General features: G+C 34.8%; 4 protein-coding genes and 1 long non-coding RNA gene across 11 annotated transcripts; all 5 read left to right on the forward strand.

The window, feature by feature from the left end:
- Positions 1 to 13,560: 13,560 nt before the first annotated feature.
- On the forward strand, positions 13,561 to 14,355 carry LOC136035295 (serine/threonine-protein phosphatase 6 regulatory ankyrin repeat subunit B-like). The gene has a single exon (XM_065716989.1). It carries the CDS (start codon positions 13,561 to 13,563, stop codon positions 14,353 to 14,355), a length of 795 nt encoding a protein of 264 aa, XP_065573061.1.
- An 83-nt stretch (positions 14,356 to 14,438) lies between these two features.
- On the forward strand, positions 14,439 to 14,957 carry LOC136035304 (putative ankyrin repeat protein RP714). Its single transcript, XM_065717002.1, has one exon. The coding sequence runs from the start codon at positions 14,439 to 14,441 to the stop codon at positions 14,955 to 14,957; it is 519 nt and encodes a 172-aa protein (XP_065573074.1).
- A 9,768-nt stretch (positions 14,958 to 24,725) lies between these two features.
- On the forward strand, positions 24,726 to 56,719 carry LOC136043826 (novel acetylcholine receptor chaperone-like). 4 transcript variants are annotated; one of them, XM_065728750.1, is made up of 5 exons: positions 24,726 to 24,834; positions 29,401 to 29,561; positions 39,298 to 39,436; positions 45,525 to 45,631; positions 52,532 to 56,719. In XM_065728750.1, exons 2-5 carry the CDS (start codon positions 29,451 to 29,453, stop codon positions 52,667 to 52,669), a joined length of 495 nt encoding a protein of 164 aa, XP_065584822.1. In that variant the 5' UTR covers positions 24,726 to 24,834; positions 29,401 to 29,450; the 3' UTR covers positions 52,670 to 56,719. The 4 variants fall into 4 exon arrangements, with proteins under 4 accessions (XP_065584822.1, XP_065584823.1, XP_065584825.1 ...); XM_065728751.1 differs by having other exon boundaries at positions 24,786 to 24,857; XM_065728753.1 differs by lacking the exon at positions 24,726 to 24,834 and adding an exon at positions 24,879 to 24,942.
- A 3,680-nt stretch (positions 56,720 to 60,399) lies between these two features.
- Positions 60,400 to 98,570, forward strand: LOC136043827 (cathepsin B-like). Of its 4 annotated transcripts, none has more exons than XM_065728758.1 (7): positions 60,400 to 60,507; positions 80,705 to 80,828; positions 82,494 to 82,712; positions 85,462 to 85,617; positions 93,856 to 94,045; positions 95,163 to 95,279; positions 98,241 to 98,570. In XM_065728758.1, the coding sequence occupies exons 2-7, from the start codon at positions 80,712 to 80,714 to the stop codon at positions 98,444 to 98,446; spliced, it is 1,005 nt and encodes a 334-aa protein (XP_065584830.1). In that variant the 5' UTR covers positions 60,400 to 60,507; positions 80,705 to 80,711; the 3' UTR covers positions 98,447 to 98,570. The 4 variants fall into 4 exon arrangements, with proteins under 4 accessions (XP_065584830.1, XP_065584828.1, XP_065584829.1 ...); XM_065728757.1 differs by lacking the exon at positions 60,400 to 60,507 and adding an exon at positions 60,518 to 60,580; XM_065728756.1 differs by lacking the exons at positions 80,705 to 80,828; positions 82,494 to 82,712; positions 85,462 to 85,617; ... (1 more) ...; positions 95,163 to 95,279; positions 98,241 to 98,570 and adding an exon at positions 76,250 to 77,861 and having other exon boundaries at positions 60,462 to 60,507.
- Positions 98,571 to 107,397: 8,827 nt separating this feature from the next.
- Positions 107,398 to 121,338, forward strand: LOC136043828 (uncharacterized). The gene is made up of 3 exons (XR_010621738.1): positions 107,398 to 107,485; positions 109,578 to 109,775; positions 121,196 to 121,338. It is a non-coding gene; the product is annotated as an uncharacterized LOC136043828 (long non-coding RNA).
- Positions 121,339 to 121,896: the final 558 nt, after the last annotated feature.

Here is a 121,896-nt window from a genome sequence, read left to right on the forward strand (position 1 = left end):
GTTGTTGTAGCTAGTTTTTGTTACTATTGAGCCGGGTCACTCCTTACTACAGTTCGTTACCACGAACTGTTTGAAAATGCGAAAAAACTTAAAGGAAAACAGGTCAACATTTATAAGAATGTTTTTATTGGTGATGATGTTACGCCTCGTGTGCGTATTGTGCGCAGGGAACTCCTGGGTATCCGTAAATGCCTAGTGGATAAAGGAGCTGAATGCTGGGTACCCCCCACCTTACCCCCTGTTATTTGTACAAAAAAAATAACACTGTAGGTAAAGTAATTTGGTACAATGAAAAGGGTCTGTTGATACCGTAATTTGTGTATTTTGGTTGATTAAGTCCTACTGAAGTTTTGTTAAGTTAGTTTTCACATGAACCTATGATGTTGGGGTTTTTGTTTATTACTAAGTTGTTAGCCGTTAGGTTAGGAGCTTGAGCTGTATACATGAAAGGGTTACAGGCAATATTTTCATCGCCTGTTCTTTTCCTTATTAGTGTTTTCAAGTGGATTATTTTTGATTTTCAATTTTTTTTTTTTTTTTTGTGTCTGTTTGTTATTTTTATTGAAACCATGTGCCGAGGTTATTTTTGAATTTAATGACAATGGATGGCATGGAGTATGAAGATGCGAGAGGCTTCAATGTTTTCCATCTTAATTGCCAAGGGCTAAATTCTTCGTTTAATTTTTTAAATGAATTAAGTGATCTTTCGGTTTTCCAGGTTATCGGTCTTACTGAAACCTGACTGAATGACCCCAACTCTGCTCTTTTAAATATACCAGGATATTAATTTTATAATAGGAATCGACAGTTTCGGCAACATGGAGGAAACGGTGCATATATTCGAAGCGATATTGAGGTTTTGGTAAGAAATGACTTAGTAGTATACCAGGAAATGGTCTTTGAACCATTTATTCTTCAGCTTAGGCTGAAACCTAAAGATGCATTTGTTATTATATTGTATAGGCCGCCATCTGGCTTCATACCAATCTTTATGGATCTTTTGGATAAGCAGCTGGAGAAACTAGCAACTAGTTCAGATCCATTTATGATGCTTGGGGATTTTAATATTGACCTTAATGAGCTTGATGCGAGAGTTTCTATGGATTTATTGCAGCTTTGTATGTCCTTTGCTTTGTTTCCAACTATAAATATATGCACACAAGTAACAACCTCATCATCAGAGCTAATTGACAATATTTTTTCAAATTTGTTTTTTTCAGCTCCAAGAGTTATTATTACTGATGTATCCGATCATTTTGGGATTTCAACAAGATTTGATATCTGTATTCCCCAAAAGCCAGCACCAATAATTCCTAAGAGTCCAATGCAAGTGTTTAGCCAGAGTAACCTTCAAAAATTTGAGCAGGCAATTTCTGAAGTCGATTGGAATAATTTGATAGACCTCATGGATGGTATAAATACGAGTTTTCAAAGATTTTACGATAAACTAATTTTGTTACTGACAAAAACATGTATAATGGTTCGTTCGCCATCAAGGAAAAATAATCCTAAGACACCATGGATGTCGCCTAACTTGTTGCACTGTATTAATTAAAGAGATAAACTTTATAAGAATTCCATAAAAAATGGGAATGTTCCGATTTGCTTAAGAATTTATAAAAATTATAGAAATGCCCTGAATAAATTACTGAGAAATGTAAAAAAAAATGTTTCATAAATAAATTCACTGAGACTTGAGGTAACCCTGCAAAAACATGGAAAATAATTAAAAGTGTGATATCGACTGAGAACTCTATTATTCCCGATGAAGTAGTAATGCAGAATGGCCTACCAACGAAGAAACCTGAAGAGATATGTAATACTGTTTCCAAACATTTTGCTAATATTGGCGTAGATTTATCTTCCCGTATAGTATCTTCTGCTGATGATCCTCCGTTGGAGTTTTTTATGAAGACTCCAATTGATATTACTATGTATATGAGACCCTTCTCTCGTGATAGAGAAAATTATGTTTGGGATGAAAAATAGATCCGCAGGTAGTGATTCACTCAATATTCTGGTGTTAAAAATAGCATTTCCTTATGTTGCTGGTATTCTTACTTCCCTCATTAATTTGTGCTTGAAACGGGGAACGTTTCCTGATTGCTTGAAAATTGCTAAGGCGGTAATTGCTAAGGCGTTTTTAAAGGCGGTAATAAGAATGATCTTGGAAATTATCGGCCTATCTCAGTCTTACCTGTTATTTCTCGTATGCTAGAAAGGTACATTAACACTAGAGTTTATGATTATTTGGAACTGCATATTCTGTTAAATCCAATTCAATTTGGTTTCAGGAAGGGGAGAACCACAGAGATGGCATTATCATATATAACTTCGGTAATCAATGGAGCTCTTGACAACAAGCTTAGAGTAGCTGGTCTGTTTCTTGATTTGATTAAGGCATTTGACACTGTTGACCACCAATTACTACTTCGAAAATGTGAATTTTATGGACTAAGAGGGGCTACTTTAGCTTTGCTTTGTGATTACCTACAAAACAGAGAGCAGTATGTTCACATTAATGGATTTTCTTCAAGCAAGAGTCTTGTTAAATTTGGTATCCCCCAGTGTTCTGTGTTAGGTCCTACTCTTTTTTTGATTTTTATTAATGATCTGCCAATTGCTGTTGCAGCTACTTCTAGAATAGGGGATATAGTGGATCCCACAACTTCGGGAACCAGGTCACTACACCTTTATTTGCTGATGATGTGACATTGATGTGTGTTGCTTCAACTGAACAACAACTTACCTCAAAAATCAATGCAGCAATGACTATGACATGTCAAATTTGACAAATTTGACAAATTTTGACATGTCAAATAAGTCAAATTTTGTTATCTTTTCACGGTCCCCAAATTATTATCCTTGGATTACGGAAATACCTACACCGAAGGGAATTGTTAAGCGGTCAAATTCCGTTAACTACCTTGGGATTATTATTGACGAAATTTTATCATTTAAGTGCCATGTAAAAGCTATAAGTAGAATATTATCGCGGAATTTAGGGATTATCCGTAAATTAAAACATTTATTTCCTTCAAATGTTATACGGTTATTATATTTTTCTCTGATTCATCCATATATTTTGTATTGCTCGTCTGTATGGCTTGGGACATTCCCCTCAATAATTTGCCCAATCCGCGTACTACAGAATAATGCCATTAGATCACTTTGTGGAATAGGGAACCGGGATTCGGTCAGGTCAATGTAAAGTGTAATAAATATAATGTCTGCAGCCGGATTACATGATTTTTATACACTGGTTTTTATGTATAAGTACCGTTATGGGTGCGTTCCAGAATGTTTTACAGGAATTTTTTGGGATAGATCTAATATTCATGGTCACAGAACTCGATCAAGTGGAGATATTGAGGTTCCTCACCTAGTTTCAAGTAGGACTGCTTTTCCAGTTATTTATCGAGGGGCTAAGCTGTGGAATAAGCTTGTTCCAAGTACCAAAGAATTGCCCATGAATCAATTTAAAACCGTGTTGCATGTGGGGTTGCTTGGTAGGTCTTACCTTCGAAAAAGATTGAGATTGATTGATTTAATATTGGAAATAATTGTTTATTGTTTTTTTGTTGTTTTTTTCTTTTGTTTTCTTATTTTTGCTTCGGGATCATGATATTATGTTGTTTGACTGTGTATGAATTATTTTTTCTCGGTACACGGTTTCACCTTTCTGCTCGTTGTTTTTTTGGTTTGTTTTTTCTCTTCTATTTTATGTTCTATTTTGTTAGTAACACACCCTCGCAAGCAACGCTTTTGGTGTGCTACCGATTGATTTTGTCTGTGTTATTTCCTTTGGTTAATAAATTAATACTACTACTACTACTAAAATTCTTAGTGTAAGAAAGAGCTATTGAGGAGAGGTAACCCATCTCATATACGTGATATTTTTGTTCGTTTTGAGATTAGAAATTGCTTCTTACTTTTAGTTGAAAAAACTTGTTTCTTAATTATTTGCTGATCGTTTTTGAATTACATCGGAAAATTCAGCTCCCCTCCATGAAGAATTCCCTTCCCCTGACGAGAAATTTCGCCATGTAAAGTTTCTACCAAGTATCATAAATTAGCGATATATGCGGAACTAATTTTGTAATGCGTAGCAACAAAACGGTCAAAGAGGTTGAAACTATTTTTATGAAAATGAAGTTCACAAGTAGAGCAATTTTCAAATGATTTAAACGAATGATAGAAAAGATTTTAGAAAAATATACGCAATAATTTATGTTCGTTTTAAGTTTTATTGTTATTCCTTCTTTTCAGTTGAAAATAACTTGTTTTTTTTATTTAATAACAACTACAAGCCAAAGACATACAATATCTTGAGAATATCATGGAGAAGTTCCTCCATGGAAAGATCCTCCCCAGTAACCCTCCCCTCAAATATCTCCCTCAAATCAAAAAGATCCCCCTGAAAACGTCTGTACACTTCCCAGTAACCATTACTATATGTAAACACAGGTCAAAGTTTGTAACTTGCAGCCCCTCCCACGGGGACTGCGGGGGAGTAAGTCGTCCCCAAAGACATAGTTATTGGGTTTTTCGACTATGGTGAATAAAATGGCTATCTCAGAATTTTGATCCGGTGACTTTGGGAAAAAATGAGCGTGAAAAATTTATAACCTTTAATGAAAAATATTTACTGGCATCATATGAAGTTTCACACTGTATTGCTAAAAATAAAAAGCCGTTCACCATTGGAGACGATCTTATGTTACCTGCTGCTAACAAAATGGTAGAAATACTACATGGAAGATAATATGGCGATGATATTCGGAAAATTCCTTTGTCGAACAACACTGTCTCAAATAGAATTTCTGATATTAACAAGGATCAATTAATACAACTTATTACAAAAATTAAAGAAAGCCCAAAATTTTCGCTTCAGTTGGACAAAACAACTGATATTACTAAATTGGCTCAGTTGTTAGTGTATGTCGGGTACATTTATAAAGAAAGCGTGGAGGAAGATTTGTTATTTTATCGTCCTATGGAAGACCATACTACAGGGACAGACATATATCGTAAAGTTGACGAATTTTTAAAAGCAGAAGGTTTAGAATGGCAAAATTGCTGTGGAATATGCACAGATGGTGCAATAGCGATGACAGGCAAAAATATTGGTTTTAAATCATTTTTTCAAGCTTCGTATTATGATCATATAACTTTTGCTCATTGCCTTATTCACCGAGAGGCTCTTGCAGCAAACAAATTAGCACCAGAATTGAACGATGTGCTTCAGGATGCTGTTAAGGTCATAAATTTGATTAAGAGCCATGCCCATAACAGTCGCTTATTTTCAAATCTTTGTAAGGATACGAATTACAACTACACAACTTTGTTATTACATGCATAAGTAAGAAGGTTGTCAAGAGGTCAAATTTTAAAAAGATTATTGTTATTAAAGGACGAGACCGAAATATTTTTAACTGAACGAAAATGTGAATTTGCTGCTTTTTTCAAAATGATGACTTGTGGCTATCCAAGCTGTGTTATTTGTCAGATATTATTGAGAAGTTAAACGATCTTAACTTGTCTTTTCAATGAAAAAATTCCGACACATTTACTTCAAACGATAAAATTCAAAGTCTTATAGAAAAAGATCAGCATTTGGAAATGTAGAGTCGAAAAAAATTCGTTCTAAATGTTTTCCAGTGTCGACAATTTTATAATTGAGAAAATTCATTGTAAACTTTTATTGAAAAAACTATTGTAGATCATTTAAAAGCGCTAGAAATACAGTTCCGGACATATTTTACATTAAATATTTAATTACAAAAATAGTTTGGATTCAAAAGCCGTTATGGATTGGCTTAGGTGAGATTGATCATCTGCCACTTTAAGCCCAAGAGGAATTTGCTGAGCTTTCGTGTGACTCAAACTTAAAACTACAATTCCAAAAAAAAGCCCTTGACTAAATTCTGGATCGAAACTAGAACTGAATTTCCCACAATCGCCAATATGGTGTTAAATATAATTCTGCTATTCAACACCATATATTTATGTGAAGTTACTTTCTCAGCTTTAACACACATTAAATTCCAATATTGTTCAGCGATAAAAAATGTTGAAGAGGTCTTACGTCCAGCAGTTTCAAACATTACATCAAGATTTGATTTGTTATGCAATAAAAACAGGCACATCCATCTCATTAAATTTTTAACGTAAACTTTAATTTAATATTTACCAGCAGCTACTTGGATATATTCGAGAGAATTAAAACAGTCAGAATCCAGTTTGATTTTGAAATTATAATAAAAACATTTCTATAACATTTTGTGCAAATTTCAATTTTAAATTTTTTACATGTTTCAAAACGAGTTCTAAATTTATATATTTTCAAATGCATATGTATATTGTTACCTAATAAATATATTATTAAAAAATATTAATTTATTTTTTTCTTATATGTGTTGGGGTCGTTAAGAATCTCGCAATCATAAATGGGGTCGGGAATTACAGAAGTTTAAGAAGCCCTGTTTTACAATGATAGAGGGAGGCAAAACCATATTTAATCTTTTAAATATTTTTTTTTCATTTCAAGCTGGATTAGAACTGTAAGGTTTTGCTTTTTGTAATAGAAAGATTATCAAAGGTCATTGAAGGTTAATTTTTCATTTTTTAACTTTGTTTGCTATGATTGTTTATTTTATTTATGTTCGTTTTGGGTTTCATTTATGCCTCAATTGCAAAACATTTTTGTTTGTTTTAAGCTTGATTTTTATATTCAACTCATATTTATTTATTTATATTAGTACCTGTTGAATTTTTTTTCTATGATTATTTATTTAGTTTTCTGTTTGTTTTGGGCTTCAATTTATGGCTGTTTTGAGTTTGATTTACTGTAGGTTTATATTTCTTCTGATCGTAAGTTTCATTGAGCCAATACTTTTCTTTAGAAAACTTCTTTTTTGGAAAGTTTTTTTAATCAATACCAAAAAAGAGCTCTATGGTAGACGCTCCACGTCGCCAAGTAAGGAAATTTTAGAATTGAATATGATTTAGGCAGGTAATATTCCTCTGAGGAGCCCTAATGGGCTTAAAACACTTGGAAATATTTTGTTAGATTTAAGTTATTTTGCATGTAAATTTACAACAGCTTGCACTTATTAATAACGACTTTGTATGGATTTAGACATTTCAATTTGGTTGACGGTTTGGCTATACTGTTTTGTCCTAGGTAATTGAATAAATAAGTAAGGTCAAGACCTCGTTCAAGTGTTCGTTTATCTCAATTGCTGGATTAGGAAGACAATTCTTTTCTTTTTCTTTCTCTCTCTCTCCCTCTTTTTTTCCTAGCCAAGTAATTACTTCTAACACATTATAATGAAGACAATGCTATAGAAAAAGGAGGAGGGCTAAATAGTTTTGAATTACAAGCTCGGGACCTCTAATTAGGGCTGCCACCTATAGCACGAAAGTGCTATATTAGCAATATTGAAAATATAGCAATATTAACAAAATCGGACAGTGGTGGCTTAAGAAACTGACCATGTTGGGAACCCTTTGATCCATTGTAAAACTGGTAACCCCGAGAAGACTGAAGGCGTCCAATTTAGTCCAAAGCTTATGGATGGAATCCTTGGCGATATAACACACAGAATTAAAAAAAAAAAAAAAAAAAAAAACAAGAGCTAAGAGCTCATATGGCACTTGTGACGAGGCAAGAAGAGCTAAGAGCCAACAGCTCATATGATATGAGCTATAACAAAATTCTAAGAATCAAAAGACTGATTTAAAAGGAAAATAAGAGGCTTAATGCCGGTAAGGATTTAGAATAAGAGCTCTGAGTCACGATGTCCTTCTAAAAATCAAAATTCATTAAGACCCGATCACCCAATTGTAAGTTATGAATACCTAATTTCTTCTAATTTTACCTATCCCTTTAGCCCCCCAGATGGTTGAACCTGGGAAAACGACTTTATCAAGTCAATTTGTGCAGCTCCCTGACACGCCTACCAATTTGCATCGTCCTAGCACGTCCAGAAGCACCAAACTCGGCAAATCACTGAGCCCCCCCCCCCCCAACTCCCCCAAAGAGAGCGAATCCCGTACGTTTACTTCAATAACGTATCAAGGAGATTTGCTTATTCTATTTACCAAACTTCATCCCGATTCCTCCACTCCAAGTGTTTTCTAGGATTTCCCTCTGCAACTCCCCCCAATGTCAAAAGATCTGGTTGGAATTTGAAATAAGACCTCTGAGACATAAATTCCTTCTAAATATCAAATTTAATTAAGATCCGATCACCTATTTGTAAGATAAAAATACCCCAATTTTCACATTTTCCAAGAATTCCGGTTTCCCCCTCCAACTCCCGCCAATGTCGCAGGATCTGGTCAGAATTTAAATTTAGAGCTTTAAAGCACAAGATCCTTCCAAATATCAAATTTCATTAAGATCTGGTCACCCTTTCGTAAGTTAAAAATACCTCAATTTTCAAAATTATCCCCCCTCCCCAACTCCACCAAAGAGAGCATATCTGGTCCGGTTATATCAGTCAAGTATCTTAGACAGGTTTTTATTCTTCCCATCTAGATTCATCCTGATCTCTCCGCTTTAAGTATTTTCTAAGATTTCTGGTCTCCCCAACTGCCCCCCCCCCCCAATGACGATGGATCCGGTTGAGATTTAAAATAAGAGTTCTGAGTTACGAGGTCCTTCTAAATATGAAGTTTTGTGAAGATCCGATCACTTCTTCGAAAGTTAAAAATACATCATTTTTTCTAATTTTTCAAAATTAACTCCCCCCCCCCCAATAGAGCGGTTCCATTCCAATTATGTAAATTACGTATCTACGACTACTGCTTGTTTGTCCCACCAAGTTTCATCCCGATCCCTCCAATTTAAGCGTTTTCCATGATTTTAGGTTACCCCACCCAAAACTCCCTCCAATGTCACCAGATCCGGTCGTGATTTAAAATAAGAGCTTTGAGACACGATACCCTTCTAAATATTAAATTTCATTGAGATCCAATCACCCGTTCGTAAATTAAAAATACCTCATTTTTCTAATTTTTTTCAGAATTAACCCTCCCCCTCCCCCAACTATCCCAAAGAGAGTAGATCCATTCCGGTTATGTCAATCATGTATTTAGGACTTTTGCTGTTTTTCCCACCAAGTTTTATGCCGATCCCTCCACTCTAAGTGTTTTCCAAGATTTTAGGTTTCCCCCTCCCAACCCCCCCCCCCCCCCACTGTCACCAGATCCGGTTGGGATTTAAAATAAGAGCTCTGAGACACATTATCCTTCTAAATATCAAATTTCATTGAGATCCGATCACCCGTTCGTAAGTTAAAAATACCTAATTTTTTTCTAATTTTTCAGAATTACCCCCACCCCAACTACCCCAAAGAGATCGGATCCGTTTCGGTTATGTGAATCATGTATCTAGGACTTGTGTATTTTTTTCCCACCAAGTTTCATCCCGATCCCTCCACTCTAAGTGTTTTCCAATATTTTAGGGTTCCCACTCCCAAATCCACCCCCAATGTCACCAAATCCAGTCGGGATTTAAAATAACAGCTCTGAGACACCATATCCTTCCAAACATCAAATCTCATCAAGATCTGATCAACCATTCGTAAATTGAAAATACTTGCAATTTTTCTATTTTTTCCAAATTAAAGGGTCTCCCACTCCCCCCCCCCCAGATGGTCAAATCGGATAAACGACTATTTCTAATTTAATCTTGTTTGGTCCCTAATACGCTTGCCAAATTTCATCGTCCTAGCTTACCTGGAAGTGCCTAAAGTAGCAAAACCGGGACCGACAGACAGACAGACGAACAGACAGACAGACCGATAGAATTTGCAATTGCTATGTGTCACTTGCTTAATACCAAGTGCCTTAGAAAAAATTCCACATTTCTGTAGATAGGAGCTTGAAACTTATACAGTAGGTTTCTCTGATACGTTGAATCAGATGATGTGATTTTTGTTAAGATTATATGACTTTTTGGAGGTGTTCCCCCTATTTTCTAAGATAAGGCATATTTTCTCTGGCTCATTACTTTTTATAGCTAAGACAATTTCGTTTCGTAGAGTTTCGGTTACTATTGAGCTGGGTCGCTCCTTACTATAATTTGTTACCACGAACTATTTTACTCTGCCCGCAAATCTGAGCGGCTGTTTGCTTGTCTCTTTCACATTGCTTGTGTGTTTGAGCTGGTGTTTGCATGTTTCCGTTTCTGTTTTTGTGTGTTTGTGTGCCTGACTTTGTGTGTTTGTGGGTGTTTTGTCTCTCTCTATCTTACTGTGCCTGTGTGTCTGAGCGGCTGTTTGCCTGTCTCTCATACTATGTCTGTGTGTTTGTGCGGGTGGTTGCATGTTTTCGTTTCGGTCTTTGTGAGTTTGTGTGTTTGACTCTGTTTGTTTGTAGGTTGGTTTTTTTTTTTCTCTCTCTCTCTCTCTCTTTCTCTCTTATTATGGCTGTATGTCTGAGCGGCTGTTTGCTTGTCTCTCTCATATTGCCTGTATTTCTGAGTGGGTGTTTGCATGTTTCCCTGTCTGTCTTTGTGTGTTTGTTTGTCTGACTCTGTGTGTTTGTAGGTGTTTTGCCTCTCTCTCTCTCTCTCTCTCTCTCTCTCTCTCTCTCTCTCTCTCTCTCTCTCTCTCTCTCTCTCTCTCTCTCTCTCTCTCTCTCTCTCTCTCTCTCTCTCTCTCTCTCTCTCTCTCTGTCTCTCTCTCTCTCTCTATCTCCATCTATTTATCTCTCTCTCTCTTTCTCTCTCTCTCTCTTTCTCTCTCTCTCTCTCACACACACACTATGCCTGTGTGTCTGATTGGCTGTTTGCTTGTCTCTCGCACTATGCCTGTGTATCTGTGCGGGTGGTTGCCTGCTTCTTTGGCTGTCTTTGTGTGTTTGACTCTGTTTGTTTATAGATGTTTTTTCTCTCTCTCTCTGTCCCACTATGCCTATGTATCTGAGTGGCGGTTTTTCTGTCTTTATCACTGTGCCTATATGTCTTAGTGGGTGTTTACATGTTTCTGTGCCTGTCTTTGTGTGGATGACTCAGTGTGTTTTTAGGTATTTTTGTCACTCTCTCTCTCTCTCTCTCTCACCATGCATGTTTATCTGCTCGACTATCAGCTTGTCTCTCTTACTATGCTTGTGTGTCTGAGCGGGTGATTATATGTTTCCATGTCTGTCTTTGTGTGTTTGTCCATCTGACTCAGTGTGTTTGTAGGTGTTTTTTCTATCTATCTCATTGTGCCTGTGGCTCTGAGTGGATGTTTGCTTGTCTCTCTCCCTATGCCTGCGTGTCTGAGCGGGTGTTTGCATGTTTCTGCGTCTGTCTTTGTATGCTTTTGTGTCTGACTCTGGTGTTTGTAGGTGTTTTTGTCTCTCTCTCACTATGCCTGAGTGTCTGAGTGGCTGTTTGCTTGCCTTTCTCACTATGCCTGTGTGTCTGGGTGAGTGTTTGCATGTTTCTGTGTCTATCTTTGTGTATGTGTATGTCTGAATCTGTATTTCTGTAGGTGTTTTCTTCTCTCTCTCTCTCTCTTCTCTCTCTCTCTCTCTCTCTCTCTCTCTCTCTCTCTTCCTCTTTCTCTCACTAGTGACAGAAAGTCACTAGACTTTCTGACTGAGCAGCTATTTTCTTGTCTCTCTTTCTCTGACTGTGTGTCTGAGCGAGTGTTGTCGAGGCATTAGTCTGGTCTCTGTAGGTAGCAAATTAGTTAGTAATATGATACTTTTCAGACTGAGAGAGGCTGCTGAAAAAAGTTTTAAGAGAAGAATAGTGCGGCTCTAGAAAAGGTAGAGGATCTGTCGACCACATTTTCACTCTTAGGTTAATGATTGAGAAGTGCTTTAGTTGTCAAACACCTTTGGTCCTCAGTTTTGTAGATAATGAGCAAGCTTTTGATTTCGTTGATAGACAAGCTTTAGTAAAGGTCTTATCCTTCTATGGTATGCCAGACATAAACATCAAACTGACTAGTACTATATATGAGAATAATACTGCTGCGGTTAAGGTAGCAAATGAGGTTAGCAGCTAGTTTTGTATTAAATTAGGAGTTAATCATGGTTGTGTTATATCCCTCTTTACATGGATTATTTTGATGGATTTCGTCTTAAGGAGCACAGGAAAGGCAATGGGAGACCACGGAATCAAATACGGAGGAAAACTCTCCTGGACTTAGATTATGCTGATGATTTAAACATCCTAGATGAAAGTGTGAGCAAAATTGATAAACTTTTAGAGGTTTCGCGAATTCGGAGTGCTAGAATAGTTTTAAAAATTAATGCTAAGAAGACTAAGTCACTAAGGCCAGAAATAAGTGAATGTGAAAAGGTGACATTGGGTAACAAAAAGTTTTATCTGGTGGACAGCTTAAGTTACCTTGGTAGCATTGGTAGTATTATTAGTAAAGACGGTGGGAGCCATGATGTTAAAATCAGAATAGTCAGTGCTCTGGGGATTAGAATATTGGATGGTACAGTGACGACATTGATGAAATATGGCTCGGAAGCATGGGTGCTCCGAAAAGCACTTGAAGATTTTACTAGATGTTTTCCAAAAAAATTACCAACAGATTGTTCTTGGTAACAGGCAGACCAATCGTATTTCAAACAGTAGGCAGTAGGAAAAATGTAGTTCAATCCCGCTTTCTTGGGCTATAATGAAAGGAAGGTTGAGATGGCTAGGGTAAGTTCTGCGGATGAAGGATGATAGATTGCCGAAGATTGTCCTTTTCGGCCAACCGTTCAAGACTAAACGGAAAGCAGGTTGTCCTCGTCTGGGATTGGAGGACGTCATAAAGAAAGATTTAAAGGAATTGGTAACTTCTTGGGAGGGTGTAAAGAGGGAGACTTTGAATAGATTGGGAAGGAGGAGGAGCATGCATAGCTGTGTTGGCCTCAGGCAGCTTGTTGTGGCGGTGAGTTGTTGTTAATAGTAGTAGTAGTAGTAGTACAAATACATAAAAAGAATCGAATTTTTATGCTAATTTAAAAAATATAAGTTTAGTCTTACCAATAAAAATTACAAGCCTGAGAAAATTTGCCTTATTTCCGAAAAAGGGGGAAACATCCCTAAAAGTCATAAAATCTTAATGAAAATCACACCATCGGATTCAGCGCATTAGAGAACCTAACTGTAGAGGTTTCAAGCTCATATCTGCAAAAATGTGGAATTGTGTTTATTTCAGAAAAAAGATCATGGATCCGTGTTTATTTGTTTTTTTTTTCCAGGGGTGTTGTACAGAGAACAAATCTAAGATATTTATAGTGTCATCCTTTGAAACTGATATTTGAAAAATCTCAAAATTGCCTTTCCAAGCAGCTAAACATAAGACTGTTACGTACTCACGATGCTTTGCATTTGGGTTGGCCCCAATATGATGTAAAACGTGATTACGCCATTTACTATGGGTTACAACCATCAATGACGTCAAACGAAAACAAAAAAAAATAGTTATTTGAACTTCCCTTTTGCATTATCATTATGACGTCACTTCTCATGATGTCATGAGCTAATATAAAAATACGCTTTAAAACAAGTCATCTCAGAATCAAAAGCTGATTTCATAAATAGTATCGAAGATTATGGAAAGGAGTCTCTTTTGTCCGATTTGTCTAAATGAACTGAAGGATCCTCTTCAGACTTTAAAATGTAAGCATGTATTTTGTGGCTATTGCATTAAGAAATGGCTACAAGTAAAAGCCTCATGTCCAATGGATCGAAATGCTGTAGTTATCAAAGATTTGTCGCCTCTATTTTCATATAATGACGAGAGACCAACATCACCAATTATTGAAAATCTCTTAGAATGCAACGGAATTTATTTTCACCCCAATAGAATTTGGAACATGCGCTTCCCCTCTGGAAAACCAGCAAAATGTACCGCCCTACATGTTGCTGCTAGACAAGGCAATTTAGAGATTTGTCAAGTACTAGTTTCAAAAGGTGCCACTGTAGATGCCTTAGACTCGGAAAATAGGACAGCCTTACATTTTGCTGCTTTCAAAGGTAATTTGGAGATTTGTCAACTACTACTTTCAAAAGGTGCCACTGTAGATGCCATAGACTTGGAAAATTGGACAGCCTTACATTTTGCTGCTTTGGAAGGCAATTTGAAGATTTGCCAACTACTAGTCTCAAAAGGTGCCACTATAAATTCCTTAAACTCGGAAAATAGGAGAGCCTTACATTTTGCTGCTTTAAAAGGCAATTTGAAGATTTGTCAACTACTACTTTCAAAAGGTGCCACTGTAGATGCCTTAGACTCGGAAAATAGGACAGCCTTACATTTTGCTGTTTTCAAAGGCCATTTGGAGATTTGGCAACTACTACTTTCAAAAGGTGCAACGTGTCCAATGGATCGCCTCTATATTCATTAAATGACGAGAGACCAACATCACCAATTATTGAAAATCTCTTAGAATGCAACGGAATTTATTTTCACCCCAATAGAATTTGGAACATGGGCTTCTCCTGTGGAAAACCAGCAAAATGTACCGCCTTACATGTTGCTGCTAGAAAAGGCAATTTGGAGATTTGTCAACTACTAGTTTCAAAAGGTGCCACTGTAGATGCCTTAGACTCGGAAAATAGGACAGCCTTACATGTTGCTGCTTTGGAAGGCAATTTGGAGATGTGCCAACTACTAGTTTCAAAAGGTGTCACTGTAGATGCCTTAGACTCAATAAATAGGACAGCCTTACATGTTGCTGCTTTGGAAGGCAATTTGGAGATTTGCCAACTACTATTTTCAAAAGGGGCCACTGTAGATGCCTTAGACTCGAAAAATAGGACAGCCTTACATTTTGCTGCTTTCAATGGCAATGTGGAGATTTGTCAATTACTAATTTCAAAAGGTGCCACTGTAGATGCCTTAGACTTTGAAAACTGGACAGCCTTACAAATTGCTGTTTCGGAAGGCTATTTGGAGATTTGTCAACTACTAGTTTCAAAAGGTGCCACTGTAGATGCTTTAGACTAGGAAAATAGGACAGTCTTACATGTTGCTGCTTTGGAAGGCAATTTGGAGATTTGCCAACAACTAGTTTCAAAAGGTGCCACTGTAGATGCCTTAGACTCGGAACAATAGGACTGCCTTACATTTTGCTGCTTTCAAAGGCAATTTGGAGATTTGTCAACTACTACTTTCAAAAGGTCCAGTAGATGCCTTAGACTTGGAAAACTGGACAGCCTTACATGCTGCTGCTTTGGAAGGCAATTTGAAGATTTGTTTACTACTAGTTTCTTAAGGTGCCACTGTAGATGCCTTAAACTCGGAAAAATGGATGCCCTTACTTTTTGCTGCTTCGGAAGGCTATTTGGAGATTTGTCAACTACTAGTTTCAAAGGGTGCCACTGTAGATGCCTTAGACTCGGAAAAATGCACAGCCTTACAAATTGCTGCATCGGAAGGCTATTTGGAGATTTGTCAACTACTAGTTTCAAAGGGTGCCACTGTAGATGCCTTAGACTTCGGACAATTAAAGAGCCTTATTTTACGCAGCAAATCAATCCCAACTGTCTTAGCTTATAATAACATTTAAAGGCAGATACGAGGCCCTTGTTGGCTTTGGACTCTTATTCCCCTTTGCAGTTTCAGTCAACTTGTTGTTCAACTAACATTGAATTAAATTTTTTATTAGTCTAGCAAATGCCTAAGTTTATAAATTGGACCAATTGCCTTGCTTGACGCTCATTGCAGACTGGTCCTATTTTGACTTTAGACGCTTGTTTGTCTCTGATTCTAGGCGAAATTAACGGTCTCATGTTTCAATTCTAAATTTTTGGTTCAGCCCGCCTAAGACCATAGTAAGTGTCCCTTGTTTACCTCTCATACCAGGCAATCTAATGGTCCTATGTCAATTTTAAATTCTGGGTCAACCTGCCTGAGACTCTAGGCAGGCGTGTCTTGCTAAAAGATAACAAACAAATGTTGGTCCAACGAGAGAGGCACCCGCATACTATCGCCGTTTACCCAAGCCAAATTAATCAAACACTTGGAAAACTTTAGGTTCTATCACTCTCTTAGCTCTATGACTATCTACTTTGGTTCTACTGCCCTAGCAATGACGTATGGACGGATAATAGTTAGAAATATCTATTAACAAATGAACTAACCTCCTTTTTATACAATCCTAATAAGGGGGGAATTAAGAATTTGGCTCTCCGCACATGAATAATTAAAACGAAATTTGTATATTAATCTTTTCTTCTTCTTTTTTGGCTAAATGGCTTTCTCATAGTTTTGATCGCACGATTTTTAAAATAAAGGAGCGGGGGAGTAGGGCTAGTTACCTTCCAATTTTTTGGCTATTTAGAAAGGCAACAAAAACTTTTTTATGAGCTTTTTATTAGTAAAAATGCACGTAACATACGAATTACCTTACGTAATGAACTTTTATATTAATATATTTTTATTACGTATATGAGGGGGTTCAATCCCTCATCAATACTTCGCTATTTACACTAAAGCTTAAATTTTGTCCCAATTCCTGAAGAATTACCCCTGAATCACAAAGGCCGTAGAATAAATAGTTGAAATTGATTAAGTTACTTTAGAATAAAGAGCAAGGTGTTTGGAGGAGGTGAATCTCTCATATGTGTGATAATTTCTGTTTGTCTTAAGTTTTAATGCTGCTGCTTACTTTCAGTTGAAAAGTGAAAATTTATTTTCATTTTTAACATTGAAAAATCCTAAGCCCCCTTCATGGAAATTTTCTTCCACCGTGAAAATTCTTTCACAGAAAGTCCCCCCCCCCGCATAAGCCCCTCTCCTCAACCCCTCCAGCCCCCAATCAATATAATCTCCATGAAAGCGTTTGTGCACTTCCCAATAACTGTTACAATATGTAATCACTGGTCAAAGTTTATAGCTTGCAGCCCCTCCCACGGGGACTGTGGGAGAGTAACTCGTCCCCAAAGACATATCTATTAGGTTTTTTGACTATGTTGAATAAAATGGTTTTCTCGGAATTTTGACCCAGTGACCTTGTGTTCACTGGGGCGTCACATGACCAGTGACGCGCCTATAAAGATTTGGGCAGGAGTATCAAGACAATGGTTCAAAAGCTTCAGTTCAACATTTTCGTGTGGGTATTATCAGTAAGCTAGCTCTGACATAATCAACTTCTTAAGAGTTTTTGTTTGCACAACTATTCCAATTTTGATAAAAAATACAATTGAAAATTCAGACACCTGAGACCTGCTCTTTAATCATGAAGGTATCCACCTTTTAACAACCTTCTGATCCATCCAAAGGTCTTGACTATGTCCTTCAGTGTTCCAGCTCATAATTAGTAATAGTTCATACCATATTTGAGTCAGCCCAAAAAGGTACCTCCAAACAAATTCGGAAACTTTTAATTGATGATTTATAACGACATTTAGACCTACTTGTTTTCTTTTGGTTTAATACGCGCAAAATCATGTTATCATTTCCTCCATCATGGTAACTTTCTTCACACATTGTTGTTAAGATTGATTAGTTATATTCACGTCAATGCTTAACTCTATGAACGATTTTCTTCCATGTTAAGATTTGGCTTCTAATATTTTTTATTCTCGGTCAATTTGATAACGCTTACCTGATTAGTTAAACGTTTTATTATGGCTAGACTATAGAAAAATATAAAATTTTTAATAAAAGTAAATATTTTACTTAAATAACTCCGTAACAATTATTCAGTTTGTGCGAGTAACTCAACCCTGTTTAACTTAAGCCCCTTCAACTCAACACATTAACAAAACCCTTGCCTAATTCAACCCCTATCAAACTCAGATCCCATTTAGCCAAGCCCACGTTTGACTAAACCTCCCTCTAATTTAGTCCAACGAAGCTCAAGCCCCCGCTTAACTCAACCCAAGTTAAACTCAACCCGTTTTGACAAATTTGCTGCGGTCGCCCACATCTAAAGCAAAGGTTTTAATAAAATAGAATCAGTACCATTAGATTCCTTATTTTATGCTGCTTAAATTTAATGCAGGAACTGGAGTCAGTCCAAAAACGGCGACCAACCTTCTGAGTAGGAGCTTCTTGATCTAACAGAAAGTTACTTGTTAAACCAGCATCAAGATAAGATACTTTGAAATCCATTGTTCGTTTTCCAAGCAAGTCGTGGCCTTCTTCTTCCCTAGAAGTAAGAAAAATATTAGGTATAATTCTGTTTATAATATATTTAAGAACAGTTACTACCAATGGGTACGAATATTCATACTACTGATGCGACTAAAAACTTGTCCCAGTGTTACGCCACCAGAGTGAACACACATTTAAGCAATCCTTTCCAGTTCCCATCCAGTAAAGTTTCTGGTTTGGCTGCATCTCCCAAAAACTCGAAGGGTTGAAATTAGCCATTTGAGCTACGATTGTTGTTTAAATAAATCTTTCTCTCTTTCTCTCTCTCAAGTCTGGGCAGCTATAAATGTATTAGGCATGATTTAAATCCTTCCGCCCTTTCTAGATTTGAAGAAACAATTTTGTGTTTGCATCTTAATTTTTTTTTAAGATGAAAAAGCTCCTGCTAGCTGTCCTGCACTTACATTTAAAAATTTGACTTCTAATTATCTTGGTTTATGTTTATGCCGTAGATTAGGATACGTATAACCTGTTTTTTGAACATTCTTAGCCAATAAAAAGAATAAAACGTTTTTGAATCACGACATTGTTTACAAGTAAGTATCTGTTTCTCTGCGGTTAGACAGTTGAAAAAAAAAAATGGAATAAAATTGGCCATATTTTAGTTTTAAAAATATTGACCATATTTAGCCACAATTTTTTATTTTTCATAAAAATTGGTCATATTTAGCACCTGTCACCGATTGATTCGTCTGAATTATTTTATTTTTTCATCAATATCATCTCTGATAACACAAATTTCAGGTCCAGTGCTTGAGATAAATCCTTTATTTTTACATGATAATTGCTTTCCTTTTAGGTATTTGCTGGAAAGACTGAAACTGTATTTTAAGGATTTTGAATTTGCCCATACTACTGCCAACTTACTTTAGCATCAAGCAGCCTCAAGGTCAACGCACTTATATGTGCTTCTCCTCCACACCCCTCCTCTATTCAGAGATACTCCACCCCTTAATGGTGACAAAAAGTAAAGCTAGTAAGAAGAACTGTTGTGGAAATAAGCTCGAGTATAGACAAAAAAGTCATTCATGTATTGAAGATTCAAACGAAAACTTCCTCCCTTCCCCAAGCGGATTTGAAAAAAAAATCAAATCATACATGGTCTATATACTTGAATCTTCCAGAAGTGTATATCTTGGATCATCGTATTTCTCCCTGATCCAACGCCCAAAACGTGGGCCATTTATACATGCATCAGGCACGATTCAATGGGTTCTGATTATAGACCCACAAAACCCCTATGTTTTGCGATTTCCTGCTTATTTCCCATTACTTTGGTTAATTTCCAATTGCTGTTTTGACCGACTCACCCCTTTCCCTCCCACGATAAATTCCCATGCAGTTACCGGCTCAATAGTCTCAATATGAACTGGCTGTATTTATTTATTTAATTTACAATGCTTAGATCATGGTTGCCTCCTTCGTGTTTTATCATCTCCTTCGTGTTAGATCATGGTTGCCTCCTTCGTGTTGCCTCCTTCGTGAGGAGGCAACCTCATGGTTGCCTCCTCGTGTAGATACCTTATATTGAGCCAGCTGTATCACTAATTGACAGTGGGAGGGTGCCTGTGGTAAGAGAAAGGCATGAATTTGTACAGAATAGATATCAGTTCATATACAGAAGAATTACAATGCGCTAGTAAGCTGTTTTTAGATTTTCTAATTGAGATATGAAAAGACGAAGCAAAATTTAGCAGCGATGACTTCGCTAGTTGGAAAAATTGTCAACTAATCAATTGAAATCACGTTCCCTCTTTCTTACAGTCGTGACCATCTGATCGCCGATTCTGTCATTTTCCATCGTCGATCACATATAGCCCTTCACGCGCCCTAATGATCGGGAAGAAGTCAAGAATGCTCCATATGCAAGATTTGGCAAAGAGAATGTAAGACAATTAGAAAAAATTTCGTATGGTAATTCTGTCAAATCCCGCCAGTGTAACATTTCCCCTGAAAAATTCACCCCCGAAAGTTTCCCTCCCCAAGGGAGATTCTCCCTGTCGAAATCTACCCGAAGCACACCCCCATAAAATGTCTGTATGCTTCCCAATAAAAAATACTACACGTAAACAATGGGCAAATTTCATAATTTGCAAGTCTCTCCCCAAGGATTGTGGGGGATCATTTTACACCTAAAGACTAGTTATTTGATCTTTCAACTATACTGAACAAAATGACTATCTCAAAATTTTTATCTGATACCTTTGGGGAAAATAGGTGTGGGAGGGGGCCAGTAGCATTCCAATGTTTTCGGTCACATAGACAGAGCACCAGAGCTTTTAATTTCCGGTCGAATTCTCCCTCTCCTGATCTTATAGGACCATTATTTCAATGCGATCACCCGTGAAAAAAAAACAAAAAAAAAAACAAATAAACACGCATCCGCGATCTGTCTTCTGCCAAAAATAGCAAAATTCCACATTTTTGCATGTAGGAGCTTGAAACTTCTACAGTAGGGCTTTCTGGTACGCTGAATGAGATGACGCGACTTTCATTAAGGTTCCCTGAATTTTAGGGGTGTTTCCCTCCTATTTAAAAAATCAGGCAAACATTCTTAGGCTCGTAACTTTTAATGGGAAACACTTGATGAATTTTATATATTTATAATAAGCATAATAAGCTAATTCTTTTGATGATACTAAAGATACTAAATGACTGATACTGACTGATAAATGACTGACAAAGATACTGATGACTGATACTAAAGTACCGTTTTTTAGAGTTTCGGTTGGTATTGAGCCGAGTCGTTCCTTACTTAGAGTTCGTTACCACGAACTGTTTGACAGCCTGAAACTATAGACGCAAATCACCAAAACTTAAGTTACATCCCAAAGAGTATGGGTAACTTATAAGAGTGGTAACTGGCACTTGTGTCGACAAAAACAACTAACAACGCCACCAAGTTTTTGGTGACATTTATAGTTTTTTAAATGTAATAATTACAATACTTAATTTAATTATATTAATTGAGAAAATCAGGATAGTTGCAAGTGTCTGATCTCCGTTCATGACAGAAAGGATTACAAAGTTTTAAAAGTGTCACGAAACACTAGATGATGTTGATTTTTTTTTCAACACTATTGCTATTTCCTATTTTAATAAGTTACCCCATACTCTTTGTTACTTCCCTCATTCCTGATAGAAACATTTATATGAAGAACCAAGGACATTGAAATAAAAATATATTTCCCCTGGATCCATCTGAGGACTATTCATACCTGAAAACTGCGACTTTCTAAAAAAATTATTTGATTGTTTCAAAATTACGAAGTTTTTTAGAGCAGTATCATGTCTTGGTCAATGTTGCAACGTTGAACCGTGAAAATGTTTTGTAAAACAATTTCGGAAGCTGAAAAGCAATAAAAACAAATATAATGAATATTTTAAGAATTGCAGTAAGAGACTCGGTCACAATCCCCTCTCCTAGCGAATGTTTTGAATTCTCTCCAAACCAGAATTTTGGGAACAGTCGAACAACGAAATATTTTGTGAAGACCGCAATAACAAGCCCTTTTGGACACATAAAAAAAATATTTCGAAATTTGGTTCTATTTAACCTTCTGGCCAAATCGATACACCAAATTCGTCCAAGCGCAGAAACGAGTGGCAACCTTGACCCAAAGCGGTCACAAAGGGATTGCCTATTCTCTTGTCATGTCTTAATAAATAATTACTGTATCCTGAAAACGTCATTAAAGCAAATAAAATGAATATTAAAAAATACTGCTAGAGCCTCGATAAAATTCTCTCCAAAACAATTCAAACTGTCTCCAAACTGATTTCTAGGAGCGTCGTAAAAGGAAACAGTTTTCGTACTTGTATCTAATAGCCATCACACTCAAGTTCTGTCGAGAAGTGAAGTTTGGTTAATGCTAAAGAAATAAAACAAAATATGATGAAAAGATAATACTTTATCAACGAAATTATAAAAACTACAACAAAGATCATGGGAGGGGGTGACCCAGACCGCATTAAATGAAATACCTAACCTAGCTACCAACTAAATATTTATTTAAAATATAGCTACAATGTAGTTTCCCACCAAGTCAGAAAATAAATACCTAATTTTTTCTAATTTTTCCTCTCCCTTTTGCCCCCCAGATGGTCGAATCTGGGAAAACGACTTTATCAAGTCAAATTGTGCAGCTCCCTGACACGCCTACCAATTTTCATCACCCTAGCACGTCCAGAAGCACCGAACTCGCCAAATCACTGAACCCCTCCCCCCAACTCACCCAAAGAGAGCGAATCCAGTACGATTCTGTCAATCACGTATCAAGGACATTTGTTTATTCTATCCACCAAGCTTCATCCCGATTCCTCCACTCCAAGTGTTTTTCCAAGATTTCCCCCTCCAACTCCCCCCAATGTCAAAAGATCTGGTCGGGATTTGAAATAAGAGCTCCGAGACATGAATTCCTTCTAAAAATCAAATTTCATTACGATACAATCATCTATTCGTAAGATAAAAATACCCCAATTTTCATGTTTTCCAAGAATTCCGGTTCCCCCCTCCAACTCCCCCGAATGTCACAGGATCTGGTCGGAATTTGAAACTAGAACTTTAAAGCACAAGATCCTTCTAAACATCAAATTTCATTAAGATCTGGTCACCCTTTCGTAAGTTACAAATACCTCAATTTTCAAAATTACCCCCCCCCCCCAATTCCACCAAAGAGAGAAGATCCGGTCCAGTTATGTCAGTCACGTATCTTAGACAAGTTTCTATTCTTCCCAGCCAGTTTCATCCTGATCTCACCGCTTTATGTATTTTCTAAGATTTCCGGTCCCCCCAACTCCCCCCCCCCCAATTACACTTGATCCGGTTGAGATTTAAAATAAGATATCTGAGTTAAGAGGTCCTTATGAAGTTTCATGAAGATCCGATCACTCCTTCGTAAGTTAAAAATACGTCATTTTTTCTTATTTTTCAGAATTACCCCCCCCCCCCAATTGAGCGGATCCGTTCCAATTATGTAAATCACGTATGAAAGACTTCTGCTTATTTTTCCAACCAAGTTTCATCCCAATCCCTCAAATCTAAGCGTTTTCCATCATTTTAGGTTTCCCCATCCCCAACTTCCCCCAATGTCACCAGATCCGGTCAGGATTTAAAATAAAAGCTTTGAGACACGATATCCTTCTAAATATCAAATTTTATGGAGATCCAATCACCCGTTTGTAAGTTAAAAATACCTAATTTTTTCTAATTTTTCAGAATTAACCCCCCCCCCCCAACTACCCCAAAGAGAGCGGATCCGTTCTGGTTATGGAAATTATGTATCTAGGACTCGTGTTTTTTTTTCCACCAAGTTTCATCCCGATCCCTCCACTCCAAGTGTTTTCCAAGTTTTAGGTTTCCCCCTCCCAACTCCCCCCCCCCCAATGTCACCAGATCCGGTCGGGTTTAAAATTAGAGCTTTGAGCCACGATATCCTTCTAAATATCAGATTTCATTGAGATCTGATCACCCGTTCGTAAGTTAAAAACACCTCATTTTTTTATTTTTCAGAAAAACCCCCCCAACTACCCCAAAGAGAGCGGATTCATTCCGTATATATCAATCATCTATATAGGACTTGTGTTTATTTTTCCCACCATGTTTTATCCCGATCCCTCCACTCTAAGTGTTTTCCAAGTTTTAGGTTTCCCCCTTCCAACTCCCCGCCCTCGTCACCAGATCCGTTCGGGATTTAAAATAAGAGCTCTAGGACACGATATCCTTCTAAACATCAAATTTCACTGAGATCCCATCACCCGTTCGTAAGTTGAAAATACCTCATTTTTTCTAATTTTTAAGAATTACTCCCCCCCCCCACCCCGCCCCCCCACCCCAAAGAGAGCAAATTAGTTCTGATTATGTCAATCATGTATCTGGGACTTGTGCTTATTTTTCCCAACAAGTTTCATCCCAATCCCTCCACTCTAAGTGTTTTCCAAGATTTTAGGTTCCCCCCTCCAAATCCCCCCAATGTCATCAGATCCGGTCAGGATTAAAATAAGAGCTCTGAGACACAATATCATTCCAAACATCAAATTTCATTAGGATCCAATCACCCGCTCATAAGTTAAAAATACTTCATTCTTTCTATTTTTTCCGAATTAACCGGCCCCCCACTCCCCCCCCCAGATGGTCAAATCAGGAAAACGACTATTTCTAATTTAATCTGGTCCGGTCCCTGATACGCTTGCCAAATTTCATCGTCCTAGCTTACCTGGAAGTGCCTAAAGTAGCAAAACCGGGACTTTAGGTTTCCCCCGTCCAACTCCCCCCAATGTCATCAGATCCAGTCGGGATTTAAAATAAGAGCTCTGAGACACAATATCATTCCAAACATCAAATTTCATTAAGATCCAATCACCCGTTCATAAGTTAAAAATACTTCATTTTTTCTATTTTTTGCGAATTATCCGGCCCCCACTCCCCCCCAGATGGTCAAACTGGAAAAATGACTATTTTTAATTTAATCTGGTCCGGTCCCTGATACGCTTGCCAAATTTCATTGTCCTAGCTTACCTGGAAGTGCCTAAAGTAGCAAAACCGGGACCGACAGACAGACCGACAGAATTGGTGATTGCTATATGTCACTTGGTTAATACCAAGTGCCATAAAAACAGGCCTCATAGAAAGATAGGAGTTCAAAACTACTAGCGCCAAACAGTGTGCTAGCTAGCAAAAAAGTCTTTACATATGTGGAAAATTTCAAAGAGAATTGTATAATTGGTAAATATTCATAGCACTTAAAGGTGAAAGTGAAACCCTCTATGAATAAAAAAAATACATTGAAGAATAAATTTAACTCAGTTGGCCTATCCAGACAGTTTGCATAAAGTAGGCCTAGTTTTGATGGGGGCAAATCATGTCTAATTAATTTAACGTGAATTGGTAAATATTTATAGCATTGTAAGGCGAAGCCCCTCTATAAATAAAAAAATATCCCTAATGGTTTTCTTTCAAGAATAAATTTAGCTCAGTTAGCCTATCCAGGCAGCCTGCACAAAGTAGGCCTAGGTTTGATCAGGGAATTAGGCTAAGTAACCTTGTACTGATAGGCCAACTATTTAATTCGTTTTGGGCTTTTTACTCTTACTTGTATATCAGGATTCCTAAAAAGGCAAGTAGGTAAACATTTGGTAAAATTCTAGTTTAGTGACTTTGGGCTATCTCAGAAAGGGGTTAGGTTAGGAAAATGGGTAAAATTCTAGTTAATTGACTTCTTGCTATCTCGGAAAGGGTTTAGGTTAGGAAAATGAAACTTTCAGAGATGGGTCTACAGGCTAAAGTATATCCCGGGAAGGTATTTTAAAGTACCCAACTCCACTCCTTCTCCCTCTAGAGGGCCCTGAAATTTGCCTACATGACAGGTCTATACTTATTGAAATTTTGAAAAACAACATTTACCTTAATTTTCAGTTACTAGTTGCTTTTTCTCTGCCTTTAGTTCTGAAAATACAATTCCTGTTATTTGAGTAGCCTAGAATTTTGAGCCATATCAATGTTTTTTTTTCAAAATTTAGGAAATGTATTTGCATATCCTTAAAACCTTATAAAATGGAATTGAGCACAGTTATGAAGCTGAAAACAATTTTGTTGTACTTCAATTAAGCAGAAGATCTATTTTGCAAGGTTTCACTTTTATAACACACATAGGCCTATTTTTAATGGTCATCAAAGGTCAGGGCCCTCTAGAGGGAGAAGGAATGGAGGTAGATGCTTCAAAATACCTTCCCGGGACATTCTTTAGTTTGTAGATTCATCCCTGAAAGTTTCATTTTCCTAACCTAAACCCTTTCTTAGATAGCAAAAAGTCAATTAACTAGAATTTTACCCATTTTCCTAACCTAAATTAACCTAACTAAAATTAAACCTTTAGAGATGAGTCTAAATTCTAAAGTATATCCCAGGAAGGTATTTGAAGCACCCATCTCCACTCCTTCTCCTTCTAGAGGACCCTGAAATTTGCCAACATGACAGGTCTATACCTACTGAAATTTCAACAAAACAACATTTTACCTTAATTTTCAATTACCAGTTGCCTTTTCTCTGCCTTTAGTTCTGAAAATGCAATTCCTATTATTTGAGTAGGATTCTGATCCACATCAATGTTGTTGTTTTTTGTAAATTTAGGAAATGTATTTGTGTATCTTTAAACGCTTATAAATTGGGATTGAGCAAAGTTGTGAAGCTGAAAACAATTTTTTTTACTTCATTCAAGCAGAAGATCTATTTTGCAAGGTCTCACTTTTATGACACGCATATTTTTAAAGGTAATCAAAGGTCAGGGCCCTCTAGAGGGAGAAGGAGTCAATCAACTAGAATTTAACCCTAGTTGCTTTTTGTCTGCCTTTAGTTCTGAAAATGCAATTCCTGTTATTTGAGTAGAATTCTGAGCCATATCAATGTTTTTTTTTCAAAATTTAGGGAATGTATTTGCATATCTTTAAATCCTTATAAATTAGGAGTGAGCAAAGGTATGAAGCTGAAAATGATTTTGTTGTACTTCATTTAAGCAGAAGATCTAATTTGCTAGGTTTCACTTTTATAACACATATTTTAAAGGTCATCCAAGGTCAGGACCCTCTAGAGAGAGAGCAAGTGGGGGCAGTTACTTCAAAATACCTTTCCGGGACATACTTTAGTCTGTAGACCCATCCCTGAAAGTTTCATTTTCCTAACCTAACCCCTTTCCAAGATAGCAAGAAGTCACTAAACTAGAATTTTAGCAAATATTTCGCAGTTTATATACTTGACTTACCAATAAAGTGAACATACTGCTTGATGCCTTTTTTATGTTCTGTATGAATATAATAATTGCTTTGATTGCAAATTAATGCTTTTGAGCTCTTGAAAACCACCAAAATATGGGGTATAAAAAAGGTTTAAAACATTGGTCTCAAACTTTAAAACTTTGGTCTCAAACTTACTGTTTTGATATAAATCCCTTTTATTTAATGTTGTATAATCAACAAGCACTGATTTTCCACAATTAATTTGTATAAATAAATTATATCTTGCCATTTATGCTGTTTTTTTCTTCCTTGATGCTAAACTTTCAGTTAAAGTATGCATTTTTGACAAAATAATACTACATTTTCTCTGCACCAAAATTATTTATAGTGCTGATGAAATCAGTGCTATGAGCAGAGACTGCTGATGAAAAGTAAGCATAAAATAAAAGCATAAGCCCCCAAAATCAGAAAACTTTTGCATGTAGGATAGGACTATATCTAGGCATTTGAGGGGGGGCCTGGATGTAATTATCACAGCAATGATTATTATGTTTGGAAAGGACATTGAATAGGGAATTAATTGGTTTTTTTCTTTTTTTTTTCTTCTTACAATATAAATTTACCTGAATAAAACTGAACATAATTGAATAAAAAACCTCTTTTAGTATTCAAAATTTTTAATGGTAGCAGTTTATATACCTAATGAGAACTTTGGAAGACACATCCAATGGCATGTTCATGTTTCAGCTACCAAGTCAATTGAGAATTCTCTAAATTTACCAACAACTGCATCCCAGTCCCCACTCCCCACAAAAAAAGACCAGATAGAGTCTTAGGCTACCAGAAAAACTTTCTGATTTTGTTGGCTTATATTTTGTTTTCTTTTGTTGCACTTATTTCTCATACACAGTTGGTTTTTCGTATGAAACAATACCAATTAAAAAAGAATCAAGATATAAAAGGTTTTGTGTATAGCCTAAAGCTGTATCTGGCCTGATGGGAGGGGGTAAATAGGACAGACTTGTTGTAATTTTGACAGTTATATTTGGAGACAATGTTGAATAGAGAGTTGAATGGTACTACTCTTGTGTTATTATTCTTCAGGAGTGGCTATGCTCAAGATTTTACCCTTAACTCAAGTGATCATTAATTTTCTGTATTTCCTTAAATTATCCTTTAGCAAGGTGTTACCTTCTATATTTGCTAGCATGTACATATACTGGTAAAATGAATTTATCTGTATGTAATTCAGAATTTACCTGTATTATTATTTGTTAATGATATTGTTTTAATTGCCGCTTCTCCTGAAAATCTACAAATATTTTCAGGTCTGATTGTCTATTGTGTATGTCTATTGTGTATTAAGTAAAATTAAGTGGCCACAAATGTGAAGGTTTAGCTTTTAAGGAGGTAAAGAGCAAAAAAAAGTTTTAACACATCAGTTCTATTTTAATAGTGCTGAAATTGAAGGAATAGATAGTGTCAAACATTTTGGCCATATTTTTTCATTATTAATTATGGGCTCACAAAATATTCAAAGAATAGAGCAGGATTCCTTAAATCTTATGATAATTAATTGGCATCAAAATTTATTTTAATGCCAATTAATTTGATGCAAAATTAACTATGGTATCCTAGGGATTTTACTATGGTATTTACTTGTGATTTACTATTGCTATGGTATCCCATTGTAGTTTTAAGTTTTTTGTTGTTGTTGTTGTTGTTTTTTGGTTTTTTATTGGTGAATACATTGTGTCTCATCAAATAAATTTATTCCGATTTTCCAGTCTGGTTGTTTTGCTAATGCTTAAATTAAAATTCATACATTTAAAAAGAAAAAAATTTAACAGTTTAAAAATTATTTTTAAATTGGACAAAAGAAAAAGTTATGCAGATTATTTTGGGGATATAGTTGGATGATAACTAGTTGGCATCAAAATTAATGTTGACTACCATATGTATCTTAAGTATGGTCATTCAGGCTGAGAAATAAAACATTGGGTTTTGATTTGTGTGACTTGTTCTCTGTGTGTCTTAAAATTAGAAATAAAAATTTTAGGAAACAGGAATGCTCTGGAGGTTAGGGTATTTGTCCTATGTGTAATTGTAATAATGATAATCCATGTCATTTTCTCTGTACCTGTAGATACCTTCAAGATCTATGAGATGAGGCATTGAATTTTATTCATATCCTCATATTGTATCTTCTTCAAGTCTTTGTTCAATCAAAAGTTGGCCGAAGTTGCCCTAAATGTAAAACAGTTATATATTATAACTAGACTAGAGAATAAAGGAAAAAAGTGGGAAAGAATATATGCATTTGAATTATAGGACAGAACATTTTAATGTATTAAAATAAGTCCCTGTTTTGAGTGTAGTATTTATATTGTGAGTTTTTTTTTTTTTTTTTGTATGTCTTCACTTGTTTGTCAAGTATTCATTTATTTTGTTTGTCCCCTTAGTTTTAGTAAATATATCTAAAACTAATAGTATAGAATACTATAATAGTACTATAGTATAGAATAAATCAGTTTTAGTAAATCATTCTATTTGTTTATAGACACGCCAAGGAGAAGCAATTCTGAAGCCCTGTCAACCAAATCCAATCAAATGGGATCAGTTGTTTTGAAAACTTTAAGCATTTTACTGGGTGTCTTCTTTGTTCTTGTTGGTGTTTTGAAAATTACACCTTTCATTAGCAGAGAACTTCATAGAGACCTTGTGAGTCCTTATTTAAATATTAATTTAAAAGACTTCTTCAACAAAACAAGCTTTTTGAGAGAAAAGTAAACAGCTTGATTAAGCCAAAAATGAGCAGAAATAAAGTCAAATAATCTTCCAAGAATAAAACTACCACAAATCACTATCAATAAATAAATGAAACGAAAAAAAAAACAGAAATTACAATAAATAGCCGAGTCAAATTTAATGAGCAAAAGAACATAATTTGTGCTCTGAAAAAAAAAAAAAATCAAATGACCATGTATTGTCAGTTTAACTGACATAAAATAGTATTTATTCCTTAAGGTTTTGATAATTTTTTATTTATTAAAGTGAAAACATTTGAAAAGTTTTTTGTTTTCTCTAGGTGTTTAGACTGTAGAAAATGGTGTTTGATACATATTGAGTAGGATTGTCTCATATTTTCGAAAATTAGCTTAGGATCCTAACCATTCTCGGATTAAAAGATCTTAACTGAGTAATTTACTATATTTTAAGATGAAAACTTAAAGATTAAAAGTTATTGAGTGAACTTTTCTCTTTCTTACCTTTCACCATTCTTGAGGTCCAAGCTTTTTTTCTAGAGATTGCCACCAACATACACTTCATTAGGTCATACCTTTACACATTTTTTTGGTCTTACTCTTTCTTGGATTATATTTTTAGTGTATTTTCCAAACGTATATGCTAGAGGCTAGGGTGATTTATGATAAACTTGCTTATTAATAATAGAAAAAAGACATATATACATAAAAACAATAGTTACATATCACCATCCATTGCCCACTTGATATGATCCACTCATTGCCCATTCATTGCCCACTTGATATGATCCCAATTTATACCACGAGTTTTACTCTTCTTCTTGGAATGTCTTATACACACATCCCAAGAAGGAATGTGTCTTGGGATCCGCGCACTAAAATTGTATCTCCTCTTTGTGATCTTGTATCCTATATGGATATCTGGAAAACTTAAAGTATTCCAAATTGAATAGGGATATTGAGAAATATTCCAAATTGAATAGGGATATTGGAAAATATTCGAAATTGAATAGAATATTGGTTTCACACTTTTCAATTAAAAGTTACCAGTTTAACATTACCCTTCACATATAGGGCTACTACTCCAAATAAACAACATATCTCTTTTACTTCTTCCTGGATAATATCGCGAGATGTTATCGCGAGATGTTATCGCGAGATAACAGCGAGATGTTCTACTGGAGGATGCAGTCCACCTTATCTGGCTGTAAATGCGATTTAAGGTAATATTTAAATCTTTTTCATTTTTATAGCATGGAGGAAACACATGGTTGCAAATTCCAATGTGTTTCAGTCGACTTAATGTACTAGTCCATATGTCTCTATTGTAGACATGCCTATTATAATTTAGCCTACATGCTAATGATAGAATGCCTCTTCAGTAAAGTCCATATTGAGCAATAACAAAGAACATTCAAAAATTATGCCACATGATGATCTTTTCACCCAAAGAATTCATAATCGAACACCCTGATCATGTTAAAATCTATTGAGATACTGTTTAATGAGAGAGTTTCACTGTACTTTTTCCAACAATATTTTTCAAATACTTCCTGAACCACACACGAATTTCCAGGAATCTCAAACTCAAAATTTTAATAATATAAAGACTGAAATCAACGCACTTTTCTCGCTATAACCCTACAGGAATAACCCATAGTAAGCTTCTTAATTTCCGCAATTATTTTCCAAGATCATTTTCACTTTATGCCCACAGAAACATTCTAAAATTTACACAAATGTTTTCCACAATATTGTCATAATCAAAGTCCAAAGTAGAAACATACCCCTCAAATTTTATATTAATTAGATTACATTGCAACATTTAAACCAGTGTCTATTGCACCCCTGCTGAGATTGAAAACCAGCCCATTTCGCCTATATTTGTCCATTTTTGTCATTCTATTCATCAGTCTTACTGAAACGGTGAACTCTAAACCAACAAATAAATTGAATATTTCAATTAACATTAATGAAGCTAATATATGTGTATTAATACAACAAATGAGTCAAGATAATATTGAAAATGTTCAAAGTGTATCACCTGTGATGAGTGAAGATATCATATTTATAGGCCAGTAATGTGACTAATATTATTTTTAATGGAAAAACAAATATGTATATTACATTTTATTAATTCAATAACTCATTTACTATCACAATATTCTTTTATTTCTTTACAGCATAGAGTTAGAATATTTTACTGTCTTAGGGCGTTAACTGTTCTAATACTTAAACACTCCAGAACCATAGTTTTTCAACTTTGCTTAGACTCCTACACCAAACTATATCTGCCCCCCGGCATGGCTTTCTTTCAATTAGACCTTTTTACTTTATATTTTGTAACTCTAGCTTTAATATTTTATGTTTTATTTTCAGCTTTTTTTCTTATTTTTTTATTTTTTTTTCAAGTATTTCATGTTTAATATTGTGTATAAGGACATTAATCCTTTTAGAGTTTGAGTGTTTGACTGTCTTTTTATTTTTCTTTAACATAACGCATTTTTGCGATATGATTTTGTCTGTTGGATAGATAAACCTGAAATTTTAGTTTCCATCCCCGCCGCTAGGGGATTCGTGGCGCTAGTGTAGGTATCCCTACCAGGAATTTTAGTTCCCAAACCTGCCGCTAGGGGATTCATTGCCCTAGTATAGGTATCGCTACCAGAAATTTCAGTTTTCAACCCTGCTACTAGGGCATTTTTGGCGTTAGTGTAGGTGTCCCTTGCAGGAATTTTACTTCCACACCCTGACCCTATGGATTCGTGGCGCTAGTGTCGATATAACTGGTGCTTTTATTGATTTCTTTTCACGAGGAGCCTTTCTCACACCCTTTGTCAAAAAAGTATAATAGATGAATGACAGATAAGTTTGATTTTTGCTCCCGACTCCCCAAAGTGACGAATCTCGGGGGGGGGGGGGTGTATATACCTCTTCTTTCAGAAAAAAAAACATAAAAAAATACGCTATACTTGCAATAAATTTATTTTTCCTGGCATTTTTGACTAGACTTTTTTGACACATGAAAAAGATACTAAATTTATGTGTGTATTGTCTGGCCCTGCAAACTAGCAAGGACGGATTTAGGGATCGCTTAGGTACCTTTCGGGTATACTGTAGCCAATGCACCCTGGACTTTGACCATTTTATAAGGGGGCTTTTTAAAGAAATAAGAGTAGACTAATATTTTTGGGATTCCCATCCCTAAAATATATACTTTGATTTCCAGCAATGAGTTACGCAAGTCTACAAATGAATTCCGTAACCTGTAGGAGCTGACTCAACCCACAACCTTTTCCCTTTAAAGAGACTTATTATATTCACACCCCTTCTTTTTTGGAGAAATTAACTTCAATTCTTTTAAAAATGGAAATGAAACAATAGTTATGAAAAATAAATATTTGATTATAAAAAATGTAACACATATATACATATACACTATTATTGAAAAAAAGTAAAAAAAAACATTATAGTAAATCGCTTAAAAAGAATTAAATTCATAAAGCGAAAATGTTAAAAAAGAACAACTAAAATTCTAGTCATTAAAACATTAAAAGCCAAATTTCGTTATGGTAAAATGTTAAAATAGTAAAATTCATCATTTTTAAAAAAATTAGAATTCTAGTCATTAAAAAAATGAAACCAAATTTCGTTATAGTAAAATGTTAAAAAAGTAAAATTCATTATTGTAAACCATTTAAAAAAAGAAACAGGTATTTCCTTCAAAACCCCATTTTAACACCTTCACCTTTTGCACTTGGGTGCCGGGCAGTCCAGAGGGATCTCTGTCCTGCGGGTGGGCACTGCTGGGGAGTTCGTTCTGTGCCCACCTGTTCCAGGGGATATTTGTTTCATTTTTATAATGACTTACTATAATGGATTTTACCTTTTTAACATTATACCATAACGAAATTTGGTTTTAAGTGTTTTAATGACTAGAATTTTACTTTTTTTAACGAAAAGTTTTAAGGGGTTCAGATACTCAGCACAATACCATAAACCTTGAAAAAAAAAGATCAAATCTTAAAATATAGAAAAATTACTCGGTTAAAACTTTCAAATCCGAGAATGGTTAGGATCATAAGATGATTTAAAAAAAAAAAATGTGAGACAGTCCTACTCCAAATGTGTTGATCACTATTTTCTATAGCCTAAACGCCTAGTATGCTCTTAGTCAAAATACCCTTGAAATATGTGTTGGTGCCAATCTCAAGAAAAAAGCCTGGGTAATAAAGGAAAAGTTCAGACCAGTCTGAAATGGAGTGAAAAATTCCTTGCCCTCTTTAAACCGAGAAAATGACAGTAATATAAACGAATCTTAAAATATGTATTTTTTAGTATATCTTGAGCTATCTCTGCAGAGAAATCCCTGGTTGCATCCTTAGTCCTGATTTATGGAGGGTGTAAGACACGCAAAATATAATAACATATTTTTCCATGTAGCTGGGTTTGTGTGAAGTTTGAATTTGATGCAGGTGAGCTTAAGATCTGGTTGAAAGATTGATCAGGTTAATGGAGCACATACGTTTGCACACGAGAAAAAGGTGTGAGAAACGCTTCTAGTGATAAGAAATCTATAAAATTGCCTATTATATCGACACTAGCGAAATGAATCCCTAGTGGCAGGGTTGAGAAGTAAAATCCCTGTCAGTATATCAACACTAGTGCCACGAATCCCTTAGTGGCAGGGTGGGGATCTAAAATATCTCAGTATAGCTGAGAGATATTTCATATAGTAAGATAGGTGCTACCTTACCACGCTACTTGGCGGGATTGGGAACTAAAACTTCCCGCTGGGAATGATAGAGCTAATATGTGGACATAGTGTGTTTTGAATTAGTTCCATACAGCTTCTATATATTCCAAATTTTTCGCCTTAATGCCCATAGTTTTAAAAGCAGTAGTAGTAACAACAGTAGAATTAATAGTAGTAGTAACATGAGTACAAGCAGTAGCATTAGAATGCAAACATTTTCTTTTGGCTAGTTCAACATCCCTCACAACAAGCCCTGTTAATTAAGTTTGTTAGGAACAGTTTGGTGTGTGAAACACTAAACTGCTCCTAAGATATTGCTGTTACGCCCTTTTGACTACTTGCATACAGACAATGTCTTGGGCTTCAGTTCAGCTCCCCCCTCAAAATTACTTGAAAATTTCACCTTCATACCTTTAGGCATAGTTGTAATAGTAGTCACTAGTAGAATTGATGCTACTAGTCATAGTACTGAATAGCGGTAGTATTAATAGCAGCAGTAGTATTAGTATATTGTCTATTGATCAGTAGAACATCCCTCTCATCAAGTCCTGGAAGTTCCAACTTATTACAATTAGTCACTGCTATGACATTGCTGATTTGTCCTTTTGATAACCTGTATATTCATATACTTCTTGAAATTTTCATCTCAATGCTCTTAGCCTTGCAAGTAGATGCCTTAGAAGTAGTGTGAACATAGTGCCTTTTGGTCAGATGGTCTTCCCCTTTAAGCTTTCTCTGAAAGTTCCAACTCAACACTCAAATCAATTCTAAAGATACACTATTTTGACAATGTACATGTACATATCGTCTTTTGATTTAGTTGAAATTTCTCCTCAGTATTGTAAATGGTGGCTGGCTTCCCCCCCCCCCGCCTGGAATATACATCCTGTGGAAAATGCACCGCACCCTACCCCCCGGAAAATATCCCCACCCGTGGAAAATAAGGCTTTTCAAATTTGAACATTTTATTTGTTTTGTTTTTTTAATTTCCTTAGGGGGAAGAAAGTTTGGTGCTTGTATATTATGCGCCACTCACTCAAGCTTACGCTGTGTGTAAAACTCGAGAACAAATCGGTTTTTTCTTTAGTTTCTTCGTTACTTCAGAAACAAATTTGGGCTATAGATTTGCACATTAGCGGGGATAAAGTATAGCGGGTCTGCATGTAAAATGCGTTAGGTACAATTATTCTGCATATTATGAAGTAAGAATTGTTTTTGACTTCAAACTGTCCGAGTACTTTACACCCCGCCCCCTCTTATGTGCAAATATATAGCCTAAATTATACATTTCCCATATATTTTGTCTTGTCCTTCTCTAGCTTGAAAAAAAAAACTAGAATCCGGTTTGTTCTCGAGTTTTACACAGCCGAAACTTGAGTTAGCAGCGCATAATGCACAAGTACCAAAAAGTCCTTCCCCCTATGGGAACAAAAAAAACTGAAATAAAATTCTCAAATTTAAAAATGCCCTATTTTCCACAGGGGGTATTTTCCGGAGGGTAATCACCTGGGGAGGGGTAAACGCCTAAAACCATTGTAAGTGGAGCAGTATGGTAGTAGTAGTGGTGGTAGTTATAGTAGTATTGGTAACGTGCAAACATTGCCTTTTTGATCATCTCTCAAAATATCATTCCAAATTAATATACTCAGTTATTCCTGTGTTACACCCTTTTGACATAACGTGCTTTGATTTGGTTCAGGACTTCTGTCAACATTCTCTGACAGGCTCACCTGAATGCCCTTCGTCTTCTTAGAAAGCAAAGTTCTAACATGCATACCTTTCTCAGTAACCTAACAATGAACGAATTGCCTAACTTTACAACCCTTGCGCTGAGGGATGTGGGTGGATGTCATCCTCAAAGACATTACTTCCAGACCATACAACCACGATGAACAAAATGGTTATCTCAACATTTATTATTTGATGCGTTAGGAATTTATGGGTTTCGGGGGGGGGGTGAATTTTGACTATTAAAGAGGGCACTAGCCCTTTTTAATTTCCAATGGAATGAGCCTTTTCGAAGTTTCTACGACAAGAAATGGCCATCTCAAAATTTCTATCAGATACACTTCGGAAATACGAGGTGTGGGGGGTATCTGCCCTTCGATATCTTTGAAACTTAAAGTTCTGATAACCAATCCAATGAGCCCTCTCCGACATTTATACGACCACCCTTTCTATAAAAAGCCTTATATGCTCCCAGGGCATAGACTGCTTCTATACGGAGTGTCCTGGTCTAAAAAAAAGTAAAGATAAATAAGTAATACATTGTGCCCACATCGCTCTTAACTTTGGCAGCGCTGTCGCACTGCCCATGATTTTGTTTGATAAGATTTTCCTGATTAGGATGGTTTTTATTTTTCTGTCTTACCAGTTGTTTTTGTCAGACATGGTTACAATAAAACTGATGTTTTTAGGTTTCAGGCTTGTTGCTTTATATTAATTCAACCAGCACCTATAAACATTGTTTTAGCTTCAGATAAAGAGGGTTTGACGTACAATGCACTAAAATAATTGAAAGATGGTATTATAGAGCACACCGTGTAATTTTGAGGCTTTTAGGTTTCTATATAAGTAATATTGCTATGAAATTTTAATTGCCCACTAGTAAATGACCTCATTGAACCACATATGTGTCGTCACAAAAAAACTAAACAACTAATCAGTTAAAATTCCATTGCCATGTTTAGTGTGTAGCTTCTCATGCAAATTCCAGGTCTGATCTGTTAAAAACTGATCATCAGCAGTTGAGAGGCGACAATCTTCGTAAAACTGTGATGCTCTCATCAGACTCCATCATGATTTTGGCATTTGCCTTGCTGGTCCTTCATATAGTCAAGATATAGGGCTCAGGAAAAAATTATCAGAGACAAGCAACAAATTGTGTGAAGGACCTAGGATGGGCTTCATATGAGGACTGCCTCAAGCAGCTTATGCTACCTACCTTTATGTATAGACGTATGTATAGTGATATGATGTTGACCTGCAGACTTCAAGAAAAATACTCTACCATCTTCAGTAACAGTCAAAGGCTATTGAAAAAAAGCTTGTACTGTTTTAAGTATAAAGGTGAATGTGTAGAGTAGTGGCTCTCCAAATAGAGACGTGCTAAAACAAGAAGATAGACATCTTTTGACTTTCAATTTTTAGCTCTTTTTCTTGGTTAAATATGCACTTGCGATCATTTATCCCCACCCACCCCCTCTCCTTAATGGTCTCATATATAGTCCTAGGCTGTATACAAAACTAACATGGATTAAGAATTTTACGGATAGATTCCTTATTTTATCCTCCTTTTCATGACGATGATCGTTAACACGATAGACACTGCACCCCACCCTCATAGACCCATATATAGCCCTAATAAATATACTTTTTTGATGAAATATCTATAGTTTGACTTGTTGCAAAACCATTTATGTTGTGTAGACTCTAAGATATCTTGTCTAGCTTGAAAGTTGAGTATTTGATTAAAAAGTACTATTTTAAATCAACCAAAAACATGAATAACAATGGAAGGAAATACTATAATCTGATTAATATAGATATATTGTATATTATAAAGTAAGAATTTCATTTAGTGTTTTATTTTAGCTTAATTTACATCCTAAGGTTATACTTGGGACCATCAGTGGGTGAGGGTGAATTATCACTAACCGCCTCTCTTTTTAAGAGGGCCTCTCATAAAAAAACCTCTCTTTTTGTTTTTTGCATATCTCCTTCCGGAGAGCCACCACTCCATACATTTACCTTTATTTTTAAAGTGACAAAGCAGAACTTTTTATATATAGCCTTAATTGGCTCAAAAGGCATTCATTTTAAAAAAGAAAACAATTAAAACAATATATAACTCAATTAAATGCTCATAATGGAATGGTTAAACTACATTCAATATTGTAAGAGGATGGGGGTCAGTATTCATTCAGCCACAAACCACAAACAGGAGCAGGGCTAACGCCCCCTGAACCTTCTAGAGGCCAGAGCGTTATTTGGGCTTTACTGAAACAAAATATGTTTCAATGTTTTTTTTTTCTTCTAATCTGTTAGTAAACCCAAAATTGCTCATACATCTAGGAATGAAAATCATTATATATTGAAAAATAAGAAACAAAAAAGTTTTTCCAACTGGAAGTAAGGGGCAACATTAAAACTGGAAAAGAACAGAAATTATTCCTTATATAAAGGGGTCCCCCGCCCCTCCTCGATACCTGCCTCTTCACGCTAAAGTTTTTATACTTTTAAAAAGCTTCTTATTATAATTAGGCAGTCTTTGTGTTACAGTAGTCGTTCTTATTAAAAATTGTGACGAACAGTCAAATTTTAATTTCCGTTCAAAGTAACCCACTTCCGATATTTAGGGGACCACTGGTTCGATATGATCACCCCTGGGAAAAAAACAAATAAACTCGCATCCAAGATCTTTCTACTGGCAAAAAACACAAAATTCCAAATTTTTAAAGATAGGAGCTTGAAACCACTACAGTAACGTTCTCTGATACACTGAATCTGATGGTGGGATTTCCATGAAAATTCTTTTACTTTTAGGGGGCATGTTCACCATGTTTCGAAAATCTGGTAAATTTTCTCAGGTTCGTAGCCTTTATGGGTAACAGTAAGCCTAGTGAATCTTATATATTTGGAATCAGCATAAGAAGCTAACTGGTTCATAATAACGAACCAGTTCATTATCATGAACGGGTTGATGATTAGTTTACTCTCAGTAGTTCTGTTTGGTAGTCTTGGTTACTATGATGACTTTGTTTCTTTTTTTTTGGGGATTTTGCCACAAATAAAAACAGTCTGCTAAAAATACTATTGTTTTCAGTTGGAATGTATCTTGAAACTTAATGACTATTGTTTTCGTGTCTTGGGCCTCTCAGAAGTCCTGCTTAATCATGTTTAATGATTATGAAGTAAAATACCTTGTTTTTTCCAGAGGAAAGAATTTGTCAAATACGCAAAAGTATTTCCGCTGTCTAAAACACTGGAATTCAAAGTATCACCAAAATGGTATCGGCGAGTGATTGGAGGATTTGAAGTAGCTTTAGGAATTGTTCTTGCCCTTATACCTCATGGTAGGTGACTGATAGTTGAAAGAGTTGTATTCTTATTCACAATGAGACATCAAGTGAGACACACTTTTTTGCAACGAGACTTTACATGAGACACACTTGCCTACAATGGGATTTCATATGAAACGCACTATTTCACAATGAGGCATCACATGAGACACACCTATTCAGAATGAGGCTTCATGTGAGACATCCTTATTCACAACGAGACTTTATATGAAACACACCCAGTCACCATGAGCTTTATTCGAAATGAGACTTCACATGATACACACAATGATTTTCATCAGCGACGGAGACTTCGGATGTTCTGAATTCTATAACTAAATAAATTTTGAAACCAGCTCCTTTGGGGGGTGGAATCGCCCGCCATGCGCAACTAGCAACCCTGTGAGCTTCCCTGGTGTTCAACAGTTTTGGGGTTTGCGCCTGTTCAATTGAATTTTAGAAATATAACGAAAATTTGGAAGAAGATTTTAAACGAGATTTTTCATAAAATATTTGTTTCCTCCTTTTTTCTGCTTTTTCTCATCAAAAGATCCTCGTAGTTTTTCTTGCTAATTTGTATTACTATTAAACTTAATAGTATTTCCTGATAGCAAGAACCTTTCCTTTTTTCGTGAGGTTCCTTAATTTGTAGTTTACGACAGAAAAGGTGAAAAGCCAGACGAGAAAATTTAAAAAATATTAAAGTTTTTAATGCTTCAAAATTTAATTCACCTAAGAACAAAAGAGCAATGTATTTATATAGTCAAACATTTTGGTTTTTGTTGCTCCCTCAAAGTTCTCTTGGAGGGATATCACTTTTTATCATTCTTAAACGTGAAATTTTAAACGTGAACTATTAAAATTTACCCCCCCCCCCTAATTTGGGCTACATATTTGTCTATTAGAGGGATAGTTAAGTTTAATGATCCGAATTTAGGAATGATAATTTTATTATTATTTAAGAATTAACGACGCTTCTTGACTACTAAGGTCCCTGCGTCGGCCCTGCAGTGCATTCCTGCAGCGTGATTCAATCTCTGGATCCCGTATTACCAAGCTAAGGTCAAATCCACTGCGCCACCATAGGACAGTTTAGGAATGATAAAAATCAGTATTTTGAATTTTTTTAGTATTCTCCAGAATTTTATTGCGTTTCATTGTGGAGAGAGGGAACGCTAAACTGATATCCCTTGGAGTAAGGAGATCTTAAATTCTCATATTGAAGTTTACTTTGAGTCAGATCTAAAGAAAACTTTGTTTCTACTCAAACATTGATTTTATATATTTAATTTCATACCTATTTTAAATTTTGTTTAAATAATCTGAACCATATTTAAAGACAAATGCATTAATTTGAACCATATTTAAAGACAAATGTATTGGTGCCCAAACATTTTATTTGTGTATGATTTAATTGCTTTCTCCAATTCTACTGAGAGTGAAAAGTTCTTATTTGATTGTTTTATACCTTACTTTCAATTCCTTATGTCAAATTTAAAGATAAATGCGTTTTTTTTTTTTTTTTTTTTTTTTTTTTTTTTTTTCTTTTTTTTTATGGAACAATTCTAGAATCGGAGCTTTTAAAGGAAAAATGTTAAGAAAACAATTCTTACTTCATAATATAAAGAGTAATTGTAGCTAACAAGTTTTGTCTGCCACTCGACTATACTATACTCCTGCCCCCTAATGTGCAAATGTGTAGCCCAAGTTATATATTTCCTTTTCATTTAGCCATGCGTCACTCTTGTTTCATATCGCTTACCAGTAAATTGAATCAACTGTGACAAAATCAAGCGCCGGGAAAATACGTGAGAAATATATAGGCCTAATTTGGGCTATATATTTGCACATTAGGGGGAGGGGGTAAATTATAGTGGAGCTGTAGTCACAATGTGATAACCATGTATATTCTGTATATTATGAAGTAAAAATTGTTGTATGAACATGTTTACTTCTCAACAGCCCCATTCTAGACTGATACCGTTTCTATAGATTTTCGCCGCCTTTTCAAAGTATTTCTGAGTGGAGGGAGGCCTTTGATGACAAATATGAAATATCTTTATTCTCCTTACTCTCTGTAGTGAGGTATATGGACCTTCATAAAGGTCCTTTCGCCTCTTTGGATGGTCTGTAGATGTGGCTGGTTTTGGCAATCCGAGGACTAATAAATACTCTTTTTTAAAATGTTAATAATATATCTAAAGATAACTTAATTATTTCCCGCGAAATCGAGGAGTATAGAAAATACATACATAAAATCGCAAAAATATTTCAACAAAGGAAACAAAGCAACAATTTAGAAAAGGCTTAAAACACAATTGAATAAAATACGTCCAAAAAATTTAAATATCAAATCTTTTCTAAATTCTATAAAAAGAAAAGGTTATGCATAGAGAGAATATTTTCAGACTTACGATAAAAATCATCCGTCTTGAACATTGCTAATTCCAACGGCTCTTTAATTATATTTCTCAAAATTATTTAATCAGATATTGTTAAAAACAAATTAGAAAACAAAGTAAAATCTTGAATATTTCTTGATTCTTATTACTCATCCTTCTCACATTCTCAATAAAACCCCAAGTTTTTTTTTTTTTTTTTTTTTAAATTGTTTGAATCGTCTGCAGAAGGGGACACTCGAACAAAATATACTGAATGTTTTCATCAGATTGATGGCAATGTTGGTAGAGAGGAGAGTGGTCTAAAAGAAAATCAGTTAAAAATATACCCAATATTTTGACCAAATTGATGACAATATTGACAGAGGGGAAAGTATAAAATCAGCTAAAAATATTCTGAATGTTTTCATTAGATTTATGACAATGTTGGTAGAGAGGAGAGTGATATATCCTCAGCGATATATGGCTTCTCTCTCATCAACCTCTCACTCTTTACGCTGAAGCTACTTTTTTTATGTATTTCAATGCTCTGAAGATTTCTAAATTTAGAGCAATTGGAGAAAAATTTTGAAAAAAAAACTATCACACTGCTTTTAAAATGAAAGAGCTAATTTATTTTCATTTTCTTTAAATAATTGAATTTTCAATTTAGATGGCTTGAAAGGCAATCGGTAAAGAAAACACCTCTAAGTACCAGTAATGCACACAACCATAAAATAGTTTTAGTAAATCAATCGTCAAGCTATAGCGTAAACAGTAAAGAATTGATAGAATAGCAGTTTTCCAATTATACAGGATAGCATATAGAAGGATTTCTAAAAAAATCTTTAAAGAAAGATGGGCTTGTCGTGCATTGATGAACATAGGATCTTACAGGGATTTTGAGGAGGGTGTTTTAGGTTTTTCGGAGGCATGTAGGTTGTATTATTGACCAAAAGACGCTTTGTAAACCTGTGTGAAAGCACGAAACTTGTATAAACATGTAAATCCCTTACTTTGAAAAAAATTCTTAACTTACGACATCTCTGGCAAAACCTGGATGCTAAAAAAAGAAAAAAAAACGAGAAAAAGCTTTGCTTTGGTGAAAAGTGAAATTTTTGTATTACCAAAATATATATCCGATTGGGAAAAGTTTCGTTTAATGTCATAAATTTACAAAGTGTTGCCCTTTTTTGCCTGTTTCTGTCCCAAACTTCAAAAATGTTTCACTTTTCTGCCCTTTTATCTCGTCGTGGCCCTGCACATGGGAATATGATCCCCACTTCTGGAAGTAATTAATTTTGAATGAAAAAGTTTGTCTGTAGAATGCATCAGAAAATGACAGTATTATGTCCTGTTTGAATTTGAATTCAAGCCAGAAATTTTATCTAAAAAGTTATTAGGTTTGCAAGGTTCTTTCCTTTTTATACAAATTGAGCAAATTATGCAAATTTCTTTTTCCTTTTTATTTTCCTTTCCTTTTTATACAAATTGAGCAAATTATGCAAATGATTGCTCAAAACTAATTCAGGGGTTGTAGAATATTTTAAAAGTGCTTTGTCGAAAAGAAACTGCAAAGTGATTTGAAAGAAGGGTCGAAAACATCGAAATAAAAGAGGAACATTAAAACTCAAAAGGAACAGAAATCATCCTGTACATAAGGAGGACTGCCGCTCCCTTAACCCTCCATTCGTAAAAGTTTGACTTTTTCCACTAATGCTTCAAGAAGGCAAGCTCTAATGGGAAGATCAGTGGCATAAAAAATTATTTTTTCCCAACATCTAAAAAATGGGAGGTTTATTTATTCGCATTTTCCTCAAACCGCCAAATTTTTAATTTTAACGTTTTGCAGCACATGAGAATCTGATAAAATTTTAATTCAACAATAAATTAAGTGGTTTGGTTAGGTTTTATTGTTAAGTTTTACTATAAAGTATTATTGTTAAATTATTTGAATTAATCTAATCAAAATCAGTATAATTTTATTGTAAATGAAACACGCGCAATTAACAACTGGCATTGTTTTTTTCCTCTTTTATTTACTTTCAGTTAATTGCTAGTTAAAATTCAGCGTTAAAAGTGGGGGGTTGGAGGGTGGTAGTTCCCCTCATAAGCGGGTTAGTTCAGTTTATATTGAGTTTTAGTGTTACTCTTTACTTTTATTTTAACTTTAGTGAAACAGTGTACCTTTGTGTAGGTGCAGCAATGTTGTATGTTATCTACTATATATCAAATTTCTGCATAGGTGACAATAAAATTGTCATGTAACAGCGTTTGAATAATATTTATTATCTTGACTTGCTTTAATTCAAAGTCTTTTTCTAATTAAACAATCTGTTTGTTTTAATACTTTTCCTCTTATAAGCCGTAATATTTCCATTTCAGTGTTTGCCAAAAGAGGCTGGAATTCCAAAGCTTCTGTTATGAGTTTATCCTACTAGTCATGAAAACGTACTTTTTATAATCTACTTCTAAACACGAGAATGTGTGGAAAAAAGTGAAAATATAAAAAAGAAAATATGGAAAAACATATTTTTGCGAAAAACATGAAAATGTGTGAAAATATGTTAAAGGTATATTATTGCATATATTTTTATCTTATAAATGATAGAGATGAATCCATAGTATTCAAAAGATGCTATGATTTCACCTTGGAAAATATACGACATGTGTTACGATTTTAAGCGATTTTTTTTTTTTGAAGATACAAGGTAATGTACCAACCACCGATGGGGGAAAATATGATTTTGAATTTAAAAAAAAATAGTGTGACTTTCAGTTTATAAAAGTTAAAGAGGTACATAGATGCCATCGTAAATTGCACATACAGAAGCTTTTGAAAATTCATAATTTCTGTATTAACATTATTGCCATCCAGTTCTATATTGCTCAAAATAGATTTTCTCAATTAACCACCTATCAGCAATGACTAAAAAATACTAATGATTTATTTGCAAATGATGGAAAAAACGCCAATAAGGTTGTGTTGGGGAAATGACAACCCGTCGTTAACAGGTACATTACCTTATGCATAAATATAGTAAATAAATTACAATTTCTAAATATAAAGGAAATAATAGAAAATATTGCCAATAAACGGTGGAGCAGCAATAAATTTCGCTGGTAAGTTTGTTAAACTGGGTAAGTGTAATCCTTAAGATATAAGCTAATCCTTAAGATATAACCTTAAGATATAAGATATCTACCTTATCTTAATGTATCTTGATATCTTAAGGTAGATAGCTACCTTAAGATATAAGCTACCAACTACGGGTAAAAACATAGTTTTGTTTTTAAACAAAAATAGTCTGTCAGTTGTCAAAAGAAAACAACCAAAAGCTGCCTACCAGCAAGACCTTATGATAGCTAATAACTTATTGAGAACTGATAATAAAATACGCCAATAAGTTTGTGTTGGCGAAATGGCAACTCTCTTGCAACAGGTACATTATTTTATGTTCAAATATAGTGTATAATCAAAATTTCTAAATACAAAGGAACATCATTGTATGTCTTTATCAACTTTGCTGAAGGATATAAATTTCTTATCACTAAGGCACTTACCAACATCCCAAGAAACTGCTGAAGACCTGGGGGTTTGACTAGAAAGATTTGGCGTTCGTCTGCTAGGTAGTAAACTGGTAAATACAGTGCCGGTCAAAAGGTAGCACACCCATAACTGGTAAATTGCCTTAATCGTCTTATTTTATTTGTTTATTTTCTAGCTCGACTTCGTCAGATAGCCAATGGAATACTTACAGCAATGATGGCTTTGGCAATTTACTCGCATTGGATGGTAAATGACAAATTTGAGCGACTAGCCCCTACTCTTGTATGGTTATTTTTTTATTTTACTTTTTTTTGGTCCTAATTTATTTTTGAAATCATGTTAGTTTTTTCTATTCTATGTATGTATTTATAGAAAGCAGAAATTTAATGCAGAAGAAATTAAATTAATTATAGGGTAGAACTTACCACTTACTAGAAGTGGGCTGCCCTGCATTTAGTACTTTCTTCCTGCTACCAAAAACAGTATATTAGTATTGGAGTCGTAAGTAAAAAAGAAACAATGAATGCGTATATTTTAAGTGACGACCAAAAAGAGTGTAATACTTTTAAGAGTTGGTTCTTTGGTGATTAAACAGGGGAAGATAGCGTAAAAACTAGTAAAACTAATAACTTCTACCTTATACTGATAAAAATAAATAACTAGTACTATTGTTACTAGTAAAAACTGGTAAACTAGTAATACTGTTAAAAATTAATACTGTGCCACTAACAGTGTACTGGCCGGAGACTTCAATAAAAAGGGAGAAAATTCAATAGTCGATATAAACAATCTGCATTAATTCAGAACTCTAGTACGTGCCCAGGATTTTTGTTCGGGGGGGGGGGGTTTAAACAAGCTTTACAAAAGACATAAAAAATCTGTTTAAACCCGACTGACTGACCGTATTTCAAACAGTAAGCTGTACGAAAACTGTGGTTCAATCCCGCTTTCTAGGGCTATAATGAAAGAAAGGCTGAGATGGCTAGGCCACATTTTGCGGATGAAGGATGACAAATTGCTGAAGATTGTTCTTTTTTGCCAACCGTCTGGGACTAAATGGAAAGCAGGTCGTCCTTGTCTGGGGTAGGAGTATATCATAAATAAAGATTTAAAGGAAATGGGAACTTCCTGGGAGGGTGTAAAGAGGGAGGCCTTGAATGGATTGGGTTGGAGGAGGAGTGTGCGTAGCTGTGTTGGCCTTAGGTGGCTTGGTGCTGCGATGAGTTATTAGTAGTAGTAGCAGTCTCATGAGTTGGATAACAATTTCAGGGAGGGGGGTTCAAACAGCCTACCCCTTTTCCACTGGATTAGGCCCTAAGAGGAATATTGCAGGTTTTTTTCAGTAAGTATTTTAAGGCAAAATATAATCTGCGTAAAGCAGGTCTATGTTAGCTTAGAAGCGTCTCGGTATGTTATGTAGGTTACTTGAATGTACAACACTAACCCAAGTTTTCACTCTAATAAGTTTTTCATACTCGCTAGAGAAGGCGTTAAAGTACTTTAGACGCTGAATAAGGTTTTATTAAGCTATTTGTAGAATATACCCTACGCCATATATTTTAAACTTAGGCCATAATAAGCAGCGCATGTATTGAAAATTTTAAACGTGGTTAGATTAGGCTGTATGTCTCGTTACTAGAGACCTTTTGATGATATTTTGCTACTATATTTGTTATTTATTCTATTATTTAGTATGCAGTGTAATATTATTTTTATATTCATAAATAATTTTTTAGACCATACTGCCTTTTTATTTAAAGATAAAATGAAAATGTAGCAACATATAACAATGGGTATAATTTTCAATGAAGACATTGGTCTAAATATATTGTTTTATTGATTATAGATAAAACTAATATTACAAGTAATTTTTGCGCAGTGTTGCATCCTTAGTAGAAGTGTTTAGTGCTTTTGCCTGACAAATGAATAGAAATTTTTCATTGAGAAAGGATTTTGGATGTGAAGCTCATATTTTAAGGCCTTTTTATTATATTTAGTTCATTATCTTAATTTAGTTTCCTATATTTTCATTAATTAGTAGTTTATATACTCTATATTTGTTAATATTTATTAAGTAAGATCCTTTATTTATCTTCAGGTATTAACTAGCCAAAGACCCGACTTCCTAGGTCCCCTTTGCTAGCTTGGGACTTTGGCTCTCGTAGCTTGTCCTCGCTTTCCCCGGTTTGGTTTCACCGTAGAATTTCCTGACTAAAATCTACGAAAATAGCATAAACACATGTAAATAATTAAGTGATTGCCCTCTTTTCCAAATAGTTTAAACGTATGAAAATATTATAATAATAACTTTTTTGAAAGCCTCTTTTTTTAAAACAGTCTCATATTTTTACTAAATAGTACATTTTCCACTGTTTAATTCACCTACAGTTACGCTGGCTAAGCATCGTTGCACAATGTTCCAAAGATATCAAACTTAATCTGTGCTACATGAATGGACAATATTCATGAATGTAGGTCATGAATGTGCGTCATGAATGAATGAATGAATGGGCAATTTTATTGAATGTTGTTTGGTTTAAAGTGAAAAAGTGCTGGATTAAATTTAACTTTATATTAAAAATACATCGCCTTAAATCATGATGGATAAAAATCAATCAAATTCAGATGGTATTCAAGCAACTTTCATTTATTTTCATTTTTCTTCCGGGGGGGGGGGAGCTCATGCTTCAATACATATGACTTGTGTTGTTCCAAGCATAGCATTTTCTAAGAAAATAAGGATTTAGGTACATTTTATTCCGGAGCATTAAAATTAAAGTTAACTACTTCTTAATGACCGTTCCAAATGGCTAATTTGTCCCTTTTAAATCACTCCAATTTTGCAGTATTAATAGTTAGTAACCGTTGTAGGGGTTTTGATTAAATACCAAAGCTAATGCTATCATTGTTTTATCTCTTTCCCTCCCTCTTTCACAAAAATAGATAGACTACGCTTAAATAATCAATTACATTATATCCCGGCTCTTGCTTTGAAGCATGAGAGATCTTTTAAATCGGTACTGGAAAAGTTTTCTTTGTATGTAGTAAAGCTCGGGAAGAAATAATAGAATTAGAATTAATAGCCTTGCTAAGGAATTTCCTGACAGACGGATATTTGTGGATGACCTAACGGTTTTAAAACCTGCTACAGAAACTTAGTAAGCAACCCTATAATCATCCTCAATGATATTACGGACGATGCTGTCGACTTAAACATGAGAGTAAACTCCTCTAAATCCATGAAAATGTCAATATGTTTCCTCAAAACATCAGCTCTTTTCCTCGACCCTATCCCTCCAGATATTCCTGTGTCTTCCTTTGAAGTACTTGGGGTCACAATTTCCTCTAATTTAAAGTGGGATATCCACATTAAAGATCTTGCTCCTAGAACTAATGCGTCCATTTCTCTCCTTAAACTCTTGAATAAATTTAACGTCCCCTCCTCCAATTTCTTAAGGATCTATACTTCCTTTGTCCGTCCACATCTTGAACATACTTGTCGAGTTTGGCATGCTGGCATCTCCGGCGATGAATCAGAAAAATTGAATCCTTTCAAAAAAGGGCCCTGAGAATAATTTTCGAAGAAGAAACGCTTGACTACAGGAAAGGAAAGTTGTGCATCCGTTTTGCAAAAAAAAATGCAATAACAAACCTTCGCATGGAAAATATTTCCCCAAAAGACACTCCCCACTCAGACACCGCCTGCCACCTACTGTTTCTGAACCCGTTTCTATCTTGTCCCCCGTCTGTTGCTTTACCTCCAGGTATGAACAACCTTTGTCTCCTTCATTTCTGATAAAATAAGCCGCTAGTTTTCCTTTTTTTTTTAAGTTGGTACTAGTGAAACACAAATGTTATGTTTGTTTTATTCTTTTGTTCCCTCCCCCTTTTTATATGTTCTCTTTTAAACCTTTTTAATGTGTATTTTATTTCACTCTTTTTTTAGTTTTTATGGCACTTGGTATTAACCAAGTGACATATAGCGATCGCAAATTCTGTCGGTCTGTCTGTCTGTCCCGGTTTTGCTACTTTAGGCATTTCCAGGTAAGCTAGGACGATGAAATTTGGCAGGCGTATCAGGGACCGGACAAAATTAAATTAGAAATAGTGTTTTTCCCGATTTGACCATCTGGGGGGGGGAGAGAAGGGGGCAGGTTAATTTGGAAAAAATAGAAAAAATGACGTATTTTTAACTTACGAACGGGTGATGGGATCTTAATGAAATTTAATGGTTGAAAGGATATCGTGGCTCAGAGCTCTCATTTCAAATTTTGACCAGATCCGGTGACATTGGAGGGAGCTGGAGGGGGAGAACCTAAAATCTTGGAAAACATTTAGAGTAGAGGGATCGGGATGGAACTTGTTGTGAAAAATAAGCACAAGTCCTAGATACGTGATTGAAATAACCGGAACGTATCCGCTCTCTTTGGGGGAGCTGGGGGGGAATCTAAAATCTTGGAAAACGCTTAAAGTGGAGGGATTGGGATGGAACTTGGTGGGAAAAATAAGCACAAGTCCTAGATACGGGATTGACATAACTGGAACGAATCTGCTATCTTTGGGGGAGTTGGGGAGGGAGGATTAACTAAAAAAAAATAGAAAAAATGAGGTATTTTTAACTTACGAAAGAGTGATCATATCTTAATGGGATTTCACATTTAGAAGGATCTCAAAACTCAGATCTCTTATTTAAATCCTGACTGGATCCAGTATCATTAGGGGGGGGGACCGGAAATCTTCGAAAACGCTTAAAGCGGAGAGATCAGGATAAAACTTGGTGGAAAGAATAAGCACAAGTCCAAGATAGGTGACTGACATAACCGGACCAGATCCACTCTCTTTGGTGGAGTTGGGGGGGGGGAGTAATTCGGAAAATTTAGAAAAAATGAGGTATTTGTAACTTACGAACGGATGATCAGATCTTAATGAAATTTGATATATAGAAAGATCTTTTGCTTTAGAACTCTCATTTTAAATCCCGACCAGATCCGGTGACATTAAAGGGAGTTGGAGGGGGAAACCGAATTCTTGGAAAACGTAAAAATCGAGATATCTTACGAATGATCGGATCTTAATGAAACTTGATACATAGAAGAATCTTATGTCTCGGATGCTCCATTTTCAATTCAAATAGGATCCGGGGACATAGAGGGTTTGAGGGGGGAAACAGAATTTTTTGGAAACCGGAAATCTTGGAAAACGCTTAGAGTAGAGAGATCGGGATGAAACTTGATGGGAAGAATAAGCACAAGTTATAGATACGAGATTGACATAATTGGGACGGATCCTTTCTCTTTGGGGGAGCTGGGGGTTGTTAATTTGGAAAAATTAGAAAAACTGAGGTATTTTGAACTTAAGAATGGGTAACCGGATCTTAATGAAATTTGATATTTAGAAGGAACTCGCGTCTCGGAGCTCTTATTTCAAATCCCGACCAGATCTTTTGACATTGAGACGGAAATCTTGGGAAACGCTTATAAATGTCGTAGATACGTGATTGACGTAAATGGACTGAATACGCTCTCTTTGGGGGAGTTAGCTGGTGGGGTTCAAGGCTTTGGCGAGTTTTGTGCTTCTGAACGTGCTAGGACGATGAAAATTGATAGGCGTGTCAGGGAGCTGCACAAATTGGCTTGATAAAGTCGTTTTCCAGGTATTTCTAACTTATGAGTGGGTAATTGGATCTTAATGTATTTTGATATTTAGAAGGACCTCGTGACTCAGAGCTTTTATTCTAAATCCCGACCGGCATTAAGCCTCTGATTTTCCTTTTAAAGCAATCTATTGATTCTTAGGATTTTGCTAGAGCTCATACCATATGAGCTCTTGATTCTTGGCTCTTCCAGCCTCGTCACAAGTGCCATATGAGCTCTTAGCTCTTGTTTTTTCAGTTTTTTCCTTTTTAACTTTTGGACATTTTGCAGCGTAATATTTTTGACTAATGAATGGATTTTGCCATTCTGATGTTATTGTTTCTAGCATTGTTATGCCAGTTTTTTAGTTGTACTTTTTTGTGATTTTTTTTAGGTTCTATGACTCCGAAATGCGAGTTTTGGTCCTTCGGTGCTTGTGATAGGATTGTTTTTTTTAAATAATCATTTAGATATCTCTTTAAAATATTATATATGGCTATTTTATTTAGAATAGACAATGGCTTATTATCAATATATTTTTACATGTTTCTGATATTGGAATATAGTGAACGAATTTAAGCCTGTGGGGGAGATCAGCACCAATGTAACCTAGCACAGCTGTGAAAAGTTACAAGCTTAATCAGTTTCTTGGTGAATTCTGTAGCAAATAGCAGTTCCTGAAATAGTTACTGTTTTTAAGAATCTGGCTTGTCTGTGAAAAACGTATTTAACAGACTTTTCAGTCCATCCAGTTCAAAATGGAGTCGTATTTTTAGAATTCGGTTGTGTTTTCAGAGCCCCGTATACCTGCATTCCCTTTATTTATTTATTTTTTTTAACTTTTTGTTTTGCGACTTTTAATCAGAATATTGATAGTCCCTGAATGTACTTGTTTTTTGCTTTACAACTTTTAATCAGAATATTGTTAGTCCTTGTATATGCGCCAAGCTCATTTGAATAGTCAATTTTCTGGTCGTTTAACGTTTTTTTTTTTTTTTGTTTATATAAACATCTATTTTAATGAAATAAAATTTTAAATCCACTGTTTCATTAAAAAAAGAGCCTTAAGGAAAAAACATTGGTCCAGAACCTATACGAATCGCTGTGAGTCCAAATCATTTTCAAGGGAATATCATTAGCCCCAGAAAGACTACTGTACCCCTCAGGAAAATGGGAAATCTGCCACAAAATTTTAAACTGGCAGTGAAAGTCTACGCTTCTTCTTCTCTTTGGCAGGCTTTAGGTACCAATTTTTTTTTCTTTCGCCAAAGAAGCCCTGAAATCTTTGGCGTTAGAAAAGATGAAATTTAGTCGATTGTTTCGCCCATTGTGACAACTTAGCTCTGCTAAGCATGAATCTAAATTACGTATATTATAAATTTATTATAAATTAATTATAAATTATAAATTTTTTTTCATTTCTTTTCATTAGATTTCAAGTCTTGTTTTCAAAGTTCTTCCGTTGCTTTCTCTCAATGGATAAGGATATAATACAAAGACTTGCTTGTTCGCATATTTTCTAGGTTCTAAAATCTTGCTTTTTTTCTAGGTATTTTTCTTTATGCTTGCGTGTCGTTTAATTGTAGATTATCAAGTGAGACGTCAAGATCGTTTACTGAAGCTCAAAAAACTGAATATGCAAAATGAACCTAAGATTCTGTCTACAAAAAATGGAAAGTCGGAATAAGGCAAAACTGTCTTTTTATTTGTACCAAATCGTTTAACCAGTATCAACTTTTCTGTGTTCCTTTCTTTGTTTTTTTCTTATTAAGTTATTTGTGTTGTCGTATAAGAAGTTCAAGCAGAATGTTTTGTATGATGATTGGGGAAAATTATTCACCATTTTCCTTAATTTCGGTAACAAATTATGTGGTTTAATTGTAGCGCGTATCCAGGAATTGGGTTCGGGCAGCGAATACCAAAATTATTTCCGTCCGGAAGAGCTATCAGAACAATTTTTTCGAGAGTGGGGGAGTTAAGTTTTTTTTGCATTTGAAAACTGTTTTATGAGTCGAATATAAGTTTTTGGAGGGGGTCTTAAACCCATTGACCCCTTCCCCTGAACACGGCCCTTTGTTGATATGAGTAGTAAGCATCTACCAGGTCAAGTAATAGGGCTCTGTTTTCTGCAAAAATTCTCAGTCTCCCCTAGCCTTTAACTTTAGGTGTCCACTGACGGGAATATTGTTGAGCTTCTCTTTTTTTTTTTTTTTTTTTTTTTTTTTTTCACTTGATCCATATAAAAGTGCGCCAATTTTGACACTCCAAGCTTTTAAATATGTTAATCAGACTGTACTGTGAGTAGTGTTTCAGTGCGAGTAGTAGTATAGCGTGACTGTGTTCCAGTAGTGACCAGCATAATAATGATGGCCCTTTTATTTTTTCTGGAGAGTCCATACCCACACGCAGGGGGGAAAAGGGATTAGTCTGGAATACTCCTCCCCTTTTTACAGAAAATTTATCACTCAACAATACACTTGTTTTGTTTTGATCCTACTTTTGGAGATGCAATCTTTGTATACGGATAAATTTTTGAATTGAAAAAACATGGTTGGTAGTACTTGTTTCTATTGCTAAGGCTGAATACTTAAAACGCCATTTATATTATGCCTATCATAGACACTACTCACTGCACGTGTCGATGGCGAATATGTATACTTCGTGAGCTGTTGGAATTGTAAAGTCAATTATTTTTTAATCTCTCTCCTGTGTTTTTACCCTCTATTATAGAATAGAATATTTTCTAATCGTTTTTAAGTGCAAGAATTAAATTTATGTGTCGATATTATTCTCTTTTTTACTCTAGTCTTAATCATTAAGGATCTCATTTACCTTGTTCGTCATTCTTATTTAAGTATTTAAGTGTGAAATGTGTAATCAACTACCTTCAAATAAATTAGTCCAAATTTATGTAAGTTATCAGCTATTGTCTATTGGCGTATTGTTCATTCACCGAGCAATGTTTCAAACAGATCAGCCGTTCAAAATCAAAATGTAACATATATATTTTTCACAAATTCTAGTTAAATTCACCACATTGGATCCTTTTTGTATACCCTTGCCATACAACCAAGCGATGTGTTTGATGATTAATTAAGATGACGTCTTTCTATGTCTGTCAGGCAAAACTAAATTTCAAAGTGACTTCAGTTATAAATTTCATAGGGTAGCTGAAGATCTTAAGTTTATTATGGTAATGGTAAAAGCAATGCCTTGCTGCGTTGCGTTCGATAGAAACTTGACGAGGGTCAGCCTCGCCCGACATCCTTAATTTAACCAACTATTGCTCTCCATTTGGACCTGTTTGTACTAGAACCTCAGGATAGTTCAACCAGTCTTCATATCATTTACGTCCCTGAAACTGAATTGGGGTAAAAAAATTTCACGTCCTCGTTCTTTAAAGGTCTACAATTCAACTTTTACATGCATATAATTGCGTTGACTGGACCAATGCGTAGTGCACTTACAATTTTCTCCAAATCCTACAATTTCGTATGACCCAGAGGGCAGCTCCTCACCCAAATGAACTGATAGATGTTTTCTTTCTCGTTATCAAATCATAAAAAAAAACAAGGTTTTTTTCACTGCAAGTAAGTAGCGACGTTAAAACTTAAAACGAACAGAAATTATAGGGGATGTCTCCTCCTCAACCCCCCGCTCTTTACGCTACAGTTTAACTCTTTCTCATAGCTCTACTGTTTAAAACAATAAAAAACTTTAGTGTTGAGCGCGGGGCGTTGAGGAGGGGGCAACCCCTTTCATATACGGAATAATTTCTTTTCGTTTTAAGTTTTAATGTCACTCCTTACTTGCAGTAAAAAAAAACTTGTTTTTTTTATTTCTGAAAGTTTTTGAATTAATGCATATTTTAATTTTGACTCGCCGCACATGAATAATTAAAACGAAATTCGCATATTAATTATTGTTTTTTCGGCTCAATGGCTTTTTCATAGTTTTGATCGGACGATTTTGATAAATAAAAGGGGGTGGGGGAGGAGGCCTAGTTGCTCTCCAATTTTTGGTTACTTAAAAAGGCAACTTTTTTTTACGACCGTTTTTATTAGTAATAAATACACGTACCTTATGAATTAACTTACGTAACGAATTTCTATGCTTGTATATTTTATTACGTATATGAGGGGGTTCACCCCCTCGTCAATACCTCGCTCTTTACACTAAAGCTTGAATTTTTTCCCAATTCTTTAAGAATGACCCCTGAATCACAAAGGCCATGGAATAAATAGTTTAAATTACTAAAAATTCTAGCGTAAAAGACCAGGTATTGAGGAGGAGACGAACCTTCTTATATACGTAATAATTTCTGTTCGGTTTAAGTTTTAATCCTGCTCCTTAATTTCAGTTAAAAAAAAAAACTTTTTTTAATTTATTTTCTCATTGTATTTTTTTTTTAATAACGCTAGAAAATCCTGTGCCTCCTTCATGGAAATTCTCTTCCCTCGTGATAAATTTCTCCATGAAAAGATCCTCCAACGTAACCCCCTCCTCTCAATCCATCCCCCCAATCAGAAAAAAACCCTTGAAAACGTCTGACACTTCCCAATAACTATTACTATATGTAAACACTGGTCAAAGCTTGTAACTTACAGCCCCTCCCACGGGGACTTTAGGGGAGTATGTCAACCACAAAGACATAGTTATTAGGTTTTTCTACTATGCTGAATGAAATGGCTATCTCAGAATTTTGATCCGGTGACTTGGAAAAAATGAGTGTGGGAAGGGGCCTAGATGCCCTCTAATGTGTTTTTTGGTCACTTGAAAAAGGGCTCTAGAACTATTAATTTCCGTTAGAATGAACCCTTTTGTGACATTCTAGGACCACTGGGTCGATACGATCACCCACTGGGAAAAAAAAACACAAATAAACGCGCATCCGTGATCTGCCTTCTGGCAAAAAACACAAAATGCCACATTTTTGCAGGTAGGGACTTGAAACTTCTACAATAGAGTTCTCTGATACACTGAATCTGATGGTGTGATTTTCGTTAAGATTCTATGACTTTTAAGAGGTGTTTCCCCCTATGTTCTAAAATAAGACAAATTTTCTCAGGTTCGTAGCTTTTGATGGGTAAAACTAAACTTGATGAAACTTATATATTTAAAATCAGAATAAAAATGCGATTCTTTTGATGTCACTATCGGTATCAAAATTCCTTTTTTTATAGCTTCGGTTACTATTAAGCCGGGTTGCTCCTTACTACAGTTCGTTATCACGAACTGTTTGATTCGTGATTCATCATGCAGTTTGTGACATCATTGTATGTCTCACCTGTCTGTTTGGATTAGTCAAGAATTGAGTGATTTTGGGATTTACTATATTTTGATTTTGAACAGTTCCGAGATAATATGATTTGAACGGAATTGTTGTGTTGTCATTTGTTGCCGGATTGCGCTGATTTTCGTAATTTGTACTTGTAAAATTCTTAAATGATTATTGCAGTTTTCGAAATTCGTAGGACCAAAAGTAAACATTACACATGTTTTGAGTGGCAAAATGTTTCAAAAATTGACCATCAGTTATAACTTTACTAGCACAAATAATGGCAGTTAACTCGATCTGGCCTCATTTCCAAATGTGCACCTCCCAAATAAAACTATTTTATAGGAGTAGAAGAGTAACGGTGATATTCTTTGTTTTTTTATTTTCTTTTTTAATTTATCATTTGCTTTTATGATATCATTTTATAGTTAGAACTACTAATAAAGAATTGTTTTTTAATGTGTCTTTCTACAATAGTTATTTCTCTTTACTTCTGATATGCATGAAAATCAGACATGAAATCAGTATATACTATATTTACTCTTTTATAATATATATATTTTTATGGGGTGTTTGAGGGTTTGATACCAACAAAGCAAATTACATATTCTAGTGATCCGCATCCACTATTTTGATGTAACTGTTTTAGAGACACCTAATAGTGCTTTCCTATCCCAGCATCACACAATTATAGATCGTGGTGGTGTTTACCTTCTTTGTTTGTGTGTTTGTCTCAAATGTTAAGTCTGGTGAACGAATCAAAAGTTTATTTAAGGACATAATTTACAACAATATATTATCCATCCCGTGAAATATAATATATAGATTAAGAAAATAAATTAGACTAGAATATTTTCTTTCTTGCTTTTACTTGGGTAAATTCACCAATGAAATCATTAAATGATAAACTGTTTAGTTTCCCACTTCCTGTGCAAACGAGACAAAGGGGACATTATGTCGTTTTTTTTTGTTCTACTTTCATTTTTCATCTTCTTCAGCCGTGAAATGATTTTTTTGAAAAATTTACAGCCATCATACTAACAAACAATCTCAAGTTGCTTCTATATTGGAGAATGCTGAATGGACACGTATTATTCAATGTTGGTCGTTATATTCGTTCTCTATACCCTATATGGATCGTTTATATAGATTCTATATAAAACAATACCCTTATTTAGGTCGTTGACTAATACCCTGTACAGATTCTGGTGTTTCAGCATATCACTTCAAACTGTAGGCTTTATTATACCCAACATATTGATAGTATGTTTCACCTTTCCTGCTAGATGGTGTCCTTATCTTCAGGATATTTTTAATTTCTAATTATTTTTTAAGAATAACAAACTTATTTGTAGTATCTTTGGGTACTGCTACCCTCTGCTATACTTGACGCCAAACCTGACATGAATAATCTTTTTGAATCAGAACTTGTCTCTTGGCTCAGCCATCATACTAAAAAACAATCTCAAGTTGCTTCTATATTGGAGAATGCTGAAAGGACACGTATTATTCAATGTTGGTCGTTATATTCGTTCTCTATACCCTATATGGATCGTTTATATAGATTCTATATAAAACAATACCCTTATTTAGGTCATTGACTAATACCCTGTACAGATTCTGGTGTTTCAGCATATCGCTTCAAACTGTAGGCTTTATTATACCCAACATATTGATAGTGTGTTTCACCTTTCCTGCTAGATGGTGTCCTTATCTTCAGGATATTTTTAATTTCTAATTATTTTTTAAGAATAACAAACTTATTTATAGTATCTTTGGGTACTGCTACCCTCTGCCATACTTACGCCAAACCTGACATGAATAATCTTTTTGAATCAGAACTTGTCTCTTGGCTCAAGGCATTCGAAAATCATCCTTTATGTCTTTATAAGCATAGAATTTTTTACACATATATAGACTAATTTTACTGTTACTACATTTGACTAGTCTAATGAAATTAAACTAGTGTGTGTATCCACAAATACAACATTACGATAAATTCAGCTACTTCATTTTACTCAAACGTTTATGGGTTGACTTCTTGTTTTGTCTTTTTCTTTGGCATCAAAATACAGTGGATTCTATGTAGAAATTATTCTGTTATAGCTATCAAGTGTTGCAGTTGCAGCCACTGAACGTTACTTTGGACCTTTTGAATCGTCTTGAACTATGCTGCTTCTCTTTGTGTAGATGATGAAAAGAAATTATCCATTCCTTGGAGAATTCAAAAAAGTTCACTGTATCTAAACAGTTACAGCTACTGCTCTGCATAAAAGATTCAGGGCAAAACCAGTTCATAAAATACATATAGCACACATGTTAATCTTTAAGATTATTTCTTGTATATCCCTCTACTTGTCAGACATTTTGGTAGCATTTTAATACACCTGATCTTGATATTTCAAAATCTATTTTGCCCTCATTTGTAAGGATAGTTATGAACCACCTTAGCCGTAATATCTTCTGTGTGCATAACCATCAATAGAAAAGTTAGGAAAGGACTATAATAACTATAATATCATAATCAACTGCTACTTTGTAAACAGGATTCAGGGCATGAACAGCACATGGAATATACACAAAACATTCTTGTTAGTCGCCAACATTATTTCTTGAGTACCCTTATATGTGTCAGACATGTTAGAAGCATTCTGAAATTTCTTGACCTTCAAAAAAGTTTATTTTGCCTTTATTTTCAAGGATAGCTATGCACCAGCTTAGCTATACTTAGAATAAAACAGGCCAATGAATATTTTTTTTAAATGTCATACGAAGCCTACAGTTCTTGAATTGTAAATATGCTCTCTGCCTTTGCCGCCTCCCTGTTTCCGCGTCCCCATAAGAAAAGAGTTCAACGATTATTTTATAAAACATCTTTGCTATGCAAAGTCTACTGTTTTTGTCTTAGAATTATGAAAATTAGTTCTTTATTTTCAGGAATCCTTGGGGTTCAATGACATAGCTTGCTAAACTTATGAGTATGTTCTTAGGTGTCTGCACCTGTTGTAAGTAAAACTTTCTAAGGTAATTAATCATAACTTATAGAAGTTAGAGGGCTTAATATAATTTATTGTATTATAAAATTCTTTTGTTTTCATTTTTACAAGATAAGTCAAACAATACATTGCCAACAATTCTCTGAGATTTAGATCAAAAGATATGCTAAAGAAAATAAATCAAATTACTGTATGTTGACTTAAATCTAATGCATACTTGTACAAACTAATTAAAATCCTTGAAAAATTGTCAACTTCTTTTTACTAGCCTAAATAATGAGAAAGAGATAGAAAAACTATTATTTGCATTTTTAAACTCTAGAAAAGTCTCTTGAAGAGTTTATCCTCTTCTTAGAGAATCGACGCTTTTTAAATACAAAGTGAAAAGCTAGGACCACGGTACAATTGATTTAGCTTTTCTTTATTTAAATTTATACAAACCATTTTGGTGCCAATAAAGTGGAAATAGATCCCCATAAATACTTGCCTATTTGGTACAGTTTTTCAGCCACTACAGTTTTCATTGTAGATTTGTAATCTTTAATTCCTGATTATAAGAGAAAGAATTTTCTTAAGTTATTCTTTCTGCAGTTCTATATTATTTTTAAATTTTGACTCTATTTTTGGTAATGCGTAACACTATTTAGATTTTTGTGCAAAAAGAGCGAAATAAAGACAAGATTTGTCTATATATATCTTTACCAACCCCATGAACGTCTGTTAACAAAATCGTGAGATCATCGACAGACTTAGTCCAAAGTTTAAAGATAAACTCTTTCTTTTTTCATTTACATCTCTAGCTAAAAGATGAGCATACCACACGATTAGTCCTCGAATATATTAATGTTACCCCCCCTCCCCTGCGTGCAAGCCTGCCTATATGACTGGATATTGCCTTAAGCTACATTCAACATATTGCTGATTTTATCATTTGCCTTATTTCTCATCAGCCGTTGGCTTATGTGGAAAGTACTTGGGAGGGTACAGATCAGTATATTTGAAACGAGTGTTAAAACATGCATCTAGTGGCATTTTGCCTTTAGCTATTGAATTGATTACAAAAAGAAAAAGTTAGCTTTATACTGATGGTTTCTTTTTCCTGGGAGTGTCATAGCAGTCATAAGGCACAAAACCGCAGCGACACCGATTCAAAATAACGACATCTAAAATTTGTAAGAAGTCTGGCAAAACTACTAAGACTATTGTTGAAGAAGCAGAAGAAAGGATTTCTTAATTCTGATATAACGAAAAGTAAATAGAGTTTTATTTTATACACAATTTCTATTTTAATTATGCACACAATTCGATTTGTTTGTTTTTCAAAGTAACGTGGCTTTACTATGCTCGAGTTTTAAAGAGATTAGCAAATCTACGTGTATCAGTTGATTTGCTCAAATGTCAATTAAGGAAAGAGGCCAAAATGAAATACATGCTTCTTTTTCTAAGATAAAAGGCTAGGCTATTTTGAAACATAAAGGTAAAACTAAGTTTAATTTCAGGAAAGGGTAAGATCAATATTAAGTTTAGAGTTGGTTTGCTAGTTGAACAAAGAAGGGGGCCAATCATCTGATTTGCTTTCAGAAGCTGAAATTCCTATTTTGTATCTCCAGTATCTAATAATGATAGACAGAATGATACCATAATTTCTATCTCAGAGTCCCCAATCTCTAAAACTGATACCCAGCCAAATGATGATTTTCAGGCAGTGGGCAGAAAACTGAAATTTAAAATGCCTTCTACAAGTCCTCCTGTAATAATTTGAATATCAAACTCAGTCCCAGCTTTGGAAATAAAGGCCAAACCCAATATCCTTTTTACTCTAACAGTAAGAGACCAATCATTTTCTATCAAAAATATTGCTAACTTTAGAATGAATCTTTTCAAATCTTTTATATAAGTTTCACTGTGAATATAAACAGAGATGGTTCACTAACAGTTATATTCCTACTCAAAAATGAAGCCTACAAAGCTCTTAACCTCTATAAAACTGGTAATATCTCTCTAACATCAGAATAGTAGAAACCACCTCAGAAATAGGCTATTGAAAGAAAATAGGATTGTATAGCATACCATTAGAGCTGTCAACTGAAAACTTGAAAGATGATCTTATGAATAACAAGGAGGAAATACTTGAGGTTTTTGAAGTTTGTATAGGCTAGCCTGGTTCTAAGGGACTACTAATCTGTAATAGTGTCCTCTTTATCTTACCAACCAGTTCTGTTCCCAATTTGACTCAGTCTTACTTTTTGGTCAGCTAAAACCTCTTAAAATACACCAAAAAAAAAGCCTCTTCAGTACTCAAATTGTTTTAATCTTGGTCACTCATCCAAGTACTGTGCTTCCTCTGAATTAGGGTGCCCCAATTGCCTTGGTAATCACTCCTTGTCTCCAGAAAGTAGGTGTACTGAGGTTCCTAAATTTAGCAATTGTGATGGTAGTCATAAATCAAAAGATCACAATTTATGTTCAGTCAGATAAAGTTTAAGGATTGCCCATCAAGAAAATGTTTCTTTCCCTATAGCTGCAATGGAGCTGTCCAAAGTGCCATCAGGTCTAAGATCTAATGAGGTTAATTACCTTAAATCACATCTTGGAGTGAAATAAAGACTTCTGATCCTGTTGAATCACTCCTTGTGATGACAGTTGCATATGTGGTTGATTAAATTCTGGCGGAAGATTCTGGTGCATCACAGTCAAATCTCCATGGTTTGTCACTCCACTCAGCATCCAGATGGCATTTAAATACGTCTGTTGATTCAGCAGAAACAGTGTTCTCCTTGAGGTTGTTCCAGAGGTTCAAAATCTGGTTCAAGAAGAAGCTGCATCTTGGTCCAGTCTTTGCATGAATTTTGCAGATTTGTTTTGGGTGTCCTTGAGTTATGTGGGAGAGGTCAATCTCCAGGAGCTCATTTTCTTGATTGGTAGAGAGGAGTTTATGTGCCTGGATCATATCTCCACATTTCCGCCTGTAGACTAAAGAGTGGAGGTTGAGTTTCTTCAGCCATTCATTGTAGGGCTTGTTTTCCATACCGGCAATCAGCTTAGTGGCCTGACATTGGATTTGCTCAAGCACTACCTTATCCTTTTTGAATCAAGGGGTGGCCATAATGGTCCCCACCTCCAAACATGGTCTTACCAGTCCTTTGTAGAGCTTGGTGATTACATGTCTACTTCTGCTGGTAATGCCATGTTTAATGATACCTAGGGCTCTGCTAGCATTGGCTGAGATCTTCTGTGATTGGGAGCTGAATTTCAACTGGGAGTCCACAATAACTCCAAGGTCTCTCTCCTCCTGAACATGCTCCAGTATGTGGTGACATCCAGGGTTTTTGGTCATTAGGTGTAACATATGGACCAGCAAACCCCCTCCCCTTTTCAGAACTCAAAACCAAATCTCTCATTCATTTACTTTAGAAAGTTTTAAAATAAGAATCTCTTATACATATAAAGATTTTAAAGTGCAAGTTATTTATCTCATAGGATTTGTGCTTTTTTAGTACAAGTTTTATAACAGGCGAAAAATGATACTTTTTACCTTTGGTACAAATCTTCCTTCAAGCAAAAAATGATACTTTTTTTGACTACCAAAATTAGATTCAAACTTTTGAATAAAGCCAATTAGAAACCAGATTTCTACTTCTGGTCTGGTCAACAAACTGAAGGTGAAAACCCTCATTATAATAAATCTTTGCAAGGAGGTTAAGCCATATGTTGTATAATCAAAAAAAGAGTTGTGTTGCAGCATTTCTGAGGTCAGTCTACCCAGTGCTTAATTTTGAAAATCTGGGTTGATTTGGGATATATAAGGTGAACTAAAAGTTAAGAGCGTAATTCAGTTTTTTGGTAGTCACTCTTTGATGCACTTTATACTACTATCATTTATTGGAGCCATTTTACCTGAAGTTGTATATGAAGTAAGAAAATAAAATTATTGTCAATAATTGTGTTTGTCTTTGAGTCAAGGTACAGGTACAGTTCCTATTGTCTACTGGTTCGTTCCCAAGGTAATCTGCCCATCTTGGCAAACCTAAATGTCATGATAATGAATTCGTCTCCAAGATTATAGAGACTGGTCAATAGAACCCTCCCAATCTATATCCATTAACTATAAAGCTCCCATACCACAAACAACTTAAACTATATAAGAAATCAAGTAAACTCTATAAGCAATCATTAAACTACAAGAAGTCAAACAAACTTTATAAGAAACCCCCCCCCCCCCCGTAACATTTAAGTCAGTTTTTAAGGAGAGATTCGAATGCATTAGATCAATTGCTCATGTTCACCTTTTCATGCAATAAGTCATTGAAGCTATTTTGTCAATAGTTGTATATTGTAAGTAAATAAACCTTATTGTATTTAATCATCTTCTGTCTATGTATTAGGGCATCAGGTACAGTTCCTCTAGCCTACAGGTACGGTCCCAAGGGAATCTATATTTGTTTCAGGAGACCTTGAACAACACTGAGATGGTTCTGTCTCCCAGGTTACTGGGGATTATATACGAAGCCTTTTTATTTTATTAATAATTTAGCTCCCATATCCACATTAAGTATCATTTTTTGCCTGTTATAAAACTTGTACTAAAAAAGCACAAATCCTATGAGATAATTAACTTGCACTTTAAAATCTTTATATGTATAAGAGATTCTTATTTTAAAACTTTCTAAAGTAAATGAATGAGAGATTTGGTTTTGAGTTCTGAAAGGGGGAGGGGGTTTGCTGGTCCATATGTTACATATCCCCTATCCCGCTGTAGATTGACGCCCTCGTCAATCAGAACATTCCCTGTCCTTAAGTTTTATCTTTCTTACAGTTTCTTATTGTCAAAATATTTTTATTTTAATTCTTTCACCACAGAAATGATTATTTAAAGAAAACGTATATATTCCTACACCTTTAATTAACCTACACCTTACACTTGAATTACATTAATACATCACTTGACATGAATAAGGTTTATACGTGAATACCTGGTTTCACAAAAAAAAAAATTGTATTTATTTAGTTCTCAATTGATCCCAGGTATTCTTACAATAAAGTGTAAAATATACAACGTTACATAAAGAGAATTTCCACTTGCACTTTTATTAAGTTTCAACTTAATGTTACGGGGGGGGGGTTTCTTATAAAGTTTGTTTGACTTCTTGTAGTTTACTGATTGCTTATAAAGTTTACTTGATTTCTTATATAGTTTAAGTTGTTTGTGATATGGGAGCTTTATAGTTAATGGATATAGATTGGGAGGGTTCTATTGACCAGTCTCTATAATCTTGGAGACGAATTCATTATCATGACATTTATGTTTGCCAAGATGGGCAGATTCCCTTGGGAACGAACCAGTAGACAATAGGAACTGTATCTTGACTCAAAGACAAACACAATTATTGACAATAATTTTATTTTCTTACTTCATATACAACTTCAGGTAAAATGGCTCCAATAAATGATAGTAGTATAAAGTGCATCAAAGAGTGACTACCAAAAAACTGAATTACGCTCTTAACTTTTAGTTCACCTTATATATCCCAAATCAACCCAGATTTTCAAAATTAAGCACTGGGTAGACTGACCTCAGAAATGCTGCAACACAACTCTTTTTTTGATTATACAACATATGGCTTAACCTCCTTGCAAAGATTTATTATAATGAGGGTTTTCACCTTCAGTTTGTTGACCAAACCAGAAGTAGAAATCTGGTTTCTAATTGGCTTTATTCAAAAGTTTGAATCTAATTTTGGTAGTCAAAAAAAGTATCATTTTTTGCTTGAAGGAAGATTTGTACCAAAGGTAAAAAGTATCATTTTTCGCCTGTTATAAAACTTGTACTAAAAAAGCACAAATCCTATGAGATAATTAACTTGCACTTTAAAATCTTTATATGTATAAGAGATTCTTATTTTAAAACTTTCTAAAGTAAATGAATGAGAGATTTGGTTTTGAGTTCTGAAAGGGGGAGGGGGTTTGCTGGTCCATATGTTACATAGGTATTGTTGGTGGGGGTTGCTGTGTCCAAAGTGTGTGACCTTACATTTTTCAGTGTTGAATTCCAGCAACCATCTTTTGACTCAGGAGTACATGTGGTTGAGATCATTTTGGAGGGATTGGTGGGCGGAAGGGGTATTGGCAGGACCTATAAGTTTTGAATCATCTGCATAGAGAGTGGTTTTGTTACTGGTGATAAGGGCTAGCTCATTTATGTATATATTGAATGGGATAGGGCCCAGGACACTGCCCTGGGGGGACCCCACTGGTGACATTGACTTCATCAGAGAGTGTGTGACTATTTGGTCCATTGGTCACTTTCACTTGCTGCATTCTGTCCCTCAGAAAATCCTCAATCCAACTGATCACTTTTGGACTAAGAGACAGGGTGCATAGCCTGTGAATGAGGTAGCAGTGACAAACCTTGTTGAAAGCTTTGGCTAGATCCAGCAGGATTATATCCACTGGTACTCCTTTTTCTATTAGGTCAGTTACAAGACTATAAGACTCAAGAAGGTTTGTATCCACTGATTTCTTAGAACAAAAACCATGCTGGCTGCTGCTGATGAGTGAGTTAGCCTCAAGATGGTTAATGATTCATTTGTTCACAATTCTCTCCATGACCTTGCATGCGGTTTAGAGGAATTTAACCCTTCCTGTAAACCCCTGGCTACAGGTCCCCAAAAACAACCAAAATCAGGCACTCCTACCTCCTTTTGTGACATCTCTTCTGCAATTGGCTTAGGAGCAACCCAAAGTTGTCAAAGCAAGTTCAGCCCTCCACAATCATAGAACTAATCCAAGTCTTGGTCTGAAAGAGTAGCAGTTTCTGCAAATATATCCACTCAAGTCAACACTATGCAAGTTAGAGTTGGACCTCATATTATAAATTTAATTAAATATGTTGCATCATTGGACCAAATCTTCCAATCAAATTAGTTTAAAGACAAAAAAGCTAGTATAACAAAAGAAATTGCAGAATATTACTTTTCCGATTCTGTTTTCAATGACATAGGAAGAGAATTATAATCAATTCTCTCAAAGTATCATGCATGTCACCTATTCAACTTCTCCTATGTTAGCTAAGCTACACTCCCTACAATTCAGTTCCAGTTTCAAACATTATAGAGAGGTATATAGACTATCATTAATTCCTTTCACCTCTTGAACTTCTCCATAAAAAAAAAACTAGCCACTGGAAGGACTATTATCCTTTAGTCAGCAAACAATGAGTGCACACTAACATATACATTAATACATTATTATTGATCATGGGAAGTGCAGGTACCTGAGCTGCCTGTTTCCAGCAATTTAAGGCCACTAGGCTGGCCAGCTCTTACTGCTCGCTCCTGCTCTCTTCTGCATAATGAAATTCCGTGAAAAAAATCATCTCTTTTTCAGTTGACTACTTCATGTTTTAATAGTCAATAAACAATTTGTCACTTCTTTAAGATATCAATAGATAGATACAGATGTTATTGGTTAGAATTCAGGATAGCTGTATAGCTTTATAATACCAACTAGATTATATAAGATATTGTTCCAAGTCGTGATCTGTCATGATGCCTATGATTGAAAAGGATAAAGTTCAACTGGCTGCAAAGTCAATTTAGTCCCTTCAATCAATTTATTCAAATTTTATTCAAAAAGAAAAGAAAACACATAACAACAATAATAATAAAGATCCTAGAAGCGAACTTGTTAAGGACCAAAACAACAAAAAATTGTAAATGAAAAAGAGAGAGAAGAAAAAAAAAAGAGAAAACAAGGGTAATATTCCCTTGTTATTATTCTTTTGTTATTGTTGTTTTTTCAATGCTGAGGAATAGCCTTTGATTATGTGATTACTGATCGCGTTCTTCTTTGAACATAAGGTTTTAAAAATTTCGATAGGCCGACAACTTCAGTGTTTAACTGATAGCAAAGAAACAAAACTAAGTGTTGCTCTCGCAACACTTTATTCGGCAAAGCCGGGCAAAGGTTGCTGCAAGACTTCATGCTGCTCATGCAACGTAGGTCTAGTTTTTTTTTTAGCTTGTCAAACTCGTCTCAGGAGGGGGTATTCCTCCTCATATCTGCTTGCGAATTTTTAATTCTCATGGGTTTATCTACTAAGTAATTTTTGCATGTTTTGAATATTCTTAACAAACTTGGTATGAAATAAAAAAGGTTTATAACTAATTACAAGAAATAATTTCTTTGATGATTGTGTATTTTCATTTAAGACAAATGAAAAGAAGAAATATAAAATGGACAAAAACTTTTTAACCAAGACAGTGAACAAAAATACAAATATATTCTAAATATACCTATTCACCCCTGACCCCTTGAATGAATAAAAAATGGTTTTTGGAAAGCAAAACATAAAAATAATTTTCAAGCAACAATATGTTTGTGAAATAACACCTCAAGGAAATATTCGTTGGAACCAATTTGGCTATGCCATTTTAAAAAGATTGTTTTTTGTAACTTTTTTTCTTATTAATTTATTCATCTCAAGTGCATAGAAAAATCAGTTGGCTAACCAAAAATGTTAATTTAATTAATCTAGATTTGACATCTTAAAAATTTAAATGCTTAGTATCTTTATTAAAGGCTTTCAATAATAAGGAAGCAAGATAGCAGTTGAATTTATTGAGAGTGAAGACACGAGTCTAAAATGTGGAATACAAAAAATGGTATTCCTGAGACAGGAAATGACAGAGTAATAAAAAAAAACTGGTGGAAGAATCTTAATAGTTTTTATTTAGTTTTTGATTGAATAGGAATATCAGTGTTAAATTTGAAGTTTTTCTGAATTTGGAAAATGTGAATTTGCAAATTGGAAAATGTGAAAGGTAGTTTCAATGAAAAAGCAGCAAGAAATCCTACCAGATTTGACTGACGTATAATTCAAATTGTATGGATTCCTTCTCTTTGAACAAAGATTAGTAATTTGCAGTTCATGCAACATGTTTCTGCCTAACTAACTAAACTGATTCTGAATGCAAACTAAAACTGAATAAAATTAAACTGAATCACTAAATTTCCCCACATTTGTAGAATTCTGAAAAACCAATACTTTACTGAAAAATGAGCTTTTCTATGGGATTTAAATTGTATATGAAAGGTTTTCAATATCATGGTTGGTGAAAGACTATTGAGAGCCTTGTAAATTAGTCTTTTATTTTCCCCATCCTTCTTCAACACTTTCCTTATCACTAATTGATGCCTGTTCCTTACTTTGTCTAGGACAAGTTCAGACTGACTACTTCCTCTAAACTTCTTAACAACATTTTTAGTGGCAATAAAACATTTTACTGTTATCCTCTCTGACCCCATCTGACTGCATTCTAGATCCTTAGTAATTTTGTTCCTAACCATTATTTCACGCCTCCTATTTCATGCCTCAATGCCTTTTCTACTTCCCCTACTTTGCTCTTATTCTCATATGATCTGTCACTCCAAAAATTCTTTGCTCTTTTCTATGAAGCAAAGTGTTTTTGCTAATACTCCTAGCTGCGTTTCTTAATTTTCCTCCCGAAGAAATGTACTGCTATTTAAGTAACTATTTTTCTAAAATTATTACATCCATCTTCTAAATTGTCAAATTCTTCTGGTCAAGTATGGACAAAGACAGAGGCGCCATTTAGGGGGGGGCAGGGGTGGGCAAATGCCCACCCCAGATTTTCCAGGGAGCCCAAGCTTCCACCACAAAGGGCCCTTTGCCGGCCATAATAATGACGCCATTTGCTATTAACCGTTGTAAACTTTGAAAGTAAGTTAGATACATAATTAAATTCTCAGTTCTGTCAAATGCCCATTTCCTAGATGATTATATTAATATTATAAATTCTGAATATTTGTAGTAATTCCTCTAAGTTGACAGATTAAAATAAGTCAGTTCCTGGCAAACGTTTCAATGTTTATTTCCTTGTTTTATGGAATATAAGCCACCGTTTTAGATTATTCGAGTCAGTTCTTATTCTGTTTGTGTCCTCGTCTTATGTACATTTACTGTATCATATGTGTAAATAAACATTTTTATACTCGACACATAAACCTTATGAAAGTTAGAGATGCTTGACATCCTCTACTGGTCAAACCCCAGATTGTAGGCCAACGCTACCATAAGACTCTAAAGAACAGCACAGAGAAAGTCACACTTTACAGAGAGAAGTAGAAGACTTTACACCATTAAGCCTATTAACCTAAGGTATTAACAGACATTAGCATTAGTTAGTATAAAGTCATCCTAAGGATTGGGATTGAAGTGACAGAATTGTTTGTGATCTTGTTGATTCAATATCTTATTTGTTTGTTATCATGAGTTTGTCAGGAGCTCAAAGTCGGAAATTGGCAGCGTTGAAGAAAGAGAAAGAGGCAAAAATTCAGTCGTCTCTGAGTCGATGGATTAAGAAACAGAAACTGTCACCATGTGAACCGGTTCAGTGGGTGACGGTCCCTCAGATCAAGTAAGCAGGAAACAAGACACCCTGAGGAACCACTACGACTGTCGAAGGTCTGTTGGAGCCTCAGTTTCGGTGACATACGCCTCAAGATAAAGAGTATCGCCAGTCCAGCGACCCTACAAACATCTCTTTGTCCTCTCTCGATCTACCATGCCAGCCGAAACTAGTGCAATACCCTGCGCAAGTGACGGCAAGCCAAAACAGTCATTCAATGCTTCATATTATGGAAAGCACCCGTGGCTGGAGTACTCTGTCCAGGATGATTCTGTTTACTGCTTCTGCTGCAGACACTTTGGCAGCATATCTACTCTTCCCGGGCAGAGGTACGGGTTTAGACCTTTCATAGACGTCGGCGTGATAAGATGGAAAGACATCTCTAACATCCTCGAACAGCATACTAGAAGTGACCACCACAAAGACAGTTCAGTTTCATGGATGAAGTTCAAAGCCATACAAACCAAGAAGATGCAACCAATCGCGTGTGTATCAATGACAGACAAAGACAATGAATCAAGGAGAACAGAGAACACGTAAAAGCCTTATTAAAAGTAACAGCTCTATTGGGGTGACTTGGCACTGCCTTTAGGGGGCACAACGAAACAGAATCCTTGACAAACAAGGGAAATTTCGTCGAGACATGCAACCTTCTTGCAGAGTACTCTCCTACAATCTTCAACAAGCTACAGAGACGGTATGGTCACTACACATCCCATGAATACCAGAACGATCTTATTTTGGTGATCAGTTCCAGGCTTTAGCGCATGATGGTGCAAGAATTAAAAAGCGCCAAATACTTTGCTGTTCTGGTAGACGAAACAAAGGACAGCTTGAAGAAACAGCAGCTTGCCATTCTTCTTAGGTACTTCGACGAAGGAAAAGTAAAAGAAAGACCAATCGGATGCTATCACATGAAGAGCCTGGATGCTGAAAGTCTAGCAAATTTCATTCATGACACAGTGACAAGAATTGGACTCAATTGGAACTGCAGCGTCGCGCAGTGCTACGACGGAGCAAGCGTAATGAGCGGCCCATTCTCCGATGTTTAAGCTCATTTGAGAGCGAAATCGCCACAGGCATTCTACATTCATTGCCATGCACATAAGCTAAATTTGGTCATTGCAAGCTTTGTTGAATCTGTCGGCACTGTTGGTACTTTTTTCTCACTGGTCCAGACTCTATACACATTCCTTTCCAACAGCAACACTTGGCATCAGTTGTTTGTTGAGGTCCAGAAAGCTGCCGAACTGCAAGTTCTGGAGCTGGAAAGAAGTGCTGCCACATGATGGTCTTACTGGTATTGATCTATATCAAAGGTTAGACTCTGATATGAATGCATTTTAGCTGTACTGTCTGCTGTAAGCGAGGGAGCCGACGGCAAAGCACGGGCAGAGGCAGATGGGCTCCAGAAGAAGATGGAATCATTCCTTGTTATCTTCCAATTACACTACATAGAAGCAATTATGTGAGCGATGAACTCGCTGTCTCAGCAGCTCCAAGCCGTGACTTGGTTATTTCCCGATCGCGCACCCTGATTCAGGTCACAAGAAGCAAACTCACCGACCTGCTTTCAGATGCTTCATTCGTATTGCTTTTCGAGAAGGCTAAATAGTTTGCGACAGAACTCGAAATCGAAGTGCCTGCTGTGAATGAGCCTGCGACTAGACCCTGCTCTGTTGGTAAGAAAGGACGACCTCGAAAAACTCAAAAGATCACCAAGCATCTGAAACACTTGGTGACAAACTTTGACGCTAGGAAAGAATTTCATCGAATCTGGAAATCGGACTACTACTTTGGTGGATGAAATGAAGCGAGAATACTTCGAAACTTTTGACTGTCTACTAGCCAAATTTGGCAGAAGGTTCACAGATAACTTGTCAGTGCTGAGTACACTTGAAGCCTTGGATTCAAGCTAAACCAAGCTTATGGACACAGAGCTGCTCAAGCGTTTCTCTACTCTTTACGGCGAGCTGGATATCGACGACATTATTCTCGAATCTCAAACTGGTATTGCCAAGCGTTTCTTGCTCGATGAGGAGAAAAAGCCGGAAAACTTTCCAGACATTGTCGACCATCTTCAGGTATTACCAGTGGCTTACTCAGAAGTAATTATAGTACTTCGTATTGCTGCCACACTTCCTGTGACAACAGCGAATAATGAGCGTTTGTTTTCTAGCCAAGAAATAGTGAAAAACTACCTGCAGTCTACAACAGGAGATCATCGTCTCAGTCACCTCCTTTTGATATTTGCAGAGAAGGATTTAGTAAAAAATTTGGACTACAACCAGCTTGTTGACGATTTTGCAAAGATGAAACCTCAGCGGTTCCCCTTGTTACCTTGAGTGTTGTAATATTTTTTTTAGCTTGTTATGTTTTTCCTTTTTGTAAATATATTTGATCTGGAAGATTTCTGCTGAAGGAAAACCGAGATTTTGGTTACAACCCTCAGCATAGCAATGAAGATTACTTTCACGGACGTATTGTTTACTTAAATAAGAAAGTTTCTCGCTGAGGAATGTCAGCCTGTAGTCTGGTTGAATTTTCCACTTTCAGTTTAATCACTTAACCTCGTTGATTGTATTCTTTGTTGTTATAACTAATCTTAGAGGTCAGTGTGGCTGAGTTCCACATTTGGTTACAGTACATTTCCAAGCAACACACGGGTGCTGAAAATGCGTTTTTACTTAGAGTATTCGATTGATGTGCTGCCAAACCCCGCATTTTTTTACGTGACACGAAGTGAATCGGGGGGGGGGGGGGGGCAGATGGAGTTCATGCCCACCCCAAGATTTGGTCCAAATGGCGCCTCTGGATAAAGATCCAAAGCTGCCAGTAGCAGGATTTAACAGAAATCCGAAAGCGACCAACACTTTACCAGCACAACTGGGGTTTTAACAGCTTTTATTAGAGTAAAAACTGTTTTTATGGCACTTGGTATTAACCAAGTGACATGTAACAATCACAAATTCTGTCGGTCTGTCAGTCTGTCTGTTGGTCCCGGTTTTGCTACTTTAGGCACTTCCAAGTAAGCTAGGACGATGAAATTTGGCAGGCCTATCAGGGACCAGACCAGATTAAATTATAAATAGTGTTTTTCCAGATTTGACCATCTGGGGAGAGTGGGGGGCCAGTTAATTTGGAAAAAAATTAAGTGTTTTTAACTTACAAAGGGGTGATGGGATCTTAATGAAATTCGATGTTTAGAAGGATGTCGTGTCTCAGAGCTCTTAGGGGAAACCTAAAATCTTGGAAAACACTTAGAGTGGAGGGATTAAGATGAAACTTGGTGGGAAAAAATAAGCAGAAGTCCTAGATACATGATTGACAACCAGAACGGATCGGCTCCCCTCTGAAAAAGGAGGCTCCCCAGAAAAAATGAGGTATTTTTAACTTATGAAGGAGCGATTGGATCTTAATGAAATTTCATATTTAGAAGGACCTCATAACTCAGATCTTTTACTTTAAATCCCGACCGGTTCCAGAGTCACTAAGGGGGGAGTCGGGGGGGGACTGGAAATCTTGGAAAACACTTAAAGCAGAGAGATAAGGATGAAACTTGGTGGGAAGAATAAAAACAAGTCCAAAATACATGACTGACATAACCGTAACGGATCCGCTCTGGATCCGGTGACATATGGGGGAGTTGGGAGGGGACCTAAAATATTGGAAAACGCTTAGAGTGGAGGGATCGGGATGAAACTTGGTGAGAAAAATAAGCTGGAGTCCTAGATTCGTGACTGAAATTACCGGACTGGATCCACCCTCTTTGGTGGAGTTGGGGGGAGTAATTCAGAAAAATTAGAAAAAATGAGGTATTTGTAACTTACAAACAGGTGATCAGATCTTAATGAAATTTGATATTTAGAAGGATCTTGTGCTTTAGAGCTCTTATTTTAAATCCCGACCAGATTCGACGACATTGGGGGGAGTTGGAGGGGAAAACCGGAATTCTTGAAAAACGTGAAAATTGAGGTATCTTTATCTTACAAATGGGTGATGGGATCTTAATGAAACTTGATACATAAAAGGACCTTATGTCTCAGATGTTCCATTTTCAATTTGAATCGGATCTGGGGACATACGGGGTTGGAGAGGGGAAACAGAAATCTTGGAAAACGCTTAGAGTGGAGAGGTCGGGATAAAACTTGATGGGAAGAATAAGCACAAGTTATAGATACGTGATTGACATAATTGGAACGGATCTGTTCACTTTGGAGGAGCTGGGGGTGTTGATTTGGAAAAATCAATAAAATCGTGGAATTTTAACTTAAGACTGGGTGACTGGATCTTAATGAAATATGATATTTACAAGGAACTCATGTCTCAGAGCTCTTATTTCAAATCACGACTAGATCTGTTGACATTAGGGGGAGTTGGAGGGGAAAACTGGAAATCTTGGAAAACGCTTAGAGTTGAGAAATTGGGATGAAACTTAGTGGGTAGAATAAGCAAATATCGTGGATACGTGATTGACGTAACCGTACTGGATCCAATTTCTTTGGGGGAGTTAGGGGGTGGGATTTGATGCTTCTGGACGTGCTAGGACGATGGGAATTGGTAGACGTGTCCGCGAGCTGCACAAATTGACTTGATAAAGTCGTTTTACCCCACTAGACCATCTGGGGGACTGAAGGGAGAGGAAAAAGTAGAAAAAATAATGTGTTTATAACTTACAAGTGGGTGATGGAATCTTAATGAATTTTGATATTTAGAAGGACCTCATGACTCAGAGCTCTTATTTTAAATCCCGATTGGCATTAATCCTCCGATTTTCCTTTTAAATCAATCTATTGATTCTTACAATTTTGCTAGAGCTCTTACCATATGAGCTCTTGGCTCTTGTTTGTGTGTAAAAATGGTATTTTCAGACAATATCTGCCAACAAACTAGTGCAGGGCTAACACTTCCTCTCAAGTTTACACAAAATCCTAAACTGACTTAGAACCAGGCAGCAAGAAGTCTCTGGGACCTTCAATTGAATGGAAAGTTTGTGTAATCCTGGGCCCCTACTTGGTTTTCTACACTTGGCAATGCTCTTCTATCAACAAGAGTTACGTCCTGTATCTTTTAAATTTTAACTTACTAAGGTACTGGGAGGGCAGTAATCAAGGGGAGTGGCGGTGACTCTCTGTTTAAGGGTTTCCAACCTTGGAGTGTGTATGGTACGTTTTTCATGCTCACCAGCTTCTCAACTCAAGAAGTGATGCTGTATGGCTCTTTATGATGGCATTATCAAGACGAATTTTATGCAGAGAACTATGCTTTATTGAAGTGTGATCTGTTTTGTGGCTCAAAAAAGGTGCTAGGTGTTTCGATTTCCATCCAAATGATTCTCTCCATGGTTATAATAAATCTCATCCAGTAAGATCAACCTGGGTAAAAAAAGGAAAAAAAGAGATAACATAACATTTAAGTTTTGAGTTCACAGGAGTTCAGTGCACTTCGAGGGGTAGAGGTAGGCATTTCAGGATATTGAAGTACAGGCTGAGGAGTATTGCCTGGAGTGTGCATAAGATGACAAATTACAGAGAAAACTATAAAAGAAGTATGAAATATCAAAAAAGGGTTTACGGGGAAATGAATTTTATAATCTTTTAAATAGTTTCACATGTTCATTGGCTATCTCATAATTTTTACTCACTGGTAGCCAAAATTGTTCATTTTTTGGTGAAAAATGGTACTTTTTGTGGTGCAATCTCCTGTGTTATTTAAAAAAGGAATGATACGTGTCAATTTCCATTCAAATCAATATCCTTTTAGTTATCTATGATGTTTGATTCAATGGGGTTACCTCTGAGAAAAGATAAGAGGAGATTACATCAGTGATGCTACAGTATCCATCTAAAATGCCATTTTTCTCAGTTTTCAAGATGGCGAACTGAAACCCTCGAATCAAGGGTTTAAGACCATGAAAAATCGACTGCTTATCTCATAATTTCCATTCTTTGTTCTATTGGTCCCTCATTTGGCAGAAGTTGATGTATTGTGGGAGAAAATGGCACTTTGCTGTGGCGTGATGCCCTTTGTCACTTGAAAGGGCAATAGTATTGCAGTCTCCTTTAATATAAGCCATTTCCCAATATTTTGTGACCAGCTACCTGATGTTATTACTCCCTGGGAAACAAGGAGAAAAACAAGGGTTACCCATGAATTTTTTTTCTTCTATTTATTCGGGATTGAGGATTCTAAGTCTCTAGAATAGGTTTTATATCACCGATGATTCTAATAATGTTCTTTTTGTTTCGCCCATCCCGCTTTTAAGGGGCTTCAAGCTCTTTCAAAGTCTGAGAAAATATGCTGGAACACCTTTAAATGAACAATTTTCTCATTTTTTTTTTCAAAATGTATTTCTAAGCTTTTGATTACCATGGGCTGTAGTTTGCTCTTTATTAGGCTACAGCCTAACCATGAATTTCACATGATATGTGTGTTTCTAAGAATCATTTCTAATTGGTTGTTTTTATTACTAATAAAGTTTTGAATATGAATAAGTATGTTGCTGAGGTTTTAAGCTTGGAAATGGCCATCCAAGGAAACATATACATTGAAGTATTTTGCAGGATGTTGGGAGTGTTTCGTGTGCCACGTATGGTGCGACTACTGAAGCTATCTATTATATCTCGAAATTTTATCACCAAACCTGTCATTCAACCTACACACACAACTCATCCTCATCTTTTGAAGGAAGGTGAATTGATGCCCTTTGTTACAGTAAGCGAGTTTGAAATGAGAAGAAAGACGCTATCACAGCAAATACGTGAATCTGCTTCTGCCAAAGGTTTTACGAACCACATTGTTATCCTGCCAAGTGCTTCAAAGGCCTTTATGTCTGGAAAAATTCCCTATGTATTTCGGCAGAACAGTGATTTTCTCTATTTTACCGGCTGTTTTGAGCCAGATTCTGTCTTACTAATTCATGTAACCAAATCAGGCCACCAGTCATATTTGTGTGTGCCACCAGTGGACCCCCACAATGAGCTATGGGAGGGTGCTAAATTTGAGCCAGCCCTTGCACAAGCTTACTTTGGGGTGGATGAAGGACATACTACTAGTGCCATCTGTGTCTTATTAGAAAGGATATTAAAAAATACTTGTTCATATTGTATATGGTATGATATTACTCAGTTGCAGACAAAATTAAGTAAGAAACTTCAATCAGTAGTTGTATCACTTGGTGCCAAAAATGTAATTAATCCTTTGCCAATAATTCATGGAATGCGAGTGAAAAAATCTGATAGTGAAATAGAGCTAATGAAGAAAACCTGTACTATTGGTGCTAATTCGTTGAAACACACTATATCAATATCAAAGCCTGGAATAGAGGAATTTAGGCTTTGGACTGAAATGGAGTACCAGAGTAAATTGAATGGCGCTCAGTTTCTTGCATATCCACCAGTTGTTGCTGGTGGAAATAGAGCTAACACAATTCATTATATATATAATAATAACTCCGTTCAAGATGGGGAATTAATTCTAATGGATGCTGGCTCAGATTATTTTGGGTATTCTAGTGACATAACAAGAACTTGGCCAATAAATGGCGTATTTACTAATCCCCAAAAGACTTTATATGAAGCCTTATTAGATGTACAACTACAATTGATAAGGCAGGTGTCAAATTATGATAATCTTGCAGATTTATATTCACTTATGGTTAAACTTTTGGGGAAGAATCTCTTGTCTCTGGGCTTTTTCAAAAGCGTTGGTGCTAAAGAACTAAATCGCAAAGTTTCCCAGTATTGTCCTCACCATGTAAGTCATTTCTTAGGTATGGATGTTCATGATGTGCCTAACCTACCAAGGAGTTATAGATATGAAAAAGATGTAATAATGACTGTAGAACCAGGTGTATATGTTCCTTCTAGTGATGATGGTGCACCCAAAGACTTCCGTGGAATAGGAATCCGTATTGAAGATGATGTTCTAGTCTCAGAAAGTGGACCAATTGTTCTAACTGGTGGATGTCCTAAGAGTGTTAATGAACTGGAAGTGTTAGTTAAGCACTGAAAATCTGCAATGACTTTATTGAACTATCCCTATCACGTGACTTTGAGAGTCGAATTCTTGCTTTTGTTTGTGTTAAGCATATTATTTTTTTCTAGCAGTTGTTGCCCATATGACTATTAAAGTCAATCTCTGATTTGAAAAATAAACTTATTATAAGCTCATGAATTTTGCTTGATTTTTATTTGTCTTTTGAGTGTGAAGGTTCCGCAGGTTCATTCTCTTGAAGGGGGGAGGATTAGAAGATTTTCTCTGGGAGAGGGTGTTTTAAAATAAGTAATTGTCAGATTTTTAAGCCACTATTCTTTAAAGAAGATTCTTAGGGCAAATCTCAGGAGAGATTCCCACCCCTACCCAATCATCTGCGTATACAGGTATGTAATAAGGTACAACGGGTTTTGTTAGGTGTCTATTGTCATCAAAACCGTCCATCTGTATTGATACTGTTTAGTTTCCTCGTAGATTCGGATTTATATATAACTATTCTTGTTTTAATCATTTTTTGATTTAGATGAAATTAATAGCTTTACATTCTTGTTTATAGAGAACTCCTCAACAGAGTTGGTCAGGTGACTAGTTAAAAGTATAACAAAATTATCATTAGTTATGACACATTGTTGGGCACTTAGAAAGACTCCTACGTAACAACAAAAAATAAGAACGTCAGAACTATTAAAAAGTTGCTCTAGCTTTCTTTTTTGGGATTATTCCATGCAAAGAAGAACTCCAATTAGACCTAATTTCGATTTAGGTCATTATCCAATTTTTCAGTATGTTTGCATTCTTTTGACCCAGACAGAACCCTAGGGTGAGAGGGTAATTGCCATTGAAATCAAAAATATAGCGAGTTTCATAACATTATTGTCATCAAGTTTTCAATGCCCCATTGTCAGGCCCAAAACCAAAGGACGTATTCTATTATATTAATAACAGCTTATATAAACCCCCAATGCATATTGGATAGGATAAGAAGAGTATGTAAAATGAAAAGGGAAGTTCTAATCAGGGACATAGCCAGGGCTTGTCAACATAAAAAAAGAAATGCAACCATTATAACTCACAGAATTGAAAGACAATTCAGCAGAAAGCCAATTGTTAAATTAGATTGAACTCTAATTCTGATCAGGCATGCATTTAGTAGGCAATCCATTCAGTTTCTCAAAAATTTCTAATTCCATAACATCTTAATATGTATCTATTTTGTGGTCTAATTTTGGAATATGAAGAAGATATTTGTAAAATGTAAAAATAGCAACCAAATGTGTTTCCATTCAGTGTTTTCATTATTTTACAGGAGGTTGAAAATATGGTTTACAGACTTTCCCCTGGATTCTTGTTGGAAAGCTAGAAAAAAATGGTCGAGCATGGCTGAATAATGTTGGTTTAATTTGGTATATGGTACATAAAATTATGTTGGGCTGTATTTTTTGTAGAGACAATGAAACTTTTTGCAACAGCTATGGCAGGTCTCCAATACATTCTGAATGGGGAATATTCCTCCGTGACTTCTAATAGTTTTTAAAAGTCCAGTTGAAGTATCTTTCCCTTATTTTTAATTCATTAAAAAAAAACAGAAGATAAATTTATTTTTTTATAGTATATATAGTATATGTTAGTTTTTACAATATATAGTATATGTTATTAAGTATAATGGTAACATAAATAAGACAGGTATAACAGCAAAGGAAGTTAAGAGTATTCCGAAATATTATACCTTGTTTTTTTACCAGACATGTTTTCTTTTATTTTCTTCCAGCAAGCTCAAGTGATGCAAAAGACATTAATTCCTAAATTTCTATTGGAGTTTTGCTTGCTGATATTTGTTTTCCTTTTTTTGTGTCTGTATGTGCAACACTGGAGATTCAAATAAAAATTAGTTGAATTTCAAATAAACTGGAATTTCAAATACAAATAAGTTGAAGTCTTTGCCAGTTAGAAAATTGATTACATTTTCAGTTTGGGATACAAACGTGGAAAATATCTCTGCAAAAAGTAAAGATAACTGGTATTGGTTTTAAAATTAAAATGCTTTACTTGAGGAAAAATACACATACCCCAGTTTATGTCGAAAAATTTGCAAAATACCTAGATAATAGGTGTAGTCTTTGAAAATGATCACTAACTCTCTCCCAATTTATTGGGACGTCAAGATTCTTCTCGTCTGCTTGATTCCTATTAAAAAGCTTATCTTAGTAATGGACACTTGAACATGGTGTTTAATTGTGCTAAAAAGATAACGGTCGGTCATTTTCTTCTTTAAATTTAAGATGCCTGTGGTTGTAGTATAATCATCGAAGTATAAGAATTGTAAAGGGTCCGTCTAACTATACTGAAAAGGAAAACAAACGTTCTCTTATCTGACAGTCAACAAATGGCTAAGTAAATCAAACAAAAAATTATATTGATATATAATTAAAATAATAAGTTACATCTAAGATTATTGATAGTTTTTAGAATATTGGCCAATGTTTCGACCTTAGACCGCTTAACTTAGTGATGAGATATAGTAATAGTGTTTAAATTTAACCCCCTTAGTTATAGTAGTGGTTTGTCTTATTTTACGACAAACGGTAACAAGGATCCATGCCATTCCTTTTTCATCTTAGCTTTTTTTTTTTATCTTAGCATTGAAGCTTAGCACCATCTTAGCGCTTGCTATTTGGTAACAGGTTCGGAAATGGTATTGTTTTAGAATGAATGAAAATCTTGTTCTTTTTTAGTCCTCTTATGTCTTAATATAAGAGAGTAATAAAAGAAAGGAGAGTTGTTTCTTCTACTCATCTTATGCATGATTTAAGACGAGACGAAATCTACTCTCTGTAGTTTGTGTGTAGCTTAAACTTCCTAAAGCATATAATCATTTTGACCCTTGTCACATCAGTCCCGATTAAGCTTTACAGACGTTTTATTTTGTATATGTTGCACATGAAAAAATCAATACTAAATATGAAATCATTCTTTGCTTTGAAACTGAGATTCTTAATTATTGATTTTTTTTTATTTATTTATAGAATAACCATGAGGTATTTCCTACTTCTATTAGTAGTAGGCTTCACCTACTCAGCGAAAATGAAGCATCATTTGCTGTCAGAGTCTTTCATTGGGCATATTAATGACCAGAAATCAACTTGGAAGGTAAGTTTTGTAGAAATAACTAGAAAATAATTTTGCTTATTGTAAGTTAACCTTGAGTAGACTCCTTAAGTTCGAAAAAAGTTTTTTCTATCATTATATTTTCTTTTTTGAGCTATGTACTGTCTTTATAAGTGAGCATTAATTGCTTATGTATGTATGTTCTCGAAAACTGCTCCATATTTTTTCGGGAAAATTGGTATTTTTGGATATCCTCCCATAAAAAATGATCTAGATATGTCAGAAGTCAGAAAATTCGTAAAGAGCCTTAATTTTGGTTTTTGCAAATGCCGCCATGTACTGTGTTAGTACATAGCATAAGCATTTCTTATGACATCATATAAGCGTTTCTTATGTCATCATATAAGCGTTTTCTTATATGATGTTAAGCATAGCACAAATAAGATTGTTGAGTTTCCAATGCGTCAATTATTTATATAAAATAATGTCTGTTAAAAGGCCAAAAAAATAAAAAATTTGCAGTTATTATAAATGCTGAATAACCAACACCCGAACTATCAAACGTGATAAGATGTGAAAGTTGACAACCTGGACCATCAACTGTGATAACACTAATATGGATAGCTAAAGCAAAGGCCATTGCTAAAATATCTAAGGCAATCAAAATCCAAAAATATGTCGAAAATGAAGAGCGAAGAAACACGCGGTTAGAAGACGTGTGACAGCGAGCATGTGAGCGAGTCAAAAATGGAAATGAAGAGCAAATAAACATGCAGTTGGAAGAACAGCAGTGGCGTGTCAAAAATGAAAATGAAGAGCAGACACGCGGTTAGAAGACATGCGACACCGAATATGCTAGCAAGTCAAAATGAAAAGCAAAGACACAACCAGTTTGAAGACATGCGACACCAAACATCTGAGGGAGTTAATGAAAATCAACCTGGACAGCCAGAATCAAAACGTGTCAAAATTGAAACTGGTAGTGATGATGATTGGGTTTGGGATTTTGACATGGGTAAGGTCATCATTGCCTACCATACCTTTGTTAAAAAACAAAGGTTTGGTGATGTGTATTTCATAATGACGAAAGACAAGCCGAGGTAAAACGAACTAAAGAAATTGAAAATGACGGTGATGGTTATTTAGTTTATCAATCTCTGTTATATTTGAGATCTGTTATGTTCTGTTATATATTGAGAGCAATCTCTGTTATATTTACCCAACACCATCCTCGATCTATGGGCTTTTTTGTGCCTGTAGAATGCCTGGTAGTACCCCTACCTATTTTTGCTGACTTTGTAAATGTTGCACAGATTAATGAGGCCAGAATCTAGAATTTTGTTTTTCAAGGTTCAAATCATTTGAGGGGAACGAAGTGGAGTGACTGTTGCAAACGCCTTTTATTCATTCTACCAACAAAGTGTATGCTTTTTTACAATTTGTCGGGATTTTTTACACTTGATTGTGTGATTTTTTACACTTGATTGTTCAAACCGTGAGAGTAATGTGACTATCTTAAAATCTAATAATCTTCATCCAAAGGTTCTTACATCTCTTTGACTTCGGGGCATAGAAATACCAAACATATGATTGAACAAAAATTATCTAATTTTGACAAAAAATCATGTACTTGCTCCATTGCCATCTGCAAATATATGGGATGTTTCTATTTTGTTTTATTTTAACGCATTTTTTCGTTTATTTTAGGCTGGAAGAAACTTTGACAGAAATGTACCTCTGTCTCATATTAAATTACTCATGGGGGTACACCCAGATCACAAGCTATATGCTTTGCCGGAGGCTGATGTTCAAGTCGTCGAAGGTGTAAATGATGTACTACCTGAAGAATTTGATGCCCGTGAGAAATGGCCGGACTGTCCAACGATCCAGGAAATTAGGGACCAAGGTTCATGTGGCTCATGTTGGGTAGGCCAAGTTATTACATTGACATTTAATAAACTATTTTAAGTTGAATTCGTTATGTTAAGTTTTTCAAGGCTTATGTTTCTTGTGTAATTTTTGGTTTTTTACTTTTCTGCTTTTCTACGGTTTTAACATACCAGTGGAAGACGACAATTTGTCTCCGGTGATAAAATTTTGATTAAAATTTTTTTTTTCTAACCAATTACATTGCTTGTTATTTATAGGGGTAAAATTCCATATTTTTTCCCATTAAAATTTTTTTCGCTAAATATCCTTCTCTTATTAGCAAAAATAGTTGAAAATTGGAGCCTTTTGTGTCAACTTTGTTTTGTCTATTGCAGGTCTTTAAAAAAATCAAGTTAACTAGTTGAGTCACCGCTGCAATTTTTAAAACTGAAATGGGTATTTATACACTGATTTTATATTAATTACCATCAGAACCCTATTTTCTTTTTCTCACTACTGTATATGCCCCCCCTGGGCTTCTATGGGTTCTGGGCTTCTATAAGTTTTGTCCTCAAATTTTAATCCCAATTTCAAAATGGTTCAAGGGATAGTGACTTCCAAATCTTCATTCCTTTTATATTTTGTAGTATGGTTGAACCTGATGTGATAGCTGTTTCCCCTCTTAAAAAAGAAGAGACGACCAGTTTCTGCTCGAAATAACTGAATTCATCGCTATCTAATCATAACTTTCTAATCATAATCGCTATCTTAACTTTCTAATTGTGCACTCTGTAAGACATTTTGATAATTATTAAATTTAGAATTTAATAATGTGTTTGTTTTAATGTTTTAATGGTTTGTAAGCAGAGGTGGAAAGTAGTCAGGATTCGGGGATTTTTCAGGGATAAGTAACAAGTCAGGAGGCTTAGGAGTTATCTTGGTTTTACTTTTTTTATTATCATTCTTTTCAATAAAAACTTATTTATGGCCCGTGAAAGCAGATTTCGGCCTCGCTCACGTCATTGTTAAAAAGGGCCTTGTGCCTCTAAACTGCTACAAAATACTTTGTTTGTCCGTCTATTTAATAGGTACTCCTAAACAAGTAGACCGATTAGAGTCAAACTTGGCACATGCCACTTTCTCTTGTAGGAGATCATCTATTAAAGAGTATTGAGAGGTGGATCTGAAAAGGATAAGCTTTTTATGCAGCTTCTGTGCATTTATGAAATCTATCGTAAAATTTGAAATTGGGCATGATCCATATGTTTTAAGTAGTTGCCCTTTTCCCTAGTCTGTTAAGACGGATTTTGCCGCAATTACCTAGAAAGAAAAAAGAGAGAACCCTAGTTGGTCGTCCTGTTCCAAAATACACTATGTGCAACGTTTATGCTTGTGTAATAAATGCGGCACGACTTTATATTGTTCATGCTGTATCGGTAGATGGCTTCATAGAAGAGCCCTAGACGCATCAGTTTTCGTTTCTCCTGATTTAGATCTCAACAGGTAGGCCATTGTCAGGATATTATAATATAACAATGGAAAAGAGGAAACCAGTAGAATAAAAAAATGGTTACGCACTTCTAAACAAGTGGACCAATCGGACTTAGATTTGGCATATGTCACCCTCTCTGGTAGGAGATTATCGCTCAGAGACTGTTGAGGGGTGAAAGTGGAATGGCAACTTTTATCATGAAATTTATTGGGAATTAGGAAAAAAATCGTAAAAATTATTTAACTTTAAGAAGTGCATACCCTGTAAGTAGTTGCCCTTTTTTCTTGGTCTGTTAAGACCAATGTTGCTGCAATTGTCTCAAAGAAAAAGAACAGGATCCTAGTTGGTTGTCCTTTCTCAAAATAAATTGTGTGTAATGTTTATGCTTGTTCATTAGGTACAACTCGACTTGCTATCGTTCCTAATGCATCAGTAGATGATGTTGTAGAAGAGCGCTAGACGTCTCTGAGTTTATTTTCCCTGATTTAAATCTCAGTATGCAGACCAGCATCAAAATATAACAATGAAAAAGAGGAAGTCAGTTGAAAAAAAGAACTTCTTTTTATTTTGTTTTGCTACTAATTTAGCTAGTATTTAGCTTTATATATCTTTAAATGAAGAAGCAAAAATTGATGAATATCTCTTGCTGAAAGATATTTGGACTGTAGTAAATCTCTTAGTTGACTTCAGATATAAACTAGGAAATGAAATAAAATCAGCCAAAATGAATTTGAGTGGTTAATCCGCTCCGCCCTCTTTAGTGATGTACAAAACCGTGAAAAGAGAAGGTCCATTAGTTTCCCTACAGCCCAACTCTGAAATTTGCTATTTTCTAATTATCCTCTTTTCCTAAATGGAAGAGAAAAATAGGTTTATAGGTTGCGCAGGTCACAAAGATGATTTCGTCAAAGTAAAGTTGCTAGGGGATAGGCTATTCTATACTGAATAGACTATTACAGTGCCAGACAATTTTTTTTAGATGTTCTTTTTTAACTGTTGATAGTTTTTTGTTTGTTTGTTGCTGCTTTCCTTACCTTTTTTTTTAAAATAATATGATGACTTTCATATTGGTCTAGTGGCAAACCGAATTTAAGGTACCATTATTTTTTTATTTAACATTGTAGCTTTAAACTGTAGGTGGCCCATATTTGTTCTTGTTCATTTTCGATTCGGATTTTAAAATGACGTGTTGATTCCTTTTGTAACTCAACCATCTCACTCTTGTGCCCCCCCCCCCCTGTATATCGTAGTTATGTGTTGATTATCTTTGTCTTTTTTTGACAATTTCATTCAAATGCAACAATTGTATTCCAGGCTTTTGGAGCGGTGGAGGCTATGTCTGATCGCATTTGTATTCATTCAGGTGGTAAAGTTCAAGCTCATTTATCAGCTGATAATTTGGTATCGTGCTGCTATACATGTGGGTTTGGTTGCAATGGCGGTTTCCCTGGTATGGCTTGGAGATATTGGGTGAGTTTCTGTCTTCTTTTTTTTAGCCGAATTTTTGTACCAAGTATTTACAACTAGTTATCTATTCAGGTTATCTATACTATTAATATCTATATCATTTATTATCCATACTGGGAGTTATTTACAACTAGTTATCTATTCAGGTTTTCTATACTATTAATATCTATATTATTCATTTTCCATACTGGGAGTTATTTACAGCTAGTTATCTATTCAGGTTTTCTCTACTAGTAGTATCTATATTATTTATTATCCATACTGGGAGTTATTCACAGCTAGTTATCTATTCAGGTTTTCTGTACTAGTAGTATCTATATTATTTATTATCCATACTGGGAGTTATTTACAACTAGTTATCTATTCAGGTTTTCTGTACTATTATTATCTATATTATCTATTATCCATGCTGGGAGTTATTTACAACTAGTTATCTATTCAGGTTTTCACTACTATTATCATCTATACTATTATCTATATTGTTTATTATCTGTACTGGGAGTTATTTACAACTAGTTTGCTATACTGGGAAAGAATCTAATAGTACCAAGTACCAATAGTACCAAGTATTTACAACTAGTTATCTATTCAGGTTATCTATACTATTAATATCTATATTATTTATTATACATTCTGGGAGTTATTTACAACTAGTTATCTATTCAGGTTTTCTGTACTATTATTATCTATATTATCTATTATCCATGCTGGGAGTTATTTACAACTAGTTATCTATTCAGGTGTTCACTACTATTATCATCTATACTATTATCTAAATTGTTTATTATCTGTACTGGGAGTTATTTACAACTAGTTTGCTATACTGGGAAAGAATCTAATAGTACCAAGTACCAATAGTACCAAGTATTTACAACTAGTTATCTATTCAGGTTATCTATACTATTAATATCTATATTATTTATTATCCATACTGGGTGTTATTTACAACTAGTTATCTATTCAGGTTTTCTATACTATTAATATCTATATTATTCATTTTCCATACTGGGAGTTATTTACAGCTAGTTATCTATTCAGGTTTTCTATACTAGTAGTATCTATATTATTCATTTTCCATACTGGGAGTTATTTACAGCTAGTTATCTATTCAGGTTTTCTGTACTAGTAGTATCTATATTATTTATTATCCATACTGGGAGTTATTTACAACTAGTTATCTATTCAGGTTTTCTGTACTATTATTATCTATATTATCTATTATCCATGCTGGGAGTTATTTACAACTAGTTATCTATTCAGGTTTTCACTACTATTATCATCTATACTATTATCTATATTGTTTATTATCTGTACTGGGAGTTATTTACAACTAGTTTGCTATACTGGGAAAGAATCTAATAGTACCAAGTACCAATAGTACTAAGTATTTACAACTAGTTATCTATTCAGGTTATCTATACTATTAATATCTATATTATTTATTATCCATACAGGGTGTTATTTACAACTAGTTATCTATTCAGGTTTTCACTACTATTATCATCTATACTATTATCGATATTGTTTATTATCTGTACTGGGAGTTATTTACAACTAGTTTGCTATACTGGGAAAGAATCTAACAGTACCAAGTACCAATAGTACCAAGTATTTACAACTAGTTATCTATTCAGGTTATCTATACTATTAATATCTATATTATTTATTATCCATACTGGGAGTTATTTACAACTTGTTATCTATTCAGGTTTTCTGTACTATTTTTATCTATATTATCTATTATCCATGCTGGGAGTTATTTACAACTAGTTATCTATTCAGGTTTTCACTACTATTATCATCTATACTATTATCTATATTGTTTATTATCTGTACTGGGAGTTATTTACAACTAGTTTGCTATACTGGGAAAGAATCTAATAGTACCAAGTACCAATAGTACCAAGTATTTACAGCTAGTTATCTATTCAGGTTATCTATACTATTAATATCTATATTATTTATTATCCATACTGGGAGTTATTTACAACTAGTTATCTATTCAGGTTTTCTGTACTATTATTATCTATATTATCTATTATCCATGCTGGGAGTTATTTACAACTAGTTATCTATTCAGGTTTTCACTACTATTATCATCTATACTATTATCTAAATTGTTTATTATCTGTACTGGGAGTTATTTACAACTAGTTTGCTATACTGGGAAAGAATCTAATAGTACCAAGTACCAATAGTACCAAGTATTTACAACTAGTTATCTATTCCGGTTATCTATACTATTAATATCTATATTATTTATTATCCATACTGGGAGTTATTTACAACTTGTTATCTATTCAGGTTTTCTATAGTATTATTATCTATATCATTTATTATCCATACTGGGAGTTATTTACAACTAGTTATCTATTCAGGTTTTCTATACTAGTAGTATCTATATTATTCATTTTCCATACTGGGAGTTATTTACAACTAGTTATCTATTCAGGTTTTCTATACTAGTAGTATCTATATTATTCATTTTCCATACTGGGAGTTATTTACAGCTAGTTATCTATTCAGGTTTTCTGTACTAGTAGTATCTATTTTATTTATTATCCATACTGGGAGTTATTTACAACTAGTTATCTATTCAGGTTTTCTATACTAGTAGTATCTATATTATTTATTATCCATACTGGGAGTTATTTACAACTAGTTATCTATTCAGGTTTTCACTACTATTATCATCTATACTATTATCTAAATTGTTTATTATCTGTACTGGGAGTTATTTACAACTAGTTTGCTATACTGGGAAAGAATCTAATAGTACCAAGTACCAATAGTACCAAGTATTTACAACTAGTTATCTATTCCGGTTATCTATACTATTAATATCTATATTATCTATTATCCATGCTGGGAGTTATTTACAACTAGTTATCTATTCAGGTTTTCTATACTAGTAGTATCTATATTATTCATTTTCCATACTGGGAGTTATTTACAGCTAGTTATCTATTCAGGTTTTCTATACTAGTAGTATCTATATTATTCATTTTCCATACTGGGAGTTATTTACAGCTAGTTATCTATTCAGGTTTTCTATACTAGTAGTATCTATATTATTCATTTTCCATACTGGGAGTTATTTACAGCTAGTTGTCTATTCAGGTTTTCTGTACTAGTAGTATCTATATTATTTATTATCCATACTGGGAGTTATTTACAACTAGTTATCTATTCAGGTTTTCTGTACTAGTAGTATCTATTTTATTTATTATCCATACTGGGAGTTATTTACAACTAGTTATCTATTCAGGTTTTCTGTACTAGTAGTATCTATTTTATTTATTATCCATACTGGGAGTTATTTACAACTAGTTATCTATTCAGGTTTTCACTACTATTATCATCTATACTATTATCTAAATTGTTTATTATCTGTACTGGGAGTTATTTACAACTAGTTTGCTATACTGGGAAAGAATCTAATAGTACCAAGTACCAATAGTACCAAGTATTTACAACTAGTTATCTATTCCGGTTATCTATACTATTAATATCTATATTATCTATTATCCATGCTGGGAGTTATTTACAACTAGTTATCTATTCAGGTTTTCTATACTAGTAGTATCTATATTATTCATTTTCCATACTGGGAGTTATTTACAGCTAGTTATCTATTCAGGTTTTCTATACTAGTAGTATCTATATTATTCATTTTCCATACTGGGAGTTATTTACAGCTAGTTATCTATTCAGGTTTTCTATACTAGTAGTATCTATATTATTTATTATCCATACTGGGAGTTATTTACAACTAGTTATCTATTCAGGTTTTCTATACTATTAATATCTATATTATTTATTATCCATACTGGGTGTTATTTACAACTAGTTATCTATTCAGGTTTTCTATACTATTAATATCTATATTATTCATTTTCCATACTGGGAGTTATTTACAGCTAGTTATCTATTCAGGTTTTCTATACTAGTAGTATCTATATTATTCATTTTCCATACTGGGAGTTATTTACAGCTAGTTGTCTATTCAGGTTTTCTGTACTAGTAGTATCTATATTATTTATTATCCATACTGGGAGTTATTTACAACTAGTTATCTATTCAGGTTTTCTATACTAGTAGTATCTATATTATTCATTTTCCATACTGGGAGTTATTTACAGCTAGTTATCTATTCAGGTTTTCTATACTAGTAGTATCTATATTATTTATTATCCATACTGGGAGTTATTTACAACTAGTTATCTATTCAGGTTATCTATACTATTAATATATATATTATTTATTATCCATACTGGGTGTTATTTACAACTAGTTATCTATTCAGGTTTTCTATACTATTAATATCTATATTATTCATTTTCCATACTGGGAGTTATTTACAGCTAGTTATCTATTCAGGTTTTCTATACTAGTAGTATCTATATTATTCATTTTCCATACTGGGAGTTATTTACAGCTAGTTGTCTATTCAGGTTTTCTGTACTAGTAGTATCTATATTATTTATTATCCATACTGGGAGTTATTTACAACTAGTTATCTATTCAGGTTTTCTGTACTATTATTATCTATATTATCTATTAACCATGCTGGGAGTTATTTACAACTAGTTATCTATTCAGGTTTTCACTACTATTATCATCTATACTATTATCTATATTATTTATTATCTGTACTGGGAGTTATTTACAACTAGTTTGCTATACTGGGAAAGAATCTAATAGCCTGTCACCTTTCTTTACCAAGATGATTTCAAAACAAAATACTATTTTGACTAACTATATTTATTTTCGTATTTGTATATAATCAGGTGTTTAAGTTCAAGTTCATTTATCAGCTGATAGCTTGGCACCATGTTGCTATACACTTCATTGTGGTTGCAACGATGCTTTCCTTTTTGCGGCATTCCGTATACGGCGAAGTCCAGACAATAAACTAGAATTACCAGGGATAGCATTTTCTATTTTAATCTATATACTTCTAGCTCAGGGCAGTGATTAGAATATACTAGTGAAATAAGTTCCAAAAAAGTTTTGTTACTAGTTTTGATTTTATTGTGCCACTCATCTTGAGGGGGAAGTGTCCAGGGAATGTTTTTTTTGCTTGTGTGTTGGAGCACTCTCTGGAGCACATTTTAGATTGGACTGTGTTATTTTGGTTTCCAATAAAACTGTTCTGTATTTATTGGTAAAAGTGTTTTGCTTTGAACTAGCTAACTAACTAAATTTTTCTTTAATAAGGGGAAGACGCAGTAATCTCCTTGTACATTATCCTATTCATGATGTGAATTTATTGATCCACATTTATTTTTATCCAGCTGCTTATCTTGAAGTCGTACTTACCATATTGATTTTATTTTCTTTTAAATGTCCTGCTTAAAAAAAAACCTTTGAAGATTAAACACATTGAGATCATTTTAAGTTGCCTCAGCAAGACCTAGAATTTGTTTGCTATCCAGGGTATGATTGTTACAAAAAAGAGCAGAGAGAGAGAATTTTCGCTAGAACGACTGCATCCTTTGTGAACTGAACCATTGAAATGTATTATCAAAAATAAAAATAAAAACCTGCACTTAACTTTAATATGTAGGCCCACGTGAGCTTGGCAATCACCTTATAATCGGTCCAATCAGTCTTATAACGCTTAAAAATAACTCTAGCAGTTAAGCCCGCACATCCAAAGATCGTATCCAATTTAACTCAATATCAAGTTCATTAGCAATTTATTATTCCAATAGATCATATCCAATTTCGTTCAATAGGTCAATGTATGATAACAAAACAAAACAAAAATAATGATCTGGTGATAAAACAGGCTTGAAGGTAGCAGCAAGCCAGGCCACCCAGGTCAAGATTTCATTAAAATTTCATCTCTTAATATACCCCTATATAATAATAATATATATTTAATCACAGATGAATCGTTACTACTATAAGTTATGACCTTATTAGTTGGCGGAAAATTCGGACAAATAGCACCTACCGTTTTTTTTTTTTTTTTTTTTTTTTTTTTTTTTTTTTTTTTTTTTTTTTTTTTTTTTTTTTTTTTTTTTTTTTTTTTGAATGTGTAACTGTAATCCTAGCCAGATTTCGTCTGGCTCTAAACGAGTACCCGAAGGAATATGGGGAAGGTGACCACAAAGGGTGTATGAAAGCATAGTATGGCTGGAATCCAACCCCCCTATGCACTTTCTGGCCAAAGGGCCAAGGAACAAAGATCAGCGCCGTCGGTAGTGACTGTAAAGTTCAATGCTGTATCCTTAATCTTTTTTCTACTCTTGGCTAACGGAAAAAGTGGCTGAATTTGGATGAAACGACCCCACCCAATTAAATGTTTTGATGTCCGAAAATAGCTAACCAGACCTTTCTCCTATTTAGCGAAAAATCTCTGAGCCATAATTGGTATTTGGTAGTAAATGTCTTTTCTGTGTATTTTGTGTATTTTCTATCTATTTAGACTTTTCTGTCTATTTGAGAGATATCAGACGGCTCTTTTAAAAAGCAATGGTTGGGACTTAGTAAGATAGGTTTAATCATATCGTATTAAGAGAAAGGATAACAACATTCAAATGTAGGAAAGTGTTATAATTAGTTTTATTCTTTTTATTTAGATATTCAGCTTACGAAATATACACATTACCTTTGTGGCTGCAGTGCAGGGTTCATCCCCTCATCCTAATAATCTTCCCTAAAACCGTAGCAATTTCCCCATACACACAATTAAGCCAATACAGGGAAAGAAGAAATTTTGAAATGTAAAGGAATTTGAAAGGAATTTTTTTTAGCCCCGTTTGTTATAGGAGAGGCCAATTCTTCGAAAAAAATTAGTGTGTTAGTCTCCCTGGCCCAAGGTCTTAAAGGGTAAATTTTAAATTAACCAGGAAAAAAGTTTTTGTAGCTCATTTCCCGGCCCCTTACCCCTTCCCAATGCAGTTTCTCGCCACTGTAAAATATCCACTTTAAAAAATATGTGCTAAATATCCACTATGAAATATATGTGCAAAGAATTGTCAGCTTTCGTAATTTACGGCCCTTATCACAGGGGTTGTGGGTGTTATGTCATCCTTGAATGCATCCTTGTTTTTAAAAAGAGAACCTCAAATTTCGGTTTCCGATCGAATGAACATCCTCCAAAGCTTCTACGAGGGGGAAGCCCCCTCTTCCATACGGAATAAATTTGGGTCGTTTCAGGATTTAATGCCAAATTTTACTTTCTTAATAAAGGCATAGACCAGAAATATTACCAGAAATCAAGAGCGATTCGATGTCAATTTCTACGTCCCCCCCCCCTCCATCGTTCCCTGAAAATTATTTTATTTGATCAACTCTCAATGAGAGTTAGAATCTTTTGGCATTAAAATTCACTCTTTGAGGCATTTGACCCCCTCCTCCTACAAAAGGATCCACCACCGTAATAGCTGATGCACACTTTGCGCATCATTGCATATAATTTAGGAAATGCGCATCAAATTGATTTAATTAAATCAAGCTTTAAAATAAATGCTCGAAACATTTTTTTGCAATAAGGAGGGAGGTATCACCCTGCAGTATCCTTTTCAGTTTTTGTCGAATACTCTAGGTCTAAATGAAAGGAGAAGTGAGATTAGTTCTTGACGCTACCGCACCCCTTTCTATGTTTGTCTGAAAGTTTGCGAAGACTTAGACAATTTGGGCATTGAAATAAACTCTCATTGGCATCTGGCATCTTCCCCTACACAATGGCCCGCCACTCCTCCTTCATAATAGCTATTGTGCAATTATACACTTTCTTTGTCCTTTTTATTTGTCTTAGTTTCCCTTTGGCTGCTCAGTTTTACATGTCGGATGAATTTTTCAGGGGATTGACGAAGGGGGCGACCCCGAAGGGGGAATTGCTGGAGGAGGCAAGATGAACTCCGTGGCCGCGTCGTCAGAAAATCTGAATCTGAGTAATAACAAAATAATAGTTTTTTATGTGAGTGACTCGGTTGCCAAATCGATTTTCTCCTGAGAGTATGCTATGGCGAAATTGACTTAGGAGATTTATGTATATCCATTTAGCTTCAGAAGAACTATTTAATTTTGATTGGCTAAAAGCTTTTTTTTCTTTATTTGGGATTTTAATCCTTATTTTTACGAACACTTAAACCTATAGTGGATTGAAAAAAAAGTCAATAAGTTTTGCTATGAACGACTCATTTATCTTTAACAGCAAAAAGTATAATATCATTTTAGAAGATTGAGCACCTCTGTATAGACTTTTGATAATTTCTTAACGTTTAGGTTCACAAAGGCATTGTTTCTGGTGGTAACTACAATACAAGCGAGGGTTGTCAACCATACGAAATACCAGCTTGTGAGCACCATATTGATGGCCCAAGACCTCCATGTACAGGGGAAGGGAAAACTCCCAAATGTCATAAGACCTGTGAAGCTGGCTACGATGTTTCATACGAAAAGGATTTACACAAAGGTAGTTATTATTTTTTTTAATATCGTTTATTATTTTTGTACTATTTTAAAATTATTATTTTTTAACTCTCTTATTCTCAGCATTGATTGATGAGTTCAGTGGCGGTTTCAGTCTCTTTTGTGCCCGGGTCCAAATCTTTGATTACCATTTAGATTAGGTGATTATCATTTTTTTAATTTATGATTTTAATTATTATTAAATATTTTAATCTAATTACTCTAAATGTTATTATTTAATTATATTTATATAATTTACTTTATTTAATTAGTAATTTATTATTAATTTTCTTTCATTTACTGCCCCCTTTACTCTATTATAATAAAAATGGAATTTCAAAAATTAAAAATGACTAACACTTAGATTATTTATTTAAAATTTTACGCCCCTTAAATTGTTGCGCCCGGGGCAAGTGCTGGAATAAGATCTTATTTATATGTACTAGAAACCTGGGTGTCATCCCGTCACTGCAAAATTTTCGTCATCCAGCTTGATTATTTATCTGTGTAAACACTGTATAAATTCTGTCGGCGAATATGGCTGCTTGTTTTCTATTTAAAAAAGAGTTGAAATTTCTCATGCTAGTCAGGGGTCCGCGTAGCGCATTACCGATCCCCTGATTCTCTGCCTTCGGCCGGGAATGCAATGCTTGGTAAGGCCGTCTGCCTTCGACCGGCCTTCTGAAACCACCTTTGATCCAAAATAGATTTAGTGTTCCGTTGTCTTCCCAAAGGTTTAACGTGGCGTCAGTGATTGTCTTCTACAAGTGTACCGTCACTTTTGGAAAGTTTCCTCCCCTTCAAACACTACTTATCAACGGGACAAGGTAAGTGCATAGGCCATAGAACTACTTGAATGAAATAAAAGCCTGAAAGGAGTGCTTAAATCACCTGTTTGTGCTACATTACCATTCTGCCCACCTCTCCATAAGGAGATACTTTTATTAAAGGCGTCTGTTCAACATCTGCTCCGCACCCTTTGATTAAACTGAGTAAAGGACAGTATTGACTTCAGATATACATGGAAATGCGCAGAATAATAGAGAAAAGTGATCGAAGCTTAGTGTCTTTATGTGGCGCAGTGTCTTTATAATGTTTCATAAACCTTTTTCTTCGTCCAGGCAAGACTTCATATTCAGTTCGTTCAAAAGTAGAAGATATTCAGCGTGAAATTATGACCAATGGACCTGTCGAAGGGGCTTTAACTGTCTATGAAGATTTCATCAACTACAAATCAGGTATATTAGTTTTTCTTAAAATCTAAATTAATCTTATTCCTTACACAATATCTCTTTTGAAGTAACCATTGATGATTGATTATTTCAGTTCATTCAGACTAAAGATATTTGCAATGTCGAAAATTTGCCGCAAGGAGGGAAGAAAAACCCTTTTTGTCATCTAACGTCCCTATGCATAATGTTGGATTTGCAGTGGCATAACCAGGAAATGGATTTTTGGGAGTTCTATTTTCGGTAGAAAATAGAATTTGTGGTTTCGTTTATGCATCAATTTCAAAATATTTTTTTTCGTTTTAAACTTGACTTGCATATTCAACTTGTACCCAATTGAGTAATACTCATTGTGTATACTCCTCGGCCGCTCATATATAGTAACAATATTTGAGCAACTTTTTAAATCCAATGCCGTCAATTAACTCAAATGTGTTGGGGAGGAGTAAAATGTCTTTTTCGGACAAAAAGGGAAGAGGCAATTATGTTAGTTTTCAGCTTTAAAAATATGGGAATTCTATTTCCATTTTAATGGAAATAGAGAATACACAATATCTGTGAGAATTACACAGAATACACAGAAAATAGAATTCTTCCAAAATTGAACCCTTCTTGAAATAAATTCCTGACTACGCCACTGTCAATGCTTATTGTAATTGGCATTCGAAACGAACTACTGTCGTAAAAAATATCAACTGTATTTTAATAGAAATCCACACGTAGAAATGAAAGTATTAGCAAATTCGCTATTTGATCTAACACATATAAACAAAAAGGAACTTTAGTAATATTGTACGTAATTCCCCGTATGACTCCAGATGTAAGCTCATTGTGATGAGTCATTAAATTTCAGCGATGTAATTAGGGTCAGCTGAACCCTAATTGAAATGAATGACCTCACTGTTCACAGGGTTTGTTTGTTTGTTTTTATGTCAACACACCATTTCTACACTTAATTTTTAACTACAAAAAGATCGTTTTTTAAGCAGACTTATATAGGCTAGCCCAATGAGTATAGAAAATGGTAGAAACGAAAAGCCAACACTTTATCTGAGAAAGATCATAGCAATCAACGCTATCTAATGTTACCCAGCAAAATCATAAAGTTCCTTATCGAAATACTGCTGGTGACTATAAAAAGTACAGTCTTTCTCGTTTGCAAATGTGTGAATGAAGTGTTAAAGAAAATATAGTAATTGAAATTTCTGTTTCGTCTTTTTTCCTGTGATGTTGTTTTTTGGGAAGTAGAGAGATGATTTTTTTCGTTCTGATATCGTCATATGTGCTTCATAATAATGTTTTGTATGGTCTTACTCGGCTTATAGTAGTAATAATAATGTTTTATCAAAAAAGCAGTAACGAGATCAATCCTAGCACACCAAAATTGTCGCTTGCAAGGGTCTGTCACCCAAAAAAAAAAAAAAAAAAAAAAAAAAAAAAAAAAAAAAAAAAAAAAAAATTATCTTACAAGAAGTGTTAGAGGGTGAAACCATGTTCAGAAAAAAAATACTTGCACAAATATTTTATACACAATCAAACTCCATAATATTATGATCCCGAAATAAAAATATAATGAAACTTATAACTAAAGAAATTAGCACTTGTAAAACTTATAACTATAACTAAATATCATAATAAAACTTATTATTCCTATTATAGAAACCTGATAAAAGGGTAAACTCAAAGCCATATCTTAGAAAAATAATAATAACCAACGATATCCGATAACCAGCGCAAAGTCTTTTACATTAATAATAAAATCCAATTAAGATGCGTTAAGATGGTCGCATAGAGGGAAATATAACAGACATGCATTGACCAAGCTCTGGTCAATTTTCTGTGAATATTCAACCATTTTTCTTCTGGAATTTTACTCCAAAATGATTAAAAAGAATCTGAAGTAACTATTTTAGATTTTGGAAATTTTTGTGGAATTTTCTGCCGCCTTTGACGAAAAACCAGGTTCTTATTAGATTTTTTTTCATAAAAAACTAGAATTACTGCACAGAAACCTCTCAAAGACAGCTTGCGTTCGCACCTCTCCGTATCATCGTTTATTTAGGTTCCTTCAGTTGTGAGTTCTTTTTCTATTCTCTTTTCCCCTGCTTTTATGTTTGTTTTTTCTCCTTTTTTCTTTCTTTTTTTATTTTTTTTTCTATCTGTTACTCTACAAATGCTTCCTCTTTTCTATTTCAGTTTCCATTGTTATATGTTTACTCCTCTTATTACACTATTGTATATTGTAGGTGAATAATAAATAATATTAATATGCCTACATTCAGGAAAGTTCTGGTTGGATCCAAAAAAACCTTAGACCAGTAATTTAAATTTAAAATTCTTCTTTAAATTTAAAATTATTCTCAGTTTAACATTGGTCTTTTTTTATGGTTAACGTGTCACTGTCAGTGGTGCTAATGTTTTTAATTCTTATTAAACTTATTCTCAAATGCGTGCTCTTCCTCCCCAATCAGGTGTCTTTGGTCTATGAGCCTAGTCCGTTTGTAAAGAAACAAAGTGCAATCTCCTCTCATGGGAGCTAATGTTTATTCGTTTCTGTATGATTTCACGCTGTGGGGTCCCGGTTGACCGAGGACACGACGGGGAAATTTTTGGTCCTCTCAAAACCACTTGTAGTTAACCAGAACAAAGTGAACACGGTGTGGTTTTGCCTAAATCTTAATGCATATAAGGTTTTTTTGTATAGTATCACTGTACAATGTGATTTGGTGGCGTGTTTACACATCTAAAACTTCCCCATCCCTTCCTTAACGATATTTCTGTTATGGGGCTCGTATATATAAAACTTCCAGTTCAGCTTCATCGATAATTCTGTAAACTCAGTAAAATACTCTTAAAATATTCCAAGGTATCCAAAAACAAAATTTTTGTAATTTTATTTTCCAAAATTCTTTAAATTAAATTTTTTAACCTTTTTCGACATTTTTATATAGCCTATTATTTTTAATCTAGGCGTATATCAGCATGTTGTCGGCAAGGCGCTTGGTGGCCACGCCATCCGAATTCTGGGCTGGGGAGTCGAAGAGGGAACTCCTTACTGGCTCATTGCCAATTCCTGGAATTCTGACTGGGGTGACAATGGATATGTGAAATTGCTTCGAGGTGCCAATCATTGTGGAATCGAGGGTTCTATCACAGCTGGACTTCCTTTACTTTGATAACATTGTAAATTAATTGCTTTAAATATACATTTGCAGTTTTTGTGTTAGCTAAAAATTAAAGTGTGTAATCGAAGCTTACTATGTTATTTTGCTTTGGTTAATAAATACGTTTCATTTCCTATTTTTTAGCGTTTTTTTCTGTTTAACCAGTTATGATTTTATTCGAAATTGATGTGGATCTTCAGGATTACTAAGAGCTTATAAAAATCTAGGTCTTAAAGTATCAAGGACATCAAAAGAAAAACAAATCATTACTTCTTTTGAAACTCACATTATTAAACGAAATATTCTGGATAGAAATTTCGTCCAGTCTTACCCTCTTGCTTCTTGTCGAATATCCTCTGACACGAGTGTTGTCAATGATAATTCTTCGGTGATAATATTCGAAGGACCTTATGTGAAGCATGTTTCTTGTCATGATGAATAAATCAATGCATCCCTTTCCTTACTAAAACTTTTGAGCTAAAAGAAATTTCCTTGAGCTGTTCCCATTACTAAAATAAGGCTTAAACTCTATACTATTTACTCCTTATAACTGTGAGCCTTGCCCCCCGAAAGATACAGTAGAAGAGGGTATTTTCCCCATGTTCAACATAGTTGATTACAATCAATTGCAAGCGATTATCTTCCAATAATAGCCAATGATGATTATTCTATTTCAAAGAGAATAGTTTTCATTGGCTATCAGTTCCGAAAGTTGGCTGTAATAAACTATATTGAACATGGCTGGGTGCCTGTTGTCATGTTCATCTTGACTAACTTCAGTCCCTTTTCTCGTATGATCACTACCCTTTGACTCCTGTTTTCCCCAATTAGTATCTTCACAAGCATAGTATATCTACCAGTTCATCCTTTGATTGAAAGATACCGAGAAATCACTATTCTTTGTGACAAAGCTCCAACTTGGACATTTGTTACTTCTTTCATTTTTTGCCTGTTGCTTCCCATTTTTACCTTTAATATGAACTTTAAAAGAAGTAATGATTTGTTTTTCTTTTGATGTCCTTGATACTTTTAAGGCTTATGTTATGTTATTAACAGTAAACTGAGGCTTTAATTTCATTTTCCTTTTACTAATATACCGTTGACTCCGGAGATAGAAATCTGAGTGTTACCTTTTCAGGTACCAGGCCAGATGCGTGTTTTAAGCGGGTAAAGGTTCAAGGTTCAATCGGGTTTAATTAAAGAAAGGAAATAACTAAACTTAAAATACACTGCTCTGTGACAAAACTCACGTTGAGACCCATAAACATAAAAGATTTTTCACTAACACGCAGTACGGCTCCCACTTCACTCATCGACACAACCACACGCCTCATCATTAGATAATTTTTTTAAATCTTAACCATAGGGTTCCTCCCTCTTTCCCCGGACGCACAACCACCACACCTAAATAAACTAAAAAATCTAAACTTCATCTGAAATCCCTTTTCAGGTTCTCCGTTTTGGCCCCAGTAAAGCATTTTCCTCTAAGGGCTCCAAGTGTGTTGGACATGGGGTTTTCAAAATTAGAAGGCGTTAGAATATTACCGTTGAACATGGATTGGTAAAGACGCAAATATGGGTTATCAAAATGATAATCAACACAACCTGTATCAACTCCTCGTTGGATCTAGGGTGGCCTGAGAACGGGGGTCATATTGGTCAGAAGTAAAGATGAACGTCGTTGAATTGAAAACTTCGAATTTCACATTTTTTAGCTTGAATCAAATGTAAGTTCCTATTGAAAGAAGTAAAACCTCTTAGGAAGATCACAGCTGCTTCAATCCGAAATCGTTCCAGTAAAATATGGCTTTCAGAACGTTTTCCTCATCTAATACCACTTTTGTGCTATCTTCGGACAGTTTCAGCATCTTGTTTTATGTCAAAGGCACAGATAAACATGAAAACAAATCCTGAAATGAAAGCTTAGAATAGGTAATAAGAAGTAATGTCCCGAGCTCCAATTTTGGATTTTTACGCAACTACGTGCCGATTACCGCTTTAGCCAGAAACGTCTGCAATGAGGTTTGGGAGAGGATGGGGGGTAATTAAAATAGCAATATTGGAAGACTGCGAGTGAATTTAATTAGCTATGTTGAAAAGATTGAGTTTATTAAAGTGAGCATAAGCTATTTGTTTCAGTTCTTGAACAGATGAGCAGTGAAAAGATTGGTCAATTGGAGTGAGGGTGGCATTTGCTTCCTTCTATATTTTGAAAAACAACCTTTTTAGTATATTCTTATTGAAAAATGCGTTTTCTGTTTTTTCATTAAAAAAAACAAAGGTTTTCTAGGTTTTGTAAAATACATGTTGCCCTTCACCCCTGCATTTTTGTGAGTTGACGTCACTGGTGGTAGTGAAAATCCCTTACTAGAGGTATTTAAGTGAAAACGCTTCTTTCACCAATCACGTGGACTCAGGCATTGCTATCCTGGCCCTGTATGCTATCGCAGATTGAAGCTCTTGGAAGTTATACGGGGCTCTAACTTACAGGGCGTTTGCAACTAATCCCTTTTTAAGTTAATGGTGATCGCCTTTCAGCGTGACTGATTTTTGTTCTATTATCTATGGATATGAACATCTATCATTAAGCTATCAGCCTCTTTTGACGTTATCATCCACTGAAGTTTTGAAAACATCTTTTGGAAGTTATTTCTGGATAAAGTAAGGCTGAAAGCACCAATATCAAACTTGATGTTGTGTGCATATAATTTTGTGCCCTTTTTGTTTTTCGGGAGTGACAATTTGGTTTTTGTCCATTTTCTTATTCCTAGTCCACCGGTTTCAACTTATTGCTAGAAAGTGTTATGGGTTTCACCTACACAGGTTTTCCGGAAAGCGTGGGCCACAATCCGGTTTGATAAATATAATACCACATTTTGTAAAGCTGCGTATAAATTTGCCTGGGGGGGGGAGGAGAAAGGATGGTTTTAGTTTGTAAATTGAGTCAGAGCCGGCAATGTGTGAGTTGAAGTAAGGTTTTACAGCCTATGTCGGAGAGGGCTATCTAAGGCTATTCAGCTAAGCTCTCATTTCACCGAGCCTTGTTTTTGTTTTTGCTATTGACTAGAAATTTCGGTTCTAGCAGGCAAGTAGTATGGCATCAGTTTCAACTGGATCTTGGACTAAAAATCAGCAAGTGCTAAAGGTATGAGACGTTTGTCTGACCCCATCGCAAAGAAATTAGAGCTTTTTCTTTGCTCTTTTCTAAAAAGGAATGTTACAAAGTCGGCCCGCGGGAAGAAAATCAACTTTTAAACCAAAACAGATTTTCTTTTTGAACACTGATCAACAGCGGCTGATGAGTGGATCAGAGTATATGACACCGTTTTTTCGTACAAAAATTATTTCATGCGATGCATCATTTTGAAAATTTCATGAATGAACAACCTCGGTGTTGTTCATGACTTGGTCATCTTCACCATGAGGAGTTGGCATCTTTTCTAGTTGGTTTGATACCGAAAAATTTGATCTCACATCGACTATGGAGTGGAGCTGGCAATTAAAATAGGTTGTTAGAGCTCGTTCATCTTCTTGGTGTTAGAAACTTCTGCAAGTTAGTTTACTTTTTATTTGATCAAAAGAATTGGGAAGGATTTTAAAGACAAGGGAGGGGCTTAGTGTCAATTTGCTGTTATGCCTTGTCCATCTTTGCAATGAGGGGTTGGCATCTTTAGTAAGTTAATGTACCTGTTATTTGCTTCCAATACATTTAAGGGTAAAAATAGGGCATTATAGCACGGTTATCTTCTTGGTTCAGGGGCTTAAAACTCCTGCCAATTAGTTTACCTTTCATTGAATGAGAATAATTGGAAAAAGTCTTAAGACAAATAGGGAATTGTTGGTAACACTTGGCTCTTTTGCCTTGTTCTCCTTTGTGAAGGGAGTCAGCATCTTTTGTTGATTGGGGTACCTATTGTTTGCTTCCGATGCATTTGTGGGTATGAAAAATTCGGTTTCATCTCCGCTCCAGAGATGAACGTGCAAGTAAAAATAGGATATTATAGCAGATTCATCTTCTTGGCTTACGGAGTAGAAACTCATGGTAATCTGTTTACCTTTTATAAGGATTGGGGAAATTTTTAAAACAACGGAAAGACTTGTCAGTAACAATTGGCTCTTATGCCTTGATCATCTTTGTGACGAGGGTTTGGCATCTTTTGTTGGTTGGTGTACCTGTTATTTGCTTCCGATGCATTTGAGTTTCGATACAACAAATTCGGTTTCGTGTCTACAACAAATTCGGTTTTGTGTCTACTGCAGAGAAGGACATGCAAGTAGGAATAGGTTGTTAGAGCATAGTGATCTTACTGGTTGAGAGGTTGGAAACTTTTGCAAATTAGTTCACCCTTTATTTAATCAAAGGAATCGGGAAAATAAAAGACAAGTGAAAGATTTTTAATTAAGAATCAATTGTTGGGTCCTGGTCGTCTTCTGAGAATAAGGGGTCTAAATATTTCTGCTGACTGGTGCACCTTTCCTTGGTTTTTAATGGCGTTTATATATGATCCATACATTACCGTTAAGGCAAGGATATACTGAAGAAAACTGGCCCGTTGCTCTGGATTCTTGAATTATGAAGGCTTCTCTTAGAAGTTGCGACAACACCAATACGGGCAGCTAAAGCATAGGCCATTGCTAAAGAGTCTGAAGTAATAAAAATCCAAAAACGAGTCAAAAATGAAAATGAACAGCAAATACACGGGCGGTTAGAAAACATGCGAAAACGACAATTATAGCGTATCATAAATTAAAATGAAGATCACCAGCAACGTGTGGCACAAAACCAAGAACATACGCACAAAGATGCCATAATCTTAGTAAATGTTACGAACAAGTATCTGGGACGATCCAAAGATGCTTATATTCACTGTAGAGCCCTCAATTTTCCAGAGGAAAGGTTAGCAAACAAATATAATTCATTTGACTGCTTGCATGATTGAATTGCAATGTCACCACCTCAACATCCAAATGAATTGGTTTGCTTTTTTTTTAGGACGTTACTTGCTCACTGAAGAGTTTCATAAACTTATTTGAAACTTGAACTGATGCTTTTCTCTAGCTTCATTCAACGTAAGCGATGATCGAACCATAAATCCGAATATATTTAGCTTTAAAGTAGCGGGACAAATTTTTCACAAAACCAATTTAGCGGCATATTCGTCACAAACTGCTGAAGGTGAAGTTGAGCTACCTTCATATGGTCAACTTTACTTTTTAGACCTCAATGAAGCTGTTGAGGAACGCCTTGCACAACTTCTTAATTATCAGACCTCTCGGAACTCTTAATTAAACGGACCTCTCGTAATCTAATGAAACTCTTGAAAGAAATATTGAGAGACATAAACGACTATGCCAAAGGTTACGAAAAAATGCGAGAAGTGGAGGATGATGCAAATCAATTTTCTGCTTCATTGGGACAACAGCCTACAAACGTACAGCTCAATTTTGCTTTGCAAGATGGTGTAGATTATAGACGGTTTAACTCTCCTGCATGTAATGAAGTATGCGTTGTGCTTACTCTTGATGCTGACCATAGTTTTCCACCAAATGAAATGGTTGTAAAGCAACGTGGCAAAAATCTTGTCATTTATAAAAATACCGACCATCGTGTGGAGCCCTTTACCTACCCAATATTTTCTTAAACTGCAACTTCAGGATGGTGAAGGGGTATGCTACTTCAACTACCTTATGTAAGTCTTTCACATATAACATGGCCTGAATTAACGAGGTATTGTATCCGTTTTCGACCTGAACATGCGAAAAGCCTTTCTGTGCAAGCTGTAGCACACGACCTGTGTTGGATTAGTTTTAAAGCTTTGCATTTTGGTGGAAGTCTTTTTCAACAGTACCTCATTGATACCAATATTCGTGTTGAGCGTGATCGTATTGACTGGATAAAATGTAACTAGATAACTATTGCGAGTGAAAACTGCGTTGATGATACACTACTTCTTAAAGACTTAGCTTCGAAACAGGATACATTCATAGGTGAAAAAGTAATGCTACCATCATCATTCGTCGGATCAACACGCTACTTTGCTGAAGAATACGCCTTGGCTATTTGTTCGTCGCCTTGGACCCCCAGATTTCTTTATTATTGTGACTTGCAATCCTGATTGGCCTGAATTTAAAGAAGCAGATCGTCCCAATCTCATTATTCGAATTGTAAAACTGAAATTTGACAGTATTGATATGGGAATGATATTGATAAGGGATGGGACATATATTTGGAAAGGTTGCAGCATATGTGTATATTATTGAATTTCAAAAACGTAGAATACCCCATATGTATTTGCTATTGATCAGGAGTCCTTTTAATCGAATCCATTATTTCTTTAAAATTGATGATCTTATTTCAGCTAAAATTCTAATTCAAACGATCCGTTGTTAAGAGAATTAGTCTTAAGTGGATGATTCATAATCCGTGTGGGAATTCAAATCCAAATGCGATTTGTATGATTAATAAAAATAGAAAAATAAAAAATTGTTCCCACACATTGAGCAATAATTCCCAACCATTTACTTATTTTTTCCTACTCTCTCTGGTGAGAGAACGGTGAGAGAAATAAAATCTTGCAAAGAAATCTTAAAATACTCTTTCAATCAGCTCAAAGTAAGTACAACTAAATTTAAATCAGTGTTTCAAAGCAATTTGTTTCAGTGTTTCAATGCGTGGGAAGAAATAATGTACAAAAATTGTATGATTAAACTAAAGCGCCGCTTTGGTTTTCCGAAGCAGCGCCATTCAGTCACATCTCTATCAGGTTCTGAAAAAGCAAAGTATCGACGTCGTTACGATCTCAAATAAGACTAAACGAATAGAGAATATTTATATGACCCTCCTTCCTCCTTCATTTTTACTCCTCCATACCTCCTTCAACATTTATCTGAAGCCTCATAAAAAATAACCAGTTTGTTCATTAAAATGTAATTTTTCTTAGGAATCTACCCTACCCCTACCTAAACAATGACTCACCCCCTCTCATTATAGCTGATACACAATTAAAAATCACCAAATGTAGCCCAATTTCATTACAAATAAAAGGAATCAACTTGGTTGAATCCAGTACTGCCATACTGTGGCTTTACTTTCTTTGCAACTAGGAAGTCTAAAATATAGTTATTGATACTTTTAAATCAATTGGCTTCTCAGAATTTTAAATTGATTGCAAATTTGTCCTCATTGGGGTAAAATAAATATAAATAAAGTAAAATAAAATAAATAAATTTTTTCTTCGAAAGATAGGGGCTCCACTTGTATTGCTGCTGCCAGTTAAAGCTAAGAAAGTTCATTTAGAAAACCTGCCATAAAATATCATCCTTTTTTATAATTTAGGGCAGGATGGGGGGACTGGAGGTTGAAGCCAAACCTCTTGACGTTGGAGGTTGAACCAACTTGTCCTCGCTCTTTTTTTCCGCTTGGAGAGCAAAAAATACGAGTGCAAATTAGCATGCACATTTTTGGCGTGTTTGAATATCTATAGAGGCCTTGAGAGTTCAAATGCCAAGCTGCATACAGGGGCCTAGACATTCTCTTTGGCAAAATCCACCCGCAGAAAATCTCCCTCGCGGAAAATTTCCCCCTTGGTGGGGAATTCCTCACAGAAAATTCGCCCTCATTTCCCCAAATGCATCTGATAAGAATTTTGAGATAGCCATTTTGTTCAAAATAGTCCAAAGGTCAAATAACCAAACCTCCGGATTCAAAACACTCTCCAGCCCTGGGGCAAGGGCTGTTAGCTGTACAAGTTGTTCATTGTTAAAATATAGGGGTTTTTTTTATGAGACAATTTCCCAGGGGAATTTTCCGCGGGGGGAAGAGTTCCCAGGCCAAATCCTGGGATTTCCCAAGGGGAATTTCCCAGGGAGGAATCTTCCAATGGGGGAATTTTCCAGGGGAGAAAACGCCAGCTCCCCAGAAATAGGCCCAACGGGAAAAGATGCAAAAAACGGAAGTCCATTTTCAGTTTTTCCATTTCCATATAAAATTGATTGCCTGTATAACATATTACTTTTTGAACTGCCTTAGTTGAAAACAGGAACACTAATTAGGAGGGGTGGGGTACAATCGTCTTCTCCCAGATTTTCAAAAGTGTCACTTTTTTATATTCTTATTAAAAAGGGAAAAAACATAAATGTCACCCCCTCGTTAGATATTGAACCATATCTTTTGTATATTAAGTGATTTTATTTATTTTACATTTACTGTTTGTGTAATCATTCAGATTGGTTATTTGTCAGACGCTATGAGTGTTTTATCTCATGAGTAAATCATTCTAACTCTGTTTTCTGTGAAGTTTAGCTCCGTAGCTCCAGTATTTTTATTGGGGGGGGGGGAGAGGGGTGTACATCCAAAGAGTTAAGGGGCAATGGCTATCATTTTTCTCATAATTTTTAGGGGGCAACTGCCCCCCCAGATGACACCACAGATTTAATGTTTGGCCAGTTGTGTCAATGGGAGGGGGGATGTGCCCCCTTGTAATTTTTGTACTTCCTGCCTAGATTTGAAGAATATCTCTGTTTCTTTCGAGGACGGTGTCATTAAAAATACTATTTTTCTGGTATTTCCAGTGAAAAACAACAAGTTTCCCCCTCGCAGATTTCAGGAAATACACCCCCCCCCAATTTTTCATGAGTTGACGTCATTGTTTTAAACTGTTATTGATTAAAAAATTCCTCTATTTTGTAGCTACGAGTAAACGTACCCAGGATTCCCCCCCTCCCCCCTTAATACGGCCTTGGCTATGAGGGAAGGTTTACATCCATGGTTACGGTTAGGGGTAATGCAGCATCTTCAACAATTTAAAAAAATATATAAAGAAGTGCCTGAAGCCGTGTCTGAAAATTATATCTAGTTATGATTAATCCTATGAGTTTTGCCTGAGTCAGAGTACGCCTATGCAGGTGTAAATTACGCAATTACTGATAGCGTTGAAATTAGATCAGGTGACGTATTTGATAATTTTGGTATTTTCGCCAACTTCCTTAGTAGGTTCTCGTCAATTAAAGAGTCAAGTCACATTTTTGTTGGAAAGAAATTCAGCTTTCATAGTAAGGTTTTAAACTAATTTTAATGTAAAAATAGTTGTGGTAAGGCACATTGGATATACTTAGGTAATGCAAAGAGATTTAACCACCCAAAATATTCAGAATTAAGGCTGTAACGTGCACCCTGGTGAAAGGCCTTTTTTAGCCACGATTTTCTGTATGTTCACCTTTTTTTGTGTGCGTGTAACAAATTTTCTGTAAAATTCTAGTTAATTGACTTTTTGCTATCTCGGAAAGACATAAGGTTAGGAAAATGAAACTTTCAGGGATGGGTCTACAGGCTCAAGTATATCCCGGGAAGGTATTTTAAATACCCACCCCCACTCCTTCTCCCTCTAGATGGCCCTGAAATTTGCCTACATGACAGGTCTATACCTATTGAAATTTTGACAAAACAACATTTTACCTTAATTTTCGGGTTACTAGTTGCCTTTTCTCTGCCTTTAGTTCTGAAAATATAATTCCTGTTATTTGAGTAAAATTTTGAGCCATATCAATGTTTTTTTTTGGTAAAATTCTAGTCAATTGACTTCTTACTATCTCAGTAAGGGTTTAGGTTGGGAAAATGAAACTTTCAGGAATGAATCTACAGACTAAAGTATGTCCCGGGAAGGTTCCACTCCACATATCAATGTTTTTTTTTGGTAAAATTCTAGTCAATTGACTTCTTGCTATCTCAGTAAGGGTGTAGGTTGGGAAAATGAAACTTTCAGGAATGAATCTACAGACTAAAGTATGTCCCGGGAAGGTATTTTGAAGCAACTATCTCCACTCCTTCTCCGTCTATAGGGCCCTGACCTTTCATGACCTTTAAAAAATATGTGTGCTGTTTTTTTTTTTAACTAGAATTTTACCAAGATGTCCTTTTTACAATCTTGAAAGTTAGCATAACGAAAAAAAAACATTTTTCAATGAGGAACCACCCAAAAAAGGTATTTTTCAATAGGCTAACAAGGGCAAGGGGACCTCGCTCATTTGACACCACTGTTCCCAACTTTTCCTTTTTGGTTTAGCCAAGGCCGTATCCAGGAGGGATTATTGGGTTTGAATACCCCCACCCCCCGAAATTTTTCTCGACTCGTAAAACGTAATAAAATGTAGGCTATATAAATTTTTGGTACTTGTGTATTAGTACATCCTCAAGCATTACACTTAGGTTAGATCTCAGAAAACCGGTTTCATAGCTACACGTATCATATTAGGGGGAAGGTTAGATTAAAGGCGAAGTAGTTTTTTGGAAACGGAAAAAATACTCGTTACATAAAAAATCACAGGCAAAATAGATTTTTACTATGGGGGGACATCGACGAAGGCTCTGTACCTATGAGGGACTTTAACGAACCATTTAGCAGAGCTAGCATATCTTGAACATTCTTGGCCGATTGTAAGTTTAGCTGAAAATTTCAGTATGACCTTGATTAAACTTTGTATATTAAAATCCAAGCCATAAACCTAGATCTAGCAGAGCTAAGCCTGACATTAGATCCGCCCGTGTCTCCAGAGCAGAGGCGGCGCTAGATCTTTAAGTAAAATATGATCTTTATTTTACTTTCTGTGTTATCGAGGATGGCCATTAGATATTTAGCCGAAATATTCAATTTTGTTTTCTTCATCTTTTTTTAACCTTATTGTATTATCTTCTTTTTTGATTGTATGATGGAAATGCATTTCGTCACTATTTACTAAATTTAAGTGAAGGAGAAATGAGTTGTCTTTTGTAAACAAAAAACAAGAAAAAAAGATAAAATGACATGTATTGAAAAGTCTTTCATTTTCAAACTGAAACGGTAGATATTGTACCAAGTGAATAACAGGCAAGAGCGCAAGAACCTGAGAGGTTGCCAACTTCCACGTACTCCAGGTAGCGCGTGCCAAAGGTCGCAAGAGTGTGCAATGCTTGGCGGAACTGTGCCAAGTACTGCGGGGAATATACCAAGCGTTGCGGAACTGTGTGGTACACGTGACGCTCTGAAAAGTACACCAAGTGGTGGAAAGGGAATGGCCCCTTGCTAGAATCCGGATTATGTAGGTATCGCTTCAGTAGACCCAAACATTTTAATTTTCTATTTTATGTTTTAAATTATTGTCTTTTCAGATTCAACATGCCGTTTACCTGTTCTGACATTTGCAAACTTATATTTGCTGTAATATTTCCACCTATTGGAGTATTCTTAGAACGAGGCTGCCATGTTGACGTGATTATCAATATTGCACTTACGGTTCTTGGATTTATACCTGGCATCATTCACGCCATTTATATCATTTGTAAATATTAGGCGAATTACCCAGTCTAGTAAGTACCGGCATGATTTTTAACATTTATATAGTATATTACAAAATAGTAACGACAAAAAATATTTTCTCGTCTATTGACGCTCAATCGAGCATCTTAGTCTGGAAACTCAGATAATTCAAGTGAGAGATGAAAGGAATTTTATGAATTGTTAATAACATGCTCTTAGAATGTAAGAATTTAGATTTGTTTAAGCTTATATTTAGATAGGTTTAGGCTTAATTCAACTTAAATTTAAAACTAAATTTAATTAAACCTAAATTTGAAAGCACAGAAAGGAGCTTCAATAAAATCCTGTGTTTGAAATTCGTAACAATTGAAATACGAAGGACAGCGAAAATGAAGTATGACTATTGAATTGGTTAAGCGGAAGCATACGCTACTACTACTACTACTAACAACAACTCACTACATCACCAAACCGCCTGAGGCCAAAACAGCTGCACAAGCTCCGCCTCCATCCCAATCTATTCAAGGCCTCCCTCTTTACACCCTCCTAAGATGTTCCCATTTCCTTTAAACTTTTCCTTGCGACATACTCCCACCGTACTCGGGGACAAAATTCTTTTCGTTTGGCCCTAGACGGTTGGCCCACAAGGGCGATCTTGGGCATTCTGTTATCCTTCATCATCAGAACGTGTCTTAGCCATCTAAATCTTTCTCTCATTATAGCCATAGAAAGTGGGATTAAACCACTTTTTTATTTCAGCTTACTTTTTGAGATAAGGTCTAGTCAGTCGATTACCCAAAATAATCTGTTGGCAATTCCTCTGGAAAATATCCAGCAAACCCTCCTCCATTTTTTGAATGCCCACGCTTCAGAGCTATACTCGACCACTGTCATCACTGAAGCTTCCAGTATTCTAATCTTGGTTTGCAAACCTATCTTCGTATTCTTCGAAACTTTGTTAACTGTAAAAAAAAAATCACCCTGGGCCTTGGTTATTTTACTCTTAACACCATCACTGCACCCACCGTCTTTACTAATAAGCCTAATGCTGCCTAGATAAGTCCACTTGATCGATCTTATCAGTACCTAAAATGACCTCTTCATCTTCGCTTTCCTCGTCTTAATGACCTAGTCTTCTTAACATTAATTTTCAAAGCTATTCTTGCACCGTGATTTCGCAAAACCTCTAAAAATTCATTCATTTTGATCAAACTTTCATCTAGGCTGCTTAAATCATTAACAAAAACTAAGTCTGGGAAAATTTTACTTCTCAAATTGATTCCGTGATCCCCATTGCCTTTGTTGTGCTTTTTAAGAAAGTCTGTCAAAATGATCCATCTCAGTAGGGATGGAACGCAACCCTAAATAACGCCTGATTTAATACGAAACCAGCTACTACCTCAAATCCTACAAAAATCGAAGCAATTTTAACACATATACAAGCATATAACCATAATTAGAGAAACAAGGAATTCAATTTTTAGCGAAGAAACCTTATACGATTGTTTACTTTTTGGTAGCAGCAGGTGCCAAATTGAAGAAAAGGAACGCGAGGAAAAAATCAATAAAAATCGGCGAAATTTAGGTAAATACATGTAACACCAAATATGTTAAGAAGGTACAGCTTTCCTTTAAAGGTTATATGTAGCTGTCTTTGGAAATATACGTATAATTAGCATTTCAATTTCGTTTCAAAATCTTACTCAAATATTAGTTTTGCTTATTTACTTATAAAACTTATAAATTACTTAATAATTTTATTATTAGTTACTTATTTATTATACTTATTACTTTACTTATTAATTTTATTATTAGTTACTTATTAATTATACTTATAACTTTACTTATTAATTTTAAAACTAATTAGTTTTGCTTATTTACTTATAAAACTTATAAAATACTTATTAATTATACTTATTACGGTACTTTTCTTATTGTTTATAAAACTAATTCGTTTTACTTATTTACTTATAAAATTTAGAAATTACTTATTAATTTTACTATTGATTACTTATTAACTATACTTATTACTTTACTTATTAATTATAAACCAATTAGTTTTGCTATATACTTACAGAACATATAAATTACTTACTAATTTTACTATTCGTTACTTAACTTATTACTTTACTTATTAATCATAAGACTAACTAGTTTTGCTTATTGACATATAAAACTTATAAATTACCTATTAATTTTATTATTAATTACTTATCTATTTAAACTTATTACTTTACTCATTAATCATAAAACTAATTAGTTTTACTAATTAGTTTTACTAAATTTACTTATTAATTTTAATATCAGTTATTTATTAATTATACTTATTACTTTATTTATTAATTATAAAACTAATTAGTTTTGCTTATTTACTTCCATGTTTCAACAAGGCAACGCTGACGAAGATATGGTACAGCCCTAAAACACTCTTAATTTTAAACGACAAAATTAAATTTTTTAGAAAATCTCCTTTTTCAGGAGTGGTTAAACCTAAGATTGGTCCAGGTGGGGCGGGGGGGTTGTCAAAAAATATTTTTATTTTGCGTCCTTGGAACTTTATGCATTGATTAAATGAATATACGGATGCAGGCTGCATTATGCAGTAGTGCTATCTTTTCTTAATAAGTTCTTTTATGACGAATTGTCTGAAGAAACTTCGAAGTACCAGGTTATCAATACTTAAGCTAAAGTTTGAGGGAGTTGATATTTTCGCCATTCTCCATAATGGCTGTTACGCAATTATACATTGCTGTACATAATTCTGTCAAGCCTCAAATGAACCAATTTAGTGAAGCTTTAAATTGAAGCTACTGCAAATGAAATAATTTAGCTAACTTTAATGTCTATATTAAATGTCTATTTAATCGTTTATTTTGTGTGGACTACGCGTATCTTTAGTATCGAATGCGTGACGGTGCGAAATTACTGCCTGTGAATCTGGGAAGCTCAATATATGAGTTTTCGAGAATTTCAAATCGAAGCCTCATCTTAAAAGATTTAATCGATAGGTTTTCTGCCCTTTTTGGGGTAAAATTGCTATTTAGTGCCACAAAGTGGTAGAAAGTGCCACTTTTTGTGGTGTTAAGTGGACACTAGAACTTTTAATTTCCTTTTGAATAATTTTAGATTTTCTGCTGCCATTGGCTTGACACAATCACCTCTAAAAAAAGAAACAGCAAACAAATGAACAAGAATCCATTATCATTTTCTTGACTTAAAGTCCGGGAATTTTGCATATTTAGAATCACCGTAAAACCCAAATATTCGGATGAATATATTATTATCAAAAATTGGGTTTCTTTATTTGAGTTTCAGTGTCTATTAGCACGAGTAACTCCTTACCTACAGTTCGTTGCCACGAAATTTTGAAAGGAAACATTTAAATGTTCAGACATATGTATATGTTCCTTGAACCTACGATTAAATTTACATGGACGGTTAATAGAGTCGTGTTTACCAGTGCATATTATTTTGATAAAGGCAAATACAGCTTTATACACCGCAATACTTAAGATTGGGAAACGATTAGGTCATAGTTATTTGTATTCTTATCATGATTGCGCATTTTAAGGTCTTTCCAAACTGCTATCCTTTGTTATTTACATTTTTATATATTTATGATTATTTGTATAATTATTATTAAGTATTTATTATTAATTATTATATGTTAATAATGATTATTATCATCATTATTACTGTTTATTATTGTAGTTATATATATATACTAGCTGTTGGGGTGGCGCTTCGCGCCACCCCAACACCTAGTTGGTGGGGGCGCTTCGCGCCCCCCCCCAAGCCCCCCCGCGCGCGTAAGTCATTACGCGCCATAATAGTTACGCGCCATTGTAGTTGTGTCCCTATGTCCCACCTGTGAATATAGATAGATATATATATATGGTTTTAACTACGTAAAACTTGCGAATATACAACATTCTTTGCTGTCCCATTGTCTTTGCATATAAATAGATTGTCCCCCCGGTGTCCCCGTTGTAGTTGTGTCCCTGTGTCCCGGTCGTCATTTATATTCCCTGTGTCCCGGGTCCCGGTCGTCATTTGTATCCCGGTGTCCCGGTCTGTATATACATTCGTTTTTTAGTTTTGTTTTTCTCCTTTATTTTTTTCCTTTTTTTTTCTTTTTTAGCTTATTTAGATTTTTAGATTTTTTAGTTTTTTTATTAGTTTTTAGTTTTTTTTTCTTTTTAGTTTTTTTGTCCCGGTCGTCATTTATATCCCCCTGTTTCCCCCAGTGTCCCCGTTGTAGTTGTGTCCCTGTGTCCCGGTCGTCATTTATATTCCCTGTGTCCCGGTCGTCATTTGTATCCCGGTGTACCGGTCTGTATATACATTCGTTTTTTAGTTTTGTTTTTCTCCTTTATTTTTTTCCTTTTTTTTTCTTTTTTAGTTTATTTAGATTTTTAGATTTTTTAGTTTTTTTATTAGTTTTTAGTTTTTTTTTCTTTTTAGTTTTTTTGTAGTTTTTACCTTCTTTTTAGTTTTGTTAATTTTTTTTTTTACTTGTGTCCTGGTCGTCATTTATACTCCCTGTGTCCCGGTGCTTTGTTGATTGCTAATCGAACATTCCTTTTGTCCTGGTCGCTTTCTCTTTGAGTGTCGTCATTTATTTTTTTCTTTTTTAGTTCATTTAGTTTTTACCTTTTTTAGTTTTTTTTAGTTTTTAGTTTTTTTAGTTTTTTACCTTTTTTTAGTTTTTTTAGTTTTTTTAGTTTTTTAGCTTTTTTATTTTTTTTATTAGTTTTTAGTTTTTTTGTAGTTTTTGCCTTTTTTTTAGTTTTTTTAGTTTTTTAGCTTTTTTATTAGTTTTTAGTTTTTTTTGTAGTTTTTGCCTTTTTTTAGTTTTTTTAGTTTTTTAGCTTTTTTATTTTTTTTATTAGTTTTTAGTTTTTTTTGTAGTTTTTGCCACCCCAACACCTAGTTGGTGGGGGCGCTTCGCGCCCCCCCCAAGCCCCCCCGCGCGCGTAAGTCGTTACGCGCCATAATAGTTACGCGCCATTGTAGTTGTGTCCCTATGTCCCACCTGTGAATATAGATAGATATATATATATGGTTTTAACTACGTAAAACTTGCGAATATACAACATTCTTTGCTGTCCCATTGTCTTTGCATATAAATAGATTGTCAGGTTTACCGACTCTTGAACATGCAACATATAATGGTCCATGGGAAAACAATCTGTATTCAGATCTATACCTCATGATTCTAATGATTGCCCTTGAGCTTTGTTGATGGTGATTGCTAATCGACCATTCCCTGTCCCGGTGTCCCGGTCGTCATTTACATCCCCCTGTTTCCCCCGGTGTCCCCGTTGTAGTTGTGTCCCTGTGTCCCGGTCGTCATTTATATTCCCTGTGTCCCGGGTCCCGGTCGTCATTTGTATCCCGGTGTCCCGGTCTGTATATACATTCGTTTTTTAGTTTATTTTTTCTCCTTTATTTTTTTCCTTTTTTTTTCTTTTTTAGCTTATTTAGATTTTTAGATTTTTTAGTTTTTTTATTAGTTTTTAGTTTTTTTTTCTTTTTAGTTTTTTTGTCCCGGTCGTCATTTATATCCCCCTGTTTCCCCCGGTGTCCCCGTTGTAGTTGTGTCCCTGTGTCCCGGTCGTCATTTATATTCCCTGTGTCCCGGTCGTCATTTGTATCCCGGTGTACCGGTCTGTATATACATTCGTTTTTTAGTTTTGTTTTTCTCCTTTATTTTTTTCCTTTTTTTTTCTTTTTTAGTTTATTTAGATTTTTAGATTTTTTAGTTTTTTTTATTAGTTTTTAGTTTTTTTTTCTTTTTAGTTTTTTTGTAGTTTTTACCTTCTTTTTAGTTTTGTTAATTTTTTTTTTTTACTTGTGTCCTGGTCGTCATTTATACTCCCTGTGTCCCGGTGCTTTGTTGATTGCTAATCGAACATTCCTTTTGTCCTGGTCGCTTTCTCTTTGAGTGTCGTCATTTATTTTTTTCTTTTTTAGTTCTTTTAGTTTTTACCTTTTTTAGTTTTTTTTAGTTTTTAGTTTTTTTAGTTTTTTACCTTTTTTTAGTTTTTTTAGTTTTTTTAGTTTTTTAGCTTTTTTATTTTTTTTATTAGTTTTTAGTTTTTTGTAGTTTTTGCCTTTTTTTTAGTTTTTTTAGTTTTTTAGCTTTTTTATTAGTTTTTAGTTTTTTTGTAGTTTTTGCCTTTTTTTAGTTTTTTTAGTTTTTTAGCTTTTTTATTTTTTTTATTAGTTTTTAGTTTTTTTTGTAGTTTTTGCCTTTTTTTAGTTTTTTCAGTTTTGACGTCACCTGATCCAGTTTTTTCAGGTGACGTCACCTGATCCACGATCCACAGATCCACAGACAACTTATTTTTATATATATAGATAGTTTTTTTTTTTTTACTTATGTCCTGGTCGTCATTTATACTCCCTGTGTCCCGGTGCTTTGTTGATTGCTAATCGAACATTCCTTTTGTCCTGGTCGCTTTCTCTTTGAGTGTCGTCATTTATTAGTTTTTTCCTTTTTTTTTTTTTAGTTTTTTATTGGTTTTTACCTTTATTTTAGCTTATTTTTCAGTTTTTTCCTTTTTTTTAGTTTTTTTTTATTTTTTATTTTTTTTAGTTTTTTACCTTTTTTTAGTTTTTTTAGTTTTTTTAGTTTTTTAGCTTTTTTACTTTTTTTATTAGTTTTTAGTTTTTTTTGTAGTTTTTGCCTTTTTTTAGTTTTTTCAGTTTTTTTTTTAGTTTTTTATTGGTTTTTACCTTTATAGTTTTTTAGTTTTTTAGCTTTTTTATTTTTTTTATTAGTTTTTAGTTTTTTTTGTAGTTTTTGCCTTTTTTTAGTTTTTTCAGTTTTGACGTCACCTGATCCAGTTTTTTCAGGTGACGTCACCTGACACATCCATCCATCCACAGACAACTTATTTTTATATATATAGATATATATATATATATATATAAATATATATATATATATATATATATATATATATATATATATATATATATATATATATATATATATATATATATAAATATATATATATATATATATATATATATATATATATATATCTATATATATAAAAATAAGTTGTCTGTGGATGGATGGATGGATGTGTCAGGTGACGTCACCTGAAAAAACTGGATCAGGTGACGTCAAAACTGAAAAAACTAAAAAAAGGCAAAAAACTACAAAAAAAACTAAAAACTAATAAAAAAAATAAAAAAGCTAAAAAACTAAAAAAACTATAAAGGTAAAAACCAATAAAAAACTAAAAAAAAAACTGAAAAAACTAAAAAAAGGCAAAAACTACAAAAAAAAACTAAAAACTAATAAAAAAAGTAAAAAAGCTAAAAAACTAAAAAAACTAAAAAAACTAAAAAAAGGTAAAAAACTAAAAAAAATAAAAAATAAAAAAAAACTAAAAAAAGGAAAAAACTGAAAAATAAGCTAAAATAAAGGTAAAAACCAATAAAAAACTAAAAAGAAAAAAAGGAAAAAACTAATAAATGACGACACTCAAAGAGAAAGCGACCAGGACAAAAGGAATGTTCGATTAGCAATCAACAAAGCACCGGGACACAGGGAGTATAAATGACGACCAGGACATAAGTAAAAAAAAAAAACTATCTATATATATAAAAATAAGTTGTCAAACTAAAAAAAGGCAAAAACTACAAAAAAAACTAAAAACTAATAAAAAAGCTAAAAAACTAAAAAAACTAAAAAAAAAGGCAAAAACTACAAAAAAAACTAAAAACTAATAAAAAAATAAAAAAGCTAAAAAACTAAAAAAACTAAAAAAACTAAAAAAAGGTAAAAAACTAAAAAAACTAAAAACTAAAAAAAACTAAAAAAAAGGAAAAAACTGAAAAATAAGCTAAAATAAAGGTAAAAACCAATAAAAAACTAAAAAAAAAACTGAAAAAACTAAAAAAAGGCAAAAACTACAAAAAAACTAAAAACTAATAAAAAAAGTAAAAAAGCTAAAAAACTAAAAAAACTAAAAAAACTAAAAAAAGGTAAAAAACTAAAAAAAGGTAAAAAACTAAAAAAAATAAAAAATAAAAAAAAACCAAAAAAAAGAAAAAAATGAAAAATAAGCTAACATAAAGGTAAAAACCAATAAAAACTAAAAAGAAAAAAAGGAAAAAACTAAAAAAAATTTTCATCTAAAAAACTAAAAAAAACTAAAAAAGGTAAAAACTAAAAGAACTAAAAAAGAAAAAAAATAAATGACGACACTCAAAGAGAAAGCGACCAGGACAAAAGGAATGTTCGATTAGCAATCAACAAAGCACCGGGACATAGGGAGTATAAATGACGACCAGGACATAAGTAAAAAAAAAATTAACAAAACTAAAAAGAAGGTAAAAACTACAAAAAAACTAAAAAGAAAAAAAAACTAAAAACTAATAAAAAAACTAAAAAATCTAAAAATCTAAATAAACTAAAAAAGAAAAAAAAAGGAAAAAAATAAAGGAGAAAAACAAAACTAAAAAACGAATGTATATACAGACCGGTACACCGGGATACAAATGACGACCGGGACACAGGGAATATAAATGACGACCGGGACACAGGGACACAACTACAACGGGGACACCGGGGGAAACAGGGGGATATAAATGACGACCGGGACAAAAAAACTAAAAAGAAAAAAAACTAAAAACTAATAAAAAAACTAAAAAATCTAAAAATCTAAATAAGCTAAAAAAGAAAAAAAAGGAAAAAAATAAAGGAGAAAAACAAAACTAAAAAACGAATGTATATACAGACCGGGACACCGGGATACAAATGACGACCGGGACACAGGGAATATAAATGACGACCGGGACACAGGGACACAACTACAACGGGGACACCGGAGGAAACAGGGGGATGTAAATGACGACCGGGACACCGGGACAGGGAATGGTCGATTAGCAATCACCATCAACAAAGCTCAAGGGCAATCATTAGAATCATGAGGTATAGATCTGAATACAGATTGTTTTCCCATGGACCATTATATGTTGCATGTTCAAGAGTCGGTAAACCTGACAATCTATTTATATGCAAAGACAATGGGACAGCAAAGAATGTTGTATATTCGCAAGTTTTACGTAGTTAAAACCATATATATATATATATCTATCTATATTCACAGGTGGGACATAGGGACACAACTACAATGGCGCGTAACTATTATGGCGCGTAACGACTTACGCGCGCGGGGGGGCTTGGGGGGGGCGCGAAGCGCCCCCACCAACTAGGTGTTGGGGTGGCGCGAAGCGCCACCCCAACAGCTAGTATATATATATATATATATATATATATATATATATATATATACTAGCTGTTGGGGTGGCGCTTCGCGCCCAAACCACCCCAAGCCCCCCCGCGCGCGTAAGTCGTTACGTGCCATATTAGTTACGCGGCATTGTAGTTGTGTCCCTGTGTCCCACCTGTGAATAGAGGTATATATAATTCCCTGTATCCCGGTCGTCATTTGTGTCCCGTTGTCCCGGTATGTAATTTCATCAGTTGACAAAAATAACGTCAGTCGACAAACAACTTCATGACGCATACAGCTCAATCCTTAAAATGACGTCAGTCGACAAACATGACGTCAGTCGACACACAAACATGATGTCACTCGACGCACACACACACACAAACACACACAGACAACTTATTTTTATATAAATAGAAGATATATATATATATATATATATATATATATATATATATATATATATATATATATATATATATATATATATATATATATATATATATATATATATATATATATATATATATGCGCTTAGCGCCACCCCAACACCTAGTTTGTGGGGCGCTTCGCGCCCCCCAAGACCCCCCCCCCGCGCGCGTAAGTCGTTACGCGCCATAGTAGTTACGCGCCATTGTAGTTGTGTCCCTGTGTCCCAACTGTGAATAGAGATAGATATAAATATATGTTTTTAACTACGTAAAACATGCGAATATACAACATTCTTCGCTGTCCCATTGTCTGTGCATATAAATAGAATGTCAGGTTTACTGACTCTTGAACATGCAACATATAATTGTCCATGGGAAAAACGATCCGTATTCAGATCTATACTTCATTATTCTAATGATGTGTCCCTGTGTCCCGGTCGTCATTTATATTCCCTGTGTCCCTGTCGTCATTTGTGTCCCGGTGTCCCAGTTTGTAATTTCTCTTTGAGTGTCCCGGTCGTCATTTATATTCCCTGTGTCCCGGTCGTCATTTGTGTCCCGGTGTCCCGGTCTGTAATTTCTATTCGAACAATCCCTGTGTCCCGGTCGTCATTTATATATCCCGCCTGTGCCCCCGGCGTCCCCCTTGTTGTTGTGTCCCTGTGTCCCGGTCGTCATTTATATTCCCTGTGTCCCTGTCGTCATTTGTGTCCCGGTGTCCCAGTTTGTAATTTCTCTTTGAGTGTCCCGGTCGTCATTTATATTCCCTGTGTCCCGGTCGTCATTTGTGTCCCGGTGTCCCGGTCTGTAATTTCTATTCGAACAATCCCTGTGTCCCGGTCGTCATTTATATATCCCGCCTGTGCCCCCGGCGTCCCCCTTGTAGTTGTGTCCCTGTGTCCCGGTCGTCATTTATATTCCCTGTGTCCCGGTCGTGATTTGTGTCCGGGTGTCCCAGTCTGTAATTTCTCTTTGAGTTTCCCGGTCGTCATTTATATTCCCTCTGTCTCGGTCGTCATTTGTGTCCCGGTCTGTAATTTCTCTTTGAGTGCTTTTTCTCTTTAGTTTTTTTTAGTTTTTTACCTTTTTTCTTTTTTCAGTTTTCTTTTTCTTCTTTATTTTTCAGCGTCACTATGAAGTACATATCGCCGAACCTTTGTTTTTTTTTTAACTTAAATCTGGTAGGCATTGATGACCTTATCCAAGTCAAAATCCCAAACCCAATCATCATCGCTATCATTTTCAGTTTTGATATGTTTTGACTCTCGCTGTCCAGGTGGATTTTCATCTAACTGCGCGGTTTTGCGTTCTTTAGCCGCAAGCCTGTTTTCTTGCTGTTCTTGTGATTCTTCGGCACGCTTTCTTTTCTTACTTTCTCTATCAGCCGCAAGCCTGTTTTCTTGCTGTTCTTGTGATTCCTCGGCACGCTTTCTTTTCTTACTTTCTCTATCAACAGCAAGTTTTTTGGCATAGACTCTTTGAGCAGCTTCCTCGGCTGTTGCCATTGTAGGTTCTTCAGTCATTTTACAATTAAACATTTTTCCGTGAACGAATGTCTTAAATACCTTTAATGACGTAATCGTCATAACAAACCTGACGACAACTAACTTCATGACGTCAGTCGACACACATACATGACGTCACTCGACAGACACACACACACACACACAGACAACTTATTTATATATATATATATATATGTTTCCGGTTATAATTTTGTAATTTGGCTAACTGAGCATAAACCTAATAAACAAAAAGCAGTAAATCTTTCCTCTTTTTCAGGGCCAATGTTTTCGAAGTTCTTACCTGCCACCTTCATTTCCTAGGATATGTGGAATTTTGTGACGTTGCCCCAGATCCGTTTTCTTTTTTACTTTTTTATAAGCTGTAAATTTGTGTTGACATGAGTAAATAGATTTGTTGAAGTCTGTTTCTTTACAAACGGTCGTGAATTCAGGATATTTCCCATATTTTATTTATCAAAGTCCTTTGGTAGAAATTAAAGGCAGAATCCCATTTTATCCATAATAGTTGAGTTAAAGAAAAATTTAAAGAACGGTTGAAAAAAACACATTTTCTAAAGTATAGAAAAAAATCTGATTTCAGATTTTGTTTTATTTCAAATAAATAAGGAAAGGTTAAAAAAGCTACATTTCTCTGAAGAACAAACATAGAATTGGTTTCAGATTTTTTTTTCTTTATTATCAAATAAATCTCTATTTATAAATTTTTAAAGAAAAATTTTAAAAACTGAGTTTTAGTAAATTATTCAAATAGACTGTGTTTAGGAAATTTTAACTCTCACTACATTGCAGTGCTAAGCGCAAAAGAAAGGTCTCGTAAAGTTCTTAAATTTAGCAACAGAACTTCAAAGATTACTTCTACGGTGACTTATGCTCCAGAATGTTTTTCTAGGGGGGGATAAATTCGAACGACAATTAATCTGACGACTATGGTGGAAAAATCGCTAGAAACTTGATGTT

Source organism: Artemia franciscana, chromosome 2 (assembly GCF_032884065.1).
Source record: "Artemia franciscana chromosome 2, ASM3288406v1, whole genome shotgun sequence".
Lineage (NCBI taxonomy): Eukaryota > Metazoa > Arthropoda > Branchiopoda > Anostraca > Artemiidae > Artemia > Artemia franciscana.

Coding starts and splice junctions, on each gene's coding strand:
- LOC136035295 (XM_065716989.1), top strand. CDS start 13,561: ATGGAAAGGAGTCTCTTTTGTCCGATTTGTCTAAATGAACTGAAGGAT.
- LOC136035304 (XM_065717002.1), top strand. CDS start 14,439: ATGGGCTTCTCCTGTGGAAAACCAGCAAAATGTACCGCCTTACATGTT.
- LOC136043826 (XM_065728750.1), top strand. CDS start 29,451: ATGGGATCAGTTGTTTTGAAAACTTTAAGCATTTTACTGGGTGTCTTC. Junction 29,562..39,297: donor GAGAACTTCATAGAGACCTT/GTGAGTCCTTAT, acceptor TGTTTTTTCCAG/AGGAAAGAATTTGTCAAATA. Junction 45,632..52,531: donor AGCGACTAGCCCCTACTCTT/GTATGGTTATTT, acceptor CTTTTTTTCTAG/GTATTTTTCTTTATGCTTGC.
- LOC136043827 (XM_065728755.1), top strand. CDS start 60,549: ATGCACACAATTCGATTTGTTTGTTTTTCAAA. Junction 60,581..76,249: donor CGATTTGTTTGTTTTTCAAA/GTAACGTGGCTT, acceptor AGTATTTTGCAG/GATGTTGGGAGTGTTTCGTG.